At 53.5% G+C, this 137,708-nt stretch overlaps 6 protein-coding genes across 24 annotated transcripts; 2 read left to right on the top strand and 4 right to left on the bottom strand.

Moving 5' to 3' along the window:
* Positions 1–17,240: 17,240 nt before the first annotated feature.
* On the top strand, positions 17,241–23,373 carry Csnk1g2 (casein kinase 1 gamma 2). 2 transcript variants are annotated; one of them, XM_052165177.1, is made up of 11 exons: positions 17,241–17,471; positions 20,545–20,585; positions 20,664–20,733; positions 20,821–20,969; positions 21,070–21,304; positions 21,380–21,465; positions 21,553–21,637; positions 21,752–21,900; positions 22,242–22,325; positions 22,412–22,518; positions 22,648–23,372. In XM_052165177.1, the coding sequence occupies exons 1-11, from the start codon at positions 17,285–17,287 to the stop codon at positions 22,700–22,702; spliced, it is 1,248 nt and encodes a 415-aa protein (XP_052021137.1). In that variant the 5' UTR covers positions 17,241–17,284; the 3' UTR covers positions 22,703–23,372. The 2 variants fall into 2 exon arrangements, with proteins under 2 accessions (XP_052021137.1, XP_052021136.1); XM_052165176.1 differs by having other exon boundaries at positions 20,664–20,969; positions 22,648–23,373.
* A 1,303-nt stretch (positions 23,374–24,676) lies between these two features.
* Positions 24,677–38,863, bottom strand: Btbd2 (BTB domain containing 2). Of its 3 annotated transcripts, none has more exons than XM_052165183.1 (9): positions 37,565–38,863; positions 30,119–30,238; positions 29,283–29,439; positions 28,252–28,357; positions 27,295–27,492; positions 26,564–26,774; positions 26,272–26,359; positions 25,863–26,009; positions 24,677–25,773 (listed from the first exon to the last, which is right to left on the bottom strand). In XM_052165183.1, exons 1-9 carry the CDS (start codon positions 38,200–38,202, stop codon positions 25,612–25,614), a joined length of 1,827 nt encoding a protein of 608 aa, XP_052021143.1. In that variant the 5' UTR covers positions 38,203–38,863; the 3' UTR covers positions 24,677–25,611. The 3 variants fall into 3 exon arrangements, with proteins under 3 accessions (XP_052021143.1, XP_052021144.1, XP_052021145.1); XM_052165184.1 differs by having other exon boundaries at positions 26,564–26,756; XM_052165185.1 differs by lacking the exon at positions 26,272–26,359 and having other exon boundaries at positions 25,675–25,773.
* Positions 38,864–50,244: 11,381 nt separating this feature from the next.
* On the bottom strand, positions 50,245–61,272 carry Mknk2 (MAPK interacting serine/threonine kinase 2). The gene is made up of 14 exons (XM_052164976.1): positions 61,091–61,272; positions 60,836–60,951; positions 56,984–57,071; positions 56,792–56,893; positions 56,615–56,712; positions 54,872–54,951; positions 54,611–54,684; positions 54,281–54,385; positions 54,147–54,202; positions 53,942–54,037; positions 53,518–53,712; positions 52,948–53,112; positions 52,559–52,602; positions 50,245–52,312 (listed from the first exon to the last, which is right to left on the bottom strand). The coding sequence occupies exons 2-14, from the start codon at positions 60,884–60,886 to the stop codon at positions 52,087–52,089; spliced, it is 1,380 nt and encodes a 459-aa protein (XP_052020936.1). The 5' UTR covers positions 60,887–60,951; positions 61,091–61,272; the 3' UTR covers positions 50,245–52,086.
* Positions 61,273–70,052: 8,780 nt separating this feature from the next.
* Mob3a (MOB kinase activator 3A) lies at positions 70,053–87,180 on the bottom strand. 4 transcript variants are annotated; one of them, XM_052164987.1, is made up of 5 exons: positions 87,089–87,180; positions 80,726–80,812; positions 76,822–77,320; positions 75,291–75,493; positions 70,053–72,518 (listed from the first exon to the last, which is right to left on the bottom strand). In XM_052164987.1, the coding sequence occupies exons 3-5, from the start codon at positions 77,240–77,242 to the stop codon at positions 72,489–72,491; spliced, it is 654 nt and encodes a 217-aa protein (XP_052020947.1). In that variant the 5' UTR covers positions 77,243–77,320; positions 80,726–80,812; positions 87,089–87,180; the 3' UTR covers positions 70,053–72,488. The 4 variants fall into 4 exon arrangements, with proteins under 4 accessions (XP_052020947.1, XP_052020946.1, XP_052020945.1 ...); XM_052164986.1 differs by having other exon boundaries at positions 80,726–80,921; positions 87,089–87,163; XM_052164985.1 differs by lacking the exon at positions 87,089–87,180 and having other exon boundaries at positions 80,715–80,979.
* Positions 87,181–87,639: 459 nt separating this feature from the next.
* Positions 87,640–91,993, top strand: Izumo4 (IZUMO family member 4). Of its 12 annotated transcripts, XR_007974584.1 has the most exons (10): positions 87,641–88,018; positions 88,107–88,187; positions 88,270–88,341; positions 88,764–88,790; positions 88,884–88,959; positions 89,061–89,108; positions 89,202–89,216; positions 89,434–89,451; positions 90,050–90,232; positions 91,403–91,993. XR_007974584.1 is itself a non-coding variant. In XM_052164981.1 (9 exons), exons 1-8 carry the CDS (start codon positions 87,775–87,777, stop codon positions 89,453–89,455), a joined length of 585 nt encoding a protein of 194 aa, XP_052020941.1. In that variant the 5' UTR covers positions 87,640–87,774; the 3' UTR covers positions 89,456–89,488; positions 91,403–91,993. The 12 variants fall into 12 exon arrangements, 7 of the variants coding, with proteins under 7 accessions (XP_052020941.1, XP_052020940.1, XP_052020942.1 ...); XM_052164981.1 differs by lacking the exon at positions 90,050–90,232 and having other exon boundaries at positions 87,640–88,018; positions 89,434–89,488; XM_052164980.1 differs by lacking the exon at positions 91,403–91,993 and having other exon boundaries at positions 87,640–88,018; positions 89,434–89,488; positions 90,050–90,144.
* On the bottom strand, positions 91,893–125,583 carry Ap3d1 (adaptor related protein complex 3 subunit delta 1). Of its 2 annotated transcripts, XM_052164974.1 has the most exons (31): positions 125,216–125,583; positions 118,377–118,472; positions 116,848–116,928; positions 115,967–116,047; positions 114,113–114,220; positions 113,276–113,405; positions 109,336–109,475; positions 109,103–109,176; positions 108,490–108,539; positions 107,616–107,665; positions 107,171–107,219; positions 105,460–105,605; positions 104,786–105,165; positions 103,167–103,398; positions 101,952–102,097; positions 101,337–101,478; positions 100,798–100,869; positions 99,962–100,037; positions 99,698–99,885; positions 99,321–99,394; positions 98,553–98,715; positions 97,557–97,634; positions 97,061–97,168; positions 95,599–95,739; positions 95,332–95,379; positions 94,737–94,926; positions 94,334–94,422; positions 94,156–94,241; positions 93,721–93,842; positions 93,433–93,512; positions 91,893–93,006 (listed from the first exon to the last, which is right to left on the bottom strand). In XM_052164974.1, the coding sequence occupies exons 1-31, from the start codon at positions 125,309–125,311 to the stop codon at positions 92,911–92,913; spliced, it is 3,612 nt and encodes a 1,203-aa protein (XP_052020934.1). In that variant the 5' UTR covers positions 125,312–125,583; the 3' UTR covers positions 91,893–92,910. The 2 variants fall into 2 exon arrangements, with proteins under 2 accessions (XP_052020934.1, XP_052020935.1); XM_052164975.1 differs by lacking the exon at positions 97,557–97,634.
* Positions 125,584–137,708: the final 12,125 nt, after the last annotated feature.

Here is a 137,708-nt window from a genome sequence, read left to right as displayed (position 1 = left end):
AGGACATGAGTGAGCCTGGTCCTGGGGTAGTCAGAGAGGCAGACAGGTGCCTGCTGTGAGGAGGACCAAGGATAGGGAGATGGGGCAATGTGCCCACAAGGCCAAGGACACAGGGTTGCTGTCTGCAATGTGCCACTGGAAACAGGCAGGGCTGGATTCCCTACAAAGTGGTCACTTTCGGGCCATCCGTCTTTGTCCTTTGACCTCTGTGCTGTCCCACAGAATGGAGACAAACTTGCCACAGGGCACCAGCTGTGGGTAAACCTACCCTGTAAACTTGTGTCTACACACAACCCATTACCACACATAAGCATGGCAGTTGCTGCAGGACCAAGGACAGTAACCCCAAAGTTCTAAAATTGCCACCCCATCCTCTCTCCATGGCTATGGTGACACTGCTTTCAGCCACCAGGGGACACTATGACTTCTTGCAGACCAAGGGACCCTTTGTCCTCTACAGGTCCCTGAATGCTGCCCTTCCTGGGCCGTGGCCAAGGTCTCTCTATGCCACTCACACTGGCTCCCACACTGAGCCCTGTCTCCAAAGTCCCTAATGCTGTGACCCAGTCTCTGCCTTTTGCCTTTTAATCTTTTCTAGGTTTTTATTTTGTTTTGTTTTTTAACAAGGTCCTGTAGCACAAGCTGGCCTTGAACTCCTGATTCTCTTGCCTCTACCTTTTTGGGGGAGGAGGGGGCATGAAGATAGGGTTTCTTTGTGTAGCTCTACCTCTTCTGAAACTCACTCTGTACATCAGGCTGGCCTTGAGCTCACAGAAGTCCTCTCGAGTGCTGGGATTAAAAGTGTGCACCACCAATCCACTTTTGCCTCAACTGTCTACATGTTGGAATAACACGTATATTGGAGTACTCTGGGCTGAGCTGTTCTTTATTGGTGCATTGCAGTTACCTCTCTTTCTGGTGTCCTTGTTACCTCTTCTGTTGGGCGGACAGGATGCTAGGGACACAGTGCAGAACATGCTCATCTCTGAAGTCAGGAAGAGGTTCCATCGATGTGCTAACGTACAAGCTTCTCCCTGGAGTTCTCATCTAGGACAGTTCCTCTAATCTTTAGAAAGCTCTGGAATGCTTTAAAATGGTAAAATAGAGGAAACGTGTATATATAGAGTCACTGTTGTCAGGATCTGGAGTTTTGGGGGAGCTCCCTGCCAGAGTTCACCTTTCCTCAGGATGGTATGTAGAGAAAATGTACTTGCCTCTTCCCTACAATGCACACATCACAAATCACCAACCAACCACTTAGTCTAACAATCTCTGGGCTGACATCATCAATCAATTGATGAATGGATGATTTCCTCCATAGGACAGGCATTAAGCAAGGAATTGGCCAGCCAGTGATGCCTTCCATTGTATGGGCAGAGTGGGCACAAATCAACTGATGGACAAATATCTTCCTCCATTCTTTGCACAGGGCAGATTAGCAGCTAATCTCACAGTCAGTGATGCTGACTTCCACTCTGTGTGCAGGTCAGGCATCAATAACTGAGTCAACATGTCAGTGATGGCCTCCCTCCTGTAGGAAGATCAAGTCAAGTGGCATCAAAGGGAAACCACACAGCAGCTAAATTCCAACTCCACATTTTACACATGAAGCCCAGAACTCTCTGCAGGTGCATCCCAAGACAAGGTGAGCTCTGGCTCTGGCAGTACCTCCCTGGGGATTAGCGCTTCAGGAGCAACATCAAGAAAACAGCAACATTGTTCCTGCTGGATGACCCAGACTATCCTGTCCCCTACCAGCGCTGGGGCAGTGGGGGGGGGGGGGCATGGCTGGACATCCTGTCACTCTGTGTGAGGAAGCTATTTGTAACCAGAGCCTCCAAGAATCCCAGTGCAGGGTGAGGGCAGCTGTCATCTGCTCAGCATCCCGTGCCTTCTGCTTGGGGCAGGACGTTGTCAGGCTGAGTGCCCTCTGCTTCCTCCAGCTGCTAAGAGTTTCACTTACAAGCAAGTGATGAAGTCATCTGGTCTGCTGGGGCTTTCCCAGTGTAGACATCACCACCCCAGGTGGCTGGGCGGGGTCTCAGCAGGTAGTGTTCACCTAGCACACAATACTCAGTAGATCACAAGTTCTAGGTCACCTTCTGCCATGTACAAGGCTTGAGGCCATAAGATTTTGATTTAAAAAAAAAAAAGTCTTGGGGTCTGGAGAGTGTTAAGAGAACTGGCTGTTCTTCCAGAGGACCCAGGTTCAATTCCCAGTCACCACATGACAGCTAACAAATGTCTGAAACTCCAGTCCCAGACATGCAGGCAGGCAGAACACCAATACCCTTGAAATAAACATAAAAAAATCTTGGTGGTGCACACAAACCTTTATTCTAGTACATGGGAGGCTAAGGCAGAGGATCTCTGTGAATCCAAGACTACATAGTAAGGTTCAGGTCAGCCTGGACTACACATTGGAACCCTGTCTACATGCACACACACATGCACACACACATGCACCCCAAACAATAAAATTTTAAAATATTCTAATAACTGCTGATCATGATCATGTATTAGCTGATGTCCCAACACTCAGGTGAATTGTCACAAATTGAACATCACCCTGGGCCACAGAGAGTGAGTCCCAGGCCAGTGTGGACCTAGACAGTGCCAATCAAAACAAGCCCAAACCCAAACAAATACAGTGAAAAGAGGAGGAAGAAAGGGAGAAAACCCAGCGTTTCAGAAAAGCCACCTGAGCCAGTGGCCTGCTCTCAGCTGCACCTGAACACAAACAGTTCCAGCTTGCGTCACTGAGCCTTTCTGCCATTGAAAAACTAAAATGCTTTGACACAGCCTCTGTAGCCCACCTTAGCTCCTCTTCAGAGCGAGATTACAGATGTTTGCCCACAGTATCAAGGCTCCAACTTCACTAGATGGGGACTCCACAGTGCATCATGGCTCTCAGGAGAGATCACTGGCTCAGGGGTGGGCAAGGGATTCAGGCTAAATTGTCCCAGGGGAGGATCTGACTGGATCGAGTTGGGCCAGTAAGGGAGGTTGGGTGGTCCTGAGGTCGAGGGGCCTGGTGCTCCAAAACCTCACCCTTCAGGTGTCCCCTTGTTTCTCCCTGCCACATAGCTGGCCCTCAGTGCTTCACAGGAGCAAGATGTGTGCTCTCACCCACCTCACTCCTTCCCACCCCACCTGACCTGCTCATACCCCCCTTAGCTGCAGTCCCGAAACCGATGATTTGGGGACCCTGAACCCCACCATCGCTGACATTGGGAGGTCATGGTATCGGCCACTTAGAAGCATGGGAGCAGGCAGTGGTACACTGCAGGGTGAGGGCTAGTCTTTCTCTAACCCTCAGTGCCTATACCAGAACATAGAAAGGGGTCTGAAATGAGGGAACCCAAGGCTCCCCAGCCTGCAGCCGGCAACCTGGGGCTGGTCCAACTTATGCAGGGACTGCCCTGCCGAAAACAGCCTCTTGTCCCTGGCTGGGAAGATAGCAGTGTTTCATTCGTTCTTGGATTCCCACCAAATACCCACAGGCCTTGCCATTAACCTAAAGCCAGAGGAAGACAGTACTTAGGACCAGAGAGGGTGATTGGTCCAGTCACACGTGTGGCTGCTGCTTGGACCGGCTCTAATCCTGGCCTCAGCTTCTATATACTTCCAGCTCCACAGCCACTGGTTTAAGAGGTAAGTAACCAGCCGCCCTTCCCAGGAAGAGTAGGGGCTACAGTAAGGTCAGAACGTCTAAAACAGGAAAAGCACGACCTCTCCAACATCTGTGAAGCTGTGTTCATTAACTGATTCATTCATGCAGTCATTGCACATAGGTTGAGTACCCACTGTGTACACACCCCTGCTCTGCCTCCCAGAACAGACTTGAGAGGAGCATACACCGTAACATCACAGCTCAGGAGAGAATCATGTTGTAGCAAGAAAGAAGAGTCGGGCAGTGGTGGCACACACCTGTAATCCCAGCACTTGGGAGGCAGAGGCAGGCGGATTTCTGAGTTCGAGGCCAACCTGGTCTACAGAGTGAGTTCCAGGATAGCCAGGGCTATACAGAGAAACTCTGTCTCGAAAAAACCAAATTTTAAAAATTAAAAAAAAAAAAAGGAGAAAGAGGCTATGGTTGGACTTCTACGGGGGCGAGGGGGGGCGCTCAGCTGCTTAAAAGCTGTATTCAACGTTCCCGGTGAACACCCTAGTCAACCGCTTATTTATTTATTTATTTATTTTGTTTTTTCTTCTAAGCCCTAAGCGATGAGGGAGAAGCTGGGGTCTGGGTCTGTAAATTCTGGCCTTTCCAGGGGGGCTATCTGGCCAAAGCAATGCATCCTCTGGGCCCTCCCTGCATGCCATCATCTGAAACTTGGGCTCCCTTGCCCCGCGACTGAGGACTCCCTGGGTAGTTTACCGATTTTAGTCTCAGAAGCTCTGAGGATTTATGACTCGATTTGTCGCCTTCAACACAATATGTGCATCGCAGAGGCTGCAAGGTTCGTGGGAACAGCCTCCTTCCAGCAGGGCCTCGGGCAGCACAGGACTCACCCGGGGACCTCGCTCAGCAGCCCCTCCCCGCCTTCATGATCGCGATGCACGACAAGCACGTTGAAAGCAAGCTGCCCCACCGCGTGCCAGCTGGAAGCGAGGGCCGTGCTAGTGCCTGTTATCCTAGCACTTGATGAATGAGGCAAGGGGGATTACTGAGAGTTGGGGAGCAGCCCGAACGACATATCAAGACTCTCTCAAAAAGACAAAATTAAAGTTTTAAAGAATTAAAACCGAGACTGGCAGCCCTGACTCTGACCACTTGCCGCTAACCGATAGCGACATTTTGCTGCGGTGCAGACCATCAATTTTAGAGTAGTAGTTTCTTTTATGGAAGCAACTTCCGGATCCAGCGCCAAGTCCAACGACCACGGAGATCACGCCCCTCTATAACGCCCACCATGACGTCGGGTGGCGAGACAGTGATGTCACAGATATGGCTGTGGGTTGGCGCCCGGGAGACCGCCACGCGTCTCCATGGCAACGAAAGGGGGTGCTGCCTGGAGGATTGCGTAAACCCCGCCCCCACAAGGGTGGGGCCGCTGCCGGCCCTATTCACTAATCAGGTATGCTCCCATAGCCACCAGTCTCTGGTGTCCCACAGGACCCGCAGACGGGCGGCCTCAGCTAGTCCGCAAAGTGTGGCGGCCGTAGCACGGCGACTCCTTACCAACAGGTGCCGTCGCAAAATGGCGTGCCCGCTCCTCAGTCACGCCCCTACATTTTGATAAAGCTTCGCTCCCTCCTCCATCCTACATCCTATTGTGGTTAAGCTCCGCCTTACCATCAGGCTACGCCCCCAACCATCGTAAAGCGCTCAACCTGCCTCTAGGCCACTCCCCTACCTTGTAGTTAAAGTACCGCGCCCAACTTCAAGCCACGCCCTCACAGTGTCGTAAAGCTCCACCTTTGCCTCCCAGCCACAGCTTTGAGCGTCGTAAAGCGCCGCGCCCTCCTCAAATACCAAATCCACATAGTCGTAAAGCTGCGTGTCAGGCCTTAAGGCCACGCCCCGCGCTGTGACGTAGAACGCGCACGCCTCTCGCGGCCCGGTTGCGACTGCGCAGTGGAGCGCGCAGGCCGCCGCCCCCCGCTGGCCGACGCTGGCGGCGTAAGGCGCGCGGGGGCTCCGCGGAGCGGGCGCGGCGGAGCTCGGCCCTCTCCGCCGAACATGCCGAGGCCGGTCCCGGTAGCGCGGGAGCCGGAACGGGGGCCCGAGCCGGAGCGCGAACGTGCGCGGGGCCCGGAGCGGGGGACGCCGCGCTGCTGAGCTCGGCCACCGCCGCCCGCGGGCCCCAGGCGGGGCGCAGGTAATGTTGCGCGCGCAGGGTCGGCCGCGCCCCACCCCCGCCGCGTCGGGACCCCGTGACTCCCACTGACCCCGGATAACCCCACTCCGTCCCGGGTCGAGCACGGTCCGCACCCTATGATTCCTGACTGGTGTTCTGCACTGGACGACCCCCACTTCCGGTCACTCTGCCTCAGTATCCCTCACTGTCTGACTCCACCTTTGCTCTGGCTATCTGGTCCCTGAGTTCGAGTGGGCACTGTTTCCTGGGTGCTTAGCCCACCTGCGACACCCAGGCGTCCCCACTTCCGGTCACCCTCCCCCTGAGTGTTCCATCTCACTCCGACCCCATCCTTGTTGCTGCGCTCTGAATTCCCAATTTCCTGTGTCTCCTTCCTAGGTGTTCAGCTTACCTGCAACCCCCTCCCACGTTTCTCTCCGTGTCCCCGATGTTCCTTTCTCGTCCCCAGATTCCCCTATACACCTGGTCTCCAGGCCTCCTGCCATCTGGACTCGTCTCCTTGTGCTTCTATACTCCGAGCCCTTTTTTCTAATGTTCATTCTTTACTACTTGTGACCCTGATGGTTTGTTGAGGGAGAAGAACTGGGGGGGGGGGTGTCTTAAAAACAGGGAGAGAGGGTCCTGTCTGGGTCCAGGAGGACCTGTTGCAGAGAGCTGCTTGGGAACTCTAGGCCCAGCTGCCTGCGCCCTCCCCCTTCCGCTCTGGCCACCGGCTTTGTTTTCCGGAAACACACGGATCAAGGCGGGAGGGGTGAGATGTCTGAGCAGGCTGCTGGATCCCCTGCCGGTCCCCCTCTGCCTCAACTTTGTGCACTGGTGACTTTTTCAGTAGGAGATGGGATTAGAAAGAATGTCTGCAGAGAGAGGTTTCTGTGGTGTCCTGGACTTGTAGGTTGGGGCCAGATGGTTTTCATCTTGGTGGCCTCCTGATGGCAGTTTGTAGGAAGCAGTCTGGGAGGTGGTGTGTAGGTGGAGACCTGTCTGTATCCTCTCTGGGTTGCAGTCGCTTCCCTAGCCCATCCTTCGAGGCTTTGGAGACTGATGAGGATCATTGTCCAGGAGCCTCAGTGGGTGTCTGGGGACTTGGAGCTGGTGGTAGAAGGCACAAAGGCCTTGGTTTAGGAGAAGCCCCAGCTGCCTACAGAGACTGTGCTGACCAAATCTAGGTGCTAGGGTGAACACTGTCTAGGCCCCTCGCCTACCCTGGGGGGGTTTGCTTGGGTGTCTGAGGTGTGTGTAGTGCTGGCTGGTAGGTCCCGTCGCCCCAGTCCCCACCTCCCAGATTAAAGGTGTGCAGTGCCTGCCTGCCTGCCACGGGTCTCCCGGTGCTGGACACTGTTCATTCCCCACCTTCCTGGAAAGGCTGAGCCCTGGTGATTTCCTGGGAGCCAGCGGAGATGGGGGACCTATGAGCAGAGTTGCAAGGACCCCCAGGGAGGGCCAGATCTAGAGGCTCCAAAGCCAGCCTAAGTCTAAGGGCCTGTTGCAAACAAGTTGGATAAGAGGTAGTGTCTGCATCCTTCTTATTCTGGGCTCACCTGCTCAGGAGAGGTGGCCTCTCATGGGCCCTGACTTTGCCTTGGCGTGGTCACGGTGCACTCCAAGCACATCCTAGAGGCCAGGCAGCCAGTGCTGTCCACCATGGTTTTTTCATGTGGTTTTTGTGACTTTTCTGTAATATACAGTCACTACCTCTGGCAGAGGGTAGGTAAGACGTTTGGTATTTGAACTGCTCCCACATGCCCGGAACTAGCATGCCCATTTGTGAATTGGAACAAACAGTAGTGTGCCAGACAAAGGTAGGGGACCATTTGTGTTCATGGGGAGCTTCCGAATGAGGGACGCTCGTCCCGAGTTGCAGGACCCTGGATTGTGTATTCATTCACACACCAGCAGGACAGACACTGTGCTGTGTGACAGATGGTATTTATTTTGTGTGACTCCTTCCTGCTGAGATGCACCACCTAGGCCCCTTGCCACCCACAGCAGCCAGCTGCCTTCTACAACAGGCTGGGCACTGGTGGGGTCCTGCTATCTCTCGGCTGTGTGGTAAGCCAGGTGGGAGCAGTGAGGAAAAGCAGGGTTGTGGGGTCCTCTGTGACTACTGTCCTGTAGTGTGGCCTTTGGTGTCAAGATGGTTTAGGACAGGCCAGTGGCTTTCTTTTTATCTGGGGAACAGATGGGGCCACGTGAAAAAGGCCCTGGCCTGGAGCTAAGTTGTGGGGAGACGTGGGCAGGACTTGAGGTTCTCCCACACACCTGTCGGCCACTGGCTTGGTGGTCGTGCTCTTGCTGGGCCCAAGCCCAGTCCTTGAAGGCTGGACATCAGCTTGCCAGTCAGCACCCTGGGCAGGCTGCCTGAGAGCCTGTTAGTTGGTGTGAAGCTCACAGAGGTGTCTCTGCACTCCGCTGACAGCTGCTTGAGCTGAGAAGACCCCAGATTTGGGGCCTGTGGAGCTTGTGTGGTATGGCAACCATGAGGTGGCTATAGCACCTTTTATAGAGGGGACTAATCTGTCCTATATAGGAGGACCCGGGGTCTGGCGGTCTGATGTTAGTGACTCTGGGGCCAGAGGATATGCTTGTAAAAGCCAGGATGGCTGTACCCTGAGGAAATCCATCTAGTGTGGCCCTGTGGGTTAGGACACACTCTGTCCCTTTGCTGTCCTACTCCCTGTCACCTGTTAACATTCAGAGGCTGGGCAGCAGTGCCTGTATGGGGACCTGCCCATGAGCTGCTCTGACCTCAGTGGGTCAAAGTTGTCCCCATCCTGGTCCCTGGGAGGCGTCTTGACCTCATGGTGTGAGATGTTGGGGACCTCAGCGGGTCTCCACTCAGCTCCTGAAATGCAGAAACACACTTGGAGTTTTTGCGTGGCTACCTGGTCACCTGAGAAGACACTCTAGCTGCTTACCCTGGCATGGACAGGGTGCCCAGGCCTGTGGGGACCATCAGACCCTGTGGACTCCTTCCTTCTGCTCTGCCCTGTACACTACACTGTCACCCAGAGGCTCTGTCCTAGGCAGAACGGGCACAGGATACACAGAATAGGTGGCAGTCAAGGAGCCATGCCTGGGACCCATGGCTGTCAGATCTGTCCTGTCTGTATGTTTATGTCCATAAACAAACATGGCAGAGAAGCAGGCCCTTGTCCCCAGTCCTGAGGGGACCCCCCCCCCCCAGTGCCTGGTGACAGCATAAGGACCACATGGAGCTTGGCATTCAAGCCCTCTCCTCACTGGGACCCCAGGTCACACCCTTGGGTGTTCCCATTAGAGGTGTGGGTAGCTCCCCATTCTTGCCTCTTTGAAAGAGACTTGGAAATTGGTGTCACTTAGGACCCAGTGGTCAAGGGGCCATTCCTTCTGCTCAGCCTCCATTCTCCTGAAGGAACGGACCTTCAGGTTGCCCTGGGCCTCTTACCACACCTTCCCCCCTCAGAAGAGCTCTGTGTCACATCCTGTTAAAAGATCTTCCAGAGTGACGTGGATCAGAGTCCAGTGGCAGCATGCCGTCTCACATGAAATCTGCCGTGAAAGCCGGAAACCAGGGGCAAAAGGACGATGGTCTGCCTGTGCCAGAGGGAGGCCCTTAGGTTTGCGTCTCCAGCCAGGACACTACCCACTGACGCCCACTGTGGGAAGAAACGCCATCTTGCTCTTTGTAACATGAGTGAGACCAGGCTCATGTGGACTGTGATGGTTGCAAACACCAGGTCCTCCTGCCGTGGTCCTGAGTGCTGTGAACACCGTGCCTGGCTCCAAATGCAGGGTCTTATGTGTCTCAGGTACCACATGCCTGTGTGCTTGCGGAAGTCAGAGGGCAGTTTTGTGAGGTGGCTTCTCTCCATGCACTTCTGGTTGTGACACAAGGGCTCTGTGCTGTGTAGCCTGGCTGCCTGCACCAGTCCCCTTCTTCCACATTGATACAGGTTGTCAGATTTGCATGGCGAGAGCTTTGCCCACTGAGCTAATTCAGCAGCCCTGTTTTGTTTTCTGAGATATGATTACAATTTCTGTAGCCAAGGCTGGCCCTAAACTTCCCATATAGTCCAGGCTAGCCCTAAACTCTTGCCTCCTTCAGTGTCCTGAATGCTGGGGCATAGGTTTGTGGCACTACACCCAGGGAAACTGTACTTGACTCTGCTGTAGGTTATTGAGGTAGCATCCCAGTTAGCCTGGGCTGGCCTCCATGTAACGGAGGATGGCCTTGAACTCCTTGGGTCCTGGTATTTGGTCTGTGTGTTTTCCTGAGGTTGTAGTGGGAAAAATTAAAGGTACTCCCGGGGCAGCTATAGTTACCCTTAGCTCAGGCTTAGGCCTGCATAGGGTCTTCAGGTGTGTATACAGGTTGGGGGAGGGCCATGAAAAGCGGGAACACGGGAGGCCTCACCGGGAGCCCTAGAGTCTGCAGCTGCCCCAGGCACTGAGGAGCTGGGCTCTGGGTGACCGAGACTCACAGGGCTGGCAGGTGGTGCGTCACCAGGCACTAGCCTGGCCTGTGCTTCCTGTCCAGGCATGCCCCCGTGGGCCTGAGAGGAGGGTCCAGACAGCAGACTCCGCTGCTCCAGGTCGGCAGCTGTGGGCAGCGGGCCTGAGCTTCACTCGGTGCTGACCTGACCCTACGCAATGGAAGCCAGGGGTGTGTTGGGCCTCCGCGTGTTGACTGTGGCGGTGCTTGGGTGAGGTGTCTCCTGGACATGTGTCCCCTGAGTTAAGATTTGGGGTCACATTCACCTATATAAGGATGGCCAGTTCTGGGCTCTCCTCCTCACCCCTTAGTTTAAAATGTTAGAACTAAGGATGGTCGCTTACACCTGTTTTCCCACACTAAGGGCAAGGAGGCAGAGGATTGGGGGTTCAAGGCCAGCATGAGTAAAAGTGCAGGGTAGACAGTGGCAAATGACTAGACTCACTTAGACGCCAGGCTGGGCACTGTGGCACCTGAGGTCCCTGGACCCAGGAGCTGTGACCCATCTCACACTGTGGCTGTGGTAGCTAAAGTGGCAGGCTCTGGGTTCAAGAGAGACATAGCTTCAGCAGAAGGTGGAGAGTCACCTAGAAAGGCAGTCCTCGACACCAGCCTCTGGCATGTGAGCCCCCCTGCTACACCACCAAAACACAAATACATGTGAATCAGTCTACCTGGCTCGCCTATAACTCCAGTGCTTGTGACTGAGGCATGCAGCAAGTTCAAGGCCAGCCTGGGCTACATACTCTGTTTCAAAAAGAAACTCGACAGAGTTTTTTGTGTCCATTCCTGGTGACACTTCCAGAATTCCCAGTGGACAACCCCCCTTCATCTCAGGATCTTCTGCTGGATAGGGACCTGTGGTTGAGATGTCCTTTCTTATGTGCTATTTATGGTGCCACACAGTAGGCCGTGGTCAGTGGTCGATGCCTGTGTCTACTGATGCCAGCTTCCTGTTTTTGCACAGATCTGTGGACTGAGCCCGGTGCCCAGTGTTGAGCAGCACCCTTGGCCTCTTCCCTGCTGGGCCCCCCTCGTGGTAATAGGCACCCCATGTCCCAGACATGGCCCATAGTTTCCTTGGAGCAGAGACACCTTTGCTGAGATGTGAATCAGGAGATCCCACAGAGCCCAAGACGCTCTGGGTCCCACATCACCTATGGCGACCCCTATTGGGCCAGAGGGCCATGTGACCTCTGGCCTCGGACACTGGTGTCCCTGGGGGACGCCATCTGATCTATTGCATTCTGAGTTGATTAGTGAGGAGTAGATGACCTGCATGCTCTTGCCAGTCCTCACCTTTTTGTGCTTTATGCAAAGGAAATGTTTGCTCTACAGAGTGCATTCTGGCTGTCGGGGTGCTGGGCTGCAGCTTCCAGTCAGTCCCTGTGCTGTCCTGGGTCAGTGCTGACCCACGTTGTGTTAGTACGTTGAAGCACTGTGGACACTGCAGCTCATGTGGCTGGGGTTGTTGGGTCCCCCAGATGATCCAAGACCCTCACTGTCACACTGACACATGCACAGGTATTTCCAGGCTCTCTGTCCTTTTCTGGGCATCGTTGGTGAGGTCCATGCAGAACAGCAAGCCCCACCCCCCACCCCACCCCACACTCCACTACCCCTGCCCAGGATAGTCCCCCACACCACCACCATAGTGGTCCTTCCGCTCCCACGCCAGCCAGTTTCCCTGCACCTGTGGGGACAATGACTGGTGATCAGGAGCAGGTGAGACATGATGATGGTATTGATGTGCCTTCCTCCAAAGACAAGGTACCGAAAAGTCCCCTGGCCATTGCGCAGGCCTGTGCAAGTCTCAAGGTCTCTCTGCTGCTGCCGTCGTCCTGTGGGGTGGCGCATATCTCTTGGTCATCAGACCTGACCTGGTGCACAGCTCTCTTGCCCACTGGCCAGGTGGACCAGCCCTGTTCCAATTGGACTCCTTTCATAGCTTGGCTTGATACCCAAATTTTTCCAGTTCTCTTCCAGGATGGTGAGTGCTAGGAGTCCCAGTGTGCCACAACTCTGGGGCTGTAGCCCAGAACCCTACCCAATGCAGGGCTCTCATGGTGGCTCTGTCCCTGCTTGTCCCCTTAGGTGGGTGCCAGGTCTAGCCTGGGAACTGCCAGTGACGTCAGCCAGGGACTGTGACATCACTAAGTGGAGATGCAGAGAAGGGACTTGGGGGTGCCTCCAGCAGAGGAGCAGCCAGGGCCCCAGCAAGATGGGGGACCCCAAAAAGAACAGGGCAGGTGCGTGCTGGGGCCTTGCAAGGAGGGCTGTGTGTCTCTGGTGGGAGTCCAGCCTGCTGTCAGCCAGGGGGTACCATGCAGCTAGCTCTACGGCCTAGCCTCACTCAGGCCAGCCCAGCATTTCCCCTGAGCCTGGGCCCGCCTCAGGAGACAGCCTCACGTGGGGAAAGAATCCGGCTCAGGGCCTTGTGGGTCAGGCCAGGGAGGGTTTATTTAGGACGAGGGAGCCCTGCCCTCCTTCCAAGGGCTCTATTTTTAGCTCCAGGGTTCATCTAGGACCAGGACTAGAGGCATTTCCTTTTCTCTGGGGTCTCGGGTCACACCACACATGCCCAGGTGTGCCTGGGACAACACAGCTGGCTGGTACCAGGGTGGCCTCTTTCACTGGCCCTCCATGTTGGAGTGACAACCACTTGTTATGTGCTCACTCTCTTGGGCAGGTCTGATGGCCAGCTGGCCCATGCCAGTCAGCCTAGCTCTTCCTGTGATGGAGGAGAAGTGGTTCATGTGACCTCTGGCCATGCCTGCCGTCCCACAGTTGTGGCCCTCCCTGTCTCATGGCGGTTTTCACAGCCTCCTTGGCCTGGCCACCTCCCCCCAGCGCCGCCCCCCACCCCTGTGGGGCTGACAAAACAGGCAGTGACTGTTGTAGTGTTCCCAACTGTGTTGTAGGATGCATAGGGACAGTAGATGCACAGGTGTTCTGAACTCTGGAGTTCCTTGGCTGCCGTGTCCACTCAGGACGTGGGCAGCACACCCACTGGCCCAGGAAGGCCACAGTTAAAAGGCACAAGGGCCCACCAGGGCTGCTGCTTCCTCCAGCCTGCCACGCTGACCCCGCCTGTGCTTGGTGCCTGTGCAGGACCCTCCTCTGCCTCTTACTTGTCGTCCTCCAGTGCGGCCCTGCAGGCACCCCATTCCCACTGTATGTCCTAGCTGGCCTGCACCCCTAGAACAGACCATGTGCTGCCTGTTGCTGCTGACCGCAGCAGTGTGTGAGCCGCGTGGCTCTTCCCCTCCACACATCATAGGTGGGTTACTGGGCCCGTGGTGGCAGCTTTGCATGTCACCGGTGTGCAGCCATCCAGCCAGGCTGAGGAAGACAGTGGGCCCATCCCTGTCTTCCCCAGAACAAAGGATGATGTCTTTTGTTGCTGGAGACTCTGAGGGGCCAAGCTCAAATCTTTCCAAATCTCAGAGAAGCCCTGCTGCTTCTGGTGACCTGGGATGCTCCGTTGCAGGTGGCTCCTCCTTCCTGATGTTGACATCCCTGTGCTGGTCCTTGCGTTTGACACAGCAAGGTGTCCACACTCTAGGGTCTTCTCATGCCACTGCCTCAGGCACCCCCTTACCCAGCTCGTGGTGGCCTCTTGTGGGTTGTGAAGGGTGCACTTGGGCACAGGCTGAGCACTGTGGAATGGGGGAGCACACCGACTCTGCAGGTGAGGTCCTGTCTGGAGACTTGGTGTGTGTGCAGGGCACACGTGCTGGGAAGGGCTGGCTCCCTGTACAACCTCCAGCCCTCTTTGACCCTTGCCTGTCTGTGTGAGTTGATCACCCTGACATGACAACCGCAGGCCTGGGCTCTGTCCCTGAATGCTGCCTCTAGACGGGTGCTGGGTATGGGGTGCTGGACCCCGAGAGAGTGTCTCTGTGTGCTGGCAGTTGTTAAAACCACACTGTATGTATTTAGTGTGAATAAGGGTAGTGTGTCTATGCTACCCCATGTGTTTGGAGGTCAGAGGATAACTTGTGGGAGTCAATTATCTCCACAGTGTGGATCCTGGGGACAGAACACAGGTCATCATTTTGTTGACCTTTGGTGTTTTTGTGAAGAGTTTCATGTAGCTCAGGCTGGCCTTGAACTCCTGATCCTCCTGCATGCTGACATGCTGAGTGTCATTTTGTTTCTGTGTTAGAGATGGGACCCAGGGCACAGTGGTTGAGCACTCTGCCCTGTTAATCCTTCCTAATGGAAGAGAAGCCCCAGGGAGGCACTCATGACAGAGACTCTGAGGGGCTATTCTGAGTGACACTTGGGTGAGAGAGTGAAGTTTTTCTGCTCTGTAACCTTTACCAGTTCCTTCTGGCCTGGGCACAGGTCCTTAGGCAGGCCCCAGTCCATAGTCTCCTCTTCGTCCTTAAGGCCATGGTGCCAGCATCTCATGGCGCCAGTCTCCAGGCCTGCCTTCCTCTGCCTCCCGTGCTGTTCTCAGTGTCCCAATAAGAGAGGGATAGGAGCAGGTGTGGCCAATTGAGACTGTGCAGAGTTTCTAAGAGTCCCTCCCCCATGATTTTATGGTGAGGAAGGGTGGGACCTGAGGGTGGTTTGTCTTGTCTTAGTGTATTTTTGTAGGTGTCCTCGGTGGGATGCAGATCCTTGGCGGCCTGTGGTGTAGCTAGTCAGCCACACTGTAGAGACTCAAGGTACAGGCTGCTGTGGGACACATGTACCCATAGGGTCAAGGCCCCTGCGGTATGAATCTGAGCTGGAAGAGGGCCTCATACCAGTTGGGTTTTTCTAGGGGTCCCATTTATTTTGAGCAGAGTCCCTGTTGGATACTAAAGCTGGTTGGACTTTTCGACTGCAGAGCCAGGCTGCCAGTTCCCTCATTCCCTAGCAGGCAAGCCAAAGTATGGGGAATATTGTCAGTGGACAGGTGGGACGTCGTGATGGCCACCATGGCTTCTCCTCACTCTGCAGCCACAGCCCAGCAGAGAAATGTGTGAGGACAGCAAGCAAGCAAAGCACTACCTAGAGGCTGGAAGGGGCGGGACCGCAAGCCTACCTTGCTCATGTGCAGGGCTGGGCAGCAGGCTGGCACCCTCCAGATATGCCCCCAGAGCACACATCCACATTCCCCTGCACGGCTGCCTGTGGGAACATGGACCCGAGAACTCAGCCCGAGACTAACCTAGGCTACAGAGTAAGACCTTGTCACAAAACCAAAACCTGCATGGGTGTTTGCCAAACCCAAGCCCTGGGTGATGGTTCTGTTGGTGAAGTGCTTGCCTTGAACCATGAAGAGCCCAGCACCCAAAAAACAGCAGGCATGGCAGCCACACCTTCAGTCCCAGCACTCAGGAAGCAGAGGCCGTCAGATCTCTGAGATTGGGGACAGCCTGGGCTGCACAGTGAGGTGTTGGCCAGCAAAAGTGTGTGGCTACCCAAGCTCATAGTCTTGGTGCCAGGGAGGTAGAAACCGAAGGACTCCTGGGACCTACTCAGGGAGAGACTGACTCAAAATGGGACAGTCTTGATAAATGGCACCTGAGATTGGCCCTACCTGCACAGCCACTTCTGCACATGGATTGATCACATCTGTACACACAGTGGGACAGTGAGGTCACGGTGCTGCTGCTGCCACAGTGTGTGTGAGAAATCTGGAAATTTGGTTTTTTGTTTGTTTGTTTTTTCGAGACAGGGTTTCCTCTATGTAGCCCTGGCTGTCCTGGAACTTACTCTGTAGACAAGGCTGGCCTCGAACTCAGAAATCCGCCTGCCTTTGCCTCCCAAGTGCTGGGATTACAGACGTGTGCCACTGCCGCCTGGCGAAAATTTGGTTTCTTTAAAGGCTCTGTTTTTGTTCTAATCCCAGGTGTGGGACATGGGGCTGCTTCAGACGGATTTGCCTTGTGCTTTAGTGGAGGCGTGGTTTTGCCAGCTGCAGATAGTTTCTGTGATTGTGTGATATTTGGAATTCTGGAGTCTTCGGAGAGGTATTTAAATGTGAGGGCCCTGAGACAGTGGTTGTTGGCTGTGGTTTGTTAGTAGTTTTGCTCAAAGAAGAAACAAAAGAAAAGAAGGAACTTTAGGAATCTTAGCTCTCTTCCCTCTCTCCTCCTACCAGTGATGGGTGAGACTGGGGATAGAGAGCCTTGCGTGCCCCAGGCCTCCCCATCTGTCCCCGCTGTCTGCCCTCTCTGGGCAGTTCTGCAGCTGCCCATGTGTGGATGGCCTGGCAAAGGCTAGGGCTTTGGGGCTGAGAGATGTAGATCACGGCGGGGCCCCCTGCACCCCCTGTTTACCCAGCACTGCAGCTGTCAGCCTCCTGAGTAGATGGAGTCGCTTCACCTGCCCTGCCCTGGTTGGCCATGGGCACTGTTTATTCTGCCATCTACTACTTTCCTTGTCTTGGCTGGTCATGTGGTTGGGCTGTGGGTCACCTCTTACCTTTAGCCTTCCCATGTCCTCTGCTCTGCCACTTGGTGGCATAGTCTTGTGGCAAGTTCGAGCCTGTGGTCATTCCACTCAAGTCATCTACCCCAGTCTCTCACTTTGCTCAGCTCACGTTTGGTCACACCATGGTAGCCTTGGCTGTGGTCTCTGACCTGTCCCGGGGTGAGCAGGGCATGTAGACTTCCCACTGGGGGAGACGCACCCAACAAGCAGGGATGCTACCGATCCTGTTCAGACCTTCAAAGATCTTTTTGTACCAGACCACCAGGGGCATGTCACGCACTCTGCCCTCTAACCTGTGCCTCTGTTTCTTCACAGCTGGGCACCACAAGATTTAAGGCGGTGGGACCTGTTGGCAGAATGTCTTCTCTCTTCGCAAGCGACCCTGAGGCCACCAAGATGAGTACCTCGGCCCGGCCTGTGAGCGTGCCCGGGTTTCAATAGCCGGGAGCCGAGGGGCCGCCGGGCGCAATGGTGTACTAGGCCGGGCGCGAGCTCAGGTTTCGCACTCGGATCTCACGGCAGAGTCACCGTGGAGAGGCCAGGGTACCACAAACTTATGGATTTTGACAAGAAAGGAGGGAAGGGGGAGTTGGAGGAGGGCAGGAGAATGTCCAAAACCGGCACGAGTCGGAGCAACCACGGCGTCCGCAGTTCGGGGACCAGCTCAGGGGTCCTGATGGTGGGCCCAAACTTCCGAGTCGGCAAGAAGATAGGCTGTGGGAACTTCGGGGAGCTTCGCCTAGGTGAGTCCTGTGGTTCTCATCTCCTGTCCGTCAGTAAGCCCATCAGGAAGGAGGGAACCTGGCTTTCTATACCCAGCAGGCGCCTCAGGTCCCAGACCTTGCTCAGAGTGGTCGTGTGGGGGAAGTGCTCCCAGGGAGCACGCTGGCCACACCAGCCCCTGAGGCTTGGCTATGCTCTACCAGATAACGGGGTGACGCTTCCCGTCGTGTCAATGAGGACCACAGAGTCTGTGAAGGACAGATCTGGTCACACTGAGGGGACAGCAGTGTCGTGGGCTCCAGTTCCCTTCCTCTCCCAGAGTAGAGTATTGTAACACTCGCTGGCCTGCTCAAGCCCTGTCCCAGGGCTGTGCATTTTGTGGCCTTGGGCCTCTGAACTTTCTGCCTGCAGCCTGTGGCTTCAGGTGTCTCCTCAGGCCCAGCTGAAAGATAGTTTCTACACAATAAGACCCCACACTGCAACCTTGAAGCCATCATGGCCACACCTTTAATTCCGGCAGGGCAGTCGGAGGCAGCCTAGATGAATCTCTTGAGTTTGAGGCCAGCCTGGTCTACAGAGTGAGTTCCAGGACAGCCAAGGCTACACAGAGAAACCCTGTCTTGAAAAATGAAGAAAAATTGCAGCCCTGAATACATGCACGCATGTGCACATGGCCAGCAGTGCCTTCTGGGGTCCTGTCCTCAGGCAGCTGGGGCAGCCGCTCATGGCTCTTGTCCTGGTACAGATCACTGTGCAGGGACTTAGGTGTATGAATTCTGAAAGGGAATCCTGTGCAGGGTCTGTCGGTAGGAAGCTGTGTGCAGGTGCTTGTTGCTTCCTGTTCTCCCTGCTAGAGGTAGCCTGTGCCACAGCTTGTGCACTTTGACCTTTGTTGGAGTGCAGAGCCAGCCCCATCACTGCTGGATGCTCAGTTCCTGTCAGCTGTTTGCACCCTAACTTTGCTTAAGCACCTCAGCGGTAAGGTGAGCTTAGTGTGAGCCAGGCCGGGATCCCCAACCAGCTGTGAACCAGCCTCACAGCACTCGGGGTGCTGAGGTGGGTGCTCTCCATAAGGGGCAGGCCAGCCTGGGCTACACAGTGAGAACTTGACTCCCTTCTTCCTGCCCCCACACAGAGTGATCTTTGAAGGTGTTAATTTCTCTGGTGAGTGTGAGCTGCTTCCTTGCCTGAGCCCTCATCAACCCCACCCTCCCTTATGCGGCCTGCTGATCGATCAGGCTGGGCCTGCTGAGCTCCTTGGGTCTGGAGGTGATAGTTGTTTTTTGAAACAACTTCATCGGTGCAGCTTTCTTCCTCTGACTGTGGGGCCGCATTTGGTTCCCTTGTGTGTGCCCTCTCTCTCTTTTCTTTGTAGGAAAAGGTCCCACCATGTAGCCCTGACTGTCCTGGAACTCACTCTGTAGACCTGACTAGCCAGAACTCAGAGATCACCCCTGCCTCTGCCTCCCCTAAGGGCTGGGACTGAAGGCGTGGCCACCATGTCCCACCCTCACACACACACACATTTTGTTTTGTTCTGTGTGTTATGTCGCTGCACTGTGTGTATGCCTGGGGAGTCTGAAAGAGGGCACTAGGTCCCCTAGAATTAGTTACAGACTGTTGAGAGCCCCATGTGTGTGCTGAGGACTGAACTCAGATCCTCTGGAAGAGCAGCCAGTGCTCTTAACCACTGTCTCCCCAGTCCCCGGCACATTTAAGAAAAAGTCTCAATGTGTGTATGTTGGGGAACAGACATGCCACACATAGCTGTGACGGTCAAGGACAGCTTTGGGGAGTCTCTGTTCTGTGGATTCTGGGGGCTCTGGCTTAAACTGAGGCCAGCAGCTTGCACACAGGTGCTTTCCACTAAGATAGGGGCATACACACTGTGGGCTCAGAGTGGCCGTGCATCCTGTGTGTCCTGACATCCTTCAAGACCTCAGTGCCTGTCATGTGCACAGGGAACCTGGGTCTCTAGGACTTGGCTCAGGTGCGGGGCAGGCCAGCAGCGGAGCAGGATTGGATCAGTGAAAACCCTGAGGCAGGTGGCCACAGAGGAAGAGTGACCCTGAGCCAATCTGCTCATAAGCAGGCGTTGGCAGTTGCAGCTGAGGAGACTAGAGCTCCCTTGGGTAACCCTGGCTTCCAGCATGTGAGAGCCTCAGCTCCAGAGAGACCTGAACAAACCTTCCCAGAGGAAAGCTGGCCCGGTCTCCCTTGCAAGGGACAGCCCTTGGCTGCTCCCCTAGGAGATCTGAGGTGCCGGCAGGGTGAGGGGCAGAGACCACCCCCATGGTGACCTGGACTGTCACTGAGCTATCTCTCCGAAGAAACTCCATGGTGCTTCACCTTACACAGTCTGGCCTACGCAGCTAGGAGTGGGCTCTAAACATGGCCTGGTATCAGAGGGGGCTGTGTGCTGGCGTCCTTGGCGACGGAGAATGGTGGAGACACACAGGCCCAGCAGGGAGTGAGCATCCCTGCCAGGTGGCTGGAGACCACCCCTAGGGCTGTCTGTGCCAGCCTGGCCACAGAACCCAGCCCAGTGGCTCTGCTTGCTGCAGTACTCAGGGCCTCTCCCTACGGGCGTGGCAGGTGTAGACAGTGGGGCGTGGCCCTAGAGGTGGCCTTTGTGACTCGTGATGTTGAGGTGAACATAGGGTGCTGAGGGGCTGGGCTGTGCTGACAGCAGATGGGAGCCCTGCGAGGAGAGGGTGACTGAGTGGGGCTGAGCCTACTGCTGGGCTCACCAAGGTGGGGTTAGCAGGGGACTGAGCACGCCATCCCCGCAGCCGGACATCTTGGGAGTATATGTGGTTTTGTGGGGCTGCCTCCTAAGTGAGGATGGGCTCTGTGGTGACCACTGGGGCACAGAGACATCTCCCCATGACTACATGCAAAGAGAGGAGTAGTGCCACCTGGGATCCCTGGGCAGTGGAACTTGTGGCCAGAGGCACTTTAACAGTCAGCGGGAGGGGGCATTCATTCCCACAATGCTTCTGTGAACTGTGTTGGAGGGGAGTGCACGCTTGGGGTCTGGGTGGGCTGGGCTAGGAAGGCCGCAGTCCTGATAGTCTTTCTCTTCCTCCCCAGGAAAGAACCTGTATACAAATGAGTACGTGGCTATTAAACTGGTGAGTGTGCCCTGCCCTTGCCCGACCCTGCGCCCTTGCGTGGGAAGGGGGCCTGGGTAACAGTCCTGTGCCCCACAGGAGCCCATCAAGTCCCGGGCCCCACAGCTGCACCTGGAGTACCGCTTCTACAAGCAGCTCAGCACGACAGGTGAGACGGACACGGACACGGGTGCGGGGCCAGCACTCGCAGGCGGGCAGGGGCTCCAGACAGCCAGCATGGATGTTCCCTTCGCAGAGGGAGTCCCTCAGGTCTACTACTTCGGCCCCTGTGGGAAGTACAACGCCATGGTGCTGGAGCTGCTGGGACCCAGCCTGGAGGACCTTTTCGACCTGTGCGACCGCACCTTCACACTGAAGACGGTGCTGATGATCGCTATCCAGCTGGTGCGGAGGGGTGCGGTAGGCAGGGTGGGCTGAGCGGGTCTGGGCCTGGGCGCCGAGCCCCCCCTCCCCCGCACTCCCGCCTGACTCGGGTCACCCGCAGATCACGCGCATGGAGTACGTGCATACCAAGAGCCTCATCTACCGCGATGTGAAGCCCGAGAACTTCCTGGTCGGGCGGCCGGGCAGCAAGCGGCAGCACTCGATCCACATCATCGACTTCGGGCTGGCCAAGGAGTACATCGACCCTGAAACCAAGAAGCACATCCCATACCGCGAGCACAAGAGCCTGACGGGCACAGCGCGCTACATGAGCATCAACACGCACTTGGGCAAGGGTGAGCAGCGCTGCGGGCGGGACTGGGCGGGACTGGGCGGGGGCGGCGCCATCTGAGCCCTTGCTGTCCCCGCAGAGCAGAGCCGCCGGGACGACCTGGAGGCGCTGGGACACATGTTCATGTACTTCCTGCGCGGCAGTCTGCCCTGGCAGGGGCTCAAGGTGGGTGGGGCCTTTCGGGTGGGGTGTGGGGGAAGGGCTTAGATTCTGGGTATCGACTCCGACTAAGACCAGGGTCACATTGCGCAGGCAGACACACTGAAGGAACGCTACCAGAAGATTGGAGACACCAAGCGAGCCACCCCCATCGAGGTGCTGTGTGAGAGCTTCCCTGGTAAGGTCCCGGTGGCTACGCCCCGCCCCATCCTACGGCCACGCCTTTAGAGCCGAACCCCTCCACGCGGGGCTCCCCGCTCCGTGTGACCGCGCCCCTGATCCTCTTCTCCAGAGGAGATGGCCACGTACCTGCGCTATGTGCGACGCCTAGACTTCTTTGAGAAGCCAGACTATGACTACCTGAGGAAGCTCTTCACCGACCTCTTCGACCGCAGCGGCTACGTGTTCGACTACGAGTATGACTGGGCCGGGAAGCCCCTGGTACGCGCAGGTGACGGGCGAGCTCCGGTTTAGAACTCCGCGGTGTGCGGGTGCACGAGCTGGGCGCCTCCCTAGGTGAATCGGGCGCTGACGAGTGAAGAGCCGCCCTGCCCCAGGCTGGGAGCCCAGTAGTTGAAGGGGTTTAGGTTGAGATGCCCACAGGTGAAGGGGTGCAGTGGCGACAGACTCCCACAGAACAGCCGGGGAGGGTGGGAGCCTCGGCGGGAGGGGCCGACCTCTCCACCGGGAGGGGCGGCCGGGGCCAGGGCGCGGGTCAGGAACTGTCCTGGGGCTGCAGCGACACCTGCGGCTCCATCCTGTCCTGACATCCGCTCTCGCAGCCGACACCCATCGGCACCGTCCACCCTGATGTGCCCTCCCAGCCACCACAACGCGACAAAGCTCAGCTCCACACCAAGAACCAGGTGAGGGCCCGTCCTGGAGGGGTGGAGGGCGTGTGACGTGTCGCAGAGCCAGCAGAGGTGCTAGCCTGACAGCCACTGCCCTCCAGGCGCTGAACTCCACTAATGGAGAGCTGAACACGGACGACCCCACCGCGGGCCACTCCAACGCCCCCATCGCGGCCCCTGCGGAAGTAGAGGTGGCGGATGAAACCAAGTAAGACTGGCGGAGAGTGGCCGGGAGCCACTGCGCCCGCCCCGGTCACTGCACTCCATTACCACCCCTTACCCCGTATCAACCACTGGGTCACCGTTACCCACAGCACCGCCCTTGTCGCCCCTGCAGGTGCTGCTGCTTCTTCAAGAGGAGAAAGAGAAAGTCGCTGCAGCGACATAAGTGAGGGTGGTGCAGCCGCTGACCACAGGCCCAGGCGGGTGTCTAGGAAGCTGGCAGTGACCTTGGTGGCGTGGGGCTCCTTGGCCCACCTGCAGGCACCATCTTTCAGGACTTGGGGTCACTTCCTTCACACAGGACTTTGGCGGAAATCTCTACACCCGTGTCTCGTCATCCCCTTCGAGAGCATTAACTATTTAAAACCAGGAGAGAAGCGCCGCGCCGTCCCTGCTGCGCCCCTGTTAGCTCATAAAGTCCAGCTTGTCCCCTCAATCCAAAGGCCATTTTCTCGAGGGGGGCAGGCCCGGGGCATGGGTGTCACACGGGGAGGCCTCAGTCACCAAAGGGGAGGCGCGTGCACTACCACGATGCTGCACCAAAGCCGGGGCGGAGCGCGGGACGGTCACCGCACAGGGACTGGTATGGGCCCCACAGAGCCAGGGCGGCCGTGACCCGTGTCCCTGCGTGCAGGGATCACGGGACAGAATCGCCTTAACGCCCGGCCCGGGGCAGCAGAGAGGCGGTCCCACGGGAGGGCCAGGCCTTGGTCGTGGGAGCCGAGTTCTTGCTTTATGACGACATGTACAGAAATGAACTTATGTTTCTCCGGCGCTTCCTTGAAGCCGTAGAGTTTAGGGGCTTTTTTTAAAAAAAAAAATAAAAGAAAAGAAAACCATGCGAGTGTTGGCCTGGGCGTAACCATCTGTCTGACAATTCAAGTCTAGGATCACGTGCTGACAAGGACCCAGCTGGATCATGGAAATACCGAGGGAGCTGGGCACTGTCTGCCCCAGGAAAGGTGGACCAGACTGGTGACCTAGTGGGACAGGAAAGTTGCTGCTTCCAAGCCCGAGGGACCCAGTAGTTGCCAAGTAGATGGACGGGTCTGGGTTCGAGCAGCTGCCCGGCTAACACACACCTCAAGGGCAGAGGTCTGCACTGCACAGCTGCAGACCAGAAGCCACGCCCCGAGTGGAGTGAGACTCAGAGCGGAGAGAGGGTGGCTGGAGTGCACAGGAAGTAGGGGAGGGGCTCTAGGTTCATGATTACACAGGTACCGCCCAGGAAACATTTTAAAAGGCCGCTGGAGAGATGGCCTGGAGGTTAGGAGCACTGACTTCTTCCAGAGGTCCTGAGTTCAGTTCCTGGCAACCATCACAGTGGCTCACAACCATGTGTAATGGGGTCCGGTGTCCCATATAGTGTGTGTCTGGAAACATCGACAGTGTAATATAAATTTTTAAAGGGTTCTTGGGAGAAGGGAAGATGAAAGTCAGAGACTTAAGAAAATGAAGGGACTGGAAAGATGGCAGGTAGTCAAGAGTGCTTGCAGATCCAGAAGACCTGAATCCCATTCTCAGCACCCAAGTCACCACTCAAAGCCACATGTGTAAGCAGTTCCTGGGGAGCAGCAGCATCCTAGACTGCGCATCCACATGTACCAGACACAATACACAAACTGAACAGAAAATCCACTTGAATCCCCAGGACCCACAGTAGAAAGAGAAAACTGATGGGCAAGCTGGCCTCTGGCCTCTGCACACGCGTACAATGCAGTTAAAAGTTGGGACTTTAACTGAGGCCAGCCTGGTCTACAGAGTGAATTCCAGGATAGCCAGGGGTACACTGAGAAACCCTGTCTCAAAAAGCATGTGTGTTCCAGAGGCAACAAGGTTCTCTGCAGGAGCAGCAGGCGCTCTTAATCACTAAACCATCTCTTTAGCTCTCTTGTCTTGAAACCAGCCATGTGTCATGGACCCTAGGCTAGCCCTGGACTTGGGACTTCCAACCTCTGCCTCCTTGGGACTGAGATGGCAGACCACATGTCAGGACCTTGGCCCTGGCTGGGAGCTGGTCTGGCTGCCTGCTGTTTTGCTCTCTTGGTGGTGCTGCAAAGGTGTCTTCAGGGAACAGCATGGAGTGGCTGAGGTTCCCACCTCCCGGTCACCACATAACACCCAGAAGACTTGGCACTCAGTAGTTCAAGGCAGGTATTTTTCTTTATTCCTTTATTTAAAAAAAAACTGGGGGATACTGTGGAGGGCACACCTCCCATGGCTTTGGGATGGGTATGGATTCTGGGCAGGAGGTCACTGGTACAGAAACATGAGGATGTGGAACCCCAAACTGGAGACTGCGCCTTCTAGGATGTCACTGGATAGGGTATGTGGTGGCCTAGAGGGCCAGGGCTATGGTATGTACAGGGGTGTTCTGTGGTACCCCCAGGTGCCGCATCAGACCAGCTGGGTGCCCAGTACATCTTGGTGGGCCTCACCTGCTCAGGCCCTGCAGGCTCAAGGCTGAGCTCTGCTGGGCACAGCAGTGAGGAACCTGTCACCTCAGGTGGGCAGTGCTCAGTGCTGACCAGGCACTTGCACTGCTATGAGAAGAGGGAACCATGGCCCACATGTCACACACCCTGGGGCAGAGCTCCCAGAGGCCAAGGCTGCAGGGGTCAGCAGTGCACGCAGGTCAGGACCTGGGACCCCGCCCCCCAGGGAGCAGCGGAGAAGGAAAGGAAGTGAAACCCAGACCACTGGCTGGAGGAGAGGCCCAGTGCGGGCTCCAGTTGAGTGTAGGCTGTATGCATTGCAGTGTGCAGTTGAAGAGAACAGAGGCGCGGGGCAGCACCAGGGCTCGGAGCTGGCCTGCTGCCCTGAGCTTCAGGAGCTGCGCCCTACCACGCTCCACTGGTCCTGACAGCTGTCCATCCAAGGCCACGCCCACTCTGCCCCCTCCCCCCCAGACTGAGGGAGTCTCAATGGGGCCCAGCCACGACCTAAGCACCGCCCCAGTGCCTTGGGACAGGCAGTCACACTTGTCACTGTGGACACAGCAGCCCCTTCCATGATGATGTGGGAAGTGGTGGGGAGGGAGGCAGGCCTGTGGCTGCCCGGGGTGACCTGGGTGGATGGCCTAGGTGTAGAAGATGACTTCGGGAATCTGCCCATCCTCCACAGATGTGCCGTTGTTGTTCCCAGCCGCGTAACAGAAGGTGAAGCAGGTCTTTGCACCCGTGGTGGGGGACTCGTGGGTCACCTTGCGTAGACCTTTGGTGCCATAGTGGGAGTCCGGACCCTGGGGGGTGGGAGGCACAGTGAGGTCAGGATGCCTGCCCAGGACTCCCAACAGGGGCACCCTCAGCCTGGGCTGCGGTCCATCCCCACCTTCAGCGTGGCACAGGCAGTGTAGTTCACACTGGGCAGGACCTCCACCGGCTCCTTGAACATGACGCGGAAGGTGCTGGCAGAACCGTCGCAGCTGAAACCTGTGTCGTTCTGGCCAAGGACTGTGTTGCTGTCCGTGTGGATGATCTGGGGACAGAGACTGCTCAGCTGCCAAGGTCTGAGCTGGGCAAGCAGGACTACAGGACTAATGAGGGCATGGCCTGGGCACCTGGGCACCTGGGCACCGGGGCATGGTCTCTAGGAGATGGGTGTGCTGGGGCATGATCAGTGCCTGACGGGACAGTGTGGGACCAGGGGGCATCAGAAGGCTAGCTGTGGCTGTTTTACATGGTATGCAGGGGATGGGGGCCCAGGCTGTGGGTGTGGCCAGGAGGCAGGCGGGGCCCACCTGGATGTTCACTTGGTAGTCGGTGGGCCCGTGGATGGACCCGTAGAGCCCGAAACCCACCACAAAGATGCGCTTGCTGACTGAGAACCTGCAGGAGGAAGGCAGTGGCAGATGGGACAGTGTCAGGTCCTGAGCCCATGAGGGTGAGCAGTGCAGGGGCCATGGAGCTGCCCGGTGCTGTGGGGAGGGAGGGCCCGCTGCCCATTCCCGACCAAAGTCTCATCCCCCGAGTGCCCAGTTCGTGCTGCCCACTCTATCCCCACCTCCCTCCCCCACACTGCCCAGGTCTCACCTGATGCGGTCACTGGTGCCACTGTAGCCCCAGCGGCTCTCCACCTGCTGGAACCGGTTAATGCTACATTCCTTGCCCCGCAGGCAGCACCGGGGCCTGTCGATGAACTCCACACGTGGCTTGGGGTTGACAGTAAAATGTAGGAAGAGGCTGACCACCTCCCGGTCCACCAGGATGCCGGACTGTGCCGGGCCTGCGGGCAGAGGGCTGGCTGACAGCAGGAAGGGAAGGCACACTCAGGACCTGGCCTCAGGGCGGGGTGACTCTGTCAGGACCTGGCTTCAGGGCGGGGTGACTGTTCCTCAGGACCTGGCCAAGTTGAGGATGCGTCCTTCCTAGGACCCACCATGATGTCTTTCTGCCTGGCATTTTGGGCTGGCAGATTCCTACATGCGTGGGTCTCTCTAGACGCTGCTGTAGAGCACCCTTGCTCCATTCTTGGTAGAGCTTGTACCCTGCCTGCCCATGCACAGGCAGAGGCCAAAGCGGGTCACTCCATAGCCAGTGTCTCACCACGCTGCAGCTTCCAGGAGCATGGCCAACCCCAAACCCAGGCGATGCATGTGCCAACCGAGTCCCAGCCTAAAGCTGACTCCTGAGTGGCTGATAAAACATGCCCCCCCCCATGTCTGGTGACCCCAGAGGCTCAGGCAGTATTCCCAAACAGTGGCCTGATAAGTGTGGGTCTAGAGGCGACATGGTGGGGCATGGCTGCCATTCGGGCCTGTTACCTGCAGCGAACTCCTCGATGGTCATCAGCGGGAACCGGATGAGACCCAGGGCCTTGCCCAGCACCTTCCTCTTGTTCTCAGGGGTCACCTGAAGCTGCTGCCGTTGACACTCAGCCTCAGACCAGCGCACGACTGCATTAAAGAGCCGGACCTCGCGAATGCCCAGGCTATCCCGCTCCAGCACCGCCACCAATGTGTCTGCAGTAGAGAGAGGCCGTGAGCCGGTGCCCTATAGGGGATCCACTGTAGAACCAGGGCTCCACAGATATGGTCCTCTGTCCATGTTTATTAGTGAAGTTTTATTGACACATGGCCCTCCCTAAGCACTGTCTCTCTCTCCTTCCTTCCTTCCTTCCTTCCTTCCTTCCTTCCTTCCTTCCTTCCTTCCTTCCTTCCTTCCTTCCTCCCTTCCTTCCTCAGTCTCATGGAGTTCAGACTGGCCTTGAAATCTCTGTGTAGCAGAGGCTAGCACTGAGCTCGCCCTCCTGCCTTACCTCTTGATGGGAGAAGGGGCGGCAGCACCAGGCAAGCACTCCACCAGACCAGCTGAGTCCCAGCCCTCGTTCTTTCCCAGAAAGGGTCTCATTCTATAGTCTAGGATGATCTGTAACTCACAGCAATCCTCCTGCCTCAGCCGCCTGAGTACTGGGATCATAGGTGCATGTCCCAACATCCTGCAACTATTTGCTCTAGTTCTCACCCTCTAACAGTCTAGTATCTTTTCAGAAACTATTTTGCCTGCAAAGCCATTGGCAGGAGCCACAAGGGCCTTTCCAGGGCATCTGCAGACAGCACCGTCTCCCTAGACAGGAGTCACAGTAATCCCAGAGCAGGGCAGGTCCTCAGACACGGGCCCAGGCCTGCCACCGAGTCCCACTGTGTCTGTGCTGCCTCGCCCACTCCGCAGGTCACTCGGGAGGTGCAGTCCTCACACTGATGCTGGCCCGCCTCGCTCACCCAGGTCGATGTCAGTGAAGCCCTCAGCGGCGATGGCGTCCGCTGTGTTCTTATCTATGCTTTCCAGGCACAGGCTGGCCAGCTGGGGCTCATCGAAGAGCCGCGCCTAGAGGGGAAAGTTAGCACTGTCACCGCAGACACTACCAGCCTGCCCAGCAGGGAGGTGTCCGACACGACACCCTAGCACAAGGAGGCTGAAGCAGGGGGATGGAGGGTACCAGGAGACCACTGCAGAAACAAGGCTATGAACACTCAGCAGGTGACAATGCTGTCAACAAGCCCAGAACTTAGCTCTGAAGAACAAGCTCAAGGATTCCTCTGTGTCCGCACCCATCAGAAATGGAAGCCACAGGAGAGCCTGGGGGACAGCCAGCACACTCAAGGAGCTGGGTGCAGGGCCAGCAGCATGGCTCAGTGCGTAAAGGTGCTTGCAGCCAAGCCTGAGTCGGATCTTGGGGACTCCAATGGCAGGGACAGCACTAACTTCATGCAAAAAATGTCCTCAACCTGCCCCATAGGCCTGAGCCACACCCACACTTGCACACAGTGTAGTAAATACGGGCTAGCCTAGTCTGCCCCAGGTGGAGGGTTGAGAGGGTAGCAGGGCAGCTGGCTCGGAGCCCAGCACGTGGCTTGGTGGCTCACAGCCACCCGGAGCTCCAGCAGGAGACCAGAGTCTGCTGGGGATGCACACACACGTGCACAAAAAGACAAAGTTGGAACAGAAGCCCAGGGCGTGACGGGGCGTGGTGGCGCATCCCGGTAATGTCAGCACTGGGGAGGCAGAGGCTGGAGGAGCTGTGAGTCCAGGCTAGTCTGGTCTACGTAGTGAGTTCCAAGGCTATACAGTGAGACCTCCATCTCCAAAACCAAAACAACAAGAAAAGGAAAAAAAAGAAAAAAAAAAAAGGAAGGAAAGGTGGCCAGCAGCTGGGGACAGGTGGCAGTCTCCAGCCTCAGTGTGGTCACTCGGGCACATATGTGTGACAAGCGATGCATCACCCTCAGAGTCCCTCACGGACCACGCCCACCTGTGTGAGCAACATGAAGGCATTGTCCGCCCGCAGGTGCTTCTTCAGGAACTCCACACAGTGGGCCTCGAGCGCGGGCACTGCATACTTCTTGGCCGTGTACAGTGTGGTCATCACGGTCTCTGGCCCGATCTGCACTTCATCTGAATACAGGAACCTACAGAAGATACAGACTGTGACAGTGTGACCCACACCCACTGCCCCTGGCCTGGCACCACGGGTTTGCAAAACCCTGTTCAGGAACCTCCTGGAATGGGCATCTGTCACTGTCTCCTGACCTGGGGCACCCCTTCGTCAGGCCAGGCTGTCACCCCCCCCCCCCCCCCCGAGATGCCCATGCACAGGCGCCCTAGGCGTTAGCTCACAGTCCATGGCCCTGTGGCCCCACTTAGACACTCATGGGCAAACTCCATGTTGCTGAGCCTCGGGCCCAGCGGGACAGTACAGGTGTCTACACAACGGGTGTCTACACACACTGACCACAGGCCTGGGCAGGGCACACAGCACATTTACCATTCTTGGATACAAGCTATTTCAGAACATTAACAAAAATAAAAGTCTTCTTTTAAAAGACTAAAAACACTAGTATGCATGTGCACTGTGCAGTATGGGCCTGAAGAGCCAGAGGATATCAGATCCCCTGGAACTGGACTGGGCAGTACCTAGGAAACCCCTAGCAACCAGGGTGCTGGGGTACTGACATTTCTCCAGCCCATAAAGTACTCTGAGAAGCTCTTTAACTCTGGGAAAATTCTAGCATGCTGCCCTGGGTGGGCTCTGCACGCATCCCCGGGAGTCTGTCTTTCCACACTTTACCCTGCCGTGGTCAGACGTACTTGAGCAGCGCCAGGAAGGCGGCAGGCTCCACATCGGGCAGCTCGATCTCAGTGGACGTGGTAGCCATCCCACCGTTGAACATGGCGTCAAAGACAGCGCTGCCCACAGCTAGCACAAACCTGAATAAGAAGAGAGGGTGTCTGTCCGTCAGTCCTGCTGGTGGCCTCCCTCCAGCAGGCCAGCCAGTGTCCCCTGCCCCTCTGTCTTCCGGCCGAGAGTCTGGCCACTGCTGCCTCACTCACTCTCACCGTGGATGCCAGGATCAGACCAGGCAGACACTACCACCGTCCCCTGGGCAGCAACCAAGTGCGCCCAGGAAGCAGGGGTTTAACCGTGTGACGTGGATCTCCAGGAGGGAAACATGAACATGCAAGGAAAGCCTGACAGCTGGCAGGAGATCCCCTAGTTCTGCAGTTAGTTAGGAGCCAAAGCCGGAGTTCAGGACAACCTAAACAAGTCAATGAGACCCTATCTCAAAATGTAAAAAATAACCGGGCAGTGGTGGCGCAGCCTGTAATCCCAGCACTTGGGAGGCAGAGGCAGGCAGATTTCTGAGTTCGAGGCCAGCCTGGTCTACAGAGTGAGTTCCAGGACAGCCAGGGCTACACAGAAAAACCCCTGTCTCGAAAACCAAAAAACAAAACAACAAAAAGACTAATGGATAGGGGTGGAACCTGTCTAGAATCCCCCAGTGAGGGTCTGGGGGCATGGCTCGGCAGTCTAGCTCCCAAGTAGCATGTGTATGCATGCCTGTACATTTCATGACTGTCACTGCAAAATCAGAGTGGAGATGGCTGAGGACAAGCAGGCAGATACTGGATACTGTGGCTCGTGGCCACAAGCTCTCGGGTATCGGGAGCCAGAGTTGGGGCAGCCTTGGGAAGGGTGCAGCTGCCTAGATGGGGGTCTCGGCTCTAGGGTCCCAGTGGTAGAAAGACACATCTCAGTCAGGGCCCTCCAGCCTCCCAGCTCCTGTCCCCATCCTGGTCCACGGGTGGGGGCTGGGCAACCTGACTACTTAGCACAGCACGGCAGCTCCCAGGCCCATGCCGGGACGAGCCAGGAATAACCTCTGCATGTGCCTCTTTGTGGTTGGGAAGCATCTGTCCCCGCAGGGAGGCCCCACGCGGAAGCCTAAAGCAGACACGCGGGCACGCAGCTGCTCTGGGTGCTCGCACCTGGCCTGTGATTCACAGCAATGAGGTGACCCCATTCCAGGGACACCCAGGCCACTCGGCTCACCACCACCTGCACCCTCCTGTAGACCCCCAGCTGCCTTCAGACTTTGTCACTAGCCTTTCCCCTTATCTGTCTGCAGCTCTTTGTAAAGGACAGGTACACACATGCATGCCAAACATGGTGCCTCAAGTGTGGTCAGCCGCAGTGTGCCCCACCTACACACTGGAGCGCCACACAGCCATGAACAGGAACATGGCTACTCACATGGCCCGAAAGAGGAACCAGAGACTGGGAAGGACTCGGGAGTTAGCCCCCCAGGCAGATGGCAAGTGCTGGACAGTGGTGTGGCCTGCAGTATGTCAGTGGTTTTGGTCTCAGTGAGCCGTGCTCAGATGGTTCAATGGTTAAGAACACACACCACTCCTGCCAAGAACCCAGTGTAGCTCCCAGCTGGCTCCAGGGACTGATGCCTAGGCTCTGCAGGCTGCTGCACACACAAACACACATGAACGTATGTATGAACGCACACCCACAAATGAGCACAGGCCTCAACACATATGCATAAATAGACAGACACACATGAACACACATGTGCACGCACACACACACACAAAATAAATCTTTTGGGCCGGGCGGTGGTGGCACACGCCTGTAATCCCAGCACTCTGGGAGGCAGAGGAAGGCGGATTTCTGAGTTCGAGGCCAGCCTGGTCTCCAGAGTGAGTTCCAGGACAGCCAGGGCTACACAGAGAAACCCTGTCTCGAAAAATACCAAAAAACCCACAAACACACACACACACACACACAAATAAATAAATAAATAAATAAATAAATAAATCTTTTGTTTTTTTGAAACAGGGTTTCTCTGTGTAGCTCTATACTTGCTTTGTAGACAAGGCTAAGCCTGGAACTCACAAAGATACGCCTGCCTCTGTTTCCGAGTCCTGGGATTAAAGGCATGCACCATCACTGCCCAACTAAAATAAATCTTTTGCTGTTGTTTGTTTCAGATGAGGTCTAACTATGCAAACTGGGCTGGCCTTCAACTGGAGATGCTCCTGCCTCAGCCCCTAAGAGTCTTGGGATCACAAGTCTGAACTACTACACCCAGCACAAGGCCAGGAGTCTTACAGCAGGGACTGGCTTGCTGTGAAAGGAATGTCTGAGGCCTGCATCCCAGCTCCCAGCGAAAGGGAGGACGGACCAGCCTCTAATTCCACGCACGGGAAAGCAGGGGGCCACACCTTTAACCCCAGCACTTGGGGGCAGAGGCGGGTGGATTTCTGAGTGCTGGATTCAGGCAGGTCCTCACAGTGAAATCCTGTCTCAAAAGACAAAACTTGTGCAGCTCAAACTAAACTCAAACTCATGACTGTCCTGATGCATCTTCCAGAATGTTACAAGGACAGGTTTTGAAAAGAGACAATTTTTTATTTATTTTAAAGAGTTGGGGGACTGGAGAGATGGCTCAGTGGTTAAGAGCACCGACTGCAACCACATGGTGGCTCACAACCATCCATAACGAGATCTGACGCCCTCTTCTGGTGCATCTGAAAACAGCTACACTGTACTTACATATAACAAATAAATAATAAATCTTAAAAAAAAAAAAAAGAATAAAAGGAGTTGGACAGCCAGACAGTGGTGGCGCACGCCTTTAATCGCAGCACTTGGGAGGCAGAGGCAGGCAGATTTCTGAGTTTAAGGCCAGCCTGGTCTACAGAGTGAGTTCTAGGACAGCCAGGGCTACACAGAGAAACCCTGTCTCGGAAAAGAAACAAACAAACATAAAACAAAACAAAACAAAAAACAGAGTTGGACTGTATAGGCCTATCCCTAGTTAGTCTGGAACTTGCTCTGTAAACCAGGCTGGCCTTGAACTCACAGAGAGGCACCTGCCTCTGCCTCCTGAGTGTTGGGATTAAAGGTGTGCACCACCATGCCAGCTATGAAGAGAAGGTTAAGAGAATACAATGAACGATGTTTTTTCCAGTTGACATGGAATGAACTACTAAGAAACTATAGTAAATAAGCCAGGCACAGAGGCGTACATCTGTCATGCCAGGCCCCAGGAGCCCACGGCAGAGAACTGTGGTTAGCTGGAGGTCAGCTTGGGCTCTGTGGCAAAACCCAGTCCCAAAGCCAAACAAAACATACCAAGGAAGTGGGTAAATGTGGTAGGTGGGTGAGTGCTTAGCACACAGAGGCCCTGAGCTCCAGCCTCAGCTCAGTCAGACAGGACGGACAACAAAGGGAAGCCCTGTGTCCCAAAACAAGACAGTGGTCTGCAGAACTGTGGACCTGCGCACAAGGAGGCATGCAGACTGGTGGCTTCAGAAGGGAACCCTAAGAGGCACTGGGAGGAGCCACGCACACACCCCAAAGCCTCTGCCCACTGTTCCCAAGTGGACCCAGATGGCTTCAGAAGCCATGTGGCAAGACAGTGTGGAACTGCAGCTATCTTGGAAAAAGCTGGGTGGGTAGATGGCTCCTGGGAAGCTGTCAAAGGGGCGGGGCATGGAGGGCAGGCCTGTCACTCCAGCACTCAGCAAAACCAGGCTGGATACGGCAAGAGTTTCCAGACAGCCTGAAGTACTAGAGAGTTCCAGGTCAGCCTGTCTCAAAATAAACAGCAAAAACATTACAACATGTACTGGGACTGGGCAGTAGTGGCACACGCCTGTAATCCCAGCACTTGGGAGGCAGAGGCAGGCGGATTTCTGAGTTCGAGGCCAGCCTGGTCTACAGAGTGAGTTCCAGGACAGCCGGGGCTACACAGAGAAACCCTGTCTCGAAAAACCACAAAAAAAAAAAAAAAAAAAAGAACATGTACTGGGGACAGACAGATATAGACACACACACACATACACACACACACACATACACACAGACAGGTTCTTGCCACTATTTTGCTTGAATAAAACTGCATATTGAAGCCGGGCGGTGGTGGCGCACGCCTGTAATCCCAGCACTCTGGGAGGCAGAGGCAGGCGCATTTCTGAGTTCGAGGCCAGCCTGGTCTACAGAGTGAGTTCCAGGGTAGCCAGGGCTACACAGAGAAACCCTGTATCGAAAAAACCAAAATCCAAAAAACCAAAAAAAAAAAAAAAAAAAAAAACCTGCATATTGAAGCTCCTCCTGCCTATGGCTACAGCCGAGTCAAACAGTTATTACGGAAACGATATAGCTGGTCAGAACATTTTCTTTAAGACCGGGGCTCGAATCCAGGAGTACTCTACCACTGAACTACATCCAACCCTAGCTGAAAGCTCTTCATGTCTGATCCTTTCAGTTAATTATAAGCCATGACGGTCCTGGGATCCACCACGAGTACACTCTACTTTGTCTACTGAGACAGGATTTTTCGCTGAGCCCGTAGGTTGCTCCAAGGATCCCCTATCTTCTTAGCTGTCTGTCCAGCTTTTATGTCAGTACAAACTTTATCTACTGAACTGTCTCCTCAACCCATGGTTTGTTTTGTAGACACTCATGTAGCCCAGGCTGGCCTCTAACTCAACATGTAGCCAGAGAGGATCTTGAACCTGTGGTCCTTCTGCCTCAGCCGCCCTCCCCCATGCTGGGTGACAGCCATGCACCAATCAGCGTGCCTCACTGCTTCTCTGAGTGGCCTCAGATGTCACAGAGCTTTTTTCTCCAGTGTCAGTCCAGGTGCCCAGCCAGAGTAGGCACCCCTCTGCTGCTGAGACTCCTGAGAAGCTCCTTGTCACTTGTGACCTTGATGGAGCGCGGCCAGGGGCCCTGAAGTCCTGCCTTTCCTCTGAGTCATCCATCACTGTGACTCCAGTAGCTCTATCTGGTTCTGTGGTCACCCACAGTGGCCAGAAACCACATGGATTCAGAGAGTCCGGGTATGCCTTAGTAGGGAGTGCATGTCTACCTACACACTGCCCTGGATTCTTCCTCAGAACCCAAACAAGGAAAGGATCATAGTGTGACATGGGTCCTGAAGGCCAGATTCTGGAACCTAGGACTGCACAGGCCACATGAGGTTCCTGGGAGGTCCTCTCTGACCCCATTGCAGATGGCTGTGAGCCACCATGTGGTTGCTGAGAATTGAACTCAAGACCTCAAGAAGGGCAGTCAGTGCTCTAAACTGCTGAGCCATCTCTCCAGCCCCCAGTAGGAACTGTTCTTTAGTCTTTAAGTTATGGGCCTGTGACTACGACTACGAGTGCCCTTGGAGACCCAAGGCTTCAGAACCCTGACAACTAGAGCTACCAGCTGCTTTAAGGCACCTAGTGTGGCCGCTGGGAGAGCAGCAAAACCTCTTAAGGGTGGAGCCTGTCTCCAGCCTCCTTAAAGCACGTGTACTCTGCAGTGCTGAGCAGAGAACCAGGCTGGCATGTGTGTTGCATTCCCAGCCCTTCACTGGGGCTTCCCAAGCCAGGCCCTCAGCCTGCAGTTTCCTTGTATTTCTTTCTTTAATTCTTTCTTCCTTTGTTTGGTTTTTGAGACAGAATTGCATTCAATAGCCCTGGCTGTTCTGGAACTTACTGTTAGCCAGGCTGGCTTTGAACTCACAGAGATCCACCTGACTCTGCTTCCCAAGTGCAAGGGACTAAAGGCCTATGCCACCACACCTGAGTCTTTTTAGTTTTTCTGGCAGAATCTCTCTAGGTTGCCTAGATTGACTTGGGAGTTTGCAATCCTCCTGCCTCAGTCAAGAAGTAATTGAGTTCATGGCCTGGGTCACCATACACATTGCTTCTGGACCCTACACTGACAGTGTAAGCTCCATTGTTGGTGGGTGCGAGCCAGGCCCAGGGATACCAAGACTGGTGGAAGACCTCATGTCCCTTTCCCCACAGCAACCTTCCAACTCGTCTGCGTTGAACCGTGAGAGACTGTTACGGGCACAATACGGAGGCAACACATTGGAGCAGTTCCAGATGGGGTTACCCAAATGAGTTTAGTTCACAGGTAAGGAAAGCAAGGCCCAGAGAGCTCAGAATGAAGAACCTGAAGGGTCTTTCTGGTGACTTCCAACAAGTCAGACCACTGACCTCTCAGCAACCCTCCACAGCACCACTGAAAGACCTCAGGCACTTGGAAGCCGAGTCTTCCACTGCTCACTGTACACCTGCCAAGCCCTGCCCCACACAAGCTCCACAGGGCGTACAGTGCCCTCATCCTTCTTGCTTTGGCCCTGCTCTGGCTTCTGGGTCTACACTCTCCCCTCAGCTCTGCCCTTCCAGCACTCCTAAGAGCAAGACCACTTCTCTCCTTCCCAGAGGTCTACCCACACCCACCTCCACATTCCCCACTCTGCCACCAAGCGGATCGAACTATCCCACATGGAATCGCGCTTACGCGCGACAACTGAATCAGCAAGCAGCACATATTACTGCAGCTTGCACAGGGACTCCGTTCTGAGGCTGTGCCAGACTCTTGCCCACTCCCACAGCGCTCAACTCAGGGGCCATGGTGAGGTCTGGGGGTGATGGCTCAGACAGACTGGAAGAACAAGAGGCAAGAGTCTCTGGTGGGGAGAGCAGGGGTGTGAAGTGTGAACGTGGGGTTCGAGACGGTGGGGTAAGGAAGGGATCTGAAGGTCACGGGTGAGAATTGGGTAAGCTGGAAAACAAGGTGACCAAGGCATTCAGAGAGCAGAGAAGACCCAGGATAGAGAGGAGCGGGACCTGAGGACAAAATGAAATGGCCCTAGAACCAGGTCCAAGGGAGGCAGGACCCAATAAAACCTCCAGGTTCCCGTGTTCAGGAAGAACACTGTGGGGGAAGTGGGGTGTGGGAACCAGGGTCAGGAATCATAAGGTAAAATGCCTCAGGCTCCAGATTCAGGGTCCAGGGGTGGTGGAAGGTCTGGGTTGGGTGCAGAGTCTGAGGTACATGGTCCTGGGTGAATTGCAGGTTCTTGGGTTGCAAGGTTCTAGGGTGCAAAATCTGACTGCAGGTTTTGAGATGCAAGGCTTGGGTGGGGGGTGTTAAGTCTGAGGTGCACAGTCCTGGGGAGAGTTCAAGGTCTCGGGTGTAGGGTTCTAAGGTGCTGGTTCATAGGGTGCAGGGTCTAGGTGGAAGTGCGGGATCCGGGTGAGGAACAGAAGGGGGGGGTGCAGGGTCTGATTTGGCCTCAGGGTTTAGAGTGCAGGGTCCAGGTCGGGTGCATGGTCTGTGATGCACGGTCCCGGGTAGGTGCTGGATCCTGGGGTGCAGGGTCCGGGTAGGGTTCAGGGTCCGGGGATGCAGGGTCTGGGGTTGCAGGGTCCGGGCGCGTCCCGGAGGCCCACCTGTGCGCGGGGACGCGCTGCGAGCTGAGCCCCTTGCCCACCAGGAAGTGCACGTCGCACAGCACCTCGTTGTTGAAGAGGAAGGCGAAGCGCTCCTGCACCGTGGGCTTGGTGGCCTGCCAGTTGTACACGGGCTCGCGCAGCAGCGCGCCCGGGCCCGCGTCGTCGCGCTCGTCGCCCACGGCCTGCGCGTCAGTCCCGGGCCCGGGCGGCGGGGACGGGGGCGGCGGAGGCACCGGGGCGCAGGCGGCGGCGTTGCTGGGGGCCGCGGCCGCGTTGGCGCTGGGCCCCAGGCTGCCCGCGCCAGGCCCGACCCCCGGCGGGCAAGACGCGCGACCGCTGCCGCCCGCCGCCATCTTGTCGCTGCGGTGCGGGGGCGGGGCCACGGGAGGCGTGTTCAGAGGGGGCGGGGCATCTGAGAGGAGGGTGGGGGCGGGGCTAAAGAGAGACTGGACCAGAGAGGAACGAGGGGAGGAGACAAAGAGGGAGGAGCCGACGGGCGGACGGAAGAGAGGGAGAGGGGCGGGGCTAGGGAGGGGTGGGGCATGCAGAGGAACCACGGAGGATGAGGAATAGGAAGGAGAGCTGGGGAGGGAGCAGGGAGGAGGGGAGGAAGAGCGAGAAGCGGTTGCCAGCATAAAAAGGAGAGGGAGGATGGGCGTGGCAGGGCTAGGCCCGGGATTGGCGAGACAAGAAAGAGGAAGGCCCTGGATCGCCAGAGGAGGAAGGAGGATGAAAGACTGAGGGAAAGGGGAGGGAGAAGTGGATAACTGGTTCGGAAAGGAGGGCAACAGGAAGGACTGGATGGGAGGAAAGAGAAGGATGTGGTAACGGGGGAGGTAGACGGAGCTATGGAGGCGCAGGCCGTCCCTGGATTGGAGCAAGGGCAGGAGGGGGAGGATGAGGAGAGGCTCGGGGAGGTGAAGGACAGACGGAGGAGAGAAGCGGAAGGACGGGAGGGGGAGGAAAGGGTGAGTAAGGAGCAGAGGGAGGAGGAGAACTGGGATGATAAGAGGCAGGGCCTCCAGAGTAGTGGAGCCCGGGGAGGAGAAGTGGAAGATGGGGAAGGGAACTGAGTCCAAAGTGCGGAGGGAGAGAGTCAGGAAGAGGGGTGGGACCAGGGAAAGAAGCCAGAGGAAAGCCGAGAGAAAAGGGAGGAAGGGAAGGGCCTAGGACTTGTGGAGAGGGGCGGACAGAGGAGGGAGGGGAGAGGAGAAAGGAACAGGCGGGAGGATTGAGGGAAAGAAGGCAGGGAGGAGGAGGAAGAGGAGGACGCGATCACACACAGTGCAGGGAAGAGGGCGGGGCTTGAGGTGAAGGGGCGTGGCGTATCCGAGCACGCCTGGCTAGAGGGGGCGGGGTCTAGATGGAAGCGGACTGACGAATAGGTTTAGAGAGAGAAAGGACGAGGGAGAGGCCTATGAAGATAGTGAATGCAGGAAGGGTAGGAGAAACGCAGGGGAATCGGAGGAACTGAGGATGGTGAGGGCTCAGGCCTCCGATCCCACCTACATCATGCTCCTATCCCCCCCGAACACAGCCAATTCCGGCTCAGGCTGTAGGACTGTTTGTTTGTTTGTTGTTTTTTTCGAGACAGGGTTTCTCTGTATAGCCCTGGCTGTCCTGGAACTCACTCTGTAGACCAGGCTGGCCTCCTGGCCTCGAACTCAGAAATCCACCTGCCTCTGCCTCCCAGAGTGTTGGGATTACAGGCATGGGCCACCACGGCCCAGCAGGCTGTAGGACTTTAAGAACCCAAACTAGACTGATTGTGAACCCAGAAAGGGAGTGAGGGAAAGAAGTGGGTTGAGATACAAAGAGGAGGGGAGGCCAGTCCAAACCAGAGGAAGGAGGAGTTGGAGGAGGGGCAGGGAAGCTGAAGTGCCTCATTGCCTAAAGAGCATATGGGAGAGGAGAGGGCAAGAACTAGGAGGGGAGTGCGACCAGGGCCTGAGAGGCGGGGAGAGGGGTCCTGGGGAGCTAGAAGAAGTGAGTTGAGGGGTTGCATGGAGAGGCAGGCATGGAGGGACCAGGAAGAAGGGAGGGCTCAGGAGTTCAGACTCCTCACCCACTCTACCCAGAGCTTCCAGGACCCAAGGTCCCAGACCAGGATCCAGACTCCAGACCCAGAGTGTGAATCCTGGAGCTCACAGGTAGAATCCAATTGTGGGCAACACCCCCTGACTGTAAATCCAGCTCCTACATTCTAGTTCCCTTTTCCAACCGCAACATCTAAACCCCAAACTCCGGACCTCAGAGCCAGTTAGCTAGTCTGCCCAATGAACTAATCCAGAAAGAAATCCAGAAAGAAAAACTGAGGTGGACAGGGAAAGGTAGGCTGGGAGAGGGAGTATGCTAATGCCACCAAAACTCAAATGCAAGTCATACTTGGTGGTCCCAGCACTTGGGAGGCAGAGGCAGGCAGATCTCTGAGTTCGAGGCCAGCCTGGTCTACAGAGTGAGTTCCAGGACAGTCAGGGCTATACAGAGAAACCCTGTCTCGAAAAAACCAAATAAAAAAAAAAGATTTAAAAAATCAAATTAATTAATTAAGTAAGTAAAAACAAATGTCGATAAATATGCATTGGCCATCTCCAGACATGTGGGGCCAGTGGGAGGCTTGTACATAAATCAAGGCTTCCCCAAAAAGTGAAACACGGAACACCGTGGCTCCAGACTGCAGAGCCGGGACCATCACCAACCCTAGAAAGGGGTGCTGGACATGCAGGAGCCAGCAGGAGCCCCTCAGAGCCCCTGGGCAGGCTCTGGTGGACAAAGCTAGCTGTGGACATTGGAGGTGGCTACCCTGGGCACATGTGTAGCTCATAACAAGCATGGAGGTGACCCTTGGGATTCTCTATGGAAGTTTACTATGCATCTGGCCATGGTGGGCAACACCTGTCGGCCTAGCACTGGGGAGCCTGAGGCAGGAGGATCACAAATTCAAAGGTGGATGAGGCTACTCAGGGAGGCAGGAAGCAGAAGGAGGGAGAGTTAAGTTTTCACAGTTTAATTGACACTGGCTGACTGGCTCAGGCCTGAGGCTTCTGAATCTCACCTGGAAACAGTTTCAGCAGAGGGGTCCATAAAGAAGGGGCGGGCCGCACCGACGCCCTGCTCCCGGCACAGGAAGAGTCCGAGCATGAGGATAAACCATGCAAACAGTTTCCAGCAGCCTGGATCCTGCCTTGCCTGCAGACCATGGCAGCTCAGAGCCTTTGTCCAGACAGCTAATAAAGGTCTTTACCGTTCTGGGCGAGGAGTCTGCTCCATTTTTCTGTTATTTGTAGCCAAAGGCTGGGAGTCAAGGCCACTCTCCTAGGTGGTCATCTTTAAACACCTACCGTTAGAGGGACTTTGCTCTAAAGTGCTTATGAAACTCCTGATTGTGACTCATTTGATCACTGGGATGGTGGGGGTTAGGGGGTCACAGCCAGTTTGCAGTGGACAGGAAAGGAATGAGATGCATGTCTGTAAGTTCTGTCCAGAGGGTGGTGACACGGGCCTTTAGCACCCTCAGGCAGGGGGAGGCATACCTCTGTGAGTATGAGGTCAGCCTGGTCGACATAGCAAGCTCCAGGACAGCCAGGGTTACACGCACGCACGCACTCACATACAGCGACAGACAGACAGACAGAACACCACGTGACAAAGCTGCGCTGCAAGTCCGGCGATCCCGGGGGGACATCTTTGGAAATCTAGATTCAGCACATCATGAGGCAAGCAACATGCTCCCTATGTGATCACAGATTGAGAATGAACAATAGGACAAACAGACATACCTGACATTAGGACAAGTAACCTTCTGAAGACAATATTCAACTAGAAAAACACAAACATAATAGGCCACAGAAGGCACGGGATGCACGGGCAGGAAAATGCATAGGCTGTTAGAGAGCCCACTTCGAACAGCAGCCCAATTCTGTGATCCCAGAACATTCTTTTTATGCCCATTCCTCTTCCTTTTAAAGAACCTCCGTGTTTCTTCCTTATTTTTAGGGCGCAGACTTTGGTTACCTGCGGAAGGGGATGGTGTGGAGCTCAAGGCAGCGCTAAATTCTAGGCAGGGCTCCTCCCTGAGCACCGCACAACAATTCAGGGGGGGGGAATCTAGGCGGAGCTTTTCCCGTGACTACGCCCCCATACCGTCCTGAGGGATCTAGGCGGGGCTCCACCCTCCCTGACCACGCCCCATCCCTTACTGAGGGATTCTAGGCGGGGCTCCACCCTGAGCTACACCACTAATACTCATCATCATTACCTCTATTCATTTATACTAACGGTGTCTCTCTATGTATCCTGGTTATGTCAGATTCTAAGCAGACCTCTCACTTTCCCACGTGGCAGAATTTCAAGCTTCATTGCCAACCTCTTTTTTTTTTGTTTGTTTGTTTCATCGTTGCTTTTTTTTGTTTTTTTTTGTTTTTGTTTTTTTTGAGACAGGGTCTCTCTGTATAGCCCTGACTGTCCTTGAACAATCTCTAAGTCCAGGCTAGCCTGGAAATCAGAGGTCCTCTCGCCTCTGCCTCTCTGGCACTGTGATTAAAGGCAGCATGCCTTTAACTAGACTACCACCTCCTCCAGGCCATTACCAACCTCTTTAAAGGGTGTTTGTGAATTCTAGTGAATTCTCTCCTGTAATCAGCTCAACTCACGGCCTCTAGAGGGAGCACTACATCAACATACTCTCTGCTTTCCTGGGTTTTATTTTTGCTTCTTTATAAATAAACTTTATTATATATTTTAAATACTTGCAAATAAATTAAAACGTTACATACCAAAATTAAGGAAACCGTAGTCTGTACAACTCTACAAGTAGAATAGTATTCAGTCAGAGCAGGCATTCAGACCAGAAGCTGCAGGGCTCCTTTGTGTTAGACACACACTCTCAGTGTGGAATTCGTTTTAATGCATTCATTTCAACACGGAAAACGAAAAATCCACGACAAAATTAGAATTAGAAAAAAATTAGTCTTATATCATTTTTTTGTAACTTGATTTTCTTTTTTGTTTTCTGGGGTTGTTTTTGTTTTTGTGGGATTTTTGTTTGTTTGTTTGTTTGTTGTGGTTTTTCAAGACAGGGTTTCTCTGTGTAGCTCTGGCTGTCCTGGAACTCACTCTGTCGACCAGGCTGGCCTCGAACTCAAAAATCTGCCTCCCAAATCAGGGAATTAAAGGTGTGCACCACCAACTGCCAGACTTTTGTTTTTTGTTTTGCTTGGCAAAAATCTCAGGTTGCCCCAGCAATCCAAGGACTCACTATGCAGGCAAAATGACCTCCAGTTCCAAATCCTCCTGGCCCTGCCTCCCACATGTGGCCACTACACCAGACTCTTGTTTCATTTCTTTTTTAAAATCCTTGTAGCTGGGCATTGTTGGCATATGCCTTTAATCCCAGCACTTGGGAGGCAGAGGCAGGTGGATTTCTGAGTTCGAGGCCAGCCTGGCCTACAGAGTGAGTTCCAGGACAGCCAGGGCTACACAGAGAAACCCTGTCTCAAAACCAAAAAAAAAAAAAAAAAAAAAAATCTTTGTGATCTAAGCTGCTCTTGAAGAGGACCTGGTGGCTCACCGCCTTCTGTCCCCCAGCTACAGGGGACCCCATTCTTCTCTGGCCTCCTCAGACACCAGACCAAACAACCAAAGCACTTAAAAATAAGGAGTAAAAATCAGTAATTCTTTTTAAGGATTTTATTTATTCAGTGTCGCTGTGTTCAGACACACCAGAGAGGGCCTCAGATCTCATTACAGTCAGTTGTGAATAGAAGGTTCTGAGCCACCATGTGGTTGCTGGGAACTAAACACAGGTCCTCTGGGAGAGCAGGCAGTACTGAGCCAACTTTCCAGCTCAAAATCAATTATTTGAAAAGTCAATAAAGGGCTGGAGAGATGGCTCAGCGGTTAAGAGCACTGACTGCTCTGCCAGAAGTCCTGAGTTCAATTCCCAGTAACCACATGGTGGCTCACAACCATCTATAACGGGATCCGACACCCTCTTTGGGTGTGTCTGAAGACAGCTACCATGTACTCACAGAAAATAAATAAATAAAATCTTTAAAAAAATAAAATAAAATAAAAAGTCAATAAAATGAAAAAAAAGTATAGAAAGATATGAAGGAAGAATGAAGCACCTGGCTCAGAGGTGAGGTCTTTGTCTATCATGGACCTCTTCTATCGTTGCAAACAAAATTTTACCAAATTACGTGTTTTCTGTTGTCAGCTTAAATCCCGGGAGCCCAGGAACTAAACTTAAGGGGTAAAGAAAAAAAAATTTTTTCCCAGTCCGGCATGGTGACGTCTGCCTGTGACCTTAGCTCAGGAGGCCGAGGTGACCACGAGAGACCCTGCTGGAGCTGCAGGTCGCATCCACTTAGCTGCCTCATTTCTGTTTTAGGTTCCTCCCCTCCCCCAACTGCTGCAGCGCCCCCTTGTGCCAGGGGAAGGCTGTGCTGTGTGCTTGGGCTCCTCAGGCTCTGGTCGCCGTGTGGGTGATCCGCCAAGCTTTCTTTTTCTTTTCAGAAAACGTCCGTCCGTCTGTCTATTTAAAAACTGGGTTTCTCAGTGTAGCCCTGCCTGCCCTGGAACTCACTCTGTAAACCAGACTAGCTTTGAACTCAGAGCCCCCTCTGCCTCTGCCTCCTGAGTGTGGGATTAAAGCGGCACTCCCTGACCACAGCACAGATGTAACAATGTCACAAAAGGACGATTGATTTGTGGGAGCCACGCGGACTCTAAGAATTGAGCTCAGGATGGGCGGCTTGGCTCCGGGACAAGCTCCGTCACCCACTGAGCCATCTTGCTAGCTGCTCTCCACCTGATTCACTTAAAAAACAAAAACAAAAAACAAAAAAACATGCCGGGCGTGGTGGCGCACTCCTGTAATCCCAGCACTCTGGAGGCAGAGGCAGGTGGATTTCTGAGTTCAAGGCCAGCCTGGTCTACAGAGAGAGTTCCAGGACAGCCAGGACTACACAGAGAAACCCTGTCTCAAAAAAACAAAAAACAAAAAAACAAAAAACAAAACAAAACAAAAAAACCATATTTGTGTCTTATTTATGTTATGTGCATGAGGAGGCTGTGGATGCCCTGGAGCTGGGTGAGGCGCTCTTGTGAGCTCCAGTGCGGGTGCTGGAAGCTCATTCCAGTCCCCTGAGAGAGGGGCAAGGGCTTCTTCTAACGGGCTAGCCTTCTTCCTGCCCCCATCCACCTTGTTTTCTCTTTCTTTCTTTCTTTCTTTCTTTCTTTCTTTCTTTCTTTCTTTCTTTCTTTCTTTCTTTCTTTCTTTCTTTCTTTCTTTCTTTCTTCCTTCCTTCCTTCCTTCCTTCCTTCCTTCCTTCCTTTCTTCCTTTCTTTCTTTTTTTTTTTTTGAGGCAAAGTCTCTGGGTGAAACTGGAGGTCACTGAGGCAGTTAGGCTGGCTGGCCATAAAGCCTCAGGGACCCTCCTGTCCCTCACTCCAAGCCCTGGGGTTACAGAAGTGTGCTACTAAGACAAGTTTTATGTGGGTGCTGGGATTCTGAACTCCGGTCCTCACGCAGCCTTAGGAACACTCCCCGGGAGCTCACTACACTACATGTGAGGCGCAGAGCGGATCCCAGGGCCTTTGCACATGTCGGGTGCTGAGTCACACCCCTAGACCCATTCTTACCTTTAGTTTTGAGACAGTCTCACTAAGTTGCCCAAGCTGGCCTTGAACTCACAAGGTTCCTGCTTCAGCCACTTGGGTAGAGGATGCAGCGAACCTGTGCCACCAGGCATAGTTCGAAGGCACTTTTCCTTCCCTCCAGAGGAAATAAAGAGAGCTTTGTTGACTGCACCAGGAAGAAGGCCCTGGGCGTTCTGTGTGCTGTTCCTGTCCAGCATGGGGCGGTGCTGGAGGCTGTGGGGGAGGCTCAGATATGTGAAGAGTACACACTGGGCACGTGGGAGGCCCTGCTGTCCATCCTAAGCACCAGTCATGTCAGCCTGGTCCAGCCTGGCCCTCCTGAGGGGCCTGCATCTGGGCAGGCCACTATGCTCTGAGGGGCTCAGGCTCCCCAGCTCTGGACTGCAGAGGGAGTCCAAGCCTTCCGCTGCCTCCCAGAAGGCAGAAGAGACAGAATACAGTTACCTCACATTCTCCATGGGGAAACTGAGTCTCTGCAGCAGGAGCTGCAGTAATAAATGTTACAAAAACTTCATAGCAAGCCTGGCAGAAGAAGGGTGCCCCACAGAGAACAGGTACAGATTTAAACCCAGGACCCCCAGGCTTCCCCATCCATCCAAAATCTAGATAGCAGGAATCATCTAGGTCAGGTGGACTCATTCCAAGCAATGTGACTTTTCTGGTCTAACATAAGCTCATTTCTTCCAGGCTTTGACTAGTGAGGACAGTCCTTCCTCTATTCTAACTTGACTTCATCATAGTTCACTTAAAACAACTCTGAAAAGAATGAAATGAAACCCAGGGAGGGCTAAGGACTCAGGCTTCTCTCCTCTGTCAGAGCTGGTGGGGTAGTTCAGTAGTTACAGCACCTCAGAGGACTAAGGTTCATTTCCTAGATCACTCGTGGCATCTCACAAACACTTGTAACTCCCATTCCAGGGGATTTGGCCTCTTCAGGCACTGAATACTGTGGTGTGCACAGACATAGATGCAGGAAAACACCCCAAAACATAAAATAGGTTTTATTTATTGAACACTTAATGTGTATGCAGACATAAAATTCTATTTCAGCATTTATATGATATAATTCATCCATTTAAAATTCTGAATCATTTTATTTTTTATTTTTATTTTTTTTAAGATTTCTTTCTTTATTATATGTAAGTACACTGTAGCTGACTTCAGACACAACAGAAGAGGGTGTCACATCTCATTATGGATGGCTGTGAGCCACCATGTGGTTGCTGGGATTTGAACTCAGAACCTTCAGAAGAAGATCAGTGCTCTAACCGCTGAACCATCTCTCCAGCCCCTGAATCCTTTTAAAGCTTTATTTTTGTTAAAGCACATTGGTGTTTAGCCTGCATATAGGTCTCTGTGAGGATCCCAGATCCTCTGGAACTGGAGTTATACACAGTAGTGAGCTGGCATGCTCCTGCTGGGCATTAAACTTGAGTTCTCAGCCGGGCGGTGGTGGCGCACGCCTGTAATCCCAGCACTCTGGGAGGCAGAGGCAGGCGGATTTCTGAGTTCGAGGCCAGCCTGGTCTACAGAGTGAGTTCCAGGACAGCCAGGGCTACACAGAGAAACCCTGTCTCGAAAAACCAAAAAGAAAAACAAAACAAAAAAACAACAACAAAAACTTGAGTTCTCTGGGAAAGCAGCCACTGCTCTTCACTGCTGGGCCATTCTTCACGACCCCTTAGGGCTATACAGAGACACCCTGTCTGGAAAAAAACAAAAAAACCCACCAAAAAACAAAACAAACAAACAAACAAAAAAACCCCAAAAAACCAAAACCAAAGGAAAGACAATTGTGTGCATGCTCATGTGAGTGGGTGCTCGAGTGTGCATGCTCTTGTGAGTGGGTGCTCGAGTGTGCATGCTCATGTGAGTGGGTGCTCGAGTGTGCATGCTCATGTGAGTGGGTGCTCGAGTGTGCATGCTCATGTGAGTGGGTGCTCGAGTGTGCATGCTCATGTGAGTGGGTGCTCGAGTGTGCATGCTCATGTGAGTGGGTGCTCGAGTGTGCCTGCTCTTGTGAGTGGGTGCTCGAGTGTGCATGCTCATGTGAGTGGGTGCTCGAGTGTGCCTGCTCTTGTGAGTGGGTGCTCGAGTGTGCATGCTCATGTGAGTGGGTGCTCGAGTGTGCATGCTCACGTGGAGGCCTGAGGTTAACATTGTCCCCCATTCATTCTCCACTGTCTCACAAAACCTGGAGTTCCCAGATGGGTGAGGCTGGGTCTTTCTATATAGTCCTAGCTGTCCTGGGACTCACATAGATCTACCTGCCTCTGTCTCCCAAGTGCTGGGAACCAAGGTGTGAGCCGTCATGCCTGGCTTTTGTTTATTAATTAATTAATTATTATTAGTATTATTGTAAGCCAGGCTGGTCTCGAAGTCACAGAGATCTCCCTACCTCTGCCTCTTTCATGTATGTGCTGGTATTAAAGGCATGCACCAGCCAGGTGGTGGTGGTGCATGCCTTTAATCCCAACTCTCAGGTGGCAGAGGCAGGCAGATTTCTGAGTTCGAGGCCAGCCTGGTCTACAGAGTGAGTTCCAGGGCAGCCAGGGCTACACAGAGAAACCCTGTCTTGGCGGGGGTCGGGGGGGGGGGAGAGGAAGGCATGCACCACCACTGCCCAGGGGTTTTTGCTTGTTTGTTTGTTTAAATTTTTTCAAAAAGATTATGTCTTGTCTGTATGTATATACTGTGGTTGCCTTCAGACACACTGGCAGAGGGCATCGGATCCCATTACAGATGGTTGTGAGCTGTGGTTGGATGGAATTGAACTCAGGACCTCTTGAAGAGCAGACACTGCCCTTAACTGCTGAGCCATCTCTCCAAGCCTATTTAACATTTTTATGTATAGGTGTTTTGCCTGCATATTTGTCTGTGTGCAGTGCCCAACGGGGCTAGAAGAGGGCAGCAGATCCCCTGAGCCTGGATTTACATATGACTGTGTGCTACCATGTGGGTGCTGGGAATAAATCCCTGGTCCTCTGCAAGAGAAGCCAGGGCTCTGACCATTTAGCTATCCCTCCAGTTGCAGATATTTGCTTAATAGGGGAGGGTGCCACCTAGGAGGGTTAGAGTACCTCAGAGATGGAGTCAGGAGTAGCCACCCCCAGTCTTCTAGCATCTACTTCCCCTGGTTCCTTCATCCAGCTCCCCGCATGCCCCCTGCAGCCCTGGAAGCCTTCTCCCCATCCATCTTTTCCTCTTACAGCCTTTGGATGTCTCTGAAACCCTCCCTCCTGTGATCTTTGTTATCGCCGGGACCCCAGACTCCAGTCCCTTCGGCCTCCAGTTGCCTTTTGGTGACTGAAGACTAATCGTACTCCATACTCCTCTCATTAACTCTGCTGTTAACTCCCATGACCCCGCACCCCCATCGCCAGAAGCTGGCAGGCAGACCGGGTCTACAGGCTCTGAGTACAAGCTGTGACTTGCTCTGTCGACCATCCTGCCTTTCAGTTCTCCTTGTGAGACTCCACCCTCACTCTCCTCCTGTGGCCCTCAGCCTTTCTGGGCCCCAGAACATCTTTCCCTAGCTATTTCCTCTTTCCACTCTGATCTCCGTGGCCTAGGTCATTGAAGCGGCTTTAGTCATCGAAGGAGAATCTTCCTCCTTGAATGCCATGTCACACAGGTGATGACTATTTGTCATCTCTCCTGAAATATCAGTCTGTCTCATTGATGGCACCATGAGTTTCTTTGGTCTATCACGTGGCATTTATCTATTTACTGGCCAGTGCTGGTGTGTGCACACTTTTGTATGTTCCAGGCAGGGGTTCATGTGGTCACAGAGAACAGCTTTGGCTGCTGAGGCTCACCCTCCGCCTTGCTCCACACATGCCCTCTTTGTCATCTGATACTGAGTGTGTCAGACTGGCTGATTTGCAAGCGACATTGGCCGGCTGCACGCCTGAGTCCGCAGGGGTGCTAGGGGTCCCCACTCAGTCCTTAGAGTCTCACAAGTAATTACTCACTGTACCCTTTTTTTGTTCATTTTGTTTTCTGAGACAGTGCCTTAACTGTGTAGATTAGGCTGGCCTAGAATTCAGAGATCCACTTGCCTCTGTTTCCCACTCTGCCATCCAACAAAAAACATTTATTATTTTTTTTCATTTACTTAATGCTGAACGTGTGAAGTGAATGTGGGTGTGGAGGTCAGCAGATAATTTCTAGGGGCCAAGGAATCAAATTGAGGTGGTCGTTGTGTACACAGAAAATTAGAGGCCCACTACTACTTTGTTTTCTTTTTTCCTACAGTGCTTCAGCCATGCTGGGCAGCACTTTATCCACCAAGCTAGCTCGTGCCAACACCCTGCCTCTCCCAGTCTCCCTGTGCTCAGGGGCCACATGCCAAGTTCTAACCCTCCCAGGTGGCACCACACCCCAGCAGGCCCAGGCAGCTCCGGTGGTGACCGCTCTCTGCCCTCTGCCAGGAACAGCTCGTCCTAGGAAAGGCTGCACCAAATTTTATTTTTGGGGTTTTCTTGAAGCCAGTGGAACCCTCCCTCATCTATAAAGAGACAGGGAAATCCTGGTGTTGGACAATCTGGGAGTGGTGCTCAGGGCTGCAGGGTAATGTTCTCACCTGGGTCTACCTCAGGTCTATGCTGGCAGAGGGCAGAGTTCTCAGCACCCTCGGGTGACACGTAGGTCCCGAGTTGCATGCTGAGGCAAGTCTGCTTACCTTGGACCTTGTTTACTCCAGCGCTTTGGAAGTAGGAGAGAAAGTCAGAAATGTAGGGTCCTCACCCACTACAGAAGAGTCTCAGGGTAGCCTGAGCTTCGGAATTGGAATCCAGCCAAGCCCTAAGTGTCACACTCCAGACCACTCTCCCTGGGAAAGAAGCCACGCCCCTCTGGGTCCCGCCCTGCCCAATGCTTGTTTTTCTTTCGCCTGTATTTCCGCCCTGGTGATGTCATCTCCCAGGGACACATCCAGAGGGGTGTGCAGGAGCCCAGAGAACCAGGCACTCAGGACCTTCAGGCAGCTGACCTCCCCTGCTGCGGTCACTGCACAGGTTTTTAAATGACTTTTATTAAATCCTTACAAAACAGAATACAAAATCCTGGCGTTGACAGTTGGTGGGAAAGGAGTCCGGAGCGGTCAGTTCACCTGGTACGATGGATGGAGTTAAAAGTGCTTGCGTGTCCCCCCACTCTGCAACAGGCTTTTTAGGTTTCTACATGGTTTGTGGCCAAGCCACCCCAGGACCATGTCTCATTCACAGTTAAGGGGTCAGACACATCCTCCAGGTAGGGCTTGGAGGGACTGAGGAAACCCCAGCCCTATTTAGGGGCAGGGTCAATGCTGTTCACTGTGCAGTCGGATTGATTCAGGAACCTGAGGGGGGCTGAGTCACGCTGATGGAGGACTCCAATGCCTGGGAGCCCCCCACCCCTGGGGCTCTTTGGAAATGTGTCCACAGAAGCAGGTGGGGCAGTGGGGCAGGACTGGAGAAGGCATGTCACCTCCATTGTGACAATCCTAGGAGACTAGGGAGGAGGGTGGGGGATGCTGGGCAGTGGGTGTCCCAGGCCCCCACCCACCAGACCCCGACATTCAAGTACTCTTCAAGAACAGGGAAGCAAGTCAAATTCTTTCTTTTAAAAAAAAAAAAAAAGCCTAAACTAAACTCGACAAACAATCCTGACCAAGGATTTTTGAGGCCAGGGGCTGCCCTGTAGACACCTGAGCAGTTGCAGGGCAGGGTGGCCTGGCCCCTGGCAGCCACCCCCGACCAGCAGGGCCATGGAGAAAATGGGAACTCGTATTGCATAGTAGTTCGGCTAGAACAGTCTACAGGCCTCAGGCAGCTAGGTCTGGGCACTGCAGGGCCACCACATCCCTTCCCAGCCTCCCTGGGGTGTTCAGTGGGAGACCAAGGCAGCTTCAATCCTTTCCTGAAAGCAGGCACACCTGAGCCATTGCCCTCTAGGGGCAGAGGGAAGGTGAGAAACCCCTGGGTATGGCCTCAGCTCTGGGTAACAGAAGCAGCCAGGAGAGGTTAAGAACTCCAGTCCCAGGGGCAGGATGTGGCCATGATCAGGCTGAACCCTGAGAAGGGGCACTCAGGTGCCCTGGGTGGGGAGATATGTGGGGACCCCATGTTTGCTGATGTGAGCCTTGTCCAGCACCTCTCCTGCCTTGGTGGGGCTAGCTGGGTGCAGGGTCCCCCTCCAGCTCTGCCCCTGGGAAGTGGGGTTGGGAGCAGTAGGCCTGTCCCGGGGCAAGGAGCTAAGCAGCCTGGGAGGAGTTTCTGATTGTCAACCCTCCAAGGGACACTGCAGGTGGGTGATGGGGACTAGGGATCAATCAAGTGCACTGTCCCCATCCACCTGCCCCCTAGAGGTCTCTATCCAAGACAGGGAGCCCTGCCCCCACCCCAGACCCAAGAGTGCTCTGGTGAGGAGAGGCAAAACGCCACTGTGCTCACCAGGAGGGCCTGTCCCTGATAATACTGAGGGCTGGGTAGAGGTGGGGTGCTGATCCTGTGGGAACCCCCAGCCCTGGAAGACAGCAGAGTGGCTGGAGTGGAGGTGGAGCACAGGTGGCAGGACCTCCACAGCCGACAGGAGAGCATCGTGGGGAGCAGGCTGAGTGGCCTGAGCCCTCCGCCCTCCTCCGGGCACTTGCTTTCAATAGCGGCAAAAGAAAAACAAAACAAAACAAAACAAAGCCAAGTGGGCAGGGGCAGGGGCAGGGGCAGGACAGGGAGAAAAGACACCCCCTAACAGACCCCTACATGCCCAGAGGACCCAGCAGAGCTGGTACCTGGGATGTCAAGGAGTGGGGTGTCCAGGTCCCTAGCCTTCAAGCCCCGCAGGGCAGGGGCATATGTACAAGGGGCTAGTGGGGGTCATGCGCGATCCCCCACAAGGACCACAGGGGTGGCCGATAGGCTAGCCCTCTGGCGCCGCTGGGCCAGCTTGGACTGGGAGGGCGGGGACAGCTGGAGGCAGCGTGAGGTAGCTCGTATGACCACAGGCTGGTCCTGCCCAGTGTCCTCCTCACACTGGGCCAGCTGCCGGTTCATGGCGATAGCCTCAGCCGCAAAGGACGTGAGGTCTTTGGCACAGCTGTTCCTGGGGATAGGACAGGTCACTGTCACAGGAGTAGACCCTTCTCTGCAGCCCTCTGGAGGTGCTCACTCCAAGTCCAGGCCTTTCTAGGTGCCAAGACCCCAAGTTGGATCTGTTGGTTCACCTCCTACATGACAGTGCTCAGTGCACAGGACCTGCTGGGCAGCTGCAGGCCTGAGGCTCAGGAGTTCTAGCACCCAGGAGAATAAAAGCCCAAATACACTCATGCCCCAAAACCCCAGGTCTCACCTCTGCAGAACCAAGGGCGTTGGTAGGGTGTTCTCTGGGGCACACTGCAAGAAGAGGCCAGGGGGTCAGAGAGCACTTGAGGGGGCCTGGCCAATGCCAGCCCAAGTGTTCACAATCAACAGACCCCACCCACACGGGTGCTCAGCCTGTGTGTCCATGTCCCATGCAGACTGTCCCCAGGAGTGTGAGCCGCCCTGGCCTGGGGCCTCTCAGTTGGAAGGCTGAGCTCTCGGCTGGGCAGGGAGGGGATCACAAGCCCCACTGGGAACCACTCCCAGCCACAATGCTAGACCCTTCTTGTATTCTTGCTATGAAACTCTGTGCCCCCCAGAAGTTGAGATGGAGAGTACGGGTGATCCCTGCACTCCTCCTTGGACCCCAAAGCTCACCCCCTGCACCCAGGGGTGCTGTAGGACTTGGGCAGCACTCAGCCTCTGCTTGGCATCTCGGACCAGCAGCTTGGAGATGAGGTCTTTGGCAGCAAAGGAGATGTGGGACCAGTCCTTGTCGGGGAACTCATACTTCCCTTCCTGGATGCTCTCAAACAGCATGTTCTGGGGGGCAGAGGTGGGAAAGAGTCACCCCAAAACAGACCTGGCCCCATTTAGATGCCTAAGGAGGGTGGTGGGGAGGTGCTATGCACAGGGCGGAGTGTGGGGACAATGGAGACAGTCACACAGGTAACAGAGGACCACAGTTTCATTCTCAGCACCCACATGGCTGCCCATGTTCATAACTCCTCCCCCTAGGCGGGCACCTCATGCCCACTTCTGGCCTCATCAGGCCCCAGGCTCTCATTCAGTGCACGTCCATACATGCAGGCAGAACACTCACATAAAGAAAAAGAAAGAAAAAGAAAGGGGCCTGGGGTCCCTTGGTTTAGCACCCCACTTCTCATCCCAGGTAGTGCAGACACAAGGCCCAGTGAAGGGCGTTGAGGGCACTCAGGCAGGGCATACCTGGCAGGCAGGGCAGGCCTCCCCGCGGTCCCACCCACAGTCGCTGCCACAGTGGCCCACAAAGGGCGGGTAGCCACTGAGCAGGATGTACAGGATGACGCCCAGGCTCCACAGGTCGCAGCGCTTGTCGTAGATGCTGGCCTCCTCACTGAAGGCCTCTACCACCTCCGGAGCCATGTACTCAGCAGACCCACACTGTGGGGCGGGGCGGGCACGAGTCAGAAGGGGCACCACCTCCAGCCAATCAAAGGCTGCTGATGCATCCCCAGACAGGCAGGAGAAGGTGCTGACTACACCCCAGCCCCGCCCAGCCACCCAGCAGCTGTTGCTAAGCGGAAGGCCAAGCTGGCAGGGGAAAGCAGCAGAGCTGGCCTGGCACCTGAGCCCCGTGCCCGCCCGCCCGCCCCGCCTTCACATCCCTCACCGGGGTGAGCAGCTCTGGCGTGGAGATGGGGGAGCAGTCTCCGTTGAGTTTGATGCCACTGCCAAGGTCGAAGTCGCAGATCTTCACTGGCGAGACCTGGGGACGGGACAGGCAGCATGGGAACCCAGCCGGCGCACTTTACCCGCTGCTGTCTGGCAGGGGAAGGCAGTGGGAGCCTGGGTGGGTGCTGGCCAGGCAGCCTTACCTGGTTGGGGTGCTCGCACAGGATATTCTCTGGCTTTAGGTCCCTGTGGGCGATGCCTAGGGAGGTGGCACAAGGAGATTAGGTGGGTACCTAAAGCACCCAGGCCCGTGGGCGCCCCACAGCCCCTGCCACACCTTTGTTATGCAGGAAGTCCAGGGCACTGGCCACATCCTGTACCACCACGCTGGCCTCCAGCTCGTTAAAGTGACGCCTTCTGTGGATGTGGCTCAAGATGGATCCTGTGCAGGCCAGGGAGAGCTAGGTCACCTCCACAGACCAGCCAGCTCCCAGCACTGCCTCACTCCATCAAGGATGCCCCAGGGTTTCCTTGGGCCCAAAATTGGGCTCTGACCATAGGGAAAGGAAGGGACAGCCCCAGTGACCATATCAAAACTGGGACCCATGGACGGTACTTCCTGATGGTTTGCAGCTCCCACCCCAAGTCTTCCCCGACCAGTACCTACCGCCACGCATCTTCTCAAACACCAGGTAGAAACGGTCCTCCTCTTCAAAGAACTCAATCAGCTCTAAAACATTCCTGAGTTGGGAGAAGGGAAAAAAGAAACTGAGACACCCCGAGGCCCTCAGCACCTGCTGCCCAGCCTGGGAGATGACACCCTCACAGAGTCATGAGGCCACAGAGAGCCTGTTTTCTTGGCTGAGCCCAGGCCGTGCCCTGCTGGGGTGATGGGCTGTAGTCAGATAGCCTGGGCAGGCCACCTTACCTATGTCCCTGGCACTGGTACAGCATCTCCACCTCCCGGAACACCCTGCTGCGGATGTGGCCCAGCTGCTTCTCGATGATCTACAATGCAGGGAGGGACATGGCATCTGGAGAAGCTGCCCAGATGCTACCTGGAGGAGTCAGCAAGCTCCACAGGCCATCTGGACCCGGTGTGAGCTCTGCAGCCCTGGGCCTGCGACTTGCTAGAAGTCAGACTGCAGTGTTAGCGTGGTCAGGGTATCCTGTTGCTCAGGATAGCTCAGGTGAAGAGAGAGGAAACGGCCAGTTCTCCACCCTGACCAAGAGTCCCCTCTACTAGGTAGCTGCTGCCCTTGCCCCAGCAAGGGCAGGGCCAAGCAGTCTCAGCTCTCACATGACCCATGCAACAAGGTGGAACTCTGCCACCTGGATGCTGGCCCAGCCGGTACCACAGCAAGACCTGCCTTCTCTTTTCCAGACCAGAGTGGGCACTTGGCACCATGGGCCTAGATCTGGCTTAGACCAGTGGTCTCAAGCTTCAGGAAGTCAGCTCCACTGTACCTGGTAGACAGAAACCCCAGAAGGCGCAGAAGGCGTTGTCCCTGTAGAACCTTTGCTCTCAGAGGACTCCCTGACAGTCCCTAACTCATCAGGTAGAGGGGGCAGGGTCCCACTGCCTGGATACTGTCCTAGTTATCTTGTAATAAACACCAGTTCCACCAAGGAGCCTTCCATCACTAAGAGCCAGATGTGGAGGGAGGGTGGCCTAAACACTGCAGATCAAACTAATATACCTCACCCCCACACTTGAAGAGGCTGGGGACAGCTCCATAGAAACCGCTATCCCTCCTGGCAGTAGAATGGCCTTCCCTGGGGTCCCCTCTGGGATCTATGCCATTGGGCGGTTTTAATGTCCTCCAACCATCCCAGCCTCCTCCATCCTCACTCTCCTGTGCTGCTGTCATCACCTCTCACTGCCCCAGGTGTCAAAGACCACTGAGAACATCCCCAGGAAGCCCCCGCCCCAGTTCCCTGCAACCTATCACTCTGCTCCCAGCCTGGGAAGCCCCCAGCAGCTGACACAGCTCAGGATACCATCCTGACAAGACTGCCCCGCAGGGTCACTAGGAGGAAAACAGTCAACGACGCACCTGCCCGGGAGACCAGGGACAGGGACTCTGACATCCTAACTTGCAAAGGACTCTTCCCTCTGCTTCTTCCTGTTATCCTCAGACGCAGAGGCTGTTATCCAGGGCAGCAGCCCCTCCCAGACAGATCACCAGGCTTCCCTGGACATGGGGCGACTGGTTGGCCCCACAGGGTCAGGAGGCCACACCAGGGCCTGGCAAGGCTTTAGGCTTACACAGGAATGGCAAAGGCACACAGGACTCCCTCAGGGATCTGCACTGCGTTTCTCCAATCACACAGCACCTCAGACGCCAGTGCTGTGCCAGCTTTCCAACCTCTATAAACCCTGTTCAGGCTAGTCACCTGAGGAGGCCCAGCCTTAGGGACAGGTAGGCCAGCATGGCCTCTCACATAAGTTTCCAGTTCTCCATAATCACACTAGGGCTTGCTAGCCTCCAGAACATGGAGTGATCAAGGGCCAGCTGTCATTGTGCCTTTCTGTGACTCTAGGTCTGACCTGGATTCCCAGGGTGGCCTGAGTCACAAGTCTTGGGGCCATTTTTAGACACTGGTTTCCTGAGGCTGTTATCTGGGGACTCAAAGGCCACTGGCCTCTGGGGGGCAGACCCCGCCTTACCTTCACAGCATATTCCTGGTTGGTGATGAGATTGACACAGGTCTGCACACGGGCGTGGGCACCTTCCCCCAGCACATCCTCCTGCAGCTGGTAGACATCTGGAATGCAAGTAGAGAGGTGAGGGACTGTAGCCCAGGGCGCCTTCCCCACGGGAACTGGCACCTCGCTGTAGCTCACCTTCGAACCTGCCTGAGAAGCTGTCAGTAGCACGACAGCGCTTCTTCTTCCGGCTTCTCTTCTTGGCATCTGGGATGTCAATGGGCTGGCTGGAAGGCATGTCTGCAGACAACAGAGACCCGGGTGGTATGTAGTCTAGCCTGGCCTACTTCCCAGAGACCCCCATGTCCTGTCCTCCTCCTGGGTGCTTACCAGGTCGGGCTTCACACTGTGGGCTGAAGTCAGAGTCCCCGTGCTGGGCAGGGTCTAAGGAGAAGGCCAGCTCGAAAGGATTCTGCCCCTGTTGAAGGGGAACATGTTCAGGGTGGTTCTGCTAGAATGCCCCAAATATGCAACCTGTACAAACGAGCACCCCATCCCAGTGCTGAGACCAAGAGCAGCTGGCCACCCGACAGGCATGCGGGCTGCAGCAGGCTATGGCTGCCCTCTTCACCCAGTACAGAGGCTTTCCACAGGAGTATCTCAGGGACTCAGTGGCAGGGAACTGTGGGAGGGAGGCAGAGTCCCTTGGAGTCCATAGAATACTGACTCAGGGGTTTTACTCAGACAGCGGGCCACGTGGCTGTCACCTGCTCCTGTTACTCGTATGGGGTAGGAGGAGGCCAGGGATACCCCACAAAGAACGACCCAGCCATGGCCACCGCACCAAGGGATCCTGTCTCCTGACTGGGAAACGTGACCTTCCTCTCCAGCCTGGGGCTGACTGAAAGGAAGTCTCAGCCACATGGCCTGCCTCATCTGCTCATGGGTAGCATGGGACTGCCTGTCCAGCCAGCTGACTGAGGGCTGACCTCAGGGATAGGCGAGGGATCAAAGGTGGGGGCAGTGGCAGGAGAGCCTGGGGCAGGGTTGCCAGCTTGTTTTCCCACAGTCTCCTAGGTTATCTCAGGGCTTGGCTTTTCCCCTTGGCTTTTGGGTCTCAGTTTCCCTGTGGTACACACAGGACAACACTGCTTCTCCCTGTTGCTGCAAGCTCTCCAGTGACTGTAAATGCAGTCAGTACCTGACTGCGGGGAGGCTCCGGAGGGCAGGACACGGAGCCTTCCACTTGCTCTGTGTATTCAAAGCCTCCATTCTCTGTAGGGCCACTAATTTGGTATACAAAGCCACCAGTAAGGGGCTAACACACAAGGGACCCACTAGTATTACTGTACAGGGCCATGCCCTGGTCATACCCTGCAATGTCTAAAGACCCTTCTCTAGGTGGCCAGGGTTCAAATTTATACCTATAGTTCAAGTAGGACACCAAAGGACCCAGCTTCCAGATATGTGGAAGACCTTAAGACTGCTCAGGACAGGTGGGAGGTGAAGGCCAGAGAAACCTGGCTTGAACAGGAGCGTGCTGAGACAAAACACTTCCTCACAATGGCCACTGCTGGCACCTGGGTGGTACAGTGTGCAAGCTGGAAGACTGAGGCAAACTCTAGCTGCAGAGGGACAACCCACCCAGAGAACAAGGCCTGGGCTGCAAGTGGGTATGGGGAACGTGGGCTAAGTCACACTCTTTCTTGGTTGTCCACAGTGGGAGGGGCAGGCAAGAGGGTTATCTGGGAGAAAAGTCTCCCTACAAAACCCTAGGGAGATCCCAAGGGGCTACAGCAGAAGGAGCCAGGTACCTGGAGACCAGCAGCTGACAGAGAGTTACACTGGTACGCCTTGCAAGCTGTTCTGCCCCCAGCAGAGAATCGCCGCTAGGAGGCTGGTGCAAATAGGGGGCACCCTAGCAGGTCATGGGGAAGAGGGCACACAACCCCAGTGCTCTGATAAAATGTGGTGCCTGCAAGGCTCAGGGCATTCACTTGCACCACACGAGGTGGGGGGTGAACTACAAGAAGGGAAGGTAAACCAGGTTTGAGACCAAAGGCTAGCCAGGGCACCTGCTCCATGACCACAGGCTCTGCTGGGTAGACAGTCATGATGAGAGACAGAGACAGAAGGCAGCTGTCCCCAAGTCTGGGAACCTTACAAGGGTGAAGGGGCCCAGTAGAGCCTCTGACATTACAGTCACTGTCCCCCTACTTAAAGACTGGGACACATGGGACAGACAGAGCCCAGCACAGGGATTGGCTGGAGCACATCCCTTAGGGAGATCCCCAAGGACTACCTTACAGTCTCCCAACTTGCACATTAAAGACAGGAAAACAGGGCTGGGCTCTAGTTGAGTTTGTAGAGCACCACCTCAGGCTCCATCAGCAGTACCTCTTAAAACTCCAGAAAGAAAACCAGAAACCCAGGTAAAGCCAGGAGGCCTGACAGGTGTGTGTGCTTTCTGCCTAGCTGCAGACTGAGGCTCTCTGAGGACCAGAGGCCTGGCTCCAAGGAAGCATCTGCATAGGGTGGGGTTAGAGGAGGGGTCGAGGTAGCAGTCCTTGGCCACCTGCAGGGCTGCCTACCAGTCATGCCTCCCTACAGTGGCAGCACAGAGGGCAGCTTGCAGTCCCAAGTGCTGTGTGGGCAGTCCAGCCTGATCTGGCCAGCCTCCCCTGGGTCTGGCTGAGGGCCTTGAGTCAGCAGGCCTGGCAGGAGGCGGCTCGAACCACCCAGAAAGCTATGGTTTGCTTTGGCGGCCTTGCTGACCCTCTAGGCTCATGCAAAGCCCCAGGAGGGCAAAAAAACCACTGTAGGTGACATTCCCAGATCCCTCTCTCATTCCTGCTCAGCCCCAAAGCAAGCTGGCCAAGGATAACAGGCATTTGGGGCAGGGGTGGGGCAGTTGGCCAGGGGCACTGGCTGGACAGGCCTGGGAATTCTTCCCCATCTGCATGCTCCGCCCACAGGGAGCAGGCATGCATGCATACACACACACACACACACACACACACACACACTCCTGCCTTCTCTACAGGGCAACAGGTCTCTGCCCCAGGAAGCCATTACATAATCCAGCCTTCTGGGTGGAGTGGGCAAGCTGACATCACTGTGTCCCTTAGGCCAGGCCCCAAGGAGGGGATCTGCCTAGCCCCTGCCCACCCTCACCATCCCCAGATTCACTCACATACCGTAAGACTCAATCAGCCACCATGAATAACACTATAGAAACTTCCTGTCCTGATAGGAAATAATATTTTGGGCCTGGGATGTCTTGAGAGAAGGTCTCCACAGGCCACCACTAAGTGCAGTGGGCAAAGCACACCCATGTGCCAAAGGGTTTCCTCACAAGCCTTCAGTCCCTCTGATCCCAACCAACTGCACACGGCCAGCTTGCCAGCTCAAGACTACAGTGGACAGACACAGGGTTTCCCTGGGACTGTACACAGAAGAAGGGGAGAATATGCTGAGAGACTGCAAGGAACACATAGCCACTGATCACGAGCTAAGCTAAGGGAGCTCAGGAAAGAGAGCAGCAGCAGCTAAGAACAAGACTTGCTGACATGCTCCCTTCCAGAACAAGGCCATCCCGAGGGACACAGAAAGTGGGGTGGGGAGCACAAGACTGAGACCAGGCTGATGGCAAGGGACATAGAGCCACCAATAATGGGTGGAAGTGGGTCCTGGAAGAGAGAGCTACTAGGCAGCTGAGGACAGGTTTAGTCTGCAACAAGCACACATTGCCGGGGACAGATATACAGTTCACTGGAAACCACATACAGAAGTAGGAGAGACTGGGCTGAGAAACTGCAAGAGACACAGCCACAAATCACAGGGGAGCCTGGGGCAGTTCAAGAAGAGTTAGTAGGCAGTTAGAAGCAAGGGTGCATCTTACTGACTTTCCCAACCAGCACAAGGCAGGCCTGGAAGTTGCAAGGAACAGAAATACTCGATTTGCCTAGGATCGCACAGAGAAACAGTCGCTAAGACTGGACTGTGATCAGGCTAACTGCAAGGGACACAGAGCCACCAATCACAAGCCTGGGGGTGGGGGTCCTAGAAGAGAGAGAGCTACTAGGAGGCAGGGGACAGGCTGCGGCCTGCTGACTCCCACCACCTCCAGCACAGAAGTCCAATGCAAACACTCCTCCCAGGCCCCGCACCGGCCTCCCGGTTAGGATCTGCTCATCCGTCACACCCGCCACTGCAATGGGACCCCCGGACAGGACCCCTCACCTTGAACGAACGGTGGAAGCCCTGAAGTTCGGCTGTTCTCTTCTGCACCATCTTCAGTCCGGGCCCCGCCAGCGGGGGAGGGACGCGGGGCCCGGGGGGCGGCTCGGGAGGCGACCCTGCGGGCGGAGGAGACAAAGGACCGAGGCTGAGAGGGGCGCTCGGCCGGGCGGAGGCGGCTGGGCTCGGAGGAGCTCCCGCGCCTGGCTCGGGCTTCCTTCCTCCCTCGGAGAATGTCGCCCTTGGCGCCGCTCTCACCGGGGTCGGACACCGGCCGGGGTCGCAGCGCCGTCACCTCACCTCGCACAGCCCGGACCCCGCTCCGAGGACTGCGCGGGGAACAGCGCCGCCACGGCCGCCACGGCCGCCGCCGCCGCCACCACCACCACCGCCACCGCGGACCCCTCCACTGGGCCGCTGCTGCCGAGAGGAGCCGCGCGCGCGGCCGGCGCGGCCACCTTTATAGGCGCGGTCCCGGGGTTGCCCCGCCCCTCACTGCCAGTCTCCGCCCTTCTCAGGGAACAGAGGAGGCGGAGCTTCCACGGAAGTCGAGGGACGCTGCGAGAAGAGGACGGCGGGGGGGGGAAAAAGAAGACCGCTGCGCGCTCCCGCTTGAGGGGCGGAGCTTAGCGGGGAGCGGAGTTGAGCTGCGCAGTGTGCGTGTTGGCGACTCCAAACGCGGCTGCGCACTTCGAGCTGGCAAGGGAAAGGGGAGACTCCGGGGTGAGTGGCGCGCGAAGCGTCAAGTGCGGCTGCGCGCTCTCACGGTGGGCGGAGCGTGGAAAGATACTCTAAAGCAGCTGCAAGACCTGGCGGGTAAGAGGGGGAGGGGCAGGGGGAGGAGACTGTGAAGAGGCTTGTGGTCCGCGGCTGAGTCGCTTGCGCCTGCGCAGAAGGTCCCCAAAGGCTTCTGTTTTGGCGTTGAGGCCGCTTTCTTCTCCCGTCTCACAGTTGGCCTGCTGGCTTGTGAGCTGCAGGTCCTGGTCCCTGTTCTTGAGCCGGGTGCCGCTGTCAGCTACCAAAGGAGTGCAAGCCAGTCCTTTATTTTTCTTTTTGGTTTTGTGGATTTGGTTTTTTGAGACAGGGTTTCTCTGTATAGCCCTGGCTGTCCTGGAACTCACTCTGTAGACCAGGCTGGCCTCGAACTCAGAAATCTGCCTGCCTCTGCCTCCCAAGTGCTGGGATTACAGGCGTGCGACACCACCGCCCAGCCTACAAGCCAGTCCTAATTTTACCTAGTAACCAGAATACTGATGACCTTGGCCTATGCTCCAGCTCTGCAATCTGTGATGAATCCTTCTTGAACCTCTTGGGTCCTTGCAGCCCTCGTTGGGGATAGCTGGGAGGAGAAGGGTCTAGGACCCCCGATTCAGGTTCGGATATAATCAGACTGCGTGCTGCCTGCTGCCTGGGCTGCTTCTGTGCACAGAGTGGAGTTTTCCCTCTCCAGGGTAGTTTGTGTACAAGTTTTTACCACCACCCCCTACTGAGGCTGGAGCCTCATGAATCTCAAGTAGTTATTGGTGTGTTTGTGTGCACCCACGTCCTCTTGTGTGGGAGTGTCCTCTATGCATATAGGTGTCTGGAGAGTCAGAAGAGAGGTGGAGTTACAGGAAGCCTGGTGTGGGGGCTGGGCTGAACTCTGACTTCTCTCTAAAAGTAACAGGTTCACTTAACTTCTGAGTCACCTGTCTGTCTCCCTGGAGCTCTCGTTGTTCTTAGTGATTGCACTGGCAGAAATGTTTTGTTTCTAATTCAGACTGTCATGCCTGTACAAGGTTCATTACCTGGACAGATTTGGGCAGAGGACAGAATTCGAGCTCCAGGCCATCGGGGAATCATTTCCTGGCAGAGACAAACAAGGATCTCTCTACTGGGCTGTTAAAGGAGTTTGCCACCAGATATAACCCAAGCCTATTCCTGCAACACATATAAGAGAAATAGCTTCTACCTGTGGTTAGCTGTAGCATGTGTGTGTGTGTGTCTGTGTGTTTGTGTGTGTGTGTGTGTGTGTGCCTGTCCACGGGACCAGCCTGTCTCTGTAGCTTGGGGCTACCTAACCAGACCCTATCTCAAGCTAACAATTCAAGTAAAATGATATGACACCCACATTGAAGCCATGGCCCACCTGGGTCAGGGGTTCACACTGATGGCAGCAGACAGCCCTAAGCTATTCTGTTTCCTGAAACATAGTTCAGATGCTGGGAAGAAAAGCTAAATAGTGCTGGGCAGTGGTGGCGCACGCCTTTAGTCCCATCACTAGGGAGGCAGATTTCTGAGTTCGAGGCCAGCCTAGTCTACAGAGTGAGTTCCAGGACAGCCAGGGCTACATAGAGGAACCCTGTCTTGGAAAAACCAAAAAGAAAAAGAAAGAAAGGAAGGAAGGAGGGAAGGGAAGGGAAGGGAAGAAAGAAAGAAAGCCCTCGCTAAGGTGGCAGTTCTGTCCCTGATCAGGACCAGTGCCTTCAGCCCAGCCCTGGGCCTCCCTCCAGGAGCCCTGTTATAAATAGGGAAACCAAGGAGGCTCGGGATAAGAAGCTTCGTCTTGACACTGGGTTACTTCTTCCTGGGGTCCTTCCCAGTCACGAGGCTAAACCTTCAGAATTCGGGTGTGTGGCCCCTGCGCCGTGCACAATGTGCAAGAAGTTCTGTGAGTTTGACAGTATTTCTTCTAACTTGCTAATAGTCACCCGGAGCCTACAGGGTTACTCAGAGGGAGCCGCCTGTTACCACGCTTTTATCTAGAAAGGGCAACCAGTAGGAACAGGAAGGGGGTGTCCACCCTGTAGGCACAGGGCAGGGCCTGGGAGCTGTTCACTCAACCCTGCCCTGCCCTGCCTGGGCAAGCTGCCAACCTGCTGTCAGGTCACTACCTCCAGCCGCCTGTTTACAAGGCTCCCGGTGGCGTGGGACTCTCAGAGGCCTCCCAGCATGGGGGTTGGGAGCTGGGGTGACAGGAAGGTCTGACTATCTCTACGGGCTCAGCTTCTGCCCCTGGAGGACCTCAGTGGCTCTGCGGAAAGGAATGCCTGCAGGAAGCCTCTGCCATCTTCTGTCTCCTCTGTACGTCCAGCCTAGGCTTGACTGGCCCGGTGATGGCTTGGTCTCGACCTAGCAAAGAATCGACATGGCCAGGACAGGCAGGAAAGATGGTCCCAGGCTTACCCCAACCCCAGGTTCCCAGGGGACACGGCCAACCTTGGAAAGGGCTGAGTACTGTCCAAGGTTAGTTAGGCCCGACTGGGACTCCTAGAGCTGTAGGTTCAAGCCGACTCTCAAAGAGATCTTAGAGGGAAGGAAAACAGGAAATGAGGTGGGGCCCCAGGCAGACAGCCTCAGCTTCCTGCATCGCTTGGCCCAATTCCTAACAGGCTGGCTCCTCGGATCTCTTCCCTTCCTCGCCAGCGGGTTAGGAATGGAACCCAGACCTTACCACCTGCTAGGGCGGAACTAATTGTTGAGCCACACCCCCAGCTCCTCACTGGAGGATTTTATGCTGGGGCTCCTCCCCGGTCACGCCCCCCAGCTCCTCACGAGGGGATTCTAGGCAGGGGACCCACTCCTAATTGTTTTTTTTTTTTAATTTTTCGAGACAGGGTTTCTCTGTGTAGCCCTGGCTGTCCTGGAGATCCTCTCCTGACTACGCCCCCAGCACCTAGTGTGGTTTTGTTTGTTTAGTTTTGTGTCGTGTTGTTTTTGAGATAGGGACTTCGCTTAGCTCAGTCTAGTCTCCGGCTTTCCAGGGTTACTGTTCTGGGATGACAGGAATGGGCCTTCACGTTCTCCCAGCCTCAGTGATCTGACTGCGTTGCCTGCTTTCTGTCCCCATCGCCTCTCCGTGTGCACCCGTTTCCCCTTCCCTTGATTTCAGCAGACATTATGTCCACATCCGTAGGTGTGAGCCGTGCCTTTGGCAGCTCCGTGGAGCAGGTAGTAGGACTTCTGCGAAATCCCCACATACCCTTGGAGGAGGCTAAAGCTGTCACACCAGGCTTAGGGACCCTCTGCAGAGTCATGAACACCAAGGAGGTTTGGAAAGAGCCCACAACCTAGCACTCTAGGATCAGAATAACCGCCTCGGGCTGAGGTAGTAGGATTTGGTTAATTCTCTTCTGAGCCTGGGGCAGATCACTCACCCAGCACTCCACCCCTAACAAGGGTGCCCCAGTGGGGTGACGGGCATGCAAGAAAGCCAAATTGCCACTCCACTGTCCCAGTCACTGGGCGGAGTAAGGGCAGAACCTGAGCCCGTCAGTGTCCTGTGCTGGGGGTTGGGAGAGGCCAGGGAGTGGGCGTGGCCAGAGAGTGCTGGCTGCCAGGTCTGAGCAGGCTGTGAACGTCCTGGCAGCCTTAGGGCCCTGTCCTCCTGACCAGATCACACCACACAAGGACCACCTCCTTTGGAGTCCAGTTCTGCGCTCACTGTCCCTGAGGGAGTGACAGGGGCTGTACAGTGCGGCTGGGAAGGACTGGCTCAGCAGTTGGTTCAAAGCCAGCTCCATGTCCTAGTGACGGGTGACGCCACCGGCCAGTCCCGTGTCCTCCTCTCTGCCCCCTCTGACCGAGTCCTGAGGACGCCTGAGGACGCTGGTGGCTTTGGGAGGCCTAGACCCTGGACACACCTGGTGTGACCTAGATGTCACACATTAGAACCTGGAGTTTGCATGGGGACTGTAATTTTTGCTGTGCCGTGAGGTACTGAGAGGGGTGTGCCACATCACCTCCTGCAGCTTGAGACAAGAAACTTGAGCTGGGGACCAGCATGGATTACAGGGAGCTCAGTGTCACTGTGGAGTCGTCCTCAAAGGAAGTCAGAGGTTCACAGCAGAGTCGGGAAGAGAGAGGGAAGGAACAAGGCCGCTGGCCTCTCCACACTGAGACAAATACCAGAGCTGCAGGGAGAGACCAGACCAGCCATGATGGCCTTATTTTTTTAACCCTTGTCAGACTTGTGACCTCTAGTCATACGTAAGATGACCAATTTTGGCTCCTAAACTGGCAGTCACTTGTTGCAGCCAGCCTGGCCGCACTGAGACAGCTGGCAGGAGGCAGATCCGGCTTGATGTCCTTGCCCCCTGACTGTAATGGGCCCGTGGAAGTGACAGTAGACATGCGCCCTGCCATGCTGGTCCTCAACCCAGTCTGCAGTCCTTGATAACAAGAAGCCAGCAGTTGGCAGGCAACACACTGGCTCAGGCCGTTCCAGACTCTTCCTCTGTGTTGAATGGGGGCCCAGTCGCTGGTCTGAGACAGGGCCCAGAGTCAACTCTAGCCAGTAAGTTGGCAGGGTTTTTTTGTTTTGTTTTTTGTTTTTGTTTTTTTCAAAACAGGGTTTCTCTGAATAGCCCAGGCTGTCCTGGAACTCACTCTGTAGACCAGGCTGGTCTTGAACTCAAAAATCCACCTGCCTCTGCCTACCAAGTGCTGGGATTAAGGCGTGAGCCACCATTGCCCGGCTCTTCTTTTCTCCTTCTCTTTGTCCTTCTCCTTCTCCTTCTTCTTCAATTTATTCATTGGGGCTGGAGAGATGGCTCAGTGGTTAAGAGCACCCACTGTTCTATCGAAGGTCCTGAGTTCAAATCCCAGCAACTACATGGTGTCTCACAACCATATGTAACAAGATCTGATGCCCTCTTCTGGAGTGTCTGAAGACAGCTACAGTGTACTTCTATATGATAAAGACATCTTTTAGCCAGGCAGAAGTTAGAGGAGGGTGTGAACTGGTCAGTGTGGGTATTGGGAACCAAATCCAGAAACTCTGCAGGAGCAGTTAGTGCGCCTAACCACTGAACACCAAAAATAAATAAATAAATAAATAAATAAATAAATAAATAAATAAATAAATAAAGGCTCAGTGGTTAAGAGCACTCTTCCAGAGGTCCTGAGTTCAATTCCCAGCAACCACATGGTGGCTCACAACCATCTGTAATGAGATCTGATGCCCTCTTCTGGGGTGTCTGAAGATAGCTACAGTGTACTTACATAAACAAATCTAAAAACAAACAAACAAGCAAACAAACAAAAATAACCCCAAAACTAAAAACGACAAAAAGAACAAAATCAACAAAATCTTTGTATTAGAGTTTTGCCTGTGTGTGAGTTTGTGTACCACATGAGTGTCTGTACCCTTGTAGATAGAACCTAGAACCAGATTTACAGGCAGTTGTGAGCCACCGGGAACCCAGCTCCTCTGAGAGAGCAGCCAGGGATCCTAACCACTGAGCCATCTCTAGAGCTCCAGACTGCATTCCTGAAATCTGTTATTTTGTATGCTAAATTAAAATTTTAAGTGGAGAGTTAGAGAATGGTTCATGATTAAAAGCATGGCTGTTCTTGCAGAGGACCTGGGTTTAACCTGCAGTGTAACAGGCCTCCCAGACCTTAGCATAACTGAGTCCATGATGGAAGTACTACTCAGGCCACAGACAGCACCACCTGCCAAAACTGAAGCACAGGCCCAACCCATTAAGGTCTATAGTTAGGGGAAAGTCTCTAAAGTACTAACCTGTTTTTTAGCTTCTGTAGTTCCATGTCTGACTGACTGTTCATGCTAACTGGGGTGCATCACCTCAGGATGTGGTTTTGTGCTTAAAAACTCACCCTGAGAAAGGCTCCAGGCTACACTGGGATCTGCACACAGAGACTGCAGTGCAGTCCCTGGCCCATACAGACTTTGTCTGCTAGAACTTGTGTCTGAGGAGTCTTCTCTGGTGGATCCCCTCAACTGCAGAAGCACACAGCCACTCACCGCCTCCTGCAACGTCAGCTCCAGTGGACCCCATGGTCTCTCCTGCCTCTGCGCACATCAGGCACACGTGCTGCACAGACACACATGTAGGTGTACAACTCATATACAGTAGTTTTAAAATGTTAATGAAAAGAAAATGCATACTGCTCTTCCAGGGCCAGAGTTTGGTTCCCAGTCTTGCACTAGAGAATCAGAGCCACCATGGTTCTGGCTCTGAGAGCTCATTGCTGCCTACGCTTGCACACAATTGTTTTGTTTTGTTTTTTGTGTTTTGAGACAGGGTCTGTCTGTATAGCCCTGGATGCTCTTTGTTTGTTTGTTTTTTCTCAAGATAGGGTTTCTCTGTGTAGCCCTGGCTGTCCTGGAACTCATTCTGTAGATCAGGCTGGCCTCAAACTCAGAAATCTGCCTGCCTCTGCCTCCCAAGTGCTGGGATTACAGGTGTGCGCCACCACTTCCCAGCAAAAATTTTGTTTTCAAGACAGGGTTTCTCTGTGTAGCCCTGGCTGTCCTAGAACTCACTCTGTAGACGAGGCCTGCCTCTGCCTCCCGAGAGCTGAGGCTAAAGGCATGCGCCACTGTGTCCAGCATAATAAGTAAATTATTATGTCCAGCATGATAAGTAAATCTCTACATTTCTAGGAATGTACAGTAAGGTCAATTGACAACACTCAGGTATGGAGGGGACTTCAGGGAGCATGAGGTAGACACAGGACATACAGCACATGGAGGCCCCTGGAGGTGGTCAAGCCCGCTCCAAGAAGTGGGTGGGTGGTGGGGAAGGATGGGATCAGAGACAGATGGGCAGAGTCCCAGTGCACATAGACAGCATCTGGAGTTGGATGGTGGAAACAGCTGCACACTCCTTCCATCTTAACCCGAGGTGACCTGTGAGTGACATAGGATGGTGGATAGCACCAGTCTGTCTTGTTAGAGGCTCCAGGAGCCCAAGCCTTTGTCTACCGGAGCTGCTCTAGCAAGTAGCCACTGTAGCTGGCATCTTGGTATGTCTAGGCAACAGGACAAACCAACAATATTCACTAACACCGTCCCTACTCTCATCCAGGATAACAGTGATGTGGCGAGCCTCAGACACAGCTGTGGGTCAGGAGATGCAGAGGGCTGAGTGGATGTCTCTAGTGATTTGGGTCAGATGCCTGAGTTGTGACTGGGTCACAGGCCTTTCACATACTGATACCAAGACTACAGCAGGCATCGGTGCCTGACCACACAGCGATGTTCCCAAAGGATGCTGGTGGAGAGGGCATGGAGGTGACAGAGCCTGCCTGATTCTGTGTCCTCAGGCAACTGGATGCTAGAGAAGGCTGTAAGTTGGTGATCCAGTGGCTTTACCTTCTCCAGTGACATGTTGGGGACAGTGTCTTTGTAAGTATCCCAGGTGGAGTCAGGCGGTGGTGGCGCACACCTTTAATCCCAGTACTAGGGAGGCAGAGGCAAGTGGATTTCTGAGTTCGAAGCCAGCCTGGTCTACAGAGTGAGTTCCAGGACAGCCAGGGCTACACAGAGAAACCCTGTCTCGAAAAAACCAAAAAAAAAAAAAAAAAAAAAAAAAGGATCTCAGGGTGAATAAAGCAGTGGTCACAGAAACATTTAGGAAAATGGGCCTTGCACCCCAGGTGGCCTTTGGGCCATCAGAATCAGAAGGACCACCTAAAACACCCACAGTAGTCACACAGTGTGTGCCAAGGCCAGATCCAGCCAGTAAAAGCATAAAAGCCAGGCCAGGTGCCCTCGCTACAGCCTGGGTATCCGTCCAGAAAAGACGTATGGAGAGACATTGAAGCCAAGCGGCTTAGTGACAAGATCAGACAGAAAAGGCCACACAGTGGAGGACTCCATGACAGGTCATGTCCAGAGGTGGCCGATCCAGACTCGGTGCCCTACACCGAGGAGCTGAGGCGCAGGGTGCTCACGTCCCCTCGGCCAGGGTCGCGCTTGTGCCTTCTGGCAGGAGTCACTGTAACCTCACTGACTGAACACAGGCTGACCTTCCAATGAAGACCTACAAAACCTCGGATTTTGGGAAAGACAGTGCCTGTGGTATTAGCTGAAGTTGATCATCTGACCATGATATGACCATCTCCATCTGTCCAATACCTGGGATGCTGGTGTCTCTTCTACATCACATTTCTCCTTGTCTGCTGAGGAGGGGGAAGCTGGGGACCCAGCGGGTGCTTTGTCAGGACTGCGCGCACTCTCCTCTGTAGCCCACCTCGCCCTCCATGAATGAGAAGTGGCACTGCAAGAGACACCTATGGGAGCCACCTCGGCCCGCGCGGCTGTGACACCCAGATGCCTTCAACAGCTGCCCCAGCATGGTACACAGCTTGTCACCCTACAACTTGAGAGGCTGAAGCAGGATTGATCGATCGGCATGAACTGGAAGTCAGTGAGGCTTGTTTCAAACCACCCAGACTGACAGAGGGATGGACGGAGGGGTTACGCGGGAGATTAAACAAATTGCTTTTATATTGGGATCTACAGCCATAATACAAACATGGAAAGAGACTCAGTTGGCTGTCAGCACTATGCTTTTCACTTAAAACGGAGGGTTTGGGCGTGAAGTCCCCTTCCCCCCAGAATTCCCAAGTGAGCTGCTGGGAGCTTGGCTCAGGGGTGGGGCCGCACCTAGCATCTCCCAGTGAGGGGGGATGGGGGCGTGGTCAGGGGGTAAAAAGAGGAGAGTTGTCCTCTGACCTCCATATGCACAGTGGCAACACAACACATCATGCACATTCATACAACAACAGGAAAACTCCATCTCAGAACACAAAAGAATTGTCAGCCAGCCATCGAGTCTGCTTTCTGCGTAGTTTCATGTTATCTTGTAGTCCTTGGTCCTCTGTGGTGGAACAGGCTGTTGTCAAAGCTTGTCACCAGGCCATCGTTCAGGGTGGGAGTTGCAGAGAAGCAGAGAGGAGCAGCCCTTAGTATGGGGAGGACCACTTTATTCTTAGGCTGGCATGGAGGAGGGAGGGAAGTGGACCCCTCCCTGGGCTGCTGGGATTTGGCAAGGTGGCCAATTCAGTCAAGCCTTGAGGGCTGGTCCCGGATTTTTCCAGAGCTGGGTATTGGGTGCAGTGATTTCTGGAAGGACTCAGGGTGTCTCTGAGGCTCTGGGCTCAGGCATTGACGCTTTGTTAACTACACAGTTAGGTTAGTGGCAGCCTCTGGAAAAATAACCAGAATTCCTCGGGATCTTTACAGTGCAGGGGTCTTTGGGAATGCCCAGGAGGCTCACACGCTGGAGCTGGGGACAGTCATGTCTGCTATGCCCTCTGTGGCAGGGCAGAGGGACCTGTGGAGTTTGGTCCTAAGCCCATAGGGGCCACACAACACACAAAGTTTTGCTACATAATAGGCTGCCACTGAAGAAAGGTTCCTGTTACCACCCTCCAGGAACTGCAGATTCCAGGGTGAAAGCCACAATGAATTCATTACTGGATTCCAGGACAGACTGGACACTGTTCTCAGGAGGGCGGCCACTAGAAACCGGTTAAAAGTAATCTCAAAAATCTCGATTGGCTGGCTGACACTTGGGACGCAGAGGCAGGTGGATCTGTGAATTTGAGGCCAGCCTGGTATACTAAATAAGTTTCAGGATAGTCAAGGCTATATAGTAGGAGCCTGTCTCAAAACAAAAACAAAACCACAAACAAAACCAAAAATTTTTCTGAATGGACTGGGTTTGGTTTCTTACATATTTAACTAAGCACTTGGGATGCAGAGACAGGAGGATCTCTGTGAGTTCCAGGCCAGTTTCAAAACCTTGTTTCAAAAGCAAAACCAACAATGTAAAAGAAAGAAAAGAAGTGGAGCTGGCCACCCTCAGAGCAGGGCAGGCCTGTGCACATCTGTGCACATCTGTGCAGGAGCTGGCCACCCTCAGAGCAGGGCAGGCCTGTGCACATCTGTGCAGGAGCTGGCCACCCTCAGAGCAGGGCAGGTCTGTGCACATCTGTGCACATCTGTGCAGGAGCCGGCCACCCTCAGAGCAGGGCAGGTCTGTGCACCTCTGTGCAGCTGTGTGCCAGGGTGGACCATGGCTGCGATTCTCACTGTCTGCCCCTCTGCACCTACGCCTGGCTCTCCCAGGCTCCTCCACGGGTGTGTGGGGGTCACACGTGTGCACTCACACGCATGCAGCTAACACTTCCCCAATGTGCAGACCCTGTGTAGCCCTGGCTGCCCTGGACTTGCTCTGTAGACCAGGCTAGCCTCAAACGCAGAGAGTTGCCTGCCTCTGTCTCCCAAGCACTAGGATTAAAGGCGTGGGCCACCCAGCCTGGCTCCTTTACATTTTTTTAAAAGACAATCTTGTCATGGGACCCTGGCTGGTCTGACCCTCATTGTGGAGGTCAGGGTGGCCTCAAGTTTGTAGCTATCCTTCTTCCTGCATAGTTCTGGAATCAGGCATGCAGTGTGTGTACCCTGCCTGACTTACAGAGACTCCTCAGAACACCCAATTCTGGGGTCCTGGCCTGGCGATGCTGGCGATGAGGGGGCATGGCACATCAGGACGTCTTTGGAGGTGTGCTGGCGGCCTACGTGGTCACCCACGCTCGATGTGACTGTAAACAGAAGAGACCTGGGGGCACTTCCCCTCCCCTCCCAGGTTGGCAATCTGGGGTTGAAGTTGTCAGGGGGTAGTTAGCAATGGCTCCAAGTCCGGCCTCCTGTCAGAGGCCTTGGCACAGACACAGTGTAAACCCAGTGGCTGAAAGCGCAATGTCCAGGTTCAAGTCCAGCCCCTGGATGCTGGCAAGGGGCCTGCTTAGAGTCAGAGCGGTCACAGTCACCGGAGAGGGGGCTGACGCCATGGTATTGCTGCTCCTCAGACACAGGCTGCGTGTAGCTGTCTCCCCAAGTCTCGGCGGCTGGGGGGGCTCAGTGACACATCCGTGATGTCATCTCCTTCTGTAGAGAATAGGCAGGTATCAGAAAACAGGAGGCACGTGGCAAAGGCCTCACAGAACCCAAGACATGCCAGGCAGCTCCCTGGGACCGTCAGAGCCTTTGCTGCTGATCTGGGCAGATGCACTGTGATTCAGTCCACCTGATGCCTGCTCCTGGGCTATGGATCAGCCCTCCTCGATAGAAAGGCCAGCAGTGACAAGTGGAGGAGTCATGGTGACATCCATCATGCTATTATTCAGGAGGTCGGGCAGGAGGATCGCAGGTTCAAGGCCAGCCTAGGCTTCACGAGAATCTGTCTGAAAACAACTACAAAAGTAGGCTGTGGGACTGATGAGATGGCTCAGGGAAGAAAGGTGCTTGCAGCCAAACTGGACTACCTGGGTTTGAACCTCCAGTTCCATAGGATGGAAGGAGAGAACTGACTCTGTTAAGCTGTTCTGTAACCTTCATGTGAACATGCTACGTCAGCCATGTTCACACACAGAAAAACAAAAATGTAATACAATTAAAAGTTAAAAAGATAGCCGGGCGGTGGTGGCGCACACCTGTAATCCCAGCACTCTGGGAGGCAGAGGCAGGCGGATTTCTGAGTTCGAGGCCAGCCTGGTCTACAGAGTGAGTTCCAGGACAGCCAGGGCTACACAGAGAAACCCTGTCTCGAAAAAAAAAAAAAAAATCCAAAAAAAAAAAAAAAGAAAGAAAAAAAAAAAGAAGAAGTTAAAAAGAAAAAGCAGGAGGCTGGAGAGACGGCTCAGCCTCTGAGCACGGCTGCTCTGAAACAGGCCAGGGTTCAGTGGCCAAAGCCACACTAACAAGGCTAGCAAGTGTCTCAAGTGTCTGCTGCGACCTCACACCCCCTTCTGGCCACAGTGGCCCTGCACACAAGTCCGTAATGAGACCTGACGCCCTCTGCTGGCCTGTCTGAAACAGCTACAATGTACTCACATATAATAAATACATGTTTAAAAAAATAATTTACTGTTATAAATCTGACTGATAATGTACAAGCCTCTAGAGGTTTCTTTACACGGGGATCTGGCTTTAGAGCAAGTTCCTGGCAGACTAGCCACAGGGGTTGGGTGATGGGGAAGGTCAGAGGACCATTCAAGTGTGGATTGGTTTTGCTTTTTTTTTTTTTTTTTTTTTTTTTTTGGTTTTCGAGACAAGGTCTCTCTGTGTAGCCCTGGCTATCCTGGAACTCACTCTGTAGACCAGACTGGCCTTGAACTCAGAAATTCACCTGCCTCTGCCAACCAAGTGCTGGGATTAAAGGCGTGTGCCACCAGGGCCCAGCTTGCTTTGGTTTTCTTTAAAGATTTATTCATTATATATAAGCACACTGTCACTGTCTTCAGGCACAACAGAAGAGGGCGTCAGATCTCATTACGGATGGTTGTTGTGATTTGAATTCAGGACCTCTGGAAGAGCAGTCAGTGCTCTTAACCACTGAGTCACCTCTCCAGCCCTGTGGATTGGTTTTTTGTTTGTTTGTTGTTGTTGTTTTTTTGGGGGGGGGATTTGCTTTTTTCAAGACAGGGTTTCTCTGTGTAGCCCTGGCTGTCCTGGAGCTCACTCTGTAGACCAGGCTGGCCTCGAACTCAGAAATCCGCCTGCCTGTGCCTCCCAGAGTGCTGGGATTACAGGCGTGGGCCACCACCGTCCGACTTGTTTTTTTTTTTTATAATTACACGCTACAGATATGTCTTTTTTTTTCCTTTCTTTTTTTTCTTTTTTTGGTTTTTCAAGACAGGGTTTCTCGGGCTGGAGAGATGGCTCAGTGGTTAAGAGCATTGACTGCTCTTTAGAAGGTCCTGAGTTCAAATCCCAGCAACCACATGGTGGCTCACAACCATCCATAATGAAATCTGTTGCCCTCTTCTGGTGTGTCTGAAGACAGCTACAGTGTACTTAGATATAACAATAAATAAATCTTTAAAAAAAAAAAAAAAAAAAGACAGGGTTTCTCTGTGTAGCCCTGGCTGTCCTGGAACTCACTCTGTAGACCAGGCTGTCCTTGAACTCAGAAATCTGCCTCTGCCTCTGCCTGCCTCTGCCTCTCAGGTGCTGGGATTAAAAGCATGTGCCACCACCGCCCAGCTACAAATAAGTCTTAAAAAAAAGAAAAAAAAGATAAGAAAAACAAAGATAGACAAAATATTTTTAAATCAGATTGTGGCTAGGCATGATGGCACAGACCTGTGATCCATGCACCTGGGAGGCTGAGGCAGAAGGATCACCTCAGGTTCCCCGCTAATGTGGACTGTGTGGAGAGTGAGAGGCCAGTCTAGGTTATAGAATGGAAAAGGATAAAATCAGAAAAAAAAAAAAGACAAAAAACCCCACAAAATAACAATCAATCAATCAATAAGCTGCCCCTTGTTCTCCAGGCGGGGCACAGGCTGCTGTCCTGGGCACTGCTGTCTGGAATTCGGGAATGCTCAGAGAGCTGCGGGCAGGGCCCCACCATGGCCTGTTCTGTTCGCACAGTGAGCCACATAGATGGGAAGACCAGAATGGCGCCCTCTGTGGCTTGGTGAACTAGAACGTGTAGAACTTCTGTGTTCTGGTGACCGGGCACGTGGTACAGGCCATGTGGGAGATGCCTACCATTAGTATATGAGCCTTACTAGCAGGGGAGCAGAGATCCTGCACCTTCTCAACTAGAGCTATGACACCCTATCTCCTCACCTGTGTGGCCCAATGCTAAGGACAGCCTCTGGCTGCTGGCCGGACCCCACCCAGGCAGGAGTCATGGCACCCACCCCTGCTCACCAGGGGTTCCAGCTCTTTGGGGTCGATGAGGCTGAACTCCGTGACAAAGTAGTAGAAGTGCTTGTAGCAGGTGTTCACGTGCGCCTCAGAGCCCATCTGGGCGATGCGGTCAAAATGGTGGATGTACACATGCACGAACACGCGGAACAGCCTCGACAGGATCTTGCGCACTGCCTGCAGGAAGGTCTTGGGAAATGGTGTGCCTGGAGAGGGACGGGAAGGAGACCTGTCAGGTTGGTCAGCCTGGACCTGCATACCCCACCTCAACCCAGGCCTAGCTGAGGGAGGGAAGCTCCAAGCTGAGCTACAGAGGTGAGAATGGATGAGGCTCAGAGAGCTCAAGGCACAGGCTCGAGGTCACACAGCCTGTGTCTAGGAACCAGTTTCCTGCCAACCCAAGGACCGATTTTCATGGAACGTGCCTGGTTTTTGCCTGTGGAGCCTTCCTCTCTGTGATGAGGACCCAGCCCATTCTGAGTACTTTGCTCTGTCCTTTCCAAAGCTCCAGGGAAGTCTCCCACCCTGTCACTGCCCACTCCTGGGGTTCTATATAGTCCTGAGGATGCCAACCACACAGCATGTGAATATATGACAATATGTGTGTCCCACACCCAGGGCAGCCAGTGTCATGGATGTCTCCATGGCCAGGGCTATAGAAACAGGGGTGGGCAGGCTGAGCTTCTGGGCAGTGGTTCTTGAGAGCTTGTTTGGAGGTTCTAGCAGGGGAGCGCAGCTACTCGTATACCCTTGACCGAAGATCGGTCCTCCTCTATTCGGGGAAGGTCGTCCTCTTCGACCGAGCGCACAGCTTCGGGAGGGACGCACATGGAGCAGTGAGGGAGGAAGGGGACACCCGCCTAGCCAGCCAGATCAGCCAAATCAACCCTGGCGATCAATGGGGTGTCAGATGTCGCAGCCAGATCGCCCTCACATCCATGGGCAGTGGTTCTTAACCTGTGGCTCCTGACCCCTTTGGAGGCCACGTATCAGATATCTCGCATACATTGTGATTCATCAGTTATGAAGTAGCCACAAAAGAACTCCACATGGGGTTGAGGCCAGCACAACATGAGGAACTAACTGTATCGGGCTGCAGCCTTAGCAAGGTTGAGAACCACTGAGCCAGGAAGATCACTACACCCTGGGCCCCAAGGTCCAGATCATGTCCTCTCCAGAGGCAGAAGGGCGTCTATAGGTAGGCTCAAGGTGAGAACCTTCGGCTGGGGTCATTTGGGGTCACCCAGGGGTCAGTGTCACCGCAGGGTGCTGGGAGGGAGGAGGGAGGCGGTCAGGCAGGAGGCTGGGGACACATGTGTCGGCTCTGAGGACAGAGCCTGGCGTGTTGTATTCCACATGCACATTCACATACACATAAATAACAGGGTTCACGCACACATGCACATGCGCACGCACACGCGCTCGCACACACACACACCAAGCCTGGTGGATCCTATTTGGCCCTTTGTGCTCCGCATATCCTGCGGTGGCTGCGCCCTCCCGGTGTGAGCAGGCAAGGTTGTGCCTGACTCACCGACATTAGTGGGGAAGATGTCTTCATTGTTGATCTGCACCTCGATCCAGTCCATAAGCAGGTCCATGTAGCGGGGCGCAGATAGCGCCGTGGGCTTCCGGTAGCGCTGATCATCCTGCCAGCGGTACTCGTACTTGGGGCCCCCAGACATGACCGGGCACGACTGCTCGGTGCAGCCGTCACTGATGGTGCCATAGATGAGGTTGACGCGGTTGAAGAAGTCCACCACGTGCACGGCCACCCAGTCGTTGAGATCCTCGCCTGGTGGCAGCTGCACAGCCAGCCGCAGGTCCAGCCCCGCATTCAGGGATGCCTGCGCGCGCTTGTGCAGTTCAAAGCGCTGCGTGCCAGGCTCAAACTTGCGTTTGGGCCTGAACGTCTTGTCCTTGTTGAACACCTGTTTCAGGAATGGGTTCGACATCTTAGTGGCACCCGATTCTCAGAACAGGAAGCGGAGAGTGCGGAGCGATGGCGGCCTGTGCTGTAGGTCTCTAGAGGCCTGAAACAGGAGAGGACAGCCTTAGTGCTGTGCTCCCACACACACTGACATCTCAGCAACCAGCAGGCTGAGGCAGGGGATCACAATCTTACACCAGTCTGGGCCACACGGGAATAACTGGGAGGCTAGTCTTCATACACACTAATAATCCCAGTACCCAGGAGGCTGAGGCAGGAGGATTGCCCCCAATTCCAGATGAGCCTGGGATGCAGGGTAAGGGCTTGGGACCTGTGTACACATGGGGGCTTTTCTGAGCTGGTCTAGAAACAAACATCATGCTTGCAGACTTCCGGCATGAATGGCTTCACCAAAAGAGGCAGGTTCCTAGGAACCACACGGTCACATCGTACAAAACGATGGTCTCAGAAGTGCCTGTGTTCCCCCGAGTCCTGACAAGGACCAGGGACTACTGTGACTGCTGCTTCAGGAAACATGGGAACCACATGGAGGTGACAAAAACAGGTGGTGCTGCCTGCAGCAAGACATGCCCAGGTCCCCAACACCTCAGGACGCGTCTCACGTGAGCAGAGATTATGTTCAGATGTGAGGAGGAGTCCCGACGTGAGGTCACCCAGGATTAGCTGGGAAGCCTTCACTCAGTCACCAAGTCTTTTCTTCCAACAGCTGAGGACAGAGCCTAGACTTCAGCCACATCCTCTGCTAGGAGGATCCACCGCACCAAACAAGGATGCTTTGGAAACTGGAGAGACAGCGCAGACAAAAGGGGAAGTTGGGATAGGGAGTGGTATGTAGTGTGGGCTAGCCCCTCCCATCATAGGCAGCACCACCTCACCCACGATAAAAACTTGTGTGTCTTTTTTTTACAGGCAGGGTCTCATGTAGCCCAGGCTGACCTCCAAGTCACTGTGCAGCAGAGGATGGCCTTGGGTCCCCCACGCTCTTGCCTCTACATTGTGAGTGCTGGGACACCAAGATCCATACCACTGGGTATTTGGCCCTCATAACACTCCCAGCAATCCTCAGCACTTCTGCTTTTTTTCTTACATACTTTGTGGCCACCATGTGGTACCTGAAGGGCCTCTTAAAGAGAGTGGACAGAACTGAAGTCACACCTCCACCCAGAGCTACGCTGGCCCCGACTACAGAACCCAGTTTTAGCACAGTATCCACAGATGGACAAGAGAAAGACACCAAGCCTGGGTACCAGCACACTGGCTGCACCTGAGCCCTGCTCAGGAGGGAGAGTCTGACAGACAGCTAAGTGTGGTGGGACCACGCAAAAGGGATACACTATGAAAGGTCGAGACATGAGGCCTGGGGAAGGATATCATCATTCACAAGGCGATAGAATGTTCTAGAACTAGAGGGTGACTGTATGACTTAGCTAGAACTGAAGACTGTGCTACGTGCCTTAGACCGGTGAGTGAGGGCACACAGATCAGGAAGTCAGGAGACCACACCAGGCAGTCCGCTCACTCCCTTACACGCTTCCTTAGGGCTGAGGCTGGGTCAGCGCCAACACTCCGAATCTGACTTTAGAGGCAACACCACTATAGAAAACAAAATCTAGGAAATAAGATGGTTTATATAAAGCAAGTGCGGCTCAGGTCCAGGTGCAGGGAGACCCTGTCAGAAAAACAAAGCAAGAGCTTCCTGTGTGGTGCAGTCCGTGATCACAGTGCACTGGGGCAGAGGCACGAGGGTCTCTGTGAATTCAAAGCCAGCCTGGTCTACAGAGTGAGACCAAGTCAGAATCAATAAAAACAAATGGAGGTTGACAACTGTCCGACAGTGAGTCCATGTGTGGGTCACCGTGGACACTGGTCAAGGCTGGGTACCGAGAGGCAGGAGCCCATGGGCAAAGAGTCTGTGGACACCAGATGGCCCAACTTTCCCACAGCGTGTCCACTGCACCTCACCACCATTGCACACCTGACCAGAACTTCACAGTCTTCTGAGGAAATGCCACCTTCATTCCAGACAGTTCTCCTGACCCCAGACTGCTCTCCGGCCACAGTGGCCACTGGGCCACACGCGTCATGCAGGCTGTGCAGGCAGTGTCCTTGGCCTCCAACACACTGCACACTGGATATTACCCAGTTTTGTACAGCCAACCATCCCCCACCACGACTCAGGGTCCCCTGGAGAGGCGCAGCAGCAATCCCCTGCCCCAGGGATCCTCCAGGTGTGAAACTGACAGTTGGCTGATTTGGCCTGTGGGAGGGGCTGAGGCTGGACAGCAATCCTACAGATACAGACTAAGGTGTCAGATGCCCTCAAGGAATCTGCCGGCACAGCTCAGGGCTTGCATAGCTTCAGTCTTCCCGCTACAGCCCCAGCCCATGCCCCCCCCACCCCCCAGACAGGCAGATCAGCCTGGGGCCTCCCTGAGAGGCAATTACATAAGATAGGCCACCAGTTTCTCCTTCCCTCTCTGACACAGGACCTTGAGTAGCCCAGGTTGGCCTTTACTCCTGGTCATCTTGTCTCCCCGGTCGCACCCGCAAAGCCTTGGTGCCCCTGGTCTTCCAGGGCTGGGCAGTAGAGCCTCAGGGCGGAGCAGTGCCCGCCCACATATCTTCACTACAACTGTTCCCTGCTCTGCACTTGCAAGGCAGTCCTCAGTGCCTCACAATCCACAGTCTCTGACCGAGCCTCAGTTTACTAGAGTGGCTGCGACTGCTGGGGCGCAACCATCGGCCTCAGGGCTTTTCTGGGGAAAATTCTGGGGATTCCCTGCGGCTGTCACCAAGCTGTGTCAAGCAGGAGCTGGGGCCACCAAGGGGAGGTGTGAAGAGTCCTCTGGAACCTCACAGCTCTGGGGCTGGCCTCAAGGGACTATGGGAAGAAACAACCCTTTCAGTTGGGTCTCACACTCACAGGGGATGCCTCCAGGGGCCTAGCCCAACAAGGTTCTGGAAGTTTCTCTCATTCATCTGCTTCTTAGGTTTTATCGGAGATTCTGTCCCCTGCTTCAGCCTCCCACTGGCTGCACTGACACTACCAAGCCAGCCTGCTGTGGGTATTTTCCGATAGTGTCCTGCACTCCCACTTTCTAGACAGGAAAGCATCAGACAGCGTTCTGTAGGCCCCCTCACACCCCTACGTCCTCTTAGGAAGTGGGAGGGTTTTTGTTTCTAATGGAGAAGCAAATAATTCCTTTTCTTTCTTGAGACAGTGTTTTTCTGTCCTGGAACTCCCTCTGTAGACCAGGCTGGCCTTGAACTCAGGGATCCACCTGGCTCTGCCTCTTGAGTGCTGGAATTAAAGGCCTGTTTGTCACTACTGCTGGTGCAAATATTTTTTACAAATTACAGGGATGGGTAAAGTCCCTATCAAAATCATTGCTGTTTGTCAGAAACAGACATTCTCCAGCCCAGAGACCTAGACTGGCTGCAGCCTGTAACCCTCCACCCCGCGAAACCCTGATCACCGTCTGGGCACCTCCTCTCAGGTCCTCTTAGTTGATGTCCAACAGCTGCTCAGAACTAGATGTCAGCGCCTCCGCGTCCTCTTCTCTGGGCCGTCCCACTGACAGACAAGACATGACAGACACTTAGAACCTTCTGGAAGGACGTGAGGTAAACAAGCTGAGACCGCTCTTCAGCCCCAGCACCCATAGCTTGCTCTTCCCCTGCCTCTGAAAACAGAACAAGAAAACAGGGCTCTAAGTAATAAGGATCTGACCCTCCCAGGACGGGCGCAGGGCTCAGGAGCCCAGGGTCACCCACTTCCTTCCGGAGGTTTCCACATCCGTTGTTGCCTTGGGGACAGGCCTGAGCTGGTTCCACATGCTCGCTCTGTGGCAGGGCTGCCCAAGGCCTGCACAAAGCTCGGCCTCAAGGCCACCTTCACATAGAAAGGGTCATTGGAGGCTTGGGGTCAGCACCCCAACAAAGCCAAAACAAAGTTGAAGTGAGGCCTCTGCACAGAACCTCTGTTGTGATTCTGGTCGCTGGTGATACTGTTTCTAAATCGTTATTGGGTGGGACCACACCCTGGGTCCTTCGAGGGAGACCTCTCTGACAATGACCATTTTCTGCAGGGCAGTAGGCACAGATCTATTTTGCAGATGAAGAAACTAGGGTCAATTCTCCTCTTTTTGTTTTGGACACGAGGTCTCAAAGTGTAGCCCAGGGCTGGTGAGATGGCTCAGCGGTTAAGAGGACTGACTGACTGCTCTTTCCAAGGTCCTGAGTTTAAATCCCAGCAACCACATGGTGGCTCACAACCATCTGTAATGAGATCTGATGTCCTCTTCTGGAGTGTACTTACATATATAACAAATCTTTTAAAAAAAAATAGTGTAGCCCAGGCTAGACTAAAACTTAATAGCTTCCCTGGTGTTTATTTGGAATTGTTTACAATGGTGTACATTCTGGTTTTCTGGATCTAAATAAAGAAGAAAAAAACTATCATCAGATAGCCAAAGGGAAGGGATGGAGCTCCGCCTAGAATCCCCCAGTGAGGGGCTGGGGGCGCGGTCAGGGTGATGCTTGACTGGCCTGTATTCAAGGGTTCCCCAGGGCAGTCCCACTTGAGAAAGAAAACGAAGGAGGACTGCCAGAGGACGGTCCTCAGAAAAGGGAATTGTGTCCTCCGTGGGACTCAACTGCACAGACTCCCCCTGCTCTAACAGGTTTTGCCTTTTCTGGTTAAGACATCCGAAGCAGGAGTTCTGAGAAAGCCAGGACTACTCACACCTGCTGGGGATTCCTGAGAACTTCCCTCAGGGACATCAGCTTTCTCGAGCTAGGGGATTTCCGCAGCCCAGCCAGGCCCCGGTGTTTCCAGGGGCACTGGCTTGGAGATGGCCACAGGGACTTTTCAGAATATGGGGCCCTGCAGGGAGTTCACGTGTGGGCTGGGCCATCCCCCCAGCTGGGAAGCACTCGGTTCTGCTTTAGCTTTTAGATCAGACCGCGCCTCATGTAGCCTCAAGATCTTCCTGCCCCTCCCTCAAGTGCTAGGCTGACAGACTTGCCCCACCACGCCCGGCGTTTGAAGTGGCGGTTTGCAGGCTTTCTGGGAAATGAATAACAGGGTTTCAGCAAGGCGGGTGGGGTGGGGGTGGAGGGAGGGCCCGTGAGACTCGCCTCTTCCCTCCTCTAACTTCCTCCCACAGAAACTAAATGAATAAACAGTTAAATGCAAACTTCTTTTGTTTTTTTGTGTTTTTTTTTTTTTTTTGATTTGGTTTTTTCGAGACAGGGTTTCTCTGTGTGGCCCATGGCTGTCCTGGAGCTCACTCTGTAGACCAGGCTGGCCTCGAACTCAGAAAGCGTGCGCCACCACCGCAGTCTTCTTTAAGGTTCAAATAAAATCCCTCTGCACTGCATCAGGGAAGGTGAGAGGCGTGGTCACACTCTGGTGCCTCAGATGCCTCAAGGCTGGGAGGCCTAGGGAGGGGCTGCAGACACCAGGCCCTCCCCCCCCCCCCCCCCCCCCCCCCCCCCCCGGCGAGCCACAAGGAGGGCGGTGTCTGCCTCCAGTGAGTCCCAGGGACAGCTGCAGACTCAGGTCACTGTCTGTGACTGAGAGCCAGCTCACTTCACACTCACTCAGCCTTGATGCAAACTGAAAACTCTCGCGCCGTGGCCCTGCAGCAGCACTCAGGAAGCTGAGGCAGGGGGATTGTGAGTTTAATGTAAGCCTGGATCACAGAAGGACTACATGCAAGGCTGCACAGAGATGCTGTGTCTCGGAAACTGACCAGACTAGAGTCCCAGGCCTGTGCTGCTGAGACAACAGATGAGACCGCAGTCTGTGGGAACTCAGCATGACAGAAGGAGAGAGCCAGCTCCCAGACAGGCGTCCCGTGTCTTCTGCACATGAGCAAGTGGAGCACAAGGATCACGCAAACATGTACCCAATAGTAAATAATTTTAGGTTTCTTTTTTTTGAGACAGGGTTTCTCTGTGTAGCCCTGGTTGTCTTAGAACTCACTCCGTAGACCAGGCTGGCCCGGAGTTTACAGAGTTCCGCCCGCCCCTGCCTCCAGAGTGCTGGGATTAAAGCCATGTGCCACCATGCTGGGACAGGAAATAAAATTTTTAAATTAAAAAACAAGCCCCCAGGCAGTGGGCAGAGACACCGGGTTGGCTGCGGAGTTCTATCAGTCAGGGCGGGGCAGATGGCCAGCTTCCTTCATCCTAGCTTGACCAAAGCTGCCTTATACCTAGGACTCATGAAAACCAAACCGAATCAAATCCAGCCCACGCACTGCGAAAGAGGAAGACAGACAGACCTGCAGACTACTGTGCCCCCCCAGACCTGCGCTCCAGTGCATGGCACTGGAGCCGTAGACCACACCCCCACCCCGTGGGCTCCAACACAGATGAAGGATGTCACCCAGGGGCCAGCTGCAGGGGAACCACCATGACCACCAGGGTGTGGTAGTCAGATGGGGGAGAGAGGAGGGGCAGCAGGAGCACTGAAGAGACAGAGGAGGGGAGGCACTGTGAGGGGCCAGTCCTGCCACCTGGGGCCACAGTGAGGGGCCAGCCTGAGGACCACATCTGAGTCTGAGGCTATCCAGGGGCAGGGGTGGTGTCAATGTCCGTGGCTCATATTCCCACTGGAGAACATGGGCATGAGCTGCTGGGGACCTTGTGGATGTCTAGAGGCTCCGCCTCTCACCAGAGGCTGTAGAGCTCCATAGAGTGGGCCCTGACCTAACCCAGTGGAGCTGGCCTTGGTGGTGGGGCGTGGGTGAGCCAGTCCCATGGGCGTGAGTGTAGGAGAGCCGACCCTGCCGCAGAGGCACACCCACCTCTCCCCTTGCCACCTGTGGCAGCCAGTCGGGAAAGCTACCCATAGGGCTCTGGAGACCGGCCCTGGTGGAGGACACAGGTGAGGCAGTCCTGAGGGGCACAGGGAAGCTGGCCTGCCCTCCGCTGCCATGAGGTGGTGTGGTGCAGGCCATGTCTCTCCTGTATGCCTGAAGTGGGGAGGGAAGTGGTGGGGTGGGGGAGAGCTGGCCTTGGGGTCATGAGAGCAGGGTCACCAACTAGCCCTGGACACACGCTGGCTGCAGCACCTGGGAGAGCGGGCTCCGTATCCTGCCTGCACAGCCCAGGGCAGCTGTGCAACAGCCTGGAGACTGCTTCCTTGGTGGTCCTCTGTTCCCTACCCAGCACCAAAAAGGACACAAGCACGACCCACTTAAGAAACAATGAGTGTGCCGGGAGGTGGTGGCGCACGCCTTTAATCCCAGCGCTTGGGAGGTAGAGGCAGGCAGATTTCTGAGTTCGAGGCCAGCTTGGTCTACAGAGTGAGTTCCAGGAGAGCCAGGGCTACACAGAGAAACCCTGTGTTGAAAAAACAAAAACAAACCAACAAACAAAAAAGTAGCAGTAGTAGTAATAATAGTAATAATGATGATGATGTAATAATGAAAATATTGACAGCTGGGCAGTGGTGAAAAAACAAAAAAAAGTAAAAAGGAGGTAGACAACGGTGGTACACGCTTTTAATTGCAGTGCTTGGGAGGTGGAGGCCAACAGACCACCATGAGCTTGAGGCCAGCCTGGTCTACATAGCAAGCCCCAGCTCCAGGACAGTCAGGACTACATAGCCACTTAGAGAGACCTGTCTCAACCCCTACTGCCAAAGGGAGGGAATCGTCACACATTCGTGTGATGGAATAAATGTCACGGAAACCTCTAGAGAGAGCCAAATACACAGTTTTAAATTTTTTGGTAGTCTCATAAAAGAAAAAACAGAGAGAGATGAAATGTATAACAATATTCAGATTTCTGCTAATTTATGATGCGCTTCTGGCCCACTATAAACCCATGATAACTGGATATATCCATTCCTGCAGTTTTAGTTCTTGTGGGGATGAAGCAGGAGAACTTGACACTGTCCTGGGCCACTGAGGGACCGACACACCAGCTGGGGTGTGTACACCGCGTGATTCTGTCTCAACATAAATGAAAACAAGGCGTTGGAGCTATAGCTCAGTGCATAGGAGCGCCTGGCTGCTCTCGCGGAAGTCTGCGGTTCAGATCCCTGCACACTCGGCAGCTCGCAGCTCCCTGCACACTCACGGCAGCTCGTAGCTGCATGTGACGCCCTCGGGACAGGCTCCTGCAGGCAAGTGGCACACATACGCACACAACAAAAACTACATTTACCCTAAGTCAAAAGCATGCTATCCACAGAGCCTGAAGAACACCCAGCCAGCCAGCTGCACAGTGCCCTGCGACTCAGGTGACACAAAGGGGTGTCTGCTAACTCCACTTCTCTGGTCCCAGACACATGAAATTCAATTCAAACATATGTTTCTATCACTTTCACTCAACCCTAACACTGAAATTAATTCTATCTGGGGACAGTGCTTACCATTTTCCCCCCAACACCATACTGGGAAGGAATCCACGCCCATACACATCCTAAATTAATGTTCTGTTGCTGATCCCTCACTGGGGGATTCTAGGCGGGGTTCCACCCTGATTACACCCCAGCCCTTCTGCGCATTTTTTTAAAGATTTATTTTATATATGTGAGTGCACTGTTGCTGTCTTTATACACAGAAGAGGGCATCGGATCCCATTACAAATGGTAATGAGACACACCATGTGGTTGCTGGGAATTGAACTCAGGACCTCTGGAAGAGCAGTCACTGCTCTCAAGCGCTGAGCCATCCCTTTACTCTTCTTTGAGGTGAGAGTTCACTAAGTGTCCCAGGCTGTCCTTGAACTTAAATGGCACTGGAATGGATTGCGATGGTGCAAGGGGCAGACTTCAAGAAGCCCCAGGGGCGGAATTCTCAGCCTTGTCATCTGGTTGTTCACAGAGTTCTAATAAGAAGGCTGGAACAGGGAACAGGGGCGGTTAAAGCCTGCTTTCCGGAAGTTGTCAGGGCTGTGTCTCAGGTTATCTGCTCCTGCCTCTGTCAGTGGCTAAGTCTGTGGTCTCTTCTGCATCCTGCTGCCTCCAACCAGCGCCTCTCTTCCCCATCACTTCCAGAGTTAGGAACTAACTGCTTACTATCCCCGTGTCCCCTGCCACTCGCGCCCTGAGCTCCCGACTCTGCATAATGGTAGCAAATCAGAAACTAAAGTTAAGAGGACACACGTGGGCTCTGGAATAAACAAAAGGGACCTTTGCCCTGCTCTAACACTACACCAACCTCTACTTTATTCCGTGGAGCCTAGGGAAAGGGTGGACGGAGAAGGGAAGACAAAAGCAAAGGTATTGGCACACGCCTTTAATCTCAGTGTCCAGGAGGCAGAGGCAGGCTGATCGCTCTGACTTCTAGGATAGCCTGGGCTAGATAGGAAAAGGAAAAGGAAAAGGAAAAGGAAAAGGAAAGGAAAGGAAAAAGGAAAGGAAAGGAAAAAGGAAAGGAAAAGAAAGGAACAAGAAACTGCGGCCAAAGTTAACTTTCTGCGGTCAGTTGTTGAGTCTCCCCTATCCAACCTTTTCAATGGCTAATTTAGGGGAGGCTGGGGAGTGCTGAGAGGGCAGCAGAAGGGGGGATAGAACCCAGGGCTTTCTACACACAAGGCATATGCTTCACTCCAGACCAAGAGCCCAGAACTTCAATGATTTTTTACCAGAAATGTGATCATTTTAAACAAATGAGTCAGAGAAAGATAGGATGAAGGATCCGATCCAACCGAGCTGGACAGCTGCTCTCTGGGACCTCAAATATTAAACATGCTTTTGATCCATGACGCTCCTTTTCTCCCTCCCTTTGACAGATCCAGGTCCCCAGCGCCCACTTTGGAACCCGTCGCTGGACATCGTCATCCTGAGGGATGAAGTCCCGCCGCCCGCCATGACCCTTCGAGGACCCACCTGGCCGTCCGGAGCCGACACCCGCCTCACCGAGTCTCCGGCCGCGCCCTCGAAGGGACACGCCCGCGGAGGGACACGCCGCACGCCCCGCCCAGGCCGCGCCCGCCAGCCGGATTTACTTCCCTTAAAGGGAAGGGGCCCGGATGGAGGCGTGGCATCAGAGCTCCGAGGATCCCCGTATGAAGGGCAGGCAAGCACTCCGCGACCCTGGAGACCAGAACGGGCAGTGCTCATTGGCTGGAGTCCTGGGGCGGGACGAGCCCTCCCTCGCTGACTCCGGAACTGGCGCCAGCCCGAAACGCATGCGCGAGGCGCTTGGATAGGATGGAGCCTGGGGGCAGACTGGCATTACCAGTTGCCAATTGTAACAGGAGAAAGGCCGGACTTGAGGAGGTGCCAGGTTCAGGAGCAGAGCCAGACCTGGGACAGAAGTCAGGACGGTGGTGGGGTGGGCGTGGTGACGGGCTAGACGGGGGCGGAGCCATATTTGGGGCGGGACTTGGATTGTAGGCGGGGCATGTCTGGGAGGGGCGGGAACAGAGTTGGAAGCCCGATCAGACCGGGGGCGGGGATGGCGCGGCTGGGGAACACGGCACGCGCCGTTGGTTGGTGCGGCGTGACGGGGCGTGGCGCGGGAGGCGCCGTTGGTTGGTGCGCGGCTGGAGGGCGCGGCGCTGGCGGCGCCAATGTTTGGTCACGGTCGGCTTGGCCGGACCGTGGCCCTGCTGCTGTTCCTGGGCATGACAGCCGCGCTGGCCCGGGGCTGCCTGCAGTGCGACCCCAATTTCTCGGAGAAGTTCTCCTTCTATCGACACCACGTGAACCTCAAGTCGTGGTGGGTGGGTGACATCCCCGTGTCGGGGGTGCTGCTCTCCGAGTGGAGCCAGAACACGATGAAGGAGCTCCATCTGGCCATCCCCGCCGAGATCAGTGAGCGGCGGAGCCCATCTCGGGGTCAGAAGAGCGGCAGCGACACGGGCAGGGCCACTCATTTGCATCCTTTTCCTCCTGCCCTTAGCCAGGAAGAAGCTATATCAAGTGGCAGAAGCCGTGTACCAGAGGATGGACCAGCTGTACCAGGGGAAGATGTACTTCCCAGGTAAAGAGAAAACTGAGGTGGGGCCGGTGCGAGATGCTGGACACTTAAGCTTGACCGCTCTGCTGTGACTCCCCCACATCAGGGTATTTCCCCAATGAGCTGCGGGCCATCTTCCGGGAGCAAGTGCGCCTCATCCAGAATGCCATCATAGAGAGTGAGCAGTGGACGCCACAGGGGGGACGACTCTAATGGCTGCTGGCACTTCAGGGCTGGGGGCACTGGAAATAGGGTTCAGGAAGAAGTGATTCTACAGGAGGCCCTTTTGCATAAATGGAAATGCAAAAGTTTGCATAAAATTTTGTACAGTGGGAGCCAGCATGCCCATTATTCCTGGTGGCACCTGGGAGCAGGGTCCTCCCTGTGGACCCCTACCTGCACCCATGAAACTCATGTAGCACATGCCTGTTAGCCCAGCACTCAGAAATGAGGCAAGAGGATTGACACAAATCACGAGGCAGCCTAGGCTGCCTTCTCTGTGCCAGGGTATCCTGGGCTACAAAAACAGAAGTGGGGCTGAGGTGTTGAGCTCTGGGCCTTGTCAGAAGGCACTGTCCTGTTATGCCCTCCCCTCCCCAGGCCGTATCGACTGTCAGCGTCACTGTGGTAAGTGAACTGTGGTCCAGGCTAAGGGCCACGGTGGCAGTGGCCCAGGCTGGGGGGCCCGGGGAGCCTGGGGCTGCCTCTCATGTATTGCAGGCATCTTCCAGTATGAGACCATCTCCTGCAGCAACTGCACAGACTCCCACGTCATCTGCTTTGGCTACTACTGCAAGTATGGCTCATGCAGCAATTCCACTGCCCCTGGGGTCATAGTCAAGGAAGGGGACCTGGGCCTTGGGGACACCCCACCACCAAGCCCTGTGTCCCCCCCAGGTCATCGGCACAGTGGGAGTCAGCTGTACAGGGCCTTCTGAAGTACATGTGAGCTGGGGCTTATTGGGTACAGGACAAGGAGAGGGAGGGGGACACTAAGGGAGGCTGCTTGGTCTCCTGACTCCAAGCCTGTCGTTGTAGAAACGCCTGGCACAAGTAAGTTCCTGATGGAATCCAAGGCTGCGTGTGTGCCTTGTGGTGAGGGTTTGAAGCTTGCCGAGGCTCAGGAGGGCCTTGCCCACACCCTTCGAGGGTCTCCATGCTCAGCTGGAGGACGGGGGCAAGCCATCCCGGCTGCAGGGTCTTGAGACCTAGGCTTCCCTGAGTTGGTGGTGGACCTGGAGGGTCTAACTGGAGCCCCATTCTATTTCAGACAGGATGTAAAGATGAGGTAAGACCAGGCCTTCCACTGGAGATGGGGGAGTGAGGTGAGGAGGGCGAATGGGGAGTGGGGAGAGGGATGGAGTGAGGGGGCATGTGGGTGGGTAAGAGTGGGAGGGGCTGCTGCTGGGCAGGGCTGTGTGCCTGAGGGCACACTGGCCATCTGTAGTCACACCTGCCTGTGTGGTCAATGCACGCCTGAACCATGCTGTTTTTCTTCTCTGCGGCCTCAACTTGGATGTGCAGAACCACCCCAGCCTTGTGAGTGAGCTGGGGAATATGCTACAAAGACGCAGGTGGCCTGAGGAAAGCATAGAACTCCAAAGTCAAGTGGCCTCTTGGCCACAGACCCCCATGCCCTATCGAGGCTTGTCATCGTGGGTGTCGGGGAGGGGCCATGACCCTCTGTCACACTTTAGGATTTAAGAACAGGCAGGGACTAGGTATAGTAATGATTCCTATAATCCCAGCCTTCCAGGAGCCTGAGGCCGGAGAATTTTAGGGGCTAGCTTGGGCCTTATTAATGGGCTGTGAGAGGCAGCCTAGGAAGGGAGGCAGGAGGGCATGTGCAGATGACGGCTTAGAGCACCTCCTCCTCATCCCCACAGCCTCTCACCGAACATAAAGTGTCTGGAACCTCAGCATCTGGTCAACCTGACCTTGGAAAATGCCTCTGAGTGTCTGACCCAGCACTGACAGTGGCTGCCAGCCCCCAGCCTCGGCAGGGGCCAGGACTCAACTGCACTGTGGCAGCCTATTCCTCTGGAGAGGCTAGCTGCTGCCAGCCTCAGGTCACACCTCCCACTCCCATGGAGCCCAGGCTGGGCCAGAGTAGGGGAGGGAGATGGGCTTGTGAAAGATAGTGGGGACCCCCCGGGACAGGTCCCTCTGAGATATTTTGATTAAAATGCCCGGACATTTCTTATGAAGAACAATTCTTTATTGCCAGGCGATCCAGCTGGTTCATTAATGTGGCTGGTGGCATGCATTTCGCCTGAACATGATGTGCGGGTGTGGGGGGTCCCAGGCTCCTACCCACAGAGGGAGGGACCAAAAAACGTGGCTGTGACCAAAACACTGGGGTGACTTGGGCAGGGCTGCAGAGGGATGCTGAGTTCTTGAGGTGGGATGTGAGGTGTGGCCTGGATCATGTGACCTTGAACCTGAGGGTCCTGCCTCTACTTCCTCAGCTGGGTGACAGGTGTGATGGCTGGGCCTGCCTGCACGGAGCCCCAGCCTGTAGATTAACGTTGAATTCTCTCAGCCTCAGGAAGGATGATACAGTGTGGGTAAAAGCTGGGGCCGGTTAGTGTGGCCCAGGTCAGAGAGATAGGCAGACCACACTACAGAGAGCACCTAGCAGCAGGTGACCAGAAATAGGCTGGCTGGCTCGCTCGACTGGGAGACGGTGGCACAGGAGACCCAGGGGCTGTTTTTGTTTTGGTGTCTTCCACTTGGTTTCCTTGTCACCATGTCCCCTGGCCCCACAGACAGGAGTATCTCCATGCACATCCCTACAGTTCTTGTTCATGGGAGAGGCTGCAAGTTGGTTTAGTTTTTAACAAGGAATACACATACCAGCGCCTAGAGTCCCTCCTTCCTCCAATGGATTGGGACAGAGCAGTCTGAAGAGGATGAGTTAGGGACACTGGGTGTTGTGTGGCCATGGGCAGGCACACTGTTGTCACCTTGCTGAGGACTACCTCTGTGGGCCCTGGCTAAGGCTGGCAGGATGTCAGAGCAAGAGCAGTTGGGAGCGAGTGCTACAGGGAACTCAGATGGGGCTCTAGAGGCCTTGGGCCCAGCATTTGGGGACTTTAGTGGCAGTTGAGAGCTTAGAGTTTACTTGAAAAGGAATCTTCCTCCCCCCCACCCCCCCCACCCCCAGTCAATGAAGTGGCAGTGAGCCAATGAGATGGAGCAAGGGCCGTTTCCAACTGAAGTTGCTGTTCTCCCCTCAGCCCACAGGAGCAGTTAGGATGCTGGGGAGTGGAAAGGCTCTGCGGTTAAGACTCTTGCAGAGGACTCAGGTTTTCTCATACAGGGTGGCTCACAACTACCTAGAGCTGCAGTTCCAGGAAACCCAGAGCCCTCTCCTGGCACAAGGTACATTTTTTTTCTTTCAAGGTAGGGTCTCTTTGTGTCACCCTGGTTATCCTGGAACTTGCTCTTGTAGACCAGGTTGGCCTAGAACTCAGACTCCCTTGCCTCTGGCTTCCAAGTGCTGGGATTAAAGGTGTGCACCACCACAAATGTTTTTAAAAGGGGGTAATAGAGTGCTTGCTGCTGCACATGCCTAAGGACCTTATTCTAGCATTGCACACACACACACAGCACCTACAGGTGGAGGAGGTTGGGGGAACTCACTGGCCTATGTACCACCTGAGCTTCAGGAGCCTAAATGGCACACTGGGGACTGCACTGTGGTACTATGGGGACACAACACACAAACACGTTTTTTGACTCTTTAATGGGTCATTGTGACACCGATCGTCAGCAGCGTGATATATCTCTCTTCACATGGGAATGTCGACAGCAAATCAATCATGGAACATCATAGAGCTGGAAGGTCACGTGGGGTCGATAAAAGTACTCTACATGCTAAAGTGACAGTTGTCCTCAAAGGAATGCCAGAATGTCTGTAGACCACCGTCACCTCTGAGGAAGGCTCAGCTTGTGCCCAGCTACCTGGGTATATGAAGTGTCCAGGTTGGCATCTCTTCCCCTTATCCAGGGACAGCTACAGGATTGCCAACTGCTCCCAGGATGCTCCCTCCACTGCAAGGCACTCAGCCCGCCACAGATGCAGGGACAAGCCCAGGATGTGTAGTGACAAACCGAGGGGCATACATTGTACTCCTCCACTAACCCCCACAAGAGAACCCTAGGACAGACCACAGTTCTGTTGAACAGAAGAAAATCATGGGCCATCCCTGCCGTCAGCAGCTGGAGCTGAGGAGCCACCTGCAAGGTCACTCTGTCCATCTGGCCTGGCAGGGTGTGGAGAAGAATTAACAGCTGGCCTCATCACCTCTTCACAGAGGCCACCAGCTGGGATACTTGAGGACAGCAGCAGCTGGAAGGGTTCCTCCAGAGGCAGCATGGGGACAGAGGAGTGGGGCCACAGCAGTGTGTTTGCTGCAGCCCTGCAGTCCCACAGCGGCAATGAGAATGAGAGGTGGAGCAGGCCCCTCGCTGGCTAGGGTCAGATGGAGCAGGACCCTCGCTGGCTAGGGTCAGATGGAGCAGGACCCTCGCTGGCTAGGGTCAGATGGCCTTCCTTGCCAAAGGAGTGCATGTCGGAATAAAGGATAATAAAATTAAGTTGATGCAACACAGGACCTCAGGGTCACACAGTGGAGGCCGGTGTTAAAATTAATGCTGGGTGTGGAGACAGTACACACGACAAAGGAGAGGGAAGACCCATCACATCTTTCTGTGGTCTGCTGCACATCCTGGACTCTGCAACTCAGCACTGAGCCAGCGTGGTCTTCATTTCCTCCAGCAGGCTGCTGAGCAGTGTGGCATCGCTGCACTTCCCGTCTACTGACACGGAGCTCTCGCCCTAAGGGACAGGTTCACACACATTCTGACCATGCACGCGCATGTGTCTGCAAATTTCTATCTTTTTGAGGCTATGTAGCCCCAACTTGCCTGGAATTCAGTAATCCTGCCTGTCTCCAGAGTGCTGAGATGGCAGGTGTAGAGTGTACAGCCCTCCAGGGCCTGAGACAGTTCTGAGCCCACCCTTTCCTTCCTCTTGCCTCATGTCTCAAACCCAGATGCACCTGGAGGACCTGGCACAACTAACTGTGAGGGTTGGTACAGCTGGGAGGCCTGGTCTAACTGGGAGATGGGAGATGGGTTGCACTCTTGGGATGGTGACCTTAGAGGATAGCCCTGGACAGGGAGACATGTGCAGAGGAAACCCAGCCTCTTGTTGAGAACATCCTGGGTGGTTGTAGAGCAGCAGGCACTGCTGTGAGCTCACCTTCTTCACCAGCAGGCAGACATGGTGGCCCTGGATGGAGCGGCTGTACATGGAGGCACAGGAGTCTACTCGCTCCACAACTGCAACAGACAGGGGATCAGATCCATGTTCCCTGGCAGGCCCTCTCCAGCCATGACTGCCAGGACACAGGAGCTGGGCCCATGCTAAGAAGGCTCTCAGGGCTGCAGCCCAAGGCCTGGTGCAGGAAAGGACGGACTAGGGGTGGGAGGGTGGCTTCTGTGACTTCTGGGATGAAACCAAGAGTGATATCACTATGACACTGCTTACCAGAAAAATGGTGGTAGAAGCAGATCTTTGCCAGAAGATTCTGGAAAGACATACTAATGCCATCGACTTTGATGGAGTTCATGCTCAGGTCTCCTGACTCTAGCAACTTAGCAAAGGCATCGCTGTGGGAGGACAGAGAGAGGAGCATGAAGGCAAGGCCTGGGTGTCAGCCGTCACCAAGGCAGCCTGGGCTATATATGAGCATCAGAAACTGACAGGTACACAGGGCTGTCCTCTGGGGACAGAGAGGCAACCATCTGCATGTCACCTGCAGAAGAGGTGGCCTCAGGTGGACAATCCTAGTTCAGCCCTAGTGGCTATGGCTGTGGGTAGGGGTGGAGCCTGTGATGATGGCTAAGCACTCATGTCACCCCTGCCTCTCAGCCCACATCACCATCATCATCCTCTCCTCCCGAGCTGGGCAGAGGCACGCACCTGTAGCAGGGTGTGGTGATCAGGTACGAGCTACAGCTGAAATGGAGCCGGAAGTCCAATTTCTCATGGGTGGCTCCTTCATCATCCTGAAAGGAGAAAAGCTGTAGGGCGGACGTTCCAGGCAGGCACTCTCTTTCCTGGGATGCCTGACATCCCCAGGTATGCATAGAGTGCATACCTTGGCAATGAAGGACAGCGTGCCTTTGAGCTTCTGGGCCATGACGATGCTCTGAATGGTGAACACAAACTGGGCCTCATTGGAGACGCCTGCTGGGAGACACGGCATTCAGTGGGCGAGCACTGACCCTGGGGTTTGTCCTAGCTGCTGGGATGCTAGAGTGACAGAAGCAATGGGCATTGCTGCAGCCCAGCCCAACGTCCCAGGTGAAAGCCAGCATGCTGTAACTTCACCATGCCCTAAGCGGAGCACCGAGACATGGGCTATCAAGAGCTTGGGGCCTTTTGCTTCCACTGTCCCTGGGAGCTCTAGTTAAGTTTACTGTGTAAGAGCCAAGGTGGCATATAGAAAAAGAGTAAAGCTGGATGACATAGCAAAGGCCAGGGCCGAAGGGTGGGCTCACCGGGGGGCAGCTGGAAAGGCACAGGCACACCGTCGTGCACTGATGAGCCCTCTGGCCTGGCCATCTTGGTGTTGAGTGAGTCTAGCACGTTGAGCTCCATGTTCTTCAGGAAGCTGTTGCTCTGATTCTCCAGGATGATGGACACAGTCACTTGGCTGTCCTTCTGTAAGCTGGCTTGGATGTCATATGTCTGCATGAGCAAGGGCAGGGTCAAGGACTGAGGGGAGGGAGCTGGAACCTGCCAGTGGACCTCAGGCCCAAGCCCCTCAGAACACTCATGGAGCCACACCCCAGTTCCCAACTTTTTGATTCCTTGAGACAAAGTCTTGTAATGTAGCACTAGTTGGTCTTGATCTTGCAGCCGCCCCGCCTCTGTCCCAGGTGTGCGCTGCACAGCTGCCCACTCTGTCTCGTTAGCAAAGCTGTCCTTCAAGTCGCCTGGTCATACTGCTCTCCAGCAGTTGAGGCTGCGGAGACTACACTGCCTACACTGATGCTTGAGCTTGGTGCTCACTGCTGCTGCCAGCCCCATAAGGCTCCTGAGGATGGGCTGGCTCTGCCAACTGCCCTCCCCGCGGCAACCAGTGTCACTTACCACTTTAATGTAGTCATTCTCAGCCAGAAGGCAGTAGCTGGACATAGGCTAGGGAGGAGAGACAGCCTTGTCAGTAGTACTTTAACAGGGACCCATGCTTGGGGATGACCAGTTCCCAAAAAACAAGAGCCACCAGATGCTGCTGGGCCATGGGTCCCTCACCAAGCACAGGTCCTACCACAAAGCACAGCTTCCAGAGGCACTGGGTCCTCTCTAAAAAGAATCTGGGAGGCACCCTTGGGTTAGCAGGCTGTCAAGCATGCTCACCGGGATAGGCTCCTCCTCCTCCTCCTCTGCTGCTGCCCCATTCTCCAGTGGCACCACCTGCTTCCTCTTGGCTTTCTTCTTGTCTCGTGGCCTCTCCTCTTTCTCCTTCCTGTGTTTCTTCTTCTTGTGCCGGGATGATTTCTAAAGCAGAGTCGGGCTCAGGCCCCAGGTCTCCCACAGAGGCACCCTGTAATCATTCTTTCCTCTTACACTACGTGGTAGGGACCTCAGGGGACCAGACAGGACAGCAAAGCCAGGAATAGCACAGGTCACCATGGTTGGAGGAGGCCAGGCCTGGCAGACACTAGAACCTTGGGATGACAGGTGAGTGGCAGGAACTGCAGAGGGAGGGGACTGCACAGGAAGGACAGCCCTACTGGCCACAGCACAGCACACAGGAAGAGACATTAAGAGCAGTGTGTCTACATTCACATCATCCCGGACAAATGGACTAGCACTAATGATGGCTGACAGGCTCGAGGCCCAGTCCCACACTGGAGCAACAATGGCCGTGAGCAGGAGCAACTCTAACACAGCACAAAGGGAGGCTTCAACACGGGCTTGAGCCAGGCTAATGGCTTAGTGGTTAAGAGTGCTTGCTGCTGAATCACAGACCTCAGATCCCATGCCACACACACTAAAGCAATCTTTAGAAAAACAAAATACCCTGGCGGTGGTGGCACACGCCTGTAATCCCAGCACTCTGGGAGGCAGAGGCAGGTGGCTTTATGAGTTCGAGGTCAGCCTGGTCTACAGAGTGAGTTCCAGGACAGCCAGGGCTACACAGAGAAACCCTGTCTCAAAAAAACAAGAACAAAAACCAAAAAAAAAAAAAAAAAAAAAAAAAAACCAAACCAAACCAAACCAAAACAAAATAACGGGCTGAAGAGATGGCTCAGCAGTTAAGAGCACTGTCTGCTCTTCCAGAGGTCCTGAGGTCAATTCCCAGCAACCACATGGTGGCTCACAACCATATGTCCATCTGTAATGGGATCTGATGCCGTCTTCTGGTGTGTCAGAAGAGAGCAATAGTGTATTCATATACATAAAATAAATCTAAAAAAAACCACAGAACCTCAGAGATGGTCTCAATGAGAGCCAGATGTCAGAGGCCACTCTGTGGGACTCCATGGCAGGAACTGTCCAGAAGAGGGACACACACAGACAGCAAGTAAATGCAACATGACAAGGGTTTAGGAGGGGTGTGGCCAACTGCTCATAAGGTGAGGTTCCCTACTGGTGTGAGGGAAGCCTCTGGAGTGAGACTGTGTCATGTGCACTGCTTAGAAATTGCACGGGAAGTACTAGATCCCTTTCAGAAGCTAAAGCACGAGATCTGCAGCCACCTCTTGAAGACAGCACTACTGAGAGCCCTTGTGAGCATGCCTGCCGTCCTGGGGTTCAGGCATAAGCCTGCCGGAGCCCTCGCCACAGCCTTAGGGTGTCTTGTCTCATGCCTCACCCTTTCATGGTCATGATCCACGTGGTCCTCCTCATCCTGGAGCTCCTCCCCTTTGAGAACCTCACACCCATCCTTAGGGGGGGTGATAATGCTCGCAGCAAGTTCTTCCTGCAGTCAGGAAGGTCAGGGTCAGTTTTCAGGGAGGGGTGCAGTAGTATTCCCGACTGTTCAGGGGTTCCAGCTTTAGAAGCAGTAAGAGAACTTTGAATTCCACTTAACCAATGCTGTCTTACTTGAGGGCTGGGGACATCCTCCAAGGGATGCTTTGGGAACAATGTCCTGCTGGCTACCCCTCTGCCTCATTGAGCCCTGCCAAGCAGAGTCCCTCGGGACAGCAGACATAGACCACAAAGTACAGAAGGCCAGCCCACTAGGCTGGTCTCCATTTATTGGCACTTGTGTGTGGCTCCAACCGCAGGGCGATGCCTGCCATTTGCTGGTTCCTGGGGGCAACTCTGGGGGTGAGACCCTGAGCAGACATGGAGCAAGCACTTACCGCGGGCGGGGCAGGAATGGGGGCAGCAGCAGGTGGCGGGGTGGTGGACAGCCAGAAGTCTAAGTCCTCACCCTGAAGCTACAAGAAGAGTACTTTTGGCAAAGGCAGGGAGTGCAGGGGCAAGGCTGATCTCCAACCAATTGCCATTCTCATCTCCCTAGCACAGGCCAGGCCTGACTGCTGTGCAGCAGCCATGATGAGTCCCGGCTGTGCTTACAGACTCTTAGCTGCCCCACTTCAGCCATGATGGCAGCCCTGGACAACTACCAGCTGTGCAGAGGACAGCTAATGACTGCAATGGCATCATGGCAGAGCAGCAGGGTTGGCAGGAATGGGTATGTTTTGAGACAAGTTCTCACAGGCTGGCATACAAGTCAGGGCAATCCTTCTTTCCCAGGCTCCTGAGAACGAGGATCTGTGTGAAGTGGGCAGGTGGTGCATGCTAGGAAGTAGACCAAGCATCACCAACCATCACACATTAAGCTGTACCTCCTGGGCTTGATCCCAAAACTCAAGAAATAAAATGTATTTTAGCCTGGTCTGTTGTCTCACCTACTCAGGAGGCTAAGGTAGAAAGATTCCAAATTGAAGGCCAGCCTGGAACAACTAGTGAGATCTACTCTCAAATGCAAAGTAAAAGCAGCCTGAGAGCCCAGGGTAGTGCCACAGACCTTTAATCCCAGCACCTGAGAGGCACAGATCTCTGTGATGTGAGTCTAGCCTGGTCTACATAGTGAGTTCCAGGATGGCTGAAACTATACAGTGAGACTCTGTCTCAAAACAAACAAGCAAAACAAGGGTAGGGCTGTGGGGCTGGAAGGAGGGGCTGTGATCGGAGGTAAAGTGAATAATAAGTTAATGGGGAAAAGTAGCGCAGGGATGTGGCAGGGCGTGTACCTGCCCAGTGGCTGGCTCTCTTGTCCTCACCTCGTCCTACTTCGCCGCACAGCCCACATGCAGCCCTAGCTTCACACCGGGCTCGGGCTCCGCACTCACCTTCTTGTCCTTCTCTCTCTCTCTCTCTTTAGGCTTCTTGTCCTTCTTCTTGGGCTTCCTGCTCTTCTTCTCCGACCCGCGCACACCCTCCTTCTCTGGGGATTTCACCGTCTCCGCATTTCTATGTTTCTGGACAGGCAGCTTCTCACTGTCGGCCAGGGGTCTTGGGATAGGAGGGAATGTGGGGTCACTGGGCAGGGCTGGGCGGAGCTGGGCTGTGGCCCACACCTTGGGACAGCTGGTCCTATGAATCCAGAGGCTCCAGCAAGTGCCCACAACAGTCAAGGTGCCAGGTGTCCAGACCCTGCCCAGGATTCCCTCCCATTTGTTTAGAACGTGACAGCATATGTTCATGCTCATGTGGTATGTGAGTGTGCACATGTCAGTGCACACATGTCTATGATCACATGGATCCTGGACAGAGGTCAATGTCAGGTGTTTTTTTCTGTCCCTCTCCACTTTATCTTTTGAGACAGGATCTCTTAATGAACCTGGAGCTTCCTCCTTGGGCCAGGCTAGCAGCCAATGAGCTCCAGGGATCAGTTGCTAAGGTTGTATCTTAGTGAGTGCTGGGAAATAAACTCAGGTTCACACAGTAGGTGCTATGCTGAACCACCACAACAGCACACAGAACCCCCCCACCCCTGACTGTCCCCAAGCCCATGTACTTTTAACCTTAGGCTAAGGACTCTCAGCATTCTGGGAATGGTGACCTCACCGCCCCAGGCACATGCCCACCCAGGAGTCTGTTCCTCACCCTTCACTTACTTATCCAGGTCAATGTCCAGTGCCCTGTAGGGGTCATTGGGGTCTTTGTCATCCTCGTCACTAGGCAAAGCATTCTAAGGGAATGGAGAGGTCAGCGTTCAGTCAACTAACAACCATGGGCTCTGCTGGAGGCTCTTGTCCCTTCTGTTCTGAATAACAACTGTCCTGATAGTCTCCCCCATATCCTCATGTGCCAGGTGCTCAGTGTCCTACACAGCAGGGCTGCTAGCTCAAGAGTGGGATGAACTACTGTCCATCAAGGAGGGCCTGTGCAACAGGTCAGTGTGTGGCTGTCTGCACACAGGGAGCCTGCCCTTTTAGGAACACACAAACAAGCCTGTTGTGACCAAGGCTAAAAGAGCTGGGAAGGGGCTAACCTCTGGCATCTCCTCAGTGATGATGTCCACACGCTGGGCGGGGGCGATGTCCTCATCGCTCTCTGTGGGCAGAGAGCTGTGGCGTCGCTTGCCTTTCTCCTTCTTCTTCCTCTTCTTGTCCTTCTCCAGCCGCTGCCGGTGTCTTCGCTGCTCCTCCAGCCTCACATACTGGTCTGACGTGGGCATACCTGTGGGGAAGCACGGATGGCCACAGCTCAGAACCACATCATGTCTGACACCAGCTCAGAGCCAGGAGACACTTGCCTGGAACTTTCAGAGGCACCGAGAGGTCGATCTGTACCACAGGAATGTGCTCCACGCCTGGTGCATCTTGGTATCGCTGAGGGAGGAGCACAGGGTGTCCGTGAACCTCAGGGTCTCAGGAGGGAGGAAGAGGGGACCCTAAGAGTAAGGCTCCCAACGTAGCCTGGGAGCACTACCTATAAGCTGCAGGCTCCACAGACAAGAGCAGTCCCGGAATGTGATGTCACAGGGCTGTGACCTTGGTAGTTAGGGTTAGATCCGAATCTATCCATGATGGTCTTTTCTTTTCCTTCCTTCTTTCCTTCTTTGGACACAGGGGCTTTGGGCTTGCTTAAAACTATGTAGTCAAGGGCAACGGTAATAGAAAATTCCATCTCTACCTCCTGACTGCTGAGATGAACATGGCTGGTTGATGTGGTACTGTGGATGGGACTCAATGTTCATCCACGCTGCACAAGGGCTCTTCCCCTGACACCACTATAGGGTCTACCCACAGAAGCTGAAACCTCCCAGGGACATAAGGATCTAATAGGCCAGACACCTGCCCATCGGAACCAGCACTTCTGTGGGTACAATAATAATAATAATAATAATAACAACAACAACAATAATAATAAGCCAGCTGAGTACCGTGCCTTGCTCAAGGCAGTAGTCTCTGCCCTGGGACTTTGTCTAGACCATTCAGGACTCTCCATCAAGACCTGGGCGTAGCACAGCCTGCTCAGCTACAGCTGGTACAGATGCCCAGCCCGTCCCCAAGGGCCTTCCACAATGACACTGCTCTCTTGGGGTTTCAGCATGGCACTGGTGAGGGCATCCTCAAGGACAGCACTTGCCTTCTGTGGAGATGGGGAGCTCTTGATGTAGAACGGATTATTGGCCTGCTCCTGCTTCCGGGCCTCTCGCCGCTGTGGGGATAGGACTCCACATGAGCATGTGTCTCAGAGATATGCCCATCCAGTTCCCAAGATTCCAGGTGGGCAGGGAGGGACCACAGTGGGAAGTGTGAGGACCACCTCCAAGGGCAGAGCTCACTGGTGGGCAGATCCCTTGAGGTTCCTGCCTCCTGGGAACAGAAATGCCTGGGTCTGCCCACTCTGAGCCTCAGCTTCTGCCCACTATGCCTGCTCCTGCGGGCTCAGAAGCCTGCTCTGCTGTTCCCGATGAGCATCAGAAGGGGAGTTCATGGGGGAGGGGGGCTGCCCTAGACAAGAAGACAAGGCAGAGGTCAAAGGGCCTCTGGCCTCATTGTCACCAGCTAGGTGTGGCAGTATAGCCGGGCCCCAGGTGGCCCTAAACCACCATCAGCTACTCTTGGGAACAGACTCCACCCGGGCTTTTGCCCTGTGCTGGTGCTACTGAACGTCACTCTCACCCGAGCCAGCTCCTCCTCATCCTCCTCAGGCTGCCGGCGCCGAGTGTGCCTTGGTTCCTCTTCATGGAAGATGGCCTTGGGTCTCTCATCCTCAGACTCACTGTCTGAAGGTGGCTCATTGATCCAGGCATCCAGGTCTAGGCTGGAAGTACAGAGATCACATGCTGCCCTTGTCCCCTCTGTGTTGTCCTACCATGACCAATACAAGCATTATCCTTGGCAGAGGGCCACTATGCATCTGACATCTTTCCACACCAGTAGCCCAGGGATCAAGTAACCAGGGATGCCACAGCCCCCTGACAGGAAACACAAAGATGGAAAGGTAGGAAGCCTGGGAGGAAACAATAGAATAGGAAAAATACAGGAACCATGGAATCTGGCAGAATAAAGGCAGGGAAGGGCACTCCTAGAGGACCAGGGAACAGGGGGTGCAGCAGTCCTGGGAGGGAGTGGCTTCGTCTGAGTGAGCAAGGACAGGCTGTCTAGTCCTAGGGCCATTTCTTGTCACCCTGGCTGATGGTAGGTCATGAGGAATGAAAGCCCTTTTCTAATTTCCTAGATCAGGGACCATTTCAGTGTCTCCAGCCGTGTCTCTTCCACAGCCCCAATTCTCACCCTTCAGGAACTGGGACCTTCTTCTGGGCCTTGGGGGCCACAGGGTTCAGTTCTCCAGCAAACAAGGCACTCACTTCCTCAGCCACTGGCACGCCTTTTGCCTGCAGCTTCTGTACATGCTTGACCAGCTGCAGGATGCAAGATGCCTAGGAGAGCAGCAGCCAAGAGTAGTGCCTGTCAGAGCCACTTGGAGAGGACTCAGCCAGGTTATCTGAGCATGGAGAGCTGGTCCCTGGCCTCTGTCCATGTGGATCAGTTATAGACCTAGTTATGTCTGTGACCATCTCAGACAAGGAAAGACAAGCCTGACAGGGTCAGAACAGGGAGCTCAGTTCAAATGGAGAAGACTACATGTAATATCACCTCCTGTGGACCCGCCTATGGCCACTCAGTCCTGTGCTGCTCTAATTCTGCAGACACAGCTGTACTAGGCAGCTCTTGCTACCATGCCGCATAATCAATCCCAACAAACATCAAGGTGTGGCTCGGTGTGGGTTCATACTTCCCACAGAGCTCAGCCTGGGACAGCTCAACCATGGATGAATCACCACCCAGACCTGAACTCTTCCCTGAGACCTAGCAGAAGCCACATGGCACCTGGTTCAGTGACAACCTATATTACTATCGGGCACCAAAAGCAGCCTTGGCCATTGGGCCCCAATACTCAGGTGTCAGCCTAGGATACTGGCCTGTTGTGGCTCAGAGGCACAGTACATGCCTGACACACACAAGCTCCTGGTTCAAGCACTACCCTACAACAAACACACAAAGATGGTCCCAAACAAGCTCTCTCCCAACAGCAGCAGAGCCCTGCCCACCCTCACCACCTCCTACCCAGGCTCTTAGGTCCATCCACATGCAGTCCCTGCTCACTGACCCCAAGCCCCAGGTGGGCAGAGCTAGGATAGAGACTCAAACAACTCACTTTGGAAAAAGGAGAAAATCTTTCCCATCTACTGACTCTGTTGGGGACAAGGACCTGGAAGGGGACCAAGGGAGTCCTGGTGACACCACTGGGGTTCGAGGGGCTCTGCAGGGAGCTGTGGAACCTTTAGGAGGCTGTGTGGCTAAAGAAGCTCTGGGGTGTGGGGTGTGGGTGGTCATCCCCACCTGACACAAGCCAGCCTTGGATGTGCTAACAGGGCATGAGCCACGGCCACTGCCAGGTTAAGGTTAGTCTCAGCTGTGAGCAGAACCCCCAGTTTGCAGCCTTACCCGCTCCTGCACCTCCAGGTCAGCGCTCTGCACGAACTGCGGCAGTCGCTCCACCAGTAGCTGGGTGACCTCCTGTGCAGCCTCAGTGTCCTCGGCCTGCTCCTTCTGCTGCAGGATGGACGCGTACAGCTTTACCACGTTCTGCACATACACAGCCTGGATGTGGCCGGGCAGTGTGGTGACCTTGGGCCGCAGCATGGCCTCCAGGGTTTGCTGGGGCCCCTGTAGGTGCCTGGGGGACAGACAGGGGCTGTATGAGGCTCCTGAGCATCCCCACAGACCCATCTCACAAGGAAGTCAGGCCAGGCAACGTGGGAGCTAGGCTTCTCAGCTAAAGCGCAACCTTGGGGCACCTGTTCAAAGGGACATTGTTTAAGAAACAATAGCAATGCCGGGCGGTGGTGGCGCACGCCTGTAATCCCAACACTCTGGGAGGCAGAGGCAGGCGGATTTCTGAGTTCGAGGCCAGCCTGGTCTACAGCGTGAGCTCCAGGACAGCCAGGGCTACACAGAGAAACCCTGTCTCGAAAAACCAAATCCCCCAACATTTGGGAGGCAGAGGCAGAGGCAGGCGGATTTCTGAGTTCGAGGCCAGCCTGGTCTACAGAGTGAGCTCCAGGACAACCAGGGCTATAGAGAGAAACCCTGTCTTGAAAAACCAAAAGAAAAAAAAAAGAAAAGAAAAGAAAAGAAAAGGAGAAATAATAGCAAGGGCTGGAGAGATGGTTCACAGGTAAGAGCACTGACTGCTCTTCCAGGGGTCCTGAGTTCAATTCCCAGCAACCACATGATGGCTCACAACCATCTGTAATGGGGTCTGATGCCCTCTTCTGGGGTGTCTGAAAAGAGCACTAGTGAATACATTTAAAAAAAAAAAAAAAGAAAGAAAAAAAAAGAAAAACCGTGACTACCGTATGTGACCTATATGGCTGACTTGCTGTCGTTGACTTGTTCCTGGTAATGAGCATTTGTCTGATATGAACAAGACCCTGGATTCAATTTCTAGCACCACAAAAACTGGACACTATAAGTTCTCCTGGCCCACATGCTGTGCTGTACTGTAGAGTTCAAAGAGGCACCCACTGGGTCCTCAAAGGGCAACTTCTATGACGCCTCCATGATTTGAGCTCTGGGGCAAGGGAGGTGCTGGGCAAATTTTGTGGTTCTTCCAGAGACATGTGCTCCCCAGGAGATTTCTGTGACAACCTGAGTTCACCACTGGACAACAAATCCACACCTGCTCTGGGTGACAGCTGTCAGGTGTCCTTTGAACAGGTGTGGGAAGGGGAAGAGGTGCTGCAGCCACCCCAGCCTACCCACCAAGACAGTCCTGGAGCCTGGCTCACTTGAGGAGCTCACTATCAGCACTGGACGCCAAGGCCTGGCTCTGAGGGTGCCAACTTGGCCAGCTTGGAAGTCACCTAAGCAGAAACAGCTGCTTCATGGTCTAGAGGGCACCCTCTGCACAGCCAGTGGGACCCAAGTTGGCCAAGCTACTCTACGGAAGGAGACAGGCAATCACTTGAGCAGCACTGCCCAGAAGTGACCATTGTCAGGCAAAGGGTCCGTCTGCCTGCATGTCCCCCACTAGGCCACCTCCAAGGGCTGCACCAACTCACTCTGAGAACTCCCCGCAGATCCAGGCAGCAGCATAGAGCACCTCACAGATCCCATTGCGTTGGGTGCTGCTGGCTACAAGGTGGGCACTGTCAAGCAGCGCAGACATCTGGGACACAGCAAATTTACGAATGGCCTTGACCCGGATGGCCACGTCTAGCATCTGGGCAGCAATGAGGTGGCCATGGCGAGTGCCCTCAAGTCTTGTTAGCTCCACAAGGATGCTGATGTACCACTCGAAGTTGGTGATGTGCTGGTAGTTGGACTGGCTACAGATGTCAATGATCTTGGTGAGCAGTTCATCACGATAGGTGGTGCCCTCAGCCTTGTCCACATGGGTCATGAGTTTCTTCACAATCTCCATCAGGTTTTTCTTGGACACCTGTGGGAGCACAGGCAGATATGGCCGGCCATGAACACTGACAACCAAGATGGCAACCAAGATGGCAATCAAGATGGAACTCATGAGCCAAAGAAGGATAGCTCTCTCCCCAGACAGCAGAATTCTATCAGACCAAGGGAGAGTGACTGAGACTCTTGTATTGGGTACCCAGTTCCATTCCCCATAGCCTGGACAGGGGCCACTGGCTGGCTGCAGCAGGCTCGGGCTGTTATCCCAGCCTGGGCAGGAATGACCCAAGTACTCTGAACATTCCCAGGCCACAGGGACACATACCATTCCATAGAGCAGGTCAAGGGCACGCAGGCGGATGGACTCATCCTTGTCATCCAGGCACTGCAGGATCAGGTCCTTGTGGGACTGCACAGACTTGGGGTGTGTCTTCAGGATTTTAGACATGGCCAGTAACCCCAGGTACTTTACTGTGAAGACCAAGTGGCCATTAGCTTGGGGACAGCAGTGGAATACCATGATCCACAGGGGCATCAGGGGCCCTGTCACCATCTCCAGCCACCGTGGTTCTAGTTGGCGCTGCCTACATGTATGGACATTTTTGAGCTCCCTCTTACCCCAGGAAGCCAAGGTGGAGGCCATGTACCCCAACCTCTCACAGCATGGTCCACAGGCAGAACCTCTGGGAATCAAAGGAACAGGACTGTAGATCCAGCTCCAGAGCGTCATAAGCTCCTGTCTCCCCAGGCACTGACCTTCCCAGGCACACACCCACACACAATTATGAATGACAAAAACTGGGCTGGAGAGATGGCTCAGCGCTTAAGAGTATTGACTGTTCTTCCAGAGGTCCTGAGTTCAATTCCAAGCAACCACATGGTGGCTCACAAACATCTGTAATGGGATCTGGTGCCCTCTTCTGGTGTGTCTGAAGACAGCAACAGTGTGCTCATATACATAATAGGTAAATAAATCTTCCCTGGCTGTCCTGGAGCTCACTCTGTAGACCAGGCTGGCCCCGAACTCAGAAATCTGTCTGCCTCTGCCTCCCAAGTGCTGGGATTACAGCTGTACGCCACCACCTGTAAAAAGCCCGGCTTTTTTTCTTTTCTTGGCATAAATAAGTCTTTTTTTAAAAAAAAGAATGATAAAAACTTACAAATAACATAAAAATACATATGTTACCAAAAAAAAAAAAAAAAAAGAACCCTGCTGGGAATAGTGTTGCACATTTTTCATCCAAGCACTCAGGAGGCAGAGGCAGGTGGATCTCTGTGAGTTTGAGTTTAGGCTAGCCTAGTCTACAGAGTAAGTTCCAGGATAGCCAAAAAAAAAAAAAAAAAAAAAAAAAAAGAAGAAGAAGAAGAAAAAGAAAAAGAAAAAGAAAAAAAGAAAAAAAAGAACCCCATGATTTGTGTCTGAGGACTCTGCCCACAAGCTCTAAAGGTCACTGCTAGCCAAAATGACAGTGGCTGCTGGCCCAGTGGCCCTTATGAAAACTGAAGGGAGGCTGAAGCAGGAGCCAGACAACCTGTGCACCGAAGCCTCCCTTGTGACAGGTTTTGCAGCAGTCACATCACCAGATGGCCCAGCCCAGAGTTGCTTTCCACAGCATGGACACAAGAGCTGCCGAGATGCTGGTGTGAAGTGGGGATGTGAGCCCTGGGCCTGTGAGGAAGTCTGTCAGGCCTGGCTCTAAGGTAAGGACTGGAACACAGTAGCCAACAGCCTCCCACTTGGCCTGGTAGGCAGCAGACGACACTGACACAGCCCCCACTGTGGAGCAGGGTTAAGCAGAGAACAGTGTGGGGACCTAAGGAAGGCAGTGGGGGCTGCTTCATGCTTCCCTGGGGCGGGGGCGAGGCTAGCAGACTGTGGTGAGTGCTACCCCACCATCCAAAGCCCTCCAGCTGGATCAGCATGAACACAGCAGGAGGCAGAGGGCCCAGGAGTAATTGGTCCCCTGGGTGGGAGATTTCTGAATCCCAGGCATGGCACTGAGGCGGGATAGGCAGGGAGGGCGGCAGTGACTTACAGTTCTGGTCGGAGTCTTCTATCAGTATCCTCAACTTCTGTACACACAGCTGAGAGGAGGAAAGGCACACTGGTCTGCACCCCACCACCATGCCCAGCAGACCACCACCAGCCCTGACCAAGAGCATGCATCTGGGGATAGGGAGGGCAGGTTACTACAGCCTTTGCTCTGGGGCCCCTGCTCAGTGTGACTAAGTGGATTGACAGGCGCCAGTGAGGACAAGTGGAAGGAAGTACTGGGGGCACAGGCAGGCTGCCTTGGTCCCCACAGGGCAGGTGGGAATACACTGGAGAAAGGAGGTGCCTCTGGGAGGGCTGCAGCTAGAGGCCTTCCTTCATGCTTGGGCTGTTCAAGAAAAATGAACTTGGAAGTGACTGCCGCCATCATTCGCAGACTGGCTGAGGAGCCCCACCTGTGGTCAGCACAGGCCCAGAGACGGACGCACCTGGATACTGGCGCTGTGGTTGGGCATCCCGGAAGACAGTGAGATGAGCACTGGGACACACGGAGGTCAAGGTTAGTGCCCCGGGTCAGACACTGACACCCACCCTACCCACGGGGACCTGGCTGCCTGGCTCACAGGAGGCTTGATCACAGGCTGGACCCTGGGAAGCCAGGGGACCTTGCCTGGGTCTCCCGTCCTCCCCAACAGGAGCAGCTCTTAGACCTAAGGTAAGAGCAGGCCTCCTCTGCAATCCTTCCTACCTGGGTTTTTTTGAGCCAGGGTCTCCTGCTGATCCTGGAACTCACTGACTGGCTAAAGGGTCTGCCAGTAAGTTCCAGGGACCTGCCTCTCTGCCCGCCCCCCAACCTGGTGCTAGGGTTACAAAGCCCAGTCATAACCTTTGACCTGCATGTCGTATATTGTGCTCAATTCCCTATGCCTGCAAAGTGACCAAACTGCCATCTCTCAGCTCCGCTCCTATGTATCTGTGGGTGAGATAACTATCTCAGCTCAGTTCTGCTGGAGGAGCACGGGGGCCTAGAAACTGGGATGCTGCTTGCAAAGAGGACACCTCTGGGCCCTGTCTCCAAGCTGAGGGATAACCTCTCAAATGTGCAAAGGGGCCTGAGGAAGGGCTGGGAAAGGAGCCATGCAGACACCTGAGTTTACACCAACACTGTAGAAGAGGACTTGGGCAGGGGACAACTAGCTGCCTCATCCAGGGGATGCTCTGGGACCTACCGCTCAGGCCTCTCAGCTCCTTCCAGCAGGAGGAGCTGAACCCTCTCCCAGCTCAGTAGCATGTGGGGTCCTAACAGGGCTGTTGACAAACCCCCAGCCAGCGCCCTCCTAGCAGGGCAGTCAGCACACTCACCAGCAATTACGGTGTTCACACACTCGTAGAGCAGGGACATGGCAGAGGTGCTGAGAGAAAGGAAGAAATGAGGACCAAGCCCAAGTATCATACACAACCAAGGTCACACTGCTGGGCTCCCTGGGAATGGTACTATTGCTACCCTTCTAAAGCCCAGTGACACCATAATGATGACTGCGGCTCCTCTCAGGCAGGGAGTGCAGCCCAACACTGACTTTCCCACCCATAACCTGGCCCTGTATGTGCCATGATGGCCTGCAGATCCTTGGTACCACTCTTCCAGAGATCAGTTCAGAGAGACATGGCACGGCTCTGGGGCTCTGGGATGGTAAAGGACTCTGTGAATGTGGGGCTGGAAGTGAGTACAGGTCGAAGCTGACTGAACCGAAGGCAGTAGTGCACTCTTAAAATCCCAACTCCCAGGGGATTTTCGTGTAAGTCTGGCTGCAAAGAAAATGTGCCTCAAAAACAAAACAAACAACAACACACACACACACACACACACACACACACACCAGACTAAGCAGGGTAGCCTGAGACAGTGAGACAGGAGGGTACGGTGGACAGGGGTCATGTCAGAGTAGCACCAATGTCCCTGCCCAGGAGTAGCTACCTGTGAATGAGGTTGGTGAGAGGCTCAATCAGCTTCTTGCCTAGCCTGGGCTCCAGGGGTGTCAGGGCACCGAACTGCAGGGACAGGGGTGCTGTGGTCACCAGGAGGCCACGGACCCTGGACTCGGGCCTGATGCACCCCACACCCCCGCAACCACACCCCACACCCGCACACTCCCACACACACCTGCATACCCACACACCCACACCCCTCACCCACCCTTCAGCACTCACCAGCTTGATAATCTTGATGAGAACCCAGTTGTTGGTGGACGATGTCATGAGCTTGAAAAACAGTGGGGCCAAAGACAGGTAGTTTTTAGGGTTGCGGCGAGCCAGTTCGCAGATAACATTAACAGCCGCAGACTGTACTCCTAAGAACCAAGAGAGGGGTCCACATCAGCAAAGACTGGAACATTCTACTACCAAAGTGGTGTCTCCATCAACAAGGGCATCCCTGTTTACAGAGGCTGTCCCCATCCATAACAATGCTACCCACAGAGCAGGACATCTTTATCACAGCCAAGGAGGCCTCCCTATCTATAAGGCATTATACCCTGGATGATATGTGCTATGTACAGGACTGTGGAAGCCTGAGGACCCACTGGAGATGGTCACCATGCACATGGCTAGCTAGAACCTCAGGCATGTGGTATAGTAAGAAGTTCCTGGACTGCTCTGAATAGAGGGGAGCTGAGGAAACACTGCTCCTGCTTAGTATAGACATGATTTTTTTATACCCTGCCACTTTAAATAAGATATATTTTTTTGTGAGCATTAGCTGGCATGTACACCGTGTACACAACACGTGTTCAGAGCCTGGAGACCAGAAAAGGTCAGGTCCCCTGGATCTGGAGTTATAAATGGCTGTGAGGCACCGTTTGTATCTCAGCTATGAACGTTTTTTGTTTGTTTGTTTTTTGTTGTTGTTGTTTTTTTGGTTTTTTTCGAGGCAGGGTTTCTCTGTGTAGTCCTGGCTGTCCTGGAACTCACTCTATAGACCAGGTTGGCCTCGAACTCAGAAATCTGCCTGCCTCTGCCTCCGAAGTACTAGAATTAAAGGTGTGCGCCACCACTGCCCAGCTAGGAGCTGAGAACTTAACCTGGGTCCTCTGCAAGAGCAACCAGTGCTCTAGCCACTGAGCCGTCTCAGCTGTACCGCTCTCTGATTGGGTATGGATGTGGGAGGGAGACTCCTCGCTGGTGTAGGCATCCTTAGGTTGTCCATGCTCATGAGAGCAACTCCAATGAACTCTCAGCCTCTAAAAGCAGACCTGAATGGTGTGGGCAGCATTTGCTACTCTCTGGGTTCTTTCTTTTACCCTTCTCTGCCCTCTGCCCACCCTTTCCACCCCAACACTAGAACACTAGATAGGAGGGAAACAATGATAGCGGGAAAGGGGACATGGTTATTGTTAGTCTACTTCCCCTTGATTAGGGACATGGCATTCCTTCGAACAAGTTTGATATTCACCATCAGGCTAATTTTTTTTCTTATTTCTTTTTTTTTTTAAAGATTTATTTATTTTTATTTATATGAGTACACTGTAGCTGTCTTCAGACACACACTAGAAGAGTGCATCGGATCCCATTATAGATGGTTGTGAGCCACCATGTGGTTGCTGGGAATTGAACTCAGAACCTCTGGAAGAGCAGTCAGTGCTCTTAACCGCTGAGCCATCTCTCCAGCCCCTTCTTATTTCTTTATAATAAACGGAGACCAATAACAACCAACAACCCACCCCTCCTCTCGGGGCTTGTGATGTATATGCTCGGCCCAGGGAGTGGCACTATTAAAAGGTGTGACACCCCCCTCCTTTTGGAATAGGTGTGGCATGGGCTTTAAGACCCTTATCCTAGCTGCCTGGAAGCCAGTATTCTACTAGCAGCCTTCAGAGGAAGATAAAGAACTCTCAGCAGGAGATAGAGAACTCCTGTACCACCCCTGCCTGGATGCTGCCATGTTCCCGCCTTGAGGACAATGTACTGAACCTCTGAACCTGTAAGCCAGCCAAAATTAAATGTCATCCTTACAAGAGTTGCCTTTATCATGGTGTCTGTTCACAGCAGTAAAGCCCTAAGTCAGGGCTCTAGCATTTTTTAACCTCTGAAAAGTTTCCAGAATTCCAAACATTATACAATCACAGAAACTAACTGCAGCTGGTAAAACCACACTTCTGCTAGAGCATGAGACAAATTATAGCCAGCTGCTACTAACAGTCCAGAAGCAGCCCTACATCCCACACCTCAGATTAAAATAAAACCATTCTTAAAGTATTTCTGTGCATGGTCCCTACTGACTGGGATTCTTTCTTTCTTTCTTTCTTTCTTTCTTTCTTTCTTTTTTTTTTTTTTTTTTTGGTTTTTCGAGACAGGGTTTCCCTGTGTAGTCCTGGCTGTCTTGGAACTCACTCTGTAGCGTGAGAGACCAGGCTGGCCTCGAACTCAGAAATCCACCTGCCTCTGCCTCCCAAATGCTGGGAGGGATTATTTCTTTGGTCTGTCACTGCTGCCATGTGTGGGAGGGGACTGGACAAAGATCACATTTGTTCTCTCAAGGAAAGGTTCACACAGCCCCAGGCTAAACACCACCCTACTTCAGTGCTCACATGCTCACAGAAATACAAACTGATACTAACCACACTAGAATACCTTAGCCTCCATTCCAAGAAGCCCCTGAGACTTCCAGGGTAACAGTACTGCTCTCTATGTCTCGACCTCAGGATGACACCAAAAAGTCTGCCCAAGGCATAGAGGGACTGGAGACAGGGAGGATCTAGTGGCCCACGCTTACCAGTTTTCAAATCTGTCCTATCTAGTGAAGCCCCAGTAAGATCTGCTTCTCCAAGACAGGAGGAGCATTGCCAGCTCGGCAGCTGCACAGGGCAATGCAGAGCCCCACCTCCACAAGAAGGAGTGCTGCCATGCCCAGCCTCAGTCACTGCTTACTTGTTTTCGGGCAGGGTCCCATGCAACCAGGCTGGCCTTGAACTTATGCACTACCATGCCTGCTCTATATGGTGCTGGAGATGGGATGCAGACTTCAGTATGTGCCAGGTAGACATTCTATCACCAGAGCGTAGCCTCTGCTTTTCACTTTTTACCTGTGACAAGGTCTCAGTCTATAGCCCAGGCCACCCTAACAGTATTTCTGCATTATTGTGCCGAACACCGGAGGTAGAATGAGCCACCAGGACAACTGGGGCCCTGTCACTTTCCGGGCTAGAAACAGTTAAACTAAATGCCTGGCCCACTGAGGGGCAGTGCTCTCTGTTGCTCTGGGCCTCATGTCTTCCTCAAGTGGCCAGGAGGAATCTGGTTCCAAGATGGCCAGATGGCAGCCAGTAGGCTGGTAAACATGAGGCTTTGAGGACAAGCCTTTTACTTAGAACACACCCAGACCCCGCACAAACACTCATGTGTCCCATGAGTAAAATGCAAGGTGGGTCCCTTGTACCTCAATCTCATAGATCTAATGGCATGCTTTGCCTCCAAGGGCCTATGCTGGGCTGTGTGGCTGCTGTAATGTGGTCCCAGACCACAGGACCTGCTCCACTGTGATGTGTACTCCTCTCAGGAGGCCTGGGTGTGTCCGTTTCTCAGGCCACCATGACATGACCCCTTATTCATCTGCTCCCAGTTCTCCATCTCACACATAGCCTGAGAGTGGCTTCGACCACAGACCATACAGATGTGCTACAGCCCGTCTCAGGGTGTTGCTTCTGGAACACCAAGCAGCACACGCTCATGAGGGACAGTCATCAATCTACCTGTGTAGATGACAGAGGGAGGCGCTCATGTGCTCAAATCCTATGACCACAACTTTAATCAAACGAAATATGCTCCGCAGCCCCTCAGGCTTCTGGGATGGGTGGATGTAAGGTCTACAGTACCCCATCCTGCTCAGTCAACTCTGCAGAGGTGGGAGATGGCAAAACTGACTGCTCACTTGCCACAGCTGCAAAGCTCCCAAGGGCCTAGGACGCTACTGACTTCATAGTAAGCTGGCTGTGTTGGACCTGACTATCCTCTCAGACAAGAAACCTGTGAGCCATGGGTAGTCTCAACTAACTCTGTGTACTATAGCTGTGGGGATCTGCAGCAGGGACCCAGATCCATGCACCCATCCCCCATCGCCCCAGGAGCTGGCTAGGCAGAGCTTCCTGTCACCAACCTGGGTCTGGGTCCTCCAGCTTCTCCTTAAGCCGGGGGAAGGCAGGACGCAGCGACTCGGGGTACTTGAGGAATACTTTGTACATGATCAGCACTGCCTTCTTCCTAATGTATGGCTTCGTGTGAGACATCTGTGGGCACAGAAGGGTGGCTGGTGACTCACTCACCTGACCAGCACCCATGAGTGCATCCCCTCTAACTTACCTAGAGCAGGCCCTGCCCCTGCCCCGTGTATCTGCCTGTCTTAAGAGGTGCTAGGCCTGCAGGGGGATGCAGTCACTGAGAAAGCTGATCTGGTTATAAAATGCAGCCCTGTTCCCTCCCAGACTGCCCTCACTCAAGCCTCCTCCAGGACAGTCTCTGCACTGGCGCTGCTCCTGGTGGTGGGGTTACCCTTTAGCCCATTAGGCTCCAGGGGGTACACCATGCAGACCCTATGAGCTTTCTAGTCCACAGGGCTGGACTGGAAAGCCTCAAAAGCTATGCATCTACTCAGTGGGCTGGGCAATCTGTAACACTAGCTGCAGTCACCACAAAGGGGTGGATGGGCATGGGGGGGGGGGGGGTCCCAGTGGAGCTGTTTACAATAGGTACCTGCTAGATCTGGATGGTGATACTGGGCTCTGCCCCCTAGTGATATTCAACTTTCAGACCACCTGGCAGGATCCAGTGTTCAAACCCAGGAGAAAGCAAGGCTGACTTTTGCTCTGTCCCATCTACCCAGCTACACAGCAGCCATTCTGAGGGCCTATCTGTCTCCTCAGAGCAAGGGCTCAATACTTGGTTCTGGGCATCACTGGATGAAGGTAAACAGTGGTGTAGGCATACAGAAACTCACCAGGGTCATGATGTCATTTGCCAGGTCTCTGGCAAGATCTGGGGTGACAAAACAGGACAGACCAGTCAGTGCCACCCCAGTGTCGTACTGGCTGGGGCTGCTCAGGTCCTGCAAGGGGACAACAGGAGGATCAGTGGCAGTCCCTTGGGGACTATCTGTATGTCTGTAGCCCAGTGCGAGGGAGCCTCTCACAGCTCCTCTACTGTCATCAAGAACTGGAACACAGGTCAGAGGAAGAGAACACAGAACTCTCAGTGTGGAAGCCACCAGGTCTCTGGGCTCCTTGGGGGCAGAGGTTACTTTGCAAGTCAACTCCTGGACAACTTCCTGGTTCCTGGCAATGCTATAGGGACCTTTTCTACTCAGCAGCTCCCCCATGATACCAGGAACAGTCCTTTGGCTGTTCTGATCTGAGATGCTCTGGGTCAATACTGAGTTCATCCTTCTAATGCATGGGGCCTGCGACAAAAGACTGAGGCAACTCCCTCCCAGTGCCCTGACTCTCCTGCTCTAAAGCAGTGTACCTGTTACTAGAGGGTGCACTTCAGTTATGCTGTACACGGGAAATGCTCAGAGTGCTGGCTTCATGATTAATAACAGAATTTTGTGAGTTTTAGGGCCTTTCCCCAGGCTCAAACAGCATCAGAAGCTATGATCAGCCCTTTGCCCTCAATGGCCAAAATTTGCAGAGCCATCTCCCAAAGGGGCAGAAAGGAAAGCAGTGGAATCAATGAGAGCACTTCCCCCCAAGTAGGAAAGCACATCAGGAAGACAAACACAGATGACAGGATAGCCTGGAGCTTGGCCTTGAGAACCCCATGCCCAGATCCTAGGCTGTTCCAGACTACACAGCGGCTGCAGAAGCCTGGGACATGTGCCCTGCTGTATGGGCGCAGGTCTCAGCTGCACATACACCAGGTGTCAACCAGGACATCAGCAAGTTGAGGATAGCAGTAAGTTGCTGCTATCCTCAGTAGGAGGACACTTTCTCTTATGGAGCTGAGCCCCTGTGTCTTAGAGAGAAGGCCTTACCCGCAACCTTACCCACTGTAGGCATACAGTGAGATGCTGTTGTGCCCAGAGCCAGCCTCAGCCTCAACCCAAGCTGCTCACCTCTGGAGCCCACTCCCCTTCCTCCCAGAGCCCACATGTCCAGTGCTCCCAGAGACTGGCCACTCAAATCCAGCTTTGTCTCACAAGGCTCATGCATGCAGGAGCAGCACCCAGGAGCCTCCTTTAGAGGGCCTAATCATTCAGACTTTCGCTCTTCTCAAAGGCCTGGCCAGCTCAGGTTTCTGCTTCTCCAAATAGCTCTGGCTCACCCAGGCCTCCGACCTGACCCCATAACTCAGAGATACTGCCCATGTGGCTTGCAGCCTGACACCACTCAGTCCTGCACCTCCTACCTCACCCTTGCCCTCAGCCAGGCTCTATCCTCATCAGCACCATGAGCCTGGCCTACTACTGTGACTCCCATATTCATTCCTCTTCAGCTGACAGTTGCCTACCACACACACCTGCCAGCACACCCCGAGGGAGTCCTGCCCTTGCTCCAGCATTTGAGAGCAAAGGGGTGCACTTTATGGCAGGAATTATAAAGGGGCTGAAACAGAAAGGGCAGCCAGCACCCTCTGGTCTTCAGCACAAGGTAGGCAGGAGCGGGGTGGTGTCAAGGAGGACTCACCCACTCCCTCCCTCACACTCCCTCCCTCTCACCCCCTCTTACACCCACCCCCTCACTGACATCTAAAGGCCCGGGAGCCAGCAGGCGGGCAGAAGCCCAGTGTGGACAGGGCAGGCTGCAGCAGTGCGCACTGAGCAGGGAAGGAGGAGGGCAGCAGAGCATCGGCCTACCTTTCGGATCTGGTTCGTGGTCAGCATGATGACATCGGTACCTTCGTGGAAGCACTGGGAGGCTGCAAGGTAGCCGACACGCTGCAGAGTCAATAGCCACAGTATCAGAGTAAGAACTACCTAAAGCCCCACCAGGAGCACTCAACAAACACCTGCAGACACTGAGGTGACAGCAGCAGCACACCTGGATCTGCAGCTGAGTAATGGGACACAGGGTTCTGAGGCATCCTTCCCTAATGCCCCTCCCAGCACAAGCAGACAGTTCTAGCTTCGCTGCTGCACACACATTCACACGGAGGCAGCACCCTGGTTCTTGTAATGTGCCACTCCATCCCTCAGGGACTTGCTCAGGGCTGGGTGCTTTCAGTGCTACACGGCACATGTACATGGAATAAGACAGGTCACAGGAGGAAATGTCTAAAGGGACCAGTGTGCCCACCCATCAACCAGAGGCTGGGAAATGACCAGTCATGACAATGACACCACAACCAGGTTATCAGAGCCCTTGCTAATCAGCCTTAGCCAGGTGTGCTCCAATCAAACACTGCCACTGATGGGCACAGGGTGCAACTTGTTACTGCAGCACTCAAGAGGCAGAGACAGAAGACTGGCAATCAATTCAGGACCAATCTCAGCTACAGGGGGTTCAAAGCCAGTCAGGCCACAGCATGGGAGACTGAAAACAGCCGCCCTGACAAACCACTGCTAAGCCACATAGGGTGGCACACACCTTTAACCCCAACACTCAGTAGGCAGAGACAGGTCTCACACCTCGACAGCAGGGCCACTGGCCAGAGGACACACCCCATGCTGGAGGAGCCCTCCTCCCTCAAGGACCTCACTTACAGCAGACCCGCCTGCTTTGCAGCCCAGGTCCTCACCTTGAATGTGAACTTGGAGGCACTCATGACTTCAATGATGTTGAAGGCAGCCCAGCTGATGTCGTACCCGAGCATCTGTAACTGTTAAGGAAGAATGATGAAGGCGATTGGTCCTCAGGAGACACTGGGGCAAAGCTTGCAGCCACAGCCAGCACATCCGCACCACACGTGGAGGAACGAGATACACTCAGTCTGAACACAAACTTCATCCACCACAGACACCTGGGGACTTTTACATCCTCTTTGCAACAAATGGCTCTGACAGAGCTGGAGGAGGTTGAGAGAAGCTCCTCGGGGGTGGAGCCCTGACTAGAATCCCCTGGGGAGGGGCTCAGCAGGGGAGTCCTAAGTCTAAGGGAACAAGTTCACGAAAAGATGATGAACACTCATTCACAAGATGGAGAACATGGTGCTACTGCATGAAGTCCCAACATTCCGGAACACAGCTATGCTTGTCTGTGGTCTGAACTTGTCTGTGATGGAGACCTAAGGCAGGAGGATTGAAGATTCAAGCCAACTGAGTTCACACATACTACAGATAAACACTCAGGCAAAATAGCAATATGCATAAAACAGACCTTTTAAAAAAATTAGAGGGCTGAAGAGATGGCTCAGCGGGTAAGAGCACCAACTGCTCTTCCAAAGGTCCTGGGTTCAAATTCCGGCACCCACATGGTAGCTCACAACCATCTGTAATGAGATCTGACGCCCTCTTCTGGTGTCTGAAGACAGCTACAGTGTACTCACATTTCATAAATAAATAAATTAAAAAAAAAAAAATAGCCAGGTAGTGGTGGCGCACACCTTTAATCCCAGCTCTTAGAAGGCAGAGGCAGGCAGATTTCTAAGTTCAAGGACAGCCTGGTCTAAACAGAGAAACCCTGTCTCAAAAAACCAAAAAAAAAAGGGGGGGGGGGGCTGGAGAGATGGCTCAGCGGTTAAGAGCACTGACTGTTCTTCTGAAGGTCTTGAGTTCAAATCCCAGCAACCACATGGTGGCTCACAACCATCTGTAATGAGATCTAATGCCCTCTTCTGGAGTGTCTGAAGACAGCTACAGTGTACTTACAAATAATAATAATAAATAAATCTTTAAAAAAAAAAAAAAAGCCGGGCAGTGGTGGCGCACGCCTGTAATCCCAGCACTCCGGGAGGCAGAGGCAGGCGGATTTCTGAGTTCGAGGCCAGCCTGGTCTACAAGTGAGTTCCAGGACAGCCAGGGCTACATAGAGGAACCCTGTCTCGAAGAAAAAAAAAAATTAAAAAAAAAAAGGGCAAGTTTTTCTGTGAAAGAGAGTGAAGTATCCTGTGCCACCCCTGTGGCACACTCCAGTACTGAGAACCCAGCATGGTATGTCACCTCCCGGCTCCCCACTAGGATCCCCAGCACCTCACCACATGCCCAGCCTGTACCCGCAACAGAAGCATCAGGCAGGACTCTGAATGAACCTTGAGCTGCGCACAGCAGCAATGTCCGATAGACGGAGGATAGACAGGCAGGCAGGTGAGGCGACAGAGGAGGCACTCACGTAGGTTAGCTTGCAGACAGCGTTGGCCTTCACAGCGATGTTATCCTGCTTCAGCTCCTGCTTGATCTCATCAATGCACTGGGAGATATACTTGGCCTGAGTGGAGACAGCAGTGTGAGTGCAGGAATCAGTGTGGCCTGGCTGTTGTCTGTCAGCAGTGCTCAGGGGGAGGACAGTCCCAGCCAGCCTGGATGCACAGAGACCTGGCCCATTTCTCTTCCTTCTCTCTGCAGCAATGGGGACCTGAACCAGAGCTGGTGCATGCCAGGCAAGCATGCTCTTCTGAGCTATCTCTCAAAGCCCAACTGGGCACTTATTCTCCATTGATACTAAACAGCCATTTCCTATCAGACTCTTAGAGGTGGGAATTGGACATGTGGAGCTGAGAGGGCCCAGTGATTGCTGTAGGTGACAGCTTTTAGCTGGGTGAAGGTGAATTATTTTGGACCTAAGCAGTGGTGCCAGTCACATGACATTCTACTGTATGGCCTGATGCCTATCTGGTCTACCCATGCTACAGGGCCCACTGAATCCCCTTTCCCTCCCATAGGCTGCTTTGCACAGCCCCACCCCTAGCATTCACCCTTGGCCTCCCCTATGCAAGCTCAGCAAATCCACCAACTTCTTGGGCCAGACAGGCCGATCTGAGAGAATTGAGGCACAAAGTCCAGACAAGAGCAGATGCGGGTCTGGGGAGTGTGTCCTGCCCACTACCAGAACAAGCACAAATGGAGTCAAGCCACGCCCAGGATAGCACGAGCAGGGGGAGAGCTGAGTTATGCCCATAATAGGGCATGGAATGACGCCCTCACCACAGTAGCTCCCACGTGCCAGGTGCTGTGTGAAGAGTGAGGAACCTGGCTTTTGTCTTTTTTTTAAAAAGATTCTATTATTACATATTTATTATTATTATTATTGTTATGGTTATTATATGAGCACACTGTAGCTGAATAGATGTGGTTGTGAGCCATCATGTGATGGCTGGGAATTGAACTCAGAACCTCGGACCCTGCTCACTCCGGGCCCCTTCCCTCTGGCCCAAAGATCTATTTATTATTATATGTAAGTACACTGTAGCTGTTTTTAGACACCCCAGAAGAGGGTGTCAGATCTCATTAGGGATGGCTGTGAGCCACCATGTGGTTACTGGGAATCGACTTCAGGTCCTCTGGAAGAGCAGTCAGTGCTCTTAACCGCTGAGCCATCTTGTCTTGTCTTGACAGTGAAACAGGCAGCTACCACCAGACTTTGACAGCAAGTGTCAATGTTCCTCAAATACAGTCCAGAGCTGACCCACTCTGGAGGTGTCACACCTCAGAGCTGTCCCTAGGCAAGTGTGGGTATCAAGCTCCATCCCAAGCCCGTGTGAAGTGGACCTATCAGGATGCCGCTTGTGGTCACCCTGCCTAGGACAGTCTCTAGCATTGGGTCAAAGAAAGAACTACAGCTGCCAAGCACCCTGTTGACAAGAGATTTTTTTTTTTTTTTTTGGTCTTTTGGGTTTTTTGTTTTAAGACAGGGTCTCATATAATCTAGACCAGCATGCAATTGGGCTGGCCTTGAAATCCTATCCTCCCCATGGGATGACAGGCATGGGCCATCAAGCTTGGCTTATCAGAATACTTTTCTGAATATTTTACAATCTAGACTGAGTCCAAGGGAACACATGTCCAGTGTCACCACAACATGCCTCAAGTAACTCCTGCTCCCCAGGGTCCCCAGGAGTGACCTCATCTCTTTTTAGAGATGCCAGGCTGTTAATGACTGAAAAGACAACAAACCTGAGGCCAGACTTTTGTGGAAGGGGACATGGGTGGGGCTTGAAGAAGTGAACCAAGTACCTGCCCAGAGCTCACCAGGGGTCAAGCAGGACCCAGGAGCTGGATGTCTGAAGTCCCTGCAATAGCCCCCTGGTTTTCAGGAGGGAAACACTGCAGTCTAAAACACAACCCAAAGTGATTCAACAACCAAGTCCTGTAGGCACGCCTGTAATCACAGCACAGGAGACTGAAGAAGGAGGATCACCTCAAGTTCAAGGCCAGCCTGTGTTATGTGATGATAGCATGGACTTGACTCCAAAAACCCAAATTAAGAGAAAAAAGGGCTGGAGAGATGGCTCAGCAGTTAGGAGCACTGACTACTCTTCCAGAACTCCTGAGTTCAATTCCCAGCAACCACATGGTGGCTCACAACCATCTGTAATGCGATCTGACACCTTCCTCTGGTGTGTTTAAAGACAGCTAGAGTGTATTTACATATAATAATAAAATCTTCGGGCCAGAGCAAGCAGGGTCTGAGTGAGCAGAGGTCCTGAGTTCAAATCCCAGCAACCACATGATGGTTCACAACCATCTGTACAGCTACAGTGTATTTATTTACATAAAATAAATAAATAAGTCTTAGAAAGAAAGAAAGAAAGAAAGAAAGAAAGAAAGAAAGAAAGAAAGAAAGAAAGAAAGAAAGAAAGAAAGAAAGAAAGAAAGAAAGGGCTAGGCTGGGGAGATAGCTCAGTGGGTAAAGCGCCCTTAATGCTGACTGAGGACCTGATCTGTCACAGCAAGATGAAGGTGGAGACAGAGGCTTCAGGAGCTCAGGGACTAGCAAGTCTACAGCAGCAGCAGCAGCAGAAGGGACTGCCTGAGACAAGAGCTGACTGCCACCTGCACACCCCTGCATGTAGCGCCAGTGCACTTGCGCACACCCCCCAAGTGCTCCCACAAATGAGACGGCTCTGATATAAAGTAATTCACCAAGTGAAGTAAGTCACAGGAGCTGAGCCTTGTGCAGCCTGAGTCCCAAGGGAACAGAGAACACAAGAGGGGACAATGTTTCAAAACAGTGACTCCCAGATTTGCTGAGAGACAAGAAGCTCACATTTCAGTCAGGAGTGGTGAGATGAACCCTTAATCCAGCATTCTGGAGGCAGTGGCAGGCAGATTTCTGTGAGTTCAAATCCAGCCTAGGCTACATACTGAGCTCCAGAACAGACAAGACTACATAATGAGACCCTATTTTGAAAAAGAAAGCAAACAACCTGGTGCAGTAGTGCGCAGATTTAACCCCAACACTTGGGAGGCAGAGGCAGAAAGATGTCTATGAGTTCAAGGTCAGCTTGGTCTACAGAGTGAGTTCCAGGACAGCCAGGGGACACCCAGAGAAACCCTAAGGCAGCAGCCAGACCTGGAGAAGCCAAGTGGTAATCAAGAGCCCAGCTGGTACTTCAGGTTGAGTGTCAAAATCCTGGATCCCTAGGTAAGCCTGGCAAGGGTGTTATAAGACATAAAAAACCCCTCAAGTGCCTGAGAACCTCCAGAAACTGCATCCTTATCCATGTCTGCCCATGAGCAGATATGGCAGGAAGGCTAGCAAGCAGTGTAACTCACATCCCGGGAGGTAGGCACACACTGGTGACAGGTGAAGAGACACGACATACAGGAACTGGCCCATGTGTGCATATCCTCACAGATCTGGGCCTTATGAGCCTCCCTGTGCTCCAGTCTCATCATGATAAGGCTAGTGTCCTGCGGCTCCAGGGAGCACCCACACCTGCTTGCCCCAACACCCAGAACCCTCACATCCTTAGTTCATGGCTCCTTCTCTCTCCTAGACCCAGCAGCAGTCTCCCAGGCTCTGTCTCTTTCCCCTCCTGTTTCCCTAGAGGACCTGATGGTGAGAATGGGTCCAGATGTTGATCCAGGTGATGGCCAGCTCAGGGTCCTAAGTTTGACCCCGTCTGCACAGTCCCTTCTGCCGCTGAAGGACATAGGTCCACAGGTCTCACAATTAGCACATGGGTACCTCTGGTGAACAAAAGTCACCTCATATTGCCCAAAGTCAGAGCAAGAATGAGCCAGGAACTGTGGTACCTATGGCTACAGCAGAGAAACCAGGAGACACTACAGACTGGTAACTGAATGTGGATGCCTGGGAAACCTGGGGAGTAAGGGGATTCCTGAGACTGAATGGAGCCAGTCCCAGCCTGGGACAGAGAGAACAGCACAGGGAGACTAACACCAACAGGACGAGGAGCTGAAGCCTCTGCATGAGCAAGAGAATGGAATAGAGAGAACAGGGCCTAACAAGCTGAGGTCCCTACAGCACTGGGGATGAACGCTCAACTTGCGTTTTGCTTCCATTCTTTAGCTTTCTACAAGGTACCTGGCATAGAAATGTGGGGGGCCCTCATGCCTGCTTGTAATCACTCCTGGCTTTGAAAGAGTAGGGGAAGGTAAGTGGGAAGGATACTTTGTTTTTATTTAATAACATCAATTGTGTGTTTAAAAAAATTTTTTGAGGGAGAATAAGTCTGACATGCCTTTAATGTCAGCACTCAGGAGGCAGAGGCAGGCAGAACTGAGTAAGATGGCAGTCGTCCAGAGCTGCCTAGCTCACAGTAAGATGGAGGAATTAGCTGAGCAACAACAGAGCGCTACCAAGCAAGTGTCTACAGACTCTGAAGTCACAATGGAAAGTGGTGAAAACTAAAGGGTGGAGACGAGCAATGGCTCATCATTAGCAATGCTTGCTGTCCTTGCAGAGGACCTAAGTGGGGCTCACAGCACCCTATCCAGTGGCTCACCACCACCTCCAACTCCAGCCCCAGGAGACCCAACGACCTCATCTACCTCTGCAGGCATCTCCACATACAACAGACACACAAATATACACATAAGGGAAAGTAAACTTTAAAAATATATATATGGGGGTCGGAGAGATGGCTCAGTGGTTAAGAGCACTGGCTGCTCTTCCAGAGGTCCTGAGTTCAATTCCCAGCAACCATGATGGCTCACAAATATCTGTAATGGGATGCCCTCTTCTGGTGTGTCTGAAGAGAGCAACAGTACTCACATACATAAAATAAACCTTTTAAAATACATACACACACACACACATACACACACACACACACACACATGGATACATTATTACTAGAAAGACAAAAATTCATTGGGCATGGTACTGTACACCCACACCCACAATCCCAGCGTTGGGGAAGCAGTGACAGCTGAGTGTCTGAGTTCAAGACCAACCTGGCCGGGCAATGGTGGCACACACCTGTAATCCCAGCACTTGGGAGGCAGAGGCAGGTGGATTTCTGAGTTCAAGGACAGCCTGGTCTACAGAGTGAGTTCCAGGACAGCCAGGGTTACACAGAGAAACCCTGTTTTGAAAAAAAACAAAACAAAAAAACAAAACAAAAAAAACCAGCCTGATCCCTGCTCACAACAGAGTGAGTTGTAGGCCTGCCAAAGGAACAGAGTAAGATCATCTCAAAGGTGCTGCAGAGATAAAACACAAGAGGACCTGCTGCTCTTCTAGTGTAATTCCCTGCATCCACTTGAGGCCATGTGTCACCACACCTGACAACAAATTTTTTAAAAAAAATAAGATCATCTCAAGCTGGGCAGTGGTGGCGCATGCCTTTAATGCCAGCAGTCTGCAGGCAGAGGCAGGTAGATCTCTGAGTTTAAGGCCAGCCTGGTCTACAGAGTGAGTTCCAGGACAGCCAGAGCTACACAGAGAAACCCTGTCTCAATTTTTAAAAAATGATCTCAAAAACAAACCAAAACACCACAAAACTTCCAGAGTGCACACACCTGCAATTTAAGTACTTGTAAGGCAGAAGGATTACAAATCCCAGGGTTACACAGTGAGACCTAAGTCAACCAGAGCATAGAGAACAGTCACTGCATGAGTGTGCTACAAGGTTGACCAGCAGACACTGCACTATATCAGCACCTCCACAGGAGCGAGTACCTGCAGTCTGTAATGAGCCCTTGGCCACACACAGGAACTTGGAGATGGTCCCTGAGGAGGGATAGAGGACCCAAGCAGTCTTAGCGTGTTTTGTGCACACTGGCCAGCCAATGGTGGGAGAGATGGTTGAGCAGTTAATGGTAAACTCACAACCAAAATCTTAGAATAGCCAGGCATTTTAACAGCAGACACCACATAGAACTGAGGGCTTAGAAGGCTTTCTGTGCCTGCCAAGCTCTGAGTTACTGAAAGAGCTTTCTGCAGTCTATACATGCATGAAAGTGCAATGAAACTCAGTATCCAATGTAATACACACCAATTTTCAAAAAGCACCTCCACCACTCTTTCCACTGAGCCAGGCACTAGGCAGCCACTCTATCACTTCTTCCTTAATCTAGGTCACAGGCTGTGGGGAGGGAAGGAAGCAGTGCCTGTGGTCTCAGCGTAACTTCTGGAAAAACTGCTTCCACGCCCTCACGTTTGCCTTCTTTGACTTCCAGTTTTGCAGTCAGGCTCCCCAATTCCGAGACGCCCCTAGGTCCTGCAAACACTCATAATTCAGGGGATCTGGGGCAGGGACAACCTGTCAGGGTTCCCAAGTAAGCACGAGACAGCAACCGGGCCCCGTGCTTTCCTGACAAGGTAGTTTCTGCAAGGGAGACACGTAGACCTATGACTTGATTTTTTTCTGTGAGGGTCCCGATTCCTCCATATGTAATCCAGAAACAAGCCCAAGTGGGAGAACCTAAGTAAATCTCCTCCAGGAAGGTAAACTCAGGCTCAAGCAGTGGCACTCGACTGCAAGACCTAGAACACTTAGGCCTTTAGGACAGCGACTGCTCCAAGTGGACAATGTGTAGAATCAGGGACAGACGAGACACCTGAGCCATTTTGGACAGCGTCTGTTTCAAGCTGCTGGGGGTAAACTGAGGCCAGGGGAAGGAGAGGCTGTGCAGAGCCGCAGCTCCGGGAACAGGCAGGACGGGAATGGCGACGGGGTCGAGGAGACGGCTCAGCAGCGGGCCAGAGGCAATAAATAGGCTATGGGAAAAGCCGAGCAGCTCCGCTCCGCGCCGGCTCACCTCGTCCTCCTTGTGGTTGCGGATGCCGCGGACCAGATCCTGCAGGTTCTTGTCGAACATGCGGTCGATACTGCCCTTGACCATCTTGAGGGCCATCGCGGCGGCCCGTGGGCTGTGGCCTCCGAGGGAAACGCCGCCGCGGCGGCCCTAGGAGGTGCAGAGACCGGGCGTCCGCACCTCAGGCGACCGACCCGCTGCGCTTCCGGCCGCCGCGGAGAGGACGACGTGGAGGCCAGAGCGACGGCTGTGGCCGGAGACCAGTCTGAGGAGAAGGGGCAGCCAGTAAGCCCCCGCTCCCATAGACCCTTCCCAGCTCGGGGCCGCTCGCAAATGGCGGCCAAGATGGCGGCAGGTCAGCTGATGGAGAGCCTCGGTGTCCCGGAAGCCCCGCCTCACCAGAAAGCCCAACCCCACACTGCGGTTTCCTTGACAACCACATACCACCCAATAGAAAAGCAGACACCGCCCTTTGATTCCTAGCGGCCCACCCCTTCCTCTACAGTGCCTCGCAGCCTCGTTGGTGAGCAAGAACCCCACGATGTCCTAACCACGCCCCTAAAGGAAAAGCGCGAGCCAGTCCCCCCCCCCCAACTCAGGTAAATGACAGCCGTGGGCGTGGACTGGTCTGGGGTGGGCGTGGCTAGAGGAGGGCGGAGCTCCACGTGGAGCTTTTTCTCCAAGGTCCTGGGGAAGTCTAGCCAGCCCCGCCTTTTCTGAATTTAAATGGTGACTTGGGAACCACGTCAGGAGTCCGTCACACCAGCAGTCCACACGGCCGGCCTGTGCTATGTGAAACACTGTCTGAAAAGACCATCACAAAGCTTGGATGATGGACACCATGCAGGAGGAACTGTGCTGGGCAAGTAAGTTTGCTGGAGATGGTCCACCGTTTTGCACAGCTGTGATGTACGCTCCTGGAGAGGCATAGCCCTGGAGGCGTTCATCTCTACATTGCCTCTTGCTTCTGCTTGTCCCTCCTCATATTTGTCATTGTCGTATGCCTCCTGTATCTATTAAGATGTAAATGGGCATGAGGAGACCCTCACTGCCCATAGTCTGCTGGGGTTGCTTATTGGGAGACAGCCCACTCTATTGGGCAATTTTCCTGCAGATTAATATAACGATTAAATAGTTTTAAGATGTTAGGGTAGTTAATAGTTAGTTTAAGGAGATAGTTTAGGATGTTTTGTTAGAAAGATATAGTAAAGTTAGCATTAAGCATACAATGAGCCCCCTCCTTCTAGAGTAGTGATGGCTGCAAAAGTTAGAAAAGGAGCACAGTGAGCTCTCCTTATGCGTTACAAGCCCGTAATTGTACTTGAAAGAGAAAATAGGCTTGGGGCAAGTTAATCATCAAAGAAAACATTCATTCTAGGTTAGGTCTGAGATCTGGATCATGTGTGATCCAAAGATGTGGTCCCAGGTTTTGGTATGCTCCATGAAAAGGCAGGCTTATGAACAAAGAGTAAATAATTCTACTATGATTGTGAGAATAGAGATAGATAGCCAGTTTAGCAGATAAGACTTCAAAAATAAGATAGAAGGTAGATGACCTGGTTTTGTTTTTTGTTTTTTGTTTTTTGTTTTTGTTTTTTTTTGGTTCTTTGAGACAGGGTTTCTCTGTGTAGCCCTGGCTGAACTCACTCTGTAGACCAGGCTGGCCTCCAACTCAGAAATCCAGACCTGTTTCTTGATAAATACAAATTGTCATCAGCCATGCATTGAGAAAAACTTGCTAATAGAGATTTGGCTTGCTTAAATTTTGTTAATCATGGCAAAAGTATTGTATTGCTTTGGAGTTACAATGAATTTGTGAAAAGAAAGATAGATGAGAAATGGAAATGTTCAGTTAAGGTTTAAAATGAATTTAAAAGAACACATAATCAAAAAAAGAATACATAACCAATAATCAGCCCTGCTGTAACTTCCTTTTGTATAATGATCTTAATTTGTTTTTAAAGAATTTGTTTTTGTGATGGTTGTTTTTGGAAAATATGTAACTCATAGTTGAAGTAATAGTATTTTTTTTTTTCCCGAGACAGGGTTTCTCTGTGTAGCCCTGGCTGTCCTGGAACTCATTTTGTAGACCAGGCTGGCCTTGAACTCAGAAATCCACCTGCCTCTGCCTTCCAAGTGCTGGGATTAAAGGCACCACCACCATCCCCTGGCAAAAAAATTTTTTTTCTAACAGAGAATTTTTGTCTTACATGGTATAAAAAGGCTAAGAGAAAAAGCAAAGTTATTGTAATTTGCAGAACCTTGCTTTATCCAGTGTGTGTGTGTGTGTGTGTGTGTGCTATAATGCTTACACATTAGGGTTTGACTTGGCAGAAATGCCCCTGTCTCCAGTCCTCCTTTGTGAAGCTGTGGCACAGCTCAAGGGCAATTCTAACAGTGAGTCTGGCATCCATGAAGCCCTATACCAAATCACTAACCATGAGAAGTGAATGACAGCAAACAGAAGTGCGGCTGGAGAGCTGCTCAGGGCCTAAGAGAATATCCTGTGTATTACATGGATTAATATCCTGTGTATTACATGTCGATTAAAACCTACAGCCTATGGCTTAGGCAGAAATCAGGAGGAAAAAGAGTTCTGGGATAGAGCTGGGCGGGAGAGCAGCTGGGAAGATGTGAAGGGCCAGGGCACAGGTAACCAACCGTGTGGCAAAATGTAGGTTAAAATAGTTGGGTTATCCAAGTTTTGATCTCTTCAGAGAAAAGCAATGTGGCCAAGGTATTTGTAAATATATCTGAGTCTGAGTCTTCTTTCTGGGAGTATGGGGCTGGGAAGAAGAACCAGCCTACGTTTTAAAGCTCTTCGAGAGAACCTGGGTTCAATTGCAAGCACCCGTGTGGTCACTCACAAACATCTATAATGCTACCCAGTTCCAGGGACTGCATAGCCAGCTGCGTCAGGCACTGTCTTAGTTAGGGATTCATTGCTGTGAAGAGACACCATGACCAAGGCAACTTTTATAAGGACAACATTTAATTGGGGCTGGTTTACAGTTTAAGAGGTTTAGCTCATTATCACCATGGTGGGAAGCACGGCAGCAGGCAGGTAGACGTGATGCTGAAGAAGGAGCTGAGAATACGACATCTTGATCCCAAAGCAGCCAGGAGAAGGCTCTCTGTGCCCTGGGTAGAGCTTGAGCCTCGGACCTCAACGTCCACCCCTACAGTGACTCACTTCCTACAAGGTCATGCCTATTCCAACAAGGCCACACCTCCCAACAGCGCCAGTTCCCAAGGGCCAGGCATATTCAAACCACCACAGGCATCAGGTACAAACATGGTGCAGAGACATCACCTTCACTTCTCTTTTAATTCTGTGGCAAACACCATGACTAAAGTACCTTATAAAAGAAACCATTTTCAGAAGGCTAGAGTCCATGAAGGTAGAACAAAACACAGAGGCGGTGACAACTGAGAGCTCACAAACAAGGAGAGAGAGAGACAGAGACGGAGACTCCAGGAATGGGGAGAGTCCTTGTTTTGTTTTGTCTTTTGTTAATACTGTTGTTGTTTTGAGACAGGGTTTCTCTCTCTGTAACAGTCCTGGCTGTTTTGGAGCTTCCTATGTAGATCAGGCTGGCCTCAAATTCACAGAGATCCAACTTCCTCTGTTTCCAGATTGGGATTAATTGTGTACGCCACCACACCAGGCTGTGAGAATCCTCAAAGGCCTTCCTCTGTGTGACAGACTTACTCCAAAGAATAATCCTTCCTGAATAACCCCAGAAAGCAGACACCAGGTACTCAAGCATAGGACTGTATGAGGGCTATTGTCTTCCAAATCACCGCAGACATACCCAGGCAAGATATCTGTACACCTAAGATGACAATAAAAATTAAAAATAACAAAATGAATACCAGTAGGGGACTGGAGAGATGGCTCAGCAGTTAAGATCTGGTCTTCTGGAGGCAGAGGCAGGTGGATCTCTGAGTTCGAGGCCAGCCTGGTCTACAGAGTGAGTTCCAGGACAGCCAGGGCTACACAGAGAAACCCTGTCTTGAAAAAACCAAATCAAAAAAAAAAAAAAAAAAAAAAAAAGATCTGCTCTTCCAGAGGTCCTGAGTTCAATTTCCAACAACCACATGGTGGCTCACAACCATCTGTAAAGGGATATGACTCCCTCTTCTGGTGTGTCTGAAGACAACAACAGTGTGTTCACATACATAAAATAATAAATAAATCTAAAAAAAAACAAAACAACAACAACAACAACAACAAAAAACAATAGGGCTGGAGTGATCCCACAATGGCTATAAGATGCAGAACTACTTTTGCAGAAGAGTGGGGTTTGATCACTAATGCCAGTGAGAGTAGTGGGCCCACAGCCTCATATTAACACCAGTTCCAGGTGACTCAGGAGGCCAACGCAACAAGATCAGAGACTGAAATCACACAATAAATGGACAAAATGAGAAATGCTGGGTGAAAACATTAGCCTTCCATCAGATCACTGAAGAGGTGCAGACAGGAAGATCAGAAGCTTGGGTTTTGTTTGGGCTACATAGTGAATTTAAGGCCAGCCTGAAGTACATGAGACTAATTAAGTCAGGCATGAGGACCTGGGCCTTTCCTCTGCCCTGGGAGGCAGAGGCAAGGGGTCTCAGTGGATTTGAGGCCATCCTGAATGGACATGGTGAAATCCAGAGTGTATGCCCAGTAGGCAGGAGTCTTGAGTTCCACCCCAAGTGAAGCGAAGAAAATGTCTGGTTTCTTGGGAAAGTCGGATATGTCAAACAATGTTTTGCTGGGGCTCACAGGTGAAGGGATGTTTCGCTATCGCAGACACGTGAAAGAACGTGTGATAAAGGAATATAAATGTGACCCCACAGACAGTGGAGCTCCAGCATTGGATTGCTCTGCTCTGCCTTGCTATTCTTTTTTTTTTTTTTAAACTTTAAAAAAAAAAAAAAACCATTTATTTATTATATGTAAGTACACTGTAGCTGTCTTTCGACACTACCAGAAGAGGGCGTCAGATCTCATTATGGATGGTTGTGAGCCACCATGTAGTTACTGGGATTTGAACTCAGGACCTTCGGAAGAGTGGTCAATGGTCTTCAACAGCTGAGCCATCTCACCAGCCCTGTCTTACTATTCTTTGCTAATGACACCCAACATCTTGGTTCACTTTACCTTGAGTTGCTGAGCTCTGCTCACGGTAATGACATAGAGAGAAACTTGCCAAAGAACTTCTGGTGAGGATCCTGCAGCTTCTTGCAACTCCTGTGGCCTCAGGCCAGTTGGTGGGCCTTATGGTTTCTTCTGGATTGAGCTGCCCTTGCTGGTTCCTGTGTGATGCTGGCCAAGAGGACTGGGCTACAGCTGCTGATCCACATTTGGTGTTTCGCTAAAGGACTGGACTATTGATATTCTAACAATGGGGATTGGACTTGTCCCCCAAACAACTATTTCTAAATAGTTCTCCATGAAGAGGCAGGGGAGCAGTTCTGGCTAGCCCGGGCTACCTGATACAACAACAAAGCCATTTAAGTTATTGAAAGTAGAAGAGGGCCGGGTGGTGGTGGCGCATGCCTGTAATCCCAGCACTCTGGGAGGCAGAGGCAGGCGGATTTCTGAGTTCAAGGCCAGCCTGGTCTACAGAGTGAGTTCCAGGACAGCCAGGGCTACACAGAGAAACCCTGCCTCAAAAAACCAAAAAACAAAACAAAAAAAAAAAAGAAAAGAAAAAAAGAAAAAGAAAAAGAAAGAAAGAAAGAAAGAAAAGTTTTTGACAGACCAATCTGACAGCACTGGGATTTCAGGAGCGAGCATATCCCTCACTGTGGCCAGCAGAGGGCAGTGCTTACCAGGCATAGAGGGGGTAGCCTGAGCTGGTGGACCTGGCCAGATTCAAAGCTCTGTTATTAATCACATGGAATACCTGCACTTATCCATAAGCAGTCCTTCCACCTAGCCAAAAAAATCTACATACCCTGATCTATTCATTCACCCACCCATCCATCAACCCTCCCACACATCCATACCCACCCATCCACCCACTCATCTACCAACACACCCATCCATTCATACACCCACCACTCGTGCAGCCATCCATCCATCCAGCAGCACACCCATTAACCCATCCATCTACCCATCCATCCACCCACCCACCCACTCATCGACACACCCATCCTTCCACACACCCATCCTTCCACCCACCCATCCTTCCACCCACCCACCCACTCATCCACACACCCATCCTTCCACACACCCATCCTTCCACCCACCCATCCTTCCACCCACCCACCCACTCATCCACACACCCATCCTTCCACACACCCATCCTTCCACCCACCCACCCACTCATCCACACACCCATCCTTCCACACACCCATCCTTCCACCTACCCACCCACTCATCCACACACCCATCCTTCCACACACCCATCCTTCCACCCACCCACCCACTCATCCACTCATCCATCTCCCCCATTCATCCACACATCCATTCCCTGCCCCCATCCATTCACTCAACAACATACCAAGAATCTACTCTATTCCAACTTTAGCTATGAACAAAGATCAAGGAGACATTTAGAGAAAGAAGAAAGTTCTGGAAGAGCAGGCAGGCAGACATGGAAATAAAGTGAAGCTCAGCTGGTGACGAAACCCAGACTCAAGCTTGTCCAGGATAGACAAGGTCCTAGGTTCATGTTCAAGCAGAAAACAAAGACCAACAGCTCAGTCAGTCTGTGCGGGAGCAGTGAGGGCCTGTGCAAGCTGATGAGCGGCACTGGCCAGCAGGGGCTTCTCTGTGGGTGGAGGTCACCCTGGTGTAGGAGGCAAGGTCCAGGTCGGCTAGAGCAACATAGTGTGACCCTGTCTCAAAGCAACAACGAAGGAGTTCGTGCTGGAGGGCTCTGAAGAGATCGCTCAGCCGTTAAGAACATTCGAAGCTTTTCCAGAGGACAGAGGTTCCGTTCCCGGTACCCACATGGTGGATCACAGCCATATATAACTCCAGCTCAGAAGGATCCAAGTCCTTCTGATCCCCATGGATCCCAGCCACACACAGACGTACAAGCAGGTAGAACACACACACATAAAATAAATGCATCGAAAAGAGAAACTACAAAAGCAGGTTGAATGTACCCATCTTTCCATTTAAAAAGTCCCTGCCGCCCTCTGGAGTCTCTCTTGACCCAAGGGAAAAAGTCCCTGCTGCCCTCTGGTGTCGCCCTTGCCCCGAGGGCCCCTTTAAGGGGCGTCGGGCGCGGCGTAAGAAGGCAGACAGCGTGTGGAGCTCTCCTTGGTGCTGAAATCCCTTTGCTCTGGTCTCTCCACTGTAAGCATCCTGGATCCCAACTCTCCTAGCATCCCACCCCTCCCAGCTGGATCTTGCTAATTCAGGTTTCCTAAGGATTCTCAGAGACTGCAGTGGCGGTGGTACACGCCTTTAATCCCAGCACTTGGGTGGCAGAGGCAGGCAGATTTCTGAGTTCGAGGCCAGCCTGGACTACAGAGTGAGTTCCAGGACAGCCAGGGCTACACAGAGAAACCCTGTCTCGAAAAAAACCAAAAAAAAAAAAAAAAGGGATTTCAGTGACAACCCAAGATTTGCTGTACACGTGTACTCTTGAACTCATGGGTCAGACTTGGCCGGCTAGCCCCAGGGATCCTGCTGTCTCTGCCTCCTTAGCTCCGAGATGGAATTCAAGTGTGCACCACTATTGCTGGGCCTATTGTGGGTTCTGAGGATCAAACTCTGATCTCCTGAGCCATCTACCTAGCTCTCTGGTATTTGATTATTTAAAAAAAATTTTTTTTTAATCCAGGTATAGAGAGTGTTGCATGCCATTATTAATCCCAGTACTCCTAAACCAGAGGCAGGCAGATCTTTTCAAGGTCAGGGCCAACCTGAGTTAGGCAGTGAGTTCCAGACAGGGCTTCCCAATTTGCCCTTGCTCAGGGTGTTTTAGCATGGATTTTTTTTTTTTTTTTTTTTTTTTTTTTTTGGTTTTTCGAGACAGGGTTTCTCTGTGTAGCCCTGGCCGTCCTGGAAGTCACTCTGTAGACCAGGTTGGCCTCGAACTCAGAAATCCACCTGCCTCTGGCCCCCAAGTGCCAAGTGCTGGGATTAAAGGAGTGTGCCATCACTGCCCTGCTGCTCAGCATGGATTTTTAGTATGTTTGTTTTAGTTTTTTTTTCTTTTTTTTTCTTTTTTTGGTTTTTTGAGACAGGGTTTCTCTATGTGGCCCTGGCTGTCCTGGAACTCACTCTGTAGACCAGGCTGGCCTCGAACTCAGAGATCTGCCTGCCTCTGCCTCCCAGAGTGCTGGGATTACAGGCGTGTGCCACCACCGCCCGGCTTCAATATGCCCGGCTTAGTTTTTTTTTTTTTTTTTTAAGAATTATTTTATGTGTGAGTACACCCCAGAAGAGGGCATCAGATTCCATTATAGATGGTCGTGAGCTACCATGTGATTGTTGGGAAGTAAACTCGGGACCTCTGGGAGAGCAGCCAGTGCTCTTAACCACTAAGCCATCTTTCTGGCCCTGTTTTAGTTTTTAAAATGTTTAAAGGTTTATCTATTTATTTGAACTAATAATTCTTTTTTAACAGACAGGATCTCATTGTGTAGCTTCGGCTGCTCTGGAACTAACCATATAGACTAGGTTAGCCCAGAACTTACAGAGTTACCTGCATCTCCTTCCCAATGCTGGGGTTAAAGACTCATATGCCGCAACCTCCAACTATTTATGTTATTGTTTTATTTAAAAAAAAAGATTTAATACATAGGAGTCAGGCGGTGGCACACGCCTATAATCCCAGCACTCTGGGAGGCAGAGGCAGGTGGATTTCTGAGTTCAAGGCCAGCCTGGTCTACAGAGTGAGTTCCAGGACAGCCAGGGCTACACAGAGAAACCCTGTCTGGGGGGGGGGGGGGCGGGGGAATCCAAAAAAACCAAAAAAAAAAAAAAGTCAAAAAAATTAATACATATGAATCCTCTATGTCCTGCGCAGCAGACCAGCAGAGGAGGGCAGCAGATCTCCTTGTGAGCCACTCCAGTTGCTGGGAATTGAACTCGGACTCTGCAGCAAACAGCGTCTCCTGTAGACCAGACTGATCTCAAGGTCACTGTGTAACTTAGGGTAACCTTGGACTCCTAACTGCTCTTTCTCCACCTCCCAGTGCTGTGGTGTGGGTGATAGGCTAGCTTACCACACCCAGTTTATGAGTTGCGGGTGACGCAACTCGGAGCTTCCCACGTTCCAGGTCAGCCCTCTACCCACTTATCCCGTGTCTGGTGTTGCTTGGGAACTTTTATGCCCAGCTCCTGAGATTACTAGGGAGTGCAGCAGGCACAGTGCTGTCTGGGAGGAGGGAGTGGCTGACGGCACAACGCCCCCCCCTCCCCCGCTATTACTCAGGCTTCCAGAAATAGAGTGGAGTGTGCACACATATAGATACGGAGGTTTATTTTAAGACGTGACTCACTGGATCCTGTGGGCTCTCAGCCCAAAATTAGCTGAGCCGGCCAGCAGCCTTGAAATCAAGAAAGTGCAGGAAGCTGCAGAGGAACTTGAAAGACCAGTGGGGGAGGATGAGGGGAGGACTTCCCTCTCCCTCTGGACCTACGGTGTGGGGGAGGGGACCTTTGGACCCAGCTTTTCTCTTGCTTCTTTCAAGTGATGAGCTGAGTTTGGTAACAAAAAGTAAGAGGATATCTGGGCACGGGTAGGGTGTCCTCTTGGGGTCCTGTGCATACGAACCCCCTCCCGTCCCAGTCCCCGCGTGCCCGCCTGGAACTCTCCATATCCCAGCACATAACCTTCAAATTCCAGCACTTGGGGTGCTGGGGCAGGAAGAGGATGAGTTAAAACTTTCCTGGGCAACATAGGGACAGGAAATCTTAAGGAGTCAAGACTAGGGTGTAGTTCACAGGTTGAGCTCCGGTGCAGAATCCGCATCCAGTGAGGGGCTGGGAGTGTGGACAGGGGTGGAACCCTTCTTAGAATCCTCCAATGAGGGGTTGGGGCCTGGCTAGGGTGGAGCCCTGCCTCGGGGGGGGGGGGGGGATAGAGACGATTGGGAGGCGTGGTCAGGTCGGAGCTTCTCCTGGAATCCCCAGTGAGGGACGGGGGCGTGTCCTGGCTCCCAGGAGGCACCAGGTTACATCCTTGGCTCCAGCAATGGCAGCAGGAGGGACCTGAGGAATTCTCTCCAGTACTGCTGAAGTTGGCTTCCGAGTCGGAATCGGCGACGGGACGTTGTCTTGTAGGGAAAAACGAGCCTTGCTTTGGACCAGGAAACGTAGAAGTACAAGCCACAGCACACGGAGGAATCCCCTAGAGTCAGATAAGAACCCTGACTATCGGGGATCGGCCCGGAGCAAATGGGTCAGATATAAAGAATGTTCACACTTGGTACTCCACACTGCAGCAGGGCTGGGAGTCTGCTGCTGTTCAGCGTCTGCTCGTAGACTGACTTAGTGGGAGAGGATTTGCTAGAGTTCGTGTCTGTAGCTGAACATTGAATAAAAGGAAAAAGAGTTCAAGGTCATTCTGGCCTACAGAAAAGTACAGAAACAACGTCAGCAACAACAAGGATCCAAAGCACAATGGACGTGGTAGCCACACTTTATTTCAGCACTACGGAGGCAGAGGCAGGTGGAGCTCTTTGAGTTTAAGGCCAGCCTGGGCTAATATCAACTTTCAAAGTTATACAATGAGCTCCTCTCAAAAAAAAAAAAAGTAAAACAAGATAAAATCAAACATAGAAGCCAACAAATACAACAACAGAGCAATCCAGGAAGACCCAATGCAGACTTCTGGAAAGGATAACCTCTGCTCAGGGCCAGGCTATCCACTTGCCTCTGCCTCAAGAACCCCGTGTAACGCGAGTGTGTGCGTGTGTTACCGAGCCTGGCAAGGGCAGTGTCTTGACGTGCTTACATTATACCAAGCTACAGAGTTTCTTACCACATTATTTAAAGTTTCAGAACAAGGGCTTATTGAGTTGTCCAGGCTAGCCTGGATTTATGTGGTAGCTCGACATGGCTTCTAGCTACTGATCCTTCTTTTGGGAGCTGGCAAGCCCTAGAATAAGGGGTGTGAACCATCTCCCCAGATGAAATTCACTCCCATGTAATGGAAAGCAGCAGGTGAGCTGTCAACAGCTCACCTGAAGGTGATTTGTTTTCAGAAGGTTTTGTGGGGATGGAACTTTGGTCTTAGAAAGACTGTAATGACCTAAGGAAATCAGTTCAGCTCCTAGCTCTCTGTAGAGTTCTGGGAAGGTCAAAGAATAACTTTTTTTTTTAAGGATTTATTTAGTTATTATATGTAAGTACACTGTGGCTGTCTTCAGGTGGTCATGAGCCACCATTGGTTGCTGGGATTTGAACTCAGGACATCCAGAAGGGCAGTCAGTGTTTTTTTGTTTGTTTGTTTTCTTTTTGTTTTTTTTTTGAGACAGGGTTTCTCTGTGTAGCCCTGTCTGTCCTGGAACTCACTCGGTAGACCAGGCTGGCCTCGAACTCAGAAATCCACCTGCCTCTGCCTCCCAAGTGCTGGGATTACAGGCGTGCACCCACCGCCTGGCTCAAGCTATAGGGTCTAATTAATTTATTGCAAGGTCTTTTTTTTAATGTAAAGATTTGTTTATTTAATGTGAGTACACTGTTGCTGTCTTCAGCCACACCAGAAGAGGGCGTCAGATCCCATTACTGATAGTTGTGAGCCACCATGTGGTTGCTGGGAATTGAACTCAGGTCCTCTGGAATTGCAGTCAGTGCTCTTCACCACTGAGCTGTCTCTCCAGCTCCTAGTAGGGTCTTCTTATATAGCCCTGGTTAGTCTGAAACTTGTTCTCTAGCCAGGTTGGTCTCCAACTCAGAGATCCCTGCCTCTGCCTACTGACTGGGCCAAAGGTGTAGAGAGCCTTATTGAAGCCAGGTGTGGAGGTGCACGCCATTAATCCCAGCACTTGGGAGGCAGAGGCAGGCGGATTTCTGAGTTGAGGCCAGCCTGGTCTACAGAGTGAGTTCCAGGACAGCCAGGGCTACACAGAGAAACCCTGTCTCGAAGAAAACCAAATCCAAAAAAATATGTGTATAAGTGTTTTGCTTGAATGTATGTTTATGCACCACATGTGTGCCTGGTGCATGTTGAGGCCAGCAGGGGGCACTGGAACCCTTGGAATTGTTACAGATGGTTGTGAGCCAGTGTGAGTGCTGGGAATTGAGCCCAGGTTCTCTAAAAGAGCAGTCAGTAGTCTTAGCTGCTGAGCTATCTCTCTAGCCCATTTAACATTTTTGGTTTTGTTTTTTTAATTTTTGTTCTTTTTGTTAGAAATTATTTCACTCTAGCTCAAGAGGGCTACAGCTTCCCAAGAGCTTGGATTATAGGTCATAGATTTATGGTTTTGCTAGTGTGAAACTGCATAGAAAGTTGGAAAATATCTTCAAAAAGAATGAAAGAAGCTGGGCATGGTAGTATGCACCTTTAATCCCAGCACTCAGGAGGCAGAGGCA

Source organism: Apodemus sylvaticus, chromosome 20, assembly GCF_947179515.1.
Source record: "Apodemus sylvaticus chromosome 20, mApoSyl1.1, whole genome shotgun sequence".
Lineage (NCBI taxonomy): Eukaryota > Metazoa > Chordata > Mammalia > Rodentia > Muridae > Apodemus > Apodemus sylvaticus.
The sequence above is the reverse complement of the archived record's forward strand: the minus strand, read 5'-3'. Positions and strand labels throughout refer to the sequence as shown.

Coding starts and splice junctions, on each gene's coding strand:
- Csnk1g2 (XM_052165176.1), top strand. CDS start 17,285: ATGGATTTTGACAAGAAAGGAGGGAAGGGGGAGTTGGAGGAGGGCAGG. Junction 20,970..21,069: donor TGATGATCGCTATCCAGCTG/GTGCGGAGGGGT, acceptor GGTCACCCGCAG/ATCACGCGCATGGAGTACGT. Junction 21,638..21,751: donor GCTGTGTGAGAGCTTCCCTG/GTAAGGTCCCGG, acceptor CCTCTTCTCCAG/AGGAGATGGCCACGTACCTG.
- Btbd2 (XM_052165183.1), bottom strand. CDS start 38,202: ATGCTGGCAACCGCTTCTCGCTCTTCCTCCCCTCCTCCCTGCTCCCTC. Junction 30,239..37,564: donor CAGCGCGTCCCCGCGCACAG/GTGGGCCTCCGG, acceptor CTTCTTATTCAG/GTTTGTGCTAGCTGTGGGCA. Junction 26,360..26,563: donor GGCACCAGTGACCGCATCAG/GTGAGACCTGGG, acceptor TTCCTCCTGCAG/GTTCTCAGTCAGCAAGCGCA.
- Mknk2 (XM_052164976.1), bottom strand. CDS start 60,886: ATGGTGCAGAAGAGAACAGCCGAACTTCAGGGCTTCCACCGTTCGTTC. Junction 54,952..56,614: donor ACCAGGAATATGCTGTGAAG/GTAAGGCGGGGT, acceptor CCTGCATTGTAG/ATCATCGAGAAGCAGCTGGG. Junction 54,203..54,280: donor GGACTTCCTGCATAACAAAG/GTGTGGCAGGGG, acceptor CCACCTCCCTAG/GCATCGCCCACAGGGACCTA.
- Mob3a (XM_052164987.1), bottom strand. CDS start 77,242: ATGTCGAACCCATTCCTGAAACAGGTGTTCAACAAGGACAAGACGTTC. Junction 75,494..76,821: donor CATCTTCCCCACTAATGTCG/GTGAGTCAGGCA, acceptor GTCCCTCTCCAG/GCACACCATTTCCCAAGACC. Junction 72,519..75,290: donor CCAAAGAGCTGGAACCCCTG/GTGAGCAGGGGT, acceptor TATTCTCTACAG/AAGGAGATGACATCACGGAT.
- Izumo4 (XM_052164977.1), top strand. CDS start 87,775: ATGTTTGGTCACGGTCGGCTTGGCCGGACCGTGGCCCTGCTGCTGTTC. Junction 88,342..88,763: donor CCAGAATGCCATCATAGAGA/GTGAGCAGTGGA, acceptor TCCCCTCCCCAG/GCCGTATCGACTGTCAGCGT. Junction 88,791..88,883: donor CGACTGTCAGCGTCACTGTG/GTAAGTGAACTG, acceptor CATGTATTGCAG/GCATCTTCCAGTATGAGACC.
- Ap3d1 (XM_052164974.1), bottom strand. CDS start 125,311: ATGGCCCTCAAGATGGTCAAGGGCAGTATCGACCGCATGTTCGACAAG. Junction 109,177..109,335: donor TCATCAAGATTATCAAGCTG/GTGAGTGCTGAA, acceptor CTGTCCCTGCAG/TTCGGTGCCCTGACACCCCT. Junction 107,220..107,615: donor ACCACAGCGCCAGTATCCAG/GTGCGTCCGTCT, acceptor TCCTCCTCTCAG/CTGTGTGTACAGAAGTTGAG.